This window comes from Equus przewalskii, chromosome 22 (assembly GCF_037783145.1).
Source record: "Equus przewalskii isolate Varuska chromosome 22, EquPr2, whole genome shotgun sequence".
Taxonomy (NCBI): Eukaryota; Metazoa; Chordata; class Mammalia; order Perissodactyla; family Equidae; genus Equus; species Equus przewalskii.
In genome coordinates this window covers 50,114,006-50,258,184 of record NC_091852.1, presented here as the reverse complement: position 1 = coordinate 50,258,184, position 144,179 = coordinate 50,114,006, and the positions used below count along the sequence as shown (strand labels likewise).

Below are 144,179 nucleotides of genomic sequence, written 5' to 3'. Positions count from 1 at the left end.
TCACTTAGAAACAGCTCATCAAGCATCCTTTATTGTAATGTTAGTACATTATGTAAAGTATATGAACATGTGAGGGCTATTGCTCAGGTACATATTGGCGAGTTGGACTGGAGGCCTCACCAATGTAGGAATAAACTCTGGTAGCACAGCCTAGTCACGTGCTGGACTCAACCTGTGTCTCCAGATACACGGAAAGCTCTTGAACATTGGTTTCAGCAACTGATATAGGCACTGGAGTCAAGCAACATGAAGCTGGGAATTTGGGTTGACCTTCTCAGCACAGTCATGAAGATAGCCCTTGATTTCTAGACCTCTTTTCAAAGCTGATGCTAAATTTAACACTTTGTATGTCTGAACACCATCACAATAGCTGAGATTCCTGGTCACAATCTCTAGAATGTTAGAATATATATATACATATATATATTCTAGAATGTTAGAATATATAAATATATTCAGAGCATTGTGTAGGAAAGCTGATCTTGATCCCAAGGAGCCTTAAGTAAGTAACTCCTTAATATTCAATCTTGCTGTCCCCCTGGTACCATTCAATCTTGGGGTTGCTGTCCACTTAGAGAACAGATGCTGTCAGGAGAGTGCCTTGATGCCCTCCTTTCCCAACAACTGGAATTAGAGTCCTTACTCCCAGCCTCCTCTATGTTTTCGATTCTACTTCCTTGCTTCTATAATACTTATCTACTTAATTAGGTTTGCAAAGATTCCTTAATGTAAAAAACTTCAGGAAACTTTCTCAATAAGAACATCTACAAAAAACCTACAGCTAACATCATACTCAATGGTGAGAAACCTAAAGATTTCCCAGTAAGATCAGGTACAAGGCAAGGATATTCTCTCTCACAAACACTTTTCAACACTGTACTGAGCATCCTAGTTAACGCAGTAAGGCAAAAAAAGGAAATAAAAGGTATGTTGATTGGAAGGAACAAATAAAACTGACTTTGTTCACAGATGATACGGACATCTATGTCAAAAAGCTGAAAAAATCAACAGAAAAACTCCTGGAACTAGTAAGTAATTATAGCAAGGTTGCAGGATGCAAGGTACAAAAGTGTATTGCTTTCCCCTATACCAGCAATGAGCAATTAGAATGAAAAACTAAAACACATACCTGAGAAAGAAAAACAAAGCTGGAAGCATCTCACTACCTGATTTCAAATGATATTACAAAGCTATAGTAATCAAAACAGTATGGTATTGGCATAAAAACAAACACACAGATCAATGGAACAGAATAGAGAGCCCAGAAATAAACCCATGCATATCTGTGCAATTAATTTATGAGAAAGGAGCCTAGAATATACAGTGGGGAAAGGACAGTCTCTTCAATAAATGGTGTTTGGAAAACTGGACAGCCACATTCAAAAGAATGAAACTGTACCACTATCTTATACCACACACAAAAATCTACGCAAAATGGAGTAAAGGCCTCAATGTAAGACCTGAAACCACAAAACTCCTGGAAGAAAACGTAGGCGGTAAGTTCCATGACATCAATCTTGATGACGATTTTTTTGGATTTGACACCAAAAGCAAAGGCAAGAAAAGTAAAAATAAACAAATGAGACTACATTAACTAAAAAGCTCTACACAACAAAGGAAAACATCAACAAAATGAAAAGGCAACCTACTGGATGGGAGAAAATATTTGCAAATCATATGTCTGATAAGGGGTTAGTATCCCAAATGTATAAAGAACTCATACAACTCAATAGCAAGAAAAAACAAAAACAAAAAAAAAGAGCAACAAAAAAGCAGATTAAAAGATGGGCAGAGGATCTGAATAGACATTTTTCCAAAGAAGATGTACGAGTGGCCAATAGATGCCTGAAAAGATGCTCAACATCACTAACCATCAGGGAAATGAATGTCAAAACCACAATGAGATATCACTTCACACCTGTTAGAATGGCTACTATCAAGAAGACTAGAAATAACAAGTGCTGGCGAGGATGTGGAGTAAAGGGGACCCTAGTGCGCTCTTGCTCATGAGAATGTAAACTGGTGCGGCCACTACGTAAAATAGTATAGCTGTTCCTCAGAAAATTAAAAATAGAACTTCCATATGATCTAGGAATACTATTTCTGGGTATTTATGTGAAGAAGTAAAAAATGTTAACTCTAAAAGATGTGTTCTTTCCCCCATGTTCACTGCAGCAATTCCAACTACCTGGTATTCTGGAAAAGACAAAACTCTGGAGACAGTAGAAAGTTCAGTGGCTGCCAGGGCTTGGAGGGAGGTGGGAGGGGAGAACAGGTGGAGCACAAAGGAGTAGTAGGCCGGTGAGGACCCTCTGCGTGACACTGTGATGATGGATACATGGCATAAATTTGTTCAAGGTCGTGGAATGTACAACACCCACAGTGAACACAAAGATAAACCATGGACGCCAGGTGAATACAGCGTGTCAGTGTAGGTTTCTCCATTGTAACAAACCAGGCACTCTGTGAGGGATGATGGCAATGGAGGAGGCAGTGCATGTGTCAGGGCACGCTGTCTATGAGAAAGCTCTCTACCTTCTGCTCAATTTTGCTGTGAACCTAAAACAGCCTGGAAAATTGAAGTCAAAATAAAAAAGCCAATCCCCAAAGTTTTAACAGTTATATATGTTTCCATTAAATATCATTCTTGAAATGACAAAATTACAGAAATAGAGCACAGGTTAGTGGTTGCCAGGTGTTAAGGAGGGACTGGGAACAAGAGAGGAGTGGATGTGGCTATGAAAGTTCAACACGAAGAATGCTTGTGTTGATGCAAATATTCTGTATTTGACTCTCCCGATGTCAACATCCTGGTTGTACTATATTGTACTATAGTTTGGCAAGACGTCACCATTGAGGAAACCAGGTAAAGGGTACTCAAGATCTCTCTGTATCATTTCTTACAATTGCATGTGAATATACAATTATTTTGAAATAAAAAGTTTAATTTAAAAATTCTGTCTCTTGAATTTTCACATTATTATTTGTATCTAGGATGATTTTTTTCTCTTCTCCTCTCTTTAATTTCAAATTTTGAGATTTTTATCACCCCACATCTTTTCTTTTGAGTATGTTAGTCGCTGGCTTTGCCTTTTCCCCCATAGAGCCAAGTCTTAGAATTAATTATCATTCCATTCTTCTAGTTTCTATATTATTAATTTTCTATTTTTAATTTTTTTAGTATTTCCTTCTTTAGGGGATTTTTTTCCCTTTTCTTACTTCCTAAATTAGAAGTTATTTATTTATTTTCATTATTTTTCTTAACTTTTAGCTCAGAATTTTTAATATGTAGAATTTTGTCACCATTGTCTTCTAAATGTTCTATGATTTAGGTTTCTGTTTCTTCTCTGAGACCACAATTATTTGACACGTTTTAAGTCTCCATGTAATTATAGTTATTTTGCTTCTGTTGTTATTAATTCTAGTTTACTGGATTGTGGTCAGAGATTATGATTTGTGGGGGTTTTTTTTACAACTTATTAAGGTGTTTCTTTGTCCAAAAATAGAAAAAATTGTATAAAATGTCCATGGACATTTGAAAATAAAGTGTATTCTCTTTTATGAAGTGTAGAGTTAAACATGTATTTATTTTTCATCTCCCTTGTTAGTCGCATTATTTGTATTGCCGTTGCCTTTCCTTACTTTAGTATGTCAGTGGTCAACTGATAATGAAGACTTGATCCCACTCGTTAATATTATGTTTAAAAAGGTTTCTCCTTGTATGTCCTGATATTTTTGCTTTATTTATTTTGATGCCATATTGTTTGGTGCATGATGATTTATAACACCAGGACCCTAAAAGTCTCTCACTCTGAAACATTACTTTTTATCTTCTTTAACAATTTTTTACTTGAATTCAAACTTGTCAAATAAGATTATTAAGATCTCAGGTCTTCTTCTCCTTTTTTTTCTTCCTCCTCTTCTTCTTCTTCATCCTTTTATTTTTCTCTGTTTCTCTTATTTTAGCATTTCTCTGGAGTGCTGTTTTTTACTTTCTTAATGGTCAACAGTATCCTGTACCCCTGTTTCTTTTCTTTTCTTTTTTCCTATAAAAGAAATAGTAGGGCTTTTTTTTTTTAAACCCAGAGATATTTTCTAATTATGGTTTACTCCAATTATATTATTTTGATATGACCTTAGTTCCCTCCCTTATTTTACTTTATACTGTAACTGCATCTTCGTTTTTGATGTGTATTTGTCTCCTTTTGTTGTGATGCAGGTGGATATGTTTGGGTGTGTACACCTATAAATAGTATGGTGTGTGTGGCTTCTGTGAATTTAAAGGTTTATAGCCTCATTTATTCTTTTTCCTATTAATTATCTTTACAACTTTATATAATATACATAAACTTCTGTGAATTTAGTGAGATTTGAAGCTATTGACTCTCTAGGAAAGATGAAAAAATTAGCACAACTATACATTTTCTTCTCTCTTTTACTTTGCAATTCCGTTATAAATACAATCATTTTTAGCTTTAGTGCTTACTTTTAGAATACTGAATAAGATACTTAATCTTCTTCCAATGTACTGTCTGTTAACAGATGAGTAAAATAATGCATTGATACTTAGATGATATTCTTCTTCCCTACCTTCTGGATTTTGTTCACACTGTCAAATGTTTAAGACATTTTCTCTATAAGCATTTTCTTCACACCTTTTTAGGTTTTAGTTCTTTATCTAAATAAGTATTGGGAGACAATTCTCTCTGGTTCTCTCACATTTATGCTTATCTTGTGAGCAAAGCAGTGACTACCCCTTGTTTTGAACTACTCTTCCAAAAACACTTGTATAGCAAACACCCTTAAAAGATAGAGGCTGGCTAGGGACATCAGGACCCAAGGAACAACCCAACAGTGAGTTCCACAGGTTTTCTCTTTGGCCTCACTTGTCTCAGATTAATGCCAAAGAAGCCAGCAGTCAGAAACAATAACAGTGCAAACAAAATCCCACCAAAAAGTTTGTCATTTCTAGCTAAATGTCCAGAAAAGGGGAAGCTTAGCAATACAGAAAACTCTCAGAAAATAACCACTCTACTCTAGCCAAGCACCACAGACAAACATGCTCTCCCACGCCCAGAGTTATCAGCAAAGTCTACTGAGAAGCCTAGATGTCCACTCTCACCTGCTGTAATGAAAAGTCTCTCTTATGCCCACCCTTCCCACCAGACTGCTGTCAGAGGAGGCCACGTGCAGAGCCCAGACTTCTGCCCCTACCCAGTGGTAAGGAGGCACCTCTCTCTGCAGTCAGTGGAGGATCCATCTGCAGCAGCAACAAGGTGACCAAGTCCCCTCGGGCAGAGTGATATCATCAGAGACCTAATTCAGAGCCTGAGCTCCCACCTCTGTCCACAGCAATGAAGCACCCCATGCCCATCAGGTATCAACAGAGAGCTTGGACTTTCGCTTCCATCTGGCTGAACAAGGCAGTGTCCCTCTTCTACTGCTGGTACAGGGTTGGAGAAGACCAGCCAATAGAGAAGACGTAAATAAGATTCAGAATCTTGTACCATAGTGCCCTAAATGTTCATGATTTAACTAAGAAATCATTCATCCTACCAAGAACCAGGAATATCTCAACTTGAATGAGAAAAGATAATCAACAGACACCAATACTAAGACGATACAAATGATAGAATTCTCTGACAAGGATTTTAAGGCAGACCTTATAAAAATGTTTCAACAGGCAATTATGACTGTTTTTGAAATAAATGGAAAAAAAAAAGATGGAAAGCCTTGAAAGAGATAAAGGATATAAAGATGAATGAAGTAGATATTTTAGAACTGAAAAATGCAGTAATCTAAATAAAAAACTCAATGGATGGACTCAACAGCAGAATGGAGAGGACAAAAGAAAGAAAATAAACTGAAAATGTAAAAAACAAAAAACAAAAACCAGAGCCTCAGAGACGTGTGTAACATTTTTCAAAGGTCTAACAATAATGTCATTGGAGTTCTAGAAGGAGAGGAGAGAAAGGGTGGGGCTGTAAAAGTATTCAAAGAAATAGTGGCTTAAAATTTTCCCAGTTTGACAAAAAGACACAAACCTACAGATTCGAGAAACTGCTCAAATCCCAAACATGATAAACCTAAAGAAATTCACACCAAGACCCATCACAATTAAACTTTTGAAACTAAAGAAAAAGAAGAAATTTTGAAACCACCTGACCTATAGGGTGAAACAATTCCAATGAAAGCAGAAAATAAAGAGGTCTGAAGGAAGTGTCACACATTTTTCAAGTGTTGAAAGAAAAGAACAGTCAACCCACGATTCTATATCCAGCAAAATATCTTCCAAAATGAAGGGGAAATCAAGACATTCTCAGATGACGAAAGACTGAGAAGATTTATCTCCACTAGACCTATGCTTTAAAAATGGATAAAAGAAGTTCTTTAAAGATAAAGGAAATGATAGAATTAGGAAACTTGGAACATCAGGAAGGAAAGAAAGACAACAGAAAAAGTGAAAATATAGTTGAATGCAATAGCCTCTCCTTCCCCTCTTGAATTTTCTAAATTATGTTTAGTAGTTTGAAGCAAAAATTAAAACACTGTCTGATGAGGTTCTCAAAATATATAGAGGAAATATTTAACTTCGTTATATTATAAATGGAGGAAAGTAAAGGGACCTTCTGCCAATGAGAAGATCAATGCAGAAATTAGGGGAAAGCCACCCACCTGTCTAGGATAGACCCTGATGCTGTCTAAGTTTTATTCAGTTGGTTGAGTCTGAGATCCTGTGGGCATGGTTGATGTCAATACTGCAGTTTGACATCATCCTCCTATTTAGAGTCCTATTAATGGTAGCCTTGACTAAATGCTGTATGAGAAAGAAAATGAGTGGATTGGGTTCCAGCCTCTACCAATCAGATAAATCAGAGTGGCTAAAGAAGTAGAGTACTAATGGAAAAATTCTCCAAAAGTCAACATAGCATAGAAATAAGGTGGATATTCCTGGGAGACACTCTTCCATGTGTCGCTCACCTTTCTGCAGATGAGGTAGTAATTGCCCTTTGTTCCAGACTATCTTTTCAAGGATGTTTGTGTAGCAAAACCATCTTAGAATTAGAGATCATGTCTCTTCCAGAGCAATGAGCATGCCTGCTTATTGCCTATTATAAAAGATTTGAGCTTCCTAAGCTCAGAGTTCCTCACCTATAATGCAACCCACTATGTGGCCAGGTGTCATCTGAACCTCTTCATGTCACCCTGTGGATTGGGAACTCAGAGAATGGGCACAAATGCTGATACTCTGGCTACTGCTATTGAGGAAGTAATAAACTATCTTTTGTCTCTGATTCAGAGTCTCACAGTTTCTGCTAGCATCCATGAAATTATGGCAATCTGACTTGTTAGCTTGCAAGTAGGGTAAAATCTCAGAGCTTTCAGAGGTCTCAACAACTCCTTCTGCTTTTATAATCAACTTTTCTTTTTCATTTAAAGTAGTCAAAGTTGGTTTCTTTTATTTGCAACCTAAAGGTCATAAGGAACCAAATTTGATTCCAAAGCTTCTTATCTAAACATTATAAATGATCTGTCAAGAAAATCAGTATACCACTTTGTATGGCTTATTCTTAAGAGGTGGAATGTATCTACTCTCTGGTTAAGGAAATACTGAAATCCATTGAAGTGGATGCAAAATAATGTTGGAATAGAACTCAAAAAGTGGTGTGTTACAGCTGAATGTGAGGGGGAAGTCATTACCCTTTTATTGAGAACATAGGAGTAAACTTAAGCTGGACATATTTGTGGTAGGGTAGTGATAGTTCTCAAGAACTGCAAACTCTGTGAAAGTCAGGGCATGAAAGGAGTGGAGAAAATCATTAGGGCCAATTGTAATTATAATTGGTTTATAATTGGTCCAATTGTAGCTGCAGATAAAATATATGCAGGCAGATAAAATAAGTTTCAAGATATCGATAAACGCCAAAATGTAGAGACATTTCAACACCTGGTGAAGAAATTTGAACTCTACCCAGTAGGTACAGGTATGGAAATCACTGATGAGGTTTTTCAAAATGGAGTCAGATCATGAATGTGATGACCAGGAGAATGAATATGATTCAAGTATATAGAACTTATTAAGAAGGAGTGAAGGAAGACAAGGCGATCACAAGTAGTCATTTAACAGTTCTAACATGAGTTGTCTGGGGCTAGAAGTTAAAACAAAAGGGGAAGATTTTACTACATAGGAGTATTTCAAAAATAAATGCACTTTTCAAAGATACTTGCATATCAGTGTCGCTTAAAGTTCTAACATTTGTGCACTTCAAGAGGGACTATTTTAAACACAAATGCAGTTTTAAGAATCAGGCTTTGAAAAAAATTGCATTTTGTGTTTCTGAGACAGATGCATTTCAAAGACACAATGGTGTATTTCAAGATAGGTGTATTTAACAGACAAGCAACTTTAAAAAGAAATTATTTCAATACTTTACAATTTGTAAACTGTATTTCAAATACATGTCTTGATGTCAGAGATACGTGCTCTTGAGAGGAACATACATGTTTCAAAGGCAGAACATTTCAAGAAAATTTGCATTTCAAAGTCGTGAGCATTACACACACACTGCATTTCAAAAACACTTGCATTTGTTCACATAAATCTTAGAAGGAAGTCAAATAAATATGACTGATGAACCCAGAGTTGCTCTAGTATAAGTGGCTGTGGCAGCATCGGAACATTATCCTTTGAGGCCCACTATCTTTTCTCCACCAACAGCCCCAATGGTCTTTCATAGAACACTGGTGATTCTATCTAGAAATCTGAGATCCATAAATATACTCCAGTCTCCTCATTCTCCAGCGATGAATTTCTCTCTGAAAGTCCCCCAGTGAGCCATACCTTAGAGCTCTGACCAGGACTAGATTCTTTTGATTACTAGTTCAGCTTTTCTTTGTGGAGTTGTGTCTTTCAGAGTTCTTGTGTTTAAAAGTCACGGGATATCTAGATGGAAATTTCAAGCATGGGTGAAGTGATACTCAGGAGAGAGGTAAGGACTGAAGGGCACATTGGAAGTCAACATCGTAAATGTGCCAGTAGAAGTCATGGGGGTGATGAGTTCTGCCAAGGAGAGCGTGCGAAGGATGAGGTCTGAATTCTGAATCACCCTCACTTTTAGTGTTGCAATAGCAGCTTTAGGAGAAAGGTTATTGTAGAGAAGGATCATGGAAACCAAGGATGATTTTTTTCATAGAAAATGGTCAGTAATATCCAAAGAGTGCTATCAGTAAATAGATAAACTCTAATTCTTGGAAACCGAGCTAAGCCACACTTTGTGGGGTAACAGATTCCTTAAAGATGGGTCTAATAAACGTGTATAGGGGCTGGCCCCATGGCCGAGTGGTTAGGTTTGAGCACTCTGCTTCAGAGACGCAGGTTTTTACCAGTTTGGATCCTGGGTGTGGACCTAGCACTTGTCATCAGGCCATGCTAAGGTGGCGTCCCACAGAGCACAACCAGAAGGACCTACAACTAGAATATACAACTATGTACTGGGGGGCTTTGGGGAGAAGAAGAAAGAAAAAAAAGAAGAAGATTGGCAAAGATATAAGCTCAGGTGCCAATCTTTAAAAAAAGAATCAAGCTTACTCCCCTCAAAAATAATTTTTTTTTTTTTTTGAGGAAGATTAACCCTGAGCTAACTACTGCCAGTCCTCCTCTTTTTGCTGAGGAAGACTGGCCCTCAGCTAACTTCGTGCCCATCTTCCTCTACTTTCTATGTGGGATGCCTACCACAGCATGGCATGCCAAGCGGTGCCATGTCTGCACCTGGGATCCAAACCGGCGAACCCTGGGCCGCTGAGAGGAGGAACATGTGAACTTAACCACCGCTCCACCGGGCCGGCCCCCTCAAAAATAATTTAAAAAATAATAATAATAAGTAAATGTGTATAATTGGCATGGCCCACTTCACCAGATTGGGATACAAATATAAACATTTCTCATTTATTTATGCAATTATTTTCTTAAGGCCCCTATGTTGCTATTAGCAAGAAATTCAGTAGCTCCCTTTCAGGCTTTTCTCCTGTGCTCTCCCTATGAGTCAAAAAACCCCAAGGCTGGGTTGGATTTGGACCTACTCAGTTCAAAAAGGAGAGGGACCTACCTCAAGTTCCACGTTTAGAGGGAGAACTAAGAGTCCAATCAGCCATCAGCACTGCTGCTTCTGCCACTGCAGGTGACTTTCCTTGCAGAGACCATGGCACTTGCTCATGCTGTGGGGTCCTTGTTCCAGATTCCTGAGGGGTCCCCTGCTTAGACTTCAGGGTTATAATTCTCAGTCCCACTTGTGTGCTCGGCATTCTACTGAAGCTTGATGGCACTGCATGCTGGGTGGTACTAAAAGTTCACACACAGTGGTCAGTAGCCTGCCTCTCAGAGTCCAGTGGCTGATATCATTCCAGAAACTTCTTTCCTTCTTAGATTTCCATGTGGGGCATTTCACTCCACTCCCAAGGAGGTGTTTTAAACTTCATGTCTCCCAGGAGTGTGGGTTAGTGTTGGGCTTGTTACGTATTATATTGAAACCAAGCATGAAGAAGTTAAGAAGTCTTCCCCAGAGCAAAGCCCTTTGAGATGAGCTTTGCTAACTGCAGCTGTGCATGGTCAGCTCAATCAACTGTTGTTGAAAACTAACCAGGTCTTCCGCCCCTCCTTAGTATATGAGTGAGCTGTGTTTCTCGGGAAGTCAAAGTCTAGACATCAAGATTCAGCCTCACAAGGCCAAATGCAGGCTGAAGAGGAAAGCTACCCAGAAAAGTCCAGACAGTCAAGGGAAAAGAAATTCGGTCTTCAAGGCCAAACGCAGGCTGGTGGGAAGGTACCAACCAGCATGGCGACGTGCTCCCCCTCCCTACCTAAAACACCAGCAACGTGTTCTCCCTCCCCTACTGAAACCCCAGATAAAAACCCCTACCTTTTTCCCTTTGAGGAGGTGGATCTGAGTTCCAACTCCCATCTCCTCATCTGGCTGCCTTTCAATAGTAAAACTCTTTCCTTGCCACAAGCCTGGTGTTTCTGCTTTTCTTCTTTATTGGTCCTACTGTGCAGCAAGTAAATGAACCTGTGTTTGGATCTGGTAACAAGATGTGGTAGGCGGAATAGTGGCCACCCAAAGATGGCCACATCCTAACCCTTGGAGCCTGTGAATATGTTACATTACATGGCAAAGGAGAATTAAGTTTGCTAATCAGCTGTCACTAAGATATGTGAAAGAGTGGAAGAGAGAGGCAGCAGGGTCAGTGTCAGAGTGATTTGATGTGAGGAAGATTCATCCAGCTATTTCTGGGTTTGACGATGGAGGGAAGGGCCATGAGCCAAGGAATGTAGGTAGCCTCTAGAAGCTGAAGAAAGTGAGGAAATGGATTCTGCCCCGTAGAGACTTCAGAAAGGAGTGTTACCCTGCCAATACCTTGATTTCAGCCTTGTGAGACTCATGTCAGACTCCTGACCTACACAAAGGTAAGAAAATAAATTTGTGCTTTTAAGCCACCAAGTTTGTGATAATTTGTTGCATCAGCAATAAAATTTTAAAAAAAACTAATATAAATGTTGGTACCTGGATATAGGGAGCTGCTGTAACAAATACCTAAAAATGTGGAAGTAGCTTTGGAATTGGGCACTGAGCAGAGACTGGAAGAATTTTGAGGGACAAGATAGAAAAAACTTAGATTGCTTTGAACAGACTTGTAGAAATACAGATGTTAATGACTCTGCTGGTGAGGAGACAAAAGGAAGTGAGAAGTATGGTAGAGAAAACATATATCATCATGGAGAATACTTAATCACCTTAAATAGATTCTTAGTAGAAATGTAGATGTTAAAAGGACTGCTGGAGAGGGCTCAGAAGAAAATGAGGAACATGTTATTGGAAACTGGAGGAAAAGGAGTTCTTATTGTATAGCGTCAGAAAGGTCAGCTAAATGTGTCCTGTAGTTATGTGGAAAGCAAAACTTGTAAGCAATAAACTTGGATAGTTAGCTGAAACTTCCAAGCAACGTGTTGAAGATGCATCCTGGTTTCTTCGACTTACAGTAAAATATAAGAGGAAGGAAATAAATTGAGGGCAGAACTGTTAAAAAAAAAAAAAAAAAAAAAAAGGATCCAGAGCATGATGGCTTGTGAAATTCTCAGCTTTTCAAAATTGCAAATCATGCTAAATTAAGTGATTCACTCTTGGGAAATAACTTGGGAAATAACTATAAAGTGCTAGAGAAAAAGTCAGAGGTGTGGCTGGACATCCTTTTTCTGGTAGCCAAGAAAGATCTAAAGGTCAGAATATTTAATCACACAAAAGACTTTTTGAAGAGATTGAGAGTATGACTGATAGAGCCCCTTAGTCATCTCAGTGGAAGCCAAAAATAGAGATGAGATTACCTAGGAATTATCTGGGGAGGAGCCTCTGTTTAAGAGAGTGAATCACCATGGCATACATGAGAGACCCATGAGGTTCTTGAGAATTTTATATCAGTAGAAACACAGCCATCTTGGACCCAAAAGTACAGAGAGAAAGCAAAATAAAGGGTTGATGGACTCTTAAAATTCTACAACCAGAAAACATGCTAATAAACTTGTTCAGCTGCAAACATGTGCTACTCTTCATGACAAAGAAAGAATGACTCAGAGGGCAGATGGACAAGCCCAGAGGGTGGACCTGTGACCCCAGAAGGAAGAGCCGAGAACTACAGATGACTCTTCCCAGGTCTTGAGATGGAATGGAGTTTGCCAGGCTGGGTTTCAAAATTGCTTAAGAACAGTTACTCACGTTTCCTTGCATTTCTCCCTTTTTGAATGAGCATGTATATAACTGCTATCCTATGGCTATCCCATCACCATATTTTGGGAGCAGATAATTTTTTTTCCTTTAGTTTCACAAGTCCACAGTAGGAGAGGAGTTTCCCCCCAGGATGACCAATAAACAGAGTCTCACCCATACCTAATTTAGATGATTTAGATGATGAAATTGGGGACTTTTGAGCTAATGAGGCTTAGATGAGATTTTAGACACTGAGTTGATACTGTAATGGTCTGAAAATGTGGGGGAACTTGAGATGGGGTGAATATACTTTGCATGTAGGATTGACGTGCATCTAAAGGGGCCAGCAGGCAGACTGTGTGGTAGGCAGAATAATGGCCCCCCTCAAAGATGGGCATGTCTTATTCCCTGGAGTCTGTGAATATGTTGATATCGCACCTCTTAATCTCAAATTTGTGTGTCCGATGTACAGTAAGCCAATCACTGAGACATCGATGCTTGCAGGTGGAGAAAGTTTTATTCGAATTGGCCAAAATGAGAAGGTAGAAGGATATGTTCTCTCAAATCCACCTTAATAAGAGAAGAGAGCAGGGGGTTTTTTAGAGCTAAGAGGCTTGGTAGGAAGAGTTTTGGAGAAACAAAGGGGTAATCCATGTTTCTTTAACTCCAGATAAGCTCCTGGGCAATCTGACTTCTGGGCATCAATGGCAGCTGGGAGCTGGTTATCTGGTGATGTAACTTCCTTGAAAATATTCTTTTCTTCTGTAAAACAAACTTATAAATCCTTGTGACCCTTGAGTCACCCCTCAGGTCAACAAGAATAGAGAAAATTGACAAGATTAACTTCTTTTCATCTGTGTCTGTGCTGGGAACAAGGTCAAAATGTAATCTTATTGACTATTTACAGTAACCCTCAGGTACCAGGCTTCAGTGTTATGTTAAATGGCAGAGGATTGCTAAGTTTGCTAATCAGTTGAACTTATGATAGGGAGAGGATCCTGGGTTACCCAGGTAAGATTAATCTCATCACTATTGTCCTTAAGGTGGAAGAAGGAAGCAGAAGAGTTCAGAGTCAGAGTGATGCGATATGAGAAGGATTCCATCAGCCATCGCTGACTCTGAAGATGCAGGAAAGGGGCCAAGGGATGCAGGCAGCCTTTGGAAGCTGGGGAAGGAAAGAAACAGATTCTCACCCTAGAGATTCTAGAAAGGAATTGGTCCTGCCCACACCTGGTTTTTAATGTAGTAAGATCTTGTCCAAGTTCTGAACTGTAAGGCAATAAATCTGTTCTCTTTTAAGTCACTAAGTTTGTGGGAATTTATTGCAGCAGCAATAGAAAACTCACACACCTTATCTTTGCATAACTGAGAGGCTGCAGACTGCCTCCTCACAGAACAGAGAGAGTTCCCAAGGTGCCTCTCCAGCCCTGCCTATGGAGAGGCACCTGGCAGATAATTTAGAGTGTGAAGGGGCCCCTTTGTTTAAATTTGGAAGTAAAGTGATTATTTTCACCGGTGTGCACAGCTTCTGGTTTCCCTACATGTGCGTACATGCTTATGTTGGGGTGATGCAGCCTCTCTTTTGACTAAGCCTTGAAAAGAAGAAAAGAAAACCTTGAGAGTTGAAGTCCAGAATTCCCAAGTTTCAACTTGCTGCCGAACACCAAAATGGAATTTTGCTTCAAGGGAACCTGTGATTCCGCTGGCCCTCCTTCCACTGTGACGGCTGCTCAACCACTTAGGACGGGTTATCATTTTGTTCTGAAAACTTCTTTGTGAGCATCTTCAGCTGAACACACAAAAGCAGCCCGTCCTTACCATCCTGCCTCTTTGCATCTTTGTTATTCAGATTATTCAAGTGGGCAGAAAGGAAGTATTTACTCCTCTAAAAGGCAAAATATTTGCATGGTAAAAGGATGGAAGCCTTGTTATTAACATCATAATGTAGAATTGTTCTGCAAATATAAGTGGAGCTGTGAATCTAGAACTTTGTGGGACCTTAGGGAAAAACCGAGAAGTTCCTTCTTACGAGAAATGTAGCTTACCAGAGAAATTAAGGGACTTTTTTTTTCAAAAGTTTTGAATACAAAAACATAATTGACAGTGATGAAACTCTACCTGGGTTAGAATGCAAAATGTAAGAAATATTAGGAAAAAACTCGTGGCTGCAAGCACCACTAGAAGTTCTCAGTTTTTGTTTTTTATTGGAATAATTAGGAGCTACTTGTAAATGAGCCTAAGTTGAGTAAAGGTAACCAAAAGTTCGGTCTCTGAACCTGATGCCAATCCAAATAATGAGAACAGAGTCTTGAGTGGAAAGGAAGGGCTTTACTTTGCCTGGCAAAGGGAGAAAGCAATAGCTAGTGCCACAAAAATTTGCTAGCTCCCCATTAAGAAACAGGTAGGGATTTTTATTTGGAGTTTCAGGTAAGGGAGAGAGGCTGTAGCCTTGCTGGCCAGAGTTTTCCCACCAGCCTGCATTTGGCCTTAAGAGGCTGCCGGCAGGGAGAGGGGAATGGTAAGACAGGAGGATTGCAGGTGGGCATCCTTGGCCATCTTGCCTTCATGATGGATGGTGGATTCTGGCGTCAGAGAGCCGAGGAGTTGAGATCTGGGAAGCCTCAGCTTTCTGACATTCTCTAGGCAACACTTTCCCTGTGGTAGACTGCAAGGATGCATAATTAGCTAAAATTGTAATGTGAGCCCAGTGCCAGATCACCTGAGTTTTAACAATTTGTAGCTTCTATTTGGTTGTAAAGCTCAGGGAGGCAAAAGTTAAAGAGACAAATATTTACATATGAGTGTAACTAAAGAAGCAGAGAAAGGGGATGAGTGCTTTTGATTTTAATCCCATATATGCTGGGTTCAATGTAGGGGAACCCATATCAGGGCTGATATTAACTAAGAGCCGGTAACATAAAGAGTGTTGAGACATAAAGTCTGGAGAGTCTCAGAGCTTCTTTATGAGAGCATGCTCCACCGAATCATTTCAGAGGAGACATGGAAAGAGGCAGAATTAGGGAAGGAGGGAGCTGTGGGAGGGTTATTTCAGAGGGAAATCTTCCGAGGCATTTAATCTCAGAGAGAAAGGGTAAGGAGATGAAAAGGCCAATGTTGAGTCTGAGCAAAGGAGGAAGAAATGGAAAGAGAGAGGAGGAGAAGGTGAGATGCAGGAAGCAAGGAGCCTGGCAGCCATCTCATCTCTAAGCTGCAGACCCCGACTAGGGTGGTGGCCCCGTCTCCCAGCCCGGCCTCCTGTCCAGCAAAGTTTGCTGTCCTGCTGTTTCACTGCCCAGATTGAGGTGGGGACTGAAAGATGCTAGGAACAGCCTTGACATGATGGGAGCAGGGCCAGGGGCCCCTCCTTTGGAAGGTGTTAACCTGGAAGGAAACACTGTCAGAGCTTCAAGGACAGTGGAAGTTTATTTCGTCCAGTTAGTCTGTAGGCTGGGGAAGGGGACCCCACCCACCCAGGGGGTCCTGAGTGCGAGTTCTGAAGGGGATGGGGAGGGAATGGATTACGTACTCTGAAACCACGGCATTGGTTCAAATTCCATAGTGACCGTTGACGAAAAATGGGGTCTGCAGGCCTGGTCCGGCGGTGTGACCACTGGTGTCACTCTATCTTCGGCTTTATTTTAATCAACATGCCAGGAACATTGGTAAAAAGGTCAGTTGTAAAATGAAATGTCACAAGTTAGGGATCAATGGTTACATAGACATTGCTCAAGTTTCCGTTTCTCCTGAGAAACTGACCTGGGGTCAACTGAAAAGAATTTAGGCCTCAGTCAGCAAGAGAGGGTCTGTTTTCTTTTAAAAGATTGGCCCTAAGTTAACATCTGTTGCCAATCTTCCTCCTTTTATTTTTCCTTCTCCCCAAAGCCCCCCTGAGCTGACACTGGGCTACTGGGGTAACCCAGCACAGTCTCCCCGACTCAAGAGCCGCGTCTGCCAAGTGCCCTTGCCATGGAGGGTGACGTGCTCACAAGTTGTGAGCATTGATGCCGATCTTTTTGGGGACCATTATTCTGCCTACAGCAGGTAAGAAAACAAAATGCGAATGTGATGAGGCTGGATAAAGTAGGTGCAAAGACATGGTTGGAAGGAACCGAGCGGGAATTCTAAGAGTGCTGGCCCCACTCAGCTGGGAGGGGGTGTGCAAAGTGTGTCTGGACGTACATTTAAATGGACCAAATGAGACATAGAGGCTGGACAAGTTGCTAGAAAACCAATAGAAAAACTGAAATAATTCATGCCACAATTGGAAGGAGGCGAGGACAGGTAAACAGCAGGTAAAAAAGTGAGCTAACACGTCATCATTAAGAGTGTGAGATCAATGCCAAAGTATCAGGGAACAAAAGGAAGAAGTCAAGAAACAGGGCAAAACTACACATACCCCTCCTTGTGTCACAAGATCCCCTCTCTCCCTACCTCTCTCTCTTTCTCTCTCTCTCTCTCTCGTTTTTTTGTTTGCTTGTTTGCACTTCCCTTTTGCTGGAGTCAAACCTCCAGAGGGAGGAAGCGTCTTCTGGGGTTCCGGCTTATTGCCATTTCCCCTCTGGCTCTCCCAGAGCAAGATTGCATCTTCTGGAAATGGAAGGAGCACAAGTCTATTGGGGATGCTCTTCCAGGGGCCTCTGCCATCACGTTGGGCTCCCTCCTTTCAAGTCCTCGTTGGTGGGCCCTTTGGTGAAGAGAGTTAAGCACACCTGCTCAGCCCACCACACTGAACCAGACATTCTGGACGTGCAGCTGTGCCGGCGTGCCCCTTGCAGACAGCAGACAGCAGCTGTGTGTCTGTGCTCTGCGGGGACACCTCCAGCTACGGGAAGCAGTTCTTGAGGCTGTACTTTAAAAAAATTTTCCTATTTGTATGCACTGGTTTGATTTTTAAAAACTACGAGCACAGATGTTTTACTGGAGAAAGAACTATGTAAAAGACATCATTGGGGGCATTACTGGAAAGGGGTTGAGCATGAACAAGAAAAAGAGGAACTAGGGAACTTCTGCCTCTTGTTACATTTCTCCCACTGGAAACTGAAACAAAGTGGCATAAAAGTGGTTACAGACCTGGGACCTGCCACAGGCAGCCTGGGTTTGAGGCCCATCGGGCACCACCTGCACCATCCTTAATGGAAGCAACACACTTACGATGATGTCTGGCATGGAGTAAACCATCAGTCAATGCTGTTAGAGAGACACGGTCCAGAAAATCAGTGGAGTAACTATGACCATAAATAATGTGCCCCCCCCCCCCCCGCCCCAGCAGCAAAGTGGTCATCAAAGGCAGCAGGCGTTTGAGTTCTGAATGCAAGCAGAAGAGTCTTCCCTCCCTCCAGAGATGTCCGTCAACTGCGTCCCGGTCCAAGAAGGTGGGCCACGCAGGCGAGAACGGGGACCACGTGTGCGGAGCAGGGCCACGGCTGCCACAGCCAGCAGCCATTCCCTGGGCCAACAGCACAGACGAAGGTGGCTCCAGGATCCAGAATCAGGCGCGGACGGTGGAGGAAGGTGAGGCCACTAAATGACCACCAAGGCCCTTGGGACATGAGGAAGAGGGTCTGGAGTGATGTGACCCGGACCCCACCCCCTAACCACTGGGACAGGGGAAAGCTTCCTGCTAGAGGATGCAGAGACCCTGATAACCTTCTTCAGATTGTCATTTTTATTAGTGTTTATTTAACTGATGCCAGCTCTCATTCCAGAATGTGAATTTAGTCATCCCCAACAAATCCTTTGATGTCTTCAGAAAGTCCCAAGTTACTGTTGGATGTGGACACTCACAGCCCTGACATCCTCTTTCTCCAAGAAGCAGAGCTGAGCCCCCAGAGGAAGGCGTTTATCAGCCAAGTGCAAGGCACCCCAGGGGAAGCAGGGACGTGAGACAGCAAAGGAGGGGACTAGGAGGCGGCAGTGGAGGGGTGTGAGGAGGCCAGATCACTGCGGGACGCTGGAGCTCCAGCCCTCCAGGAAACTGGAACCCGCACCTTCGAGGGGCGAGGGGGCTGGGCGTTCCACACCAGCCTTCAGTCCCGCTGCAGACACTGCTGGGGCCATCAAGTCCCGGCACACATGGATGTGGACAGTGAGGCCTCCTGCGGTCTAGCAGACGGCTGTCAGGCAAAGAGGAGATGCAGCTAGAACTGGGGTGGAGCCCACAGGCCAGAGTGTTGGTGACCCACCAACTGCTTCTGCAACACTTACGTCTAGAGAGAACATTCCGGAACCCACCACAGACAGATCCAGGTAAAGACCACCCCTTCCAGAAGGGGGCTTGGATATCAGCCTCACAAGCCATGCTGGTGCTCACCTCCAGGGCGGGAGGAGTAGGATGAGGAGCAGAGCTCTGCAGGCGACTGTCTGAGGCTGAATCCTGCTCTGCCGCCCACCTGCCAGTTCCGTGACCTTGAGCGTCTCTTAGCCTCTCTGCGCCTCATTTTCCCCTCTGCAAAGGGGAGGCGATGACAAGACTTCTCTGGGAGGGTGGTTGGGAGGATTTAATGTATTCATACAGATAAAGCTCTTAAAAAGTTCACGCCATAATAAGCGCTCAGACATTTTTTACTCCGTATCTTTTGTGAATTGCCTTTGTTTATAAACACTCTGATATGGTGGGTGCTCAAAGGTTTTAACAATAATTTCCTCACTATAACTAACCCAGAATTGGTGGAGGCGTTGCTGTGAAAATGAAAACGAGGCGCCCATGGTATCGTGAGCTGGTCTCCAGAGAACCCGGGGAAGGCGTGTGGCCCATGAGCAGTCCGGGGAGGTCACCTGTAGAGTAGATTTGTCACCCAAAGAGCCTGCGACGAGCTTATTATGGGAATCTGATATTCAGTTTGCTAGCTTGTAGATATAAAAGAAAATAATCTAGAAAAAATAAGGTTTTAAAAACAACGAGTGCGAAGTCTTTAAATACGTAGTTTTCCACACAGTTGACCATATGCATGCTGGCAATAGTGAGGAGGATTTTAGGCTGCTTACTTTTAAAACTGCAGATGAGAAGCAGGCTCCGAGGACTGGAATTTTGCTTGCCCTTTTGAGACATTTGCGTTTGTGAAGGAAGGGGGGATGACCTTGTAGGGACCTGAAATTGGCCACCCCAAGATATGACTCTTTGGCATCGGGATTGTTTTGGGCTGATAGCTTTTGATAAACTGGGACAGGGAAGGAGGCTCTGGGGAATGGAACTTGCCCTTGTTGGGACACATTTACATTTGTAAGGTAAATCTCTATCTGTAAAAGGTGCCTCCCTCTCTGTACCAGGAAGAAGAAGAAGAGAGATGACCTTGTCCCTAGAAACTCTTAATGGGGAAGGCAAGAACTTAAGTTGGTTGCTGTCTGGCAATCTCATGTAACTGATTTAGGGTGGTGGCTTCTGACCTTTCTAACCTTTACTTAATCCGATTTGATTCTTGTCTAAAAGTCATGGGATCACCCAACGACCAGACCCCACCTGCACTGGTACCATTTTAACTTTTTTTTCATGTTCTTTCCTTTGTCTTTGTAAAGAGATGACTCACATACCTATGCCTTAAATTTAGCCCTAACCCTCAACTCGGGGCAGCAGCAGGAGCTCTGCCTGCCCATGGGTCCTGTCCCCATGCCAGTGGGGGCAGCAGCAGCTGCTCTGCCTGACCATGGGCCCTGTCCCCATGCCAGCGGGGGCAGCAGAAGCGGCGGCAGCAGAAGCTCTGACTGCCCATGGGTCCTGTCCCCATGCTATTCCACACTATTCTCTAAATAAAAGAGCACTACTGCCAGATCTTAAGAGTCTAAGAAATCTTTCTTTCGACTCCTTGGCTCACCGACCCCACATCAGTAGGGCATCCCTGTGCTCTGTCATTAGCATCACCGTCAGTTCCAGCAAAGCTGAACTGGCTTCTATTCCAGGCATGGTAATAACTTCCATAAAAAGAGGTGAGAAAAAGCACAAAGCTTTTATCACGTTTTCTCATGCATGGAATAAAACGAGAACTCTATTTTTTTAACGTCTTTCTAACACCTTCCAAGGAACAATGTTCAAACTGTGCCTCCTAACGACATGGGATTTGATCTGAATCTGTGGCTGTGCACTCTTCAGAGTCCTCTCCAGGTTGATTCGGCCGTTTCCGGCTGAGACTGGTTTTCACTAGAAGTGTTAGATTTCGGCCCGGGAGGGAAGGGCCCCGGCCTGAGCCCACACTGCCCTCTGCTGGACGCCGGAGACCAAGTCAGGCAGGGAAATGCTCCCAAGATCTAGTCTTGATTTTTAATAAAGTTTGTGAAAAGTAGACCGGAGAGCTGCACGGCAAGCGAAGTGAGGCTGATACAGCTGCACAGTCGCTCGCTCTTCAGAGGTGAATATAGGAGGCCAGTGGTACATTTGGAGCTGGAGGGACCATAGGGGTGGCAAGGACCGCTGGGTCCCAGCACGGCGTCCCGGCTGTGCCATCTGAGGCAAGTTGGCCAGTGCTCTAAGCCTCAGTATTCTCATCTGTGAAATAGGATAATCCATAAGGCTACCCAAAGGTTACAGAAGAAAATATATCCAAAGTCGTTCTTGGCAGAGTGTGACGCTTCATGTATCAATTATCATTGGTTATCATTCTTACCTCAACCTCCTCCTTAAAGAAGCAGAAATTCCAAAAACTTGATTGAGGGTCCCAATGTCATATGTCTGCTTAGGGATGGAGGAGGGGGTAATCCCAGGCCAGAGCCGCCCCCTTCCCCCAAGCGTCCTGGGCTCCAGTGAGCTTGCACCCCCCGCCCCCCACCTTGTTGCTGGCTCAGTGGACACCTGGTCTTGACCTCTTGCCTGACTAGCCCCGTTGCCCCACACAAGGGGATGTTGCCTCCTCCCCAGCAGGGCAGTTCACCAGGAGGTCCTACAGGGCCTGTTCTGCAGAGGGCAATGTGAGCCTAGTGCACTTCTCCAAGTGGGGAGAAAATTCCGTATGTCATGAGCAATGGGGTTGAGGCAGTGGGGTCCGAGAGCAGGGACCATCAACTTCCTGAACTTACTGAACCATAGGAAAGTTCATTCGTTCATTTCGTATTCATTTATTCACAAGTATTTACGAACACCACTTGCAAAGTAAGTCTTCTCGGCACTCTCATTGAAGAAAAGAACAGAGTGTGACCACGAGGCTCCAGATGGGCCCTGCAACGCCCTCGAACACCTGGTGGGTGGACCGGTTCCCCTTTTGTGTGGTTTGTTGCTCCCCCAGGACTGTGACTGAAACCCCTACTAGGGCATTCCCATAAGATCCTCCTCATGACCAGTAAACAAGGTTGAGCAGGTGAGGGTTCATCTTGACTTAAAACTTTATGCCACCAAAATAACACATGAGCTAGCAGGGGCCACCCAGGCATTGTCTCAACATCATGGCCATCCTTTCAATAGATCCCACAGGCGTAGCCACCACCGAGCACTGGGCCCTCACAGCACCTGGGGGTCATTGTACAAGTACGGATCTAAATCACCACCACCAATGGGTTTGGGTTGGAATTCCAGAAATATCTCCAGCTGGGCCACCTTCAGTAGACTGTTTAATCTTTCCTGTCTCCAACTGCTCATGGATTATGGGAATGATGATATTTATCTTGAAGATTGTTGTAAGAATTAGAAACAGTAAGTGTCAAGCCCTTGGTTGCCTACATAGAAAGGGCAGTAAGTAAGTGACAGCCAGTGTCATTATTTCACAGCTCAACAAAATACACATATGGGCTGCGTATATATGAGTCTACATACACACATTCATGCCTAGAAATATGTGCATGCCGATTTCTGTTTCTGAGGTGTAAAATATTTAGTCTAATACTAGAGGAGGGGAAAGAATGGGATTGCAAGGGGTAAATAAGTTTACTTAGCCAAATGAAAAATAAAAAAGATACTCCTTTGGGTCATGAAGACAGCTGCTGTCTCATCTCTTGAGACAAGAGAAATATATTTTGTGGAAAGCTGTGAAGATAGGCATTAAATAAAAATAAGATTTAAACTTGTTCTGAGGGATGAAATCAGTGTTTCTCCTCAATTGTTTTCTTAAGTATTCTGAGGAAATAAGAGAGAAATCACATCTGTGAGTATGTATTTTAGCTCGACTTGCTTACACTTCTTCAATGCGGGAAGTGAGAACCATGCTGTAGAGAAACACTGCTACTAACACACTTAGCAGCCATGGCCTCCACACCCCCAAATGGAGGTATCATTCAGTAGCATCTGCGACTTTCAGATGGGGAGTGAAGGCAGATGGGAGTGAGAATGACAGCAATCCCAGGTGTGAGGTTACCAGGGAATCCAGCCTACCATCTCAGGAGCCAGACTGTAAGGTTCTACCACTCCCTAGCTGTCTGACCCTGGGAAAGTTCTCCACCAACCTGTGCCTCGGTTCCCTGTCCTGTAAAATGGAGATAATAGCACCTCAACCTTATTTCAGGATTAAAGCAGTTAATACTTAGAGAATAGCGCGTAGTTAGCACTGCTGCTGAAGTAACGCTTTTGACTTTATTGGTATTTTAAAGGCCCTTCAACTCAAAACAGACCCCAAGGCCTCTTGGAGAAGTCTTACTCGACAATGATAAGGAAACTTTCCCAATCAAGAGCGTCTATGGAAAACCTATAGCTAGTGTCCTATTTGATGGTGAAATAGTAAATGCTTTTCCCTAATCCTGGGAAGGAGACAGGAGAGTCCACTCTCACAAATTCTATTCACCGCTGCATGAGAGTCCTAAGCACTGCAAGAAGGCAAGAAAAAAATTTTTAAAAAAACCTATAAAGGTAGGAAAGGAATAGATCAGGCAAAAATTGGGCTGCCATTGGGCAAAAAGGAAAACTGCCTTTATTTGTACTTGACATAATTGTTTACATCAAAAATCCTAAGGCGTCTACCAAGAAACTACTATAACACCCAAGTGAATGCAGTAGGGTCTCAGGACACAAAGTAAATCTACAGATTTCAACTGTGTACCTAGGCACTATCAACAAAAATTGGGAAACAAAATTTACAAAAATGTACACCATTTTACAATAGTATAGAATGCTTAGAAATATATAAAGAAAGTTGTGCAAGACCTGTACATTGAAAACTACAAAACACTGCTGAGAGAAATTAAAGAGGACCTAAATTACTGGGGATAGACTATGTTCATGGATTGGGAGAGTTAATATTGTGAAGGTGTCATTTCTGTCCAATTTGATCTACTGCATCAGTTCAATACTAGGCAAAATCCAAAGGGGATTTTTTGTAGGAAATAATAAGCTAAATTCTTTTATGGACATGAAAAGGACTTAGAACAGCCCAACAGTCTCAAAAAAAGAAAAACAAAATGAAGGAATTACAATGCGTGATTTGTCTTACTATAGTACACTGAGCATGCAGCATGATATTTGTGTAAAGATAAGTAGATCATTAAAAATGAATAGAAAGCCCAGATATATACAGTTAAGCAATTTTTGACAAAGTCCTCGAAGCAATTCAAAAAAGCAAAAGAAAATCCTTTCAAGAAATGATGCTGAAACAACTGGATATTTGTACAGAAACAAAGAACACTTCAACTCCTATCTTACAACATAGACAAAAGTTAATTCAAGACAAGTCGGAGTTTTATTAAAGCTAAAAGTTATAAAGTTTCTTAAAAATATAAAAGAATATCTCATGGGGAGGCAAAAAGTTCTTAGACTGGTGAAAAATAGCACTCATCTTAGAATAAGAAAATTCATCAATGTGACTCAGTCAAAATTAACAACTTCTGGGGGCCGGCCCTGCGGCCGAGTGGTTAAGTTCCTGCGCTCCACTTCAGTGGCCCAGGGTTTCGCTGGTTCGGATCCTGGGTGTAGACACGGAACTGCTCATCAGGCCATGCTGAGGCGGTGTCCCACATGCCACAACCAGAGGCACTCACAACTAGAATACACAACTATGTACTGGAGACCTTTGGGGAGAAAAAGAAGAAGGAAAAAAAGAAGATTGGCAACAGTTGTTAGCGCAGGTGCTGATCTTTAAAAAGAAATTAACAACTTCTGCTTATTAAGAGACAACAGTAAGAAAATGAAAAGGGAGAAAAGATTTGCCACATGTATATCTTACAAAGGACTTGAATCCAGAATGTATTTTTAAAAGTCCTGCAAGTCAAGAATCAAAAGATGAACAGTCTAATATTTTTTAATGGAAAAAATATTGGACAAGCACTTTATAAAAAAAAATAATGGAAGAGTCAATAAGCACATAAAAATATGTTCAAAAATCATTGGCTATCAGAGCCACTAAAATCACAGTGAGATATCACTACATCCCTACAGAATAGTCGAAAGATAGTCGGGAAACATCACGTGACGGCAGGGACGTGAACCAACTGGACTCTGCACAACGTTGTACGTAAAATGGCCCGACCACTTTGAACTTTTTTGGCAGTTTCCCTTAAAGTTAAACAGAATCCATAATTTGGCAATTCTACTCTAGATCCCAGGAATTTACTAAAGATGAATAAAAACATAAATACACAGAGGAGATTCATAAGAATGTTCATAGCTGCTCTATTCAGAACAGCCAGAAACTCGAAGCAGCTCCAATTTCCATCAATAGGAAAATGGACAAATGAATACACATCCGATAAAAATAAATAAAAAACATGGATGAATCTTAAGAGCATGAGGTTGAGGAAATAAAGCCTGACACACAAGAGTACATGAGTGGATGGTTTCATTTAAATAAAGTTCAAGAACAGAAAAAACTAATTTAAGGTGATAGAAATCAACACTGCAATTGACTCCGGGTGGGTGGAGATTTGCTGCAATGGGGCAATTTCTTGGTGGTGGAAATTCTCTATATCTCCATAGTGGTGGTGGTTAACCAAGTACATACGTTGGTATACTCTTGTCAAAGCTAATGAAAACACGCACATGAGGTTGGTGCATTTACTGTATCTGCATGATGCTTTAATTTTATAAATAGATCAGGGTCAACCCAGTGAAATTAAAATTTTACAATGCCATAGTTTTCTATGCCTAATAATTTGGAAACTAGTAATCAGATGAAGTCCCTCCCTTCATCAAAATCTTACTTTGGCTTCTCTTTGGCTTTGTAATAAAATCAAAGTATTTACTGTGGTTTACAAGGTGGGCCTAGTCAGGTCTCTCTCCTTCTCTCCACGCTCATCTCCATTACTCCCCCTCAAGCTGGCTCCATCCCACGCACCCTGGCTTGGACATTCCCCGTCCTTGGCACTTCCCTTTCCCTCTGTTTAGGACACTCTTGCTCCCCATCTTCCCGTGGATGATTAGTTCATGAGTCTCTATGTTCATTCCCACCCCAGTTGTCTGTGCTTCACAGATGCCTTCCCCGACACTCTCTCTTCTCTTCCACTGTACATAATGCCTCATAACAACTAATTCTACCTGAAATTAAACTGCATATTTATCAGCTTACTTGTTGATGGTCTAGCTGCCTGCTCAACTGTTAGCTTCTGGAGACAGAGACCTTGCTTGTCTCGTAACCCCAGGGCTAGACGCGCCTGGTACAGGGTAGACATGGCATACATACACACACGTCAAATAAGGAGCATGGCAGAGTGATGTAATGATAACTCCCCATTGGTTTGTTAATGTAAAGTACTTATGTTTTCTACTGGAAAGCTGAGATGTTGTACAAATACGTATGTATACGTCCCCGCAGGCGCACCTCTGTTCTCTGTTTCTCCATAAGGGGCTTCCACTTTTCATGTCACAGAAACGTACTACAGACTAGATTACACGGTGTTTTGAAGATAAAGAAATGTGCCAAGTTCATATCAAAGTTCAGCTGCTCTTAACCTCGACTGGGAATAAAAACATTTGTTGGCTAAGAAGTATCTGACTTGGGTCATTTTTCTTGAAAAATAAAAAGATTGTTTCAATTATATCTCATCTGAAAAATAAATAAGTAAATAAAAGGGAAAAAAGGATGGTTTAATTTGTAAGAATTCATCTAGGAGAGGCCGACCCTGTTGCCGAGCGGTTGAGTTTGTGCGCTCTGCCTTGGCAGCCCAGGGTTTCACTGGTTCGGATCCTGGGCATGGACCCAGCACTGTCCACCAAGCCATGCTGAGGTGGAGTTCCACAGAGCACAACCAGAGGCACTCACAACTGGAATATACAACTATGCACTGGGGGGCTTTGGGGAGAGGAAGAAGAAGAAAAAAAGGCATTCATCTAGGAAAGTTAGGTGGTAAGTTGTAAAGAAGCTGCAGGTCATGGTAACTGGCCTGCTGACTAGCTGATCCAGAGTTCAACCAGCAAATCTTATCAACCCTACGTTAGTAATAATGTCCCTTGTCAGCAATACCCAGGATATTTTCCAAGGCCAAAGTTATTGGATTTCACAAAGAAACAGCATACTTTGAAATAACACTCCCAAGGCTTGATAGGAATATAAGAAAATCTAGTTTCCAGGCACATTTCCAGAGAGATGGGAAAATAGCTGTGGAAGGTGAGCTACAAAGGTGGTCATCATTCTGATCTGGGTGTTTCTCTGATCCCACAAGAAGAATGATAATGAGCTCTCTTCCCCCAGCTCCTCTTATAGCCCCCAACACGCACCCCGGACCTCAAGAACCCTTTCTGGCTCCTGCATCCCGATGGAGGAAGTAGACTCCTGGTGTGTGGTGTGCTTGGGCCCAGGGGTCTCCCCCGGTGAGAGCCGCAGCCCACGAGGGTGATGAGCACCACGGTGACACATCTCCACAATAACATCCTTATTATTTGTTGAACTAATCCAAAGTGATTAGTCTGTGCTTTGAACTGTGAAAATACATGACAGATGTTCTGAAGCAGTTGTACGCTTACTCCTGGAAACTCTTCTCTGGGTTGTCACGTACACACTCTCGGGTCCCCGGAACATTTAAGAACAAAATTGGGAGACCCGGGTTCAAATCTCAGTTCTACGACTTCCTGCCTGTGTGACCTTGGGCACGTTGCTTCACCTCTTCTCCCTCAGTGTCTTCATCTATAAAATGGACACAATAATGGTACCCACTGTACAGGCTATGTTGGAGAAAAATTAGATAATACATATAAAGGATTTAGCAAAGTGTCCAGAGCTTCTGTAAATATTTATTTAATATCTCTTATAAGCACAGGGCTACGTTAGGTGCTCCAAGAACAATGAAAAGAAGGAAGTTCCCTGTCTTGAGTAAAAAAAGCTGTAGAAGTTGCTATGTAGGCTATAAAAAAAGGGAAGTGGCATCTAGGGAGGTATAAATAGAATAAAGTAATACTCATTGACATCAGGGATGTCACACAAGTTACCCCTCTTAGTTTTCACAACAGCAAAATATAGTGGCATATTGTTCAGGACACTCTCAACTACTGGGGAAGTAAACCTAATTCAGAATGGCTCGAAACAAAAAGGAGAGAGGCTGAGGAACGGAGCGGGAAAGTGAGAGACAGAGACAGGCAGAGGGAAAGGATGTGTTGGCTTCCACAACGGGAACACAAGGTGGAGGTGGGGGTTAGACGCAGCCAGAAGACCCACAGGCTAGGTGATGGTTTTCTCTCTCTTCCCTGCTTTATTCTCCCAGATACATTCTCCTCTCTTCCTTATTTGTTGGTCTCATTCCCTCCTACTTCAGACAGGCTTTCTCTGTAAACCAAGAAATATGGCTCTGGAAGCCCCAGGGCTATATCCTCACAGCTCAGAATCCAACAGGAGGAGAGAACTTCCCTTTCCATGATTCCTATGTCAAATCTCAAGGAAGCATCTAAGTGACCCTAATTGAGTCCCATACCCAACATTTGCCCAGTCATTGGGCTCAAGGGCATGGGGTGCCCTATTGGCACTAGAAAAAGAAGAACGAGCCAAACCCAAAGTTAGCAGAAGGGAGGAAATAATAAAAACTAGAGCAGAAACAAACAAAATAAAGAATAGAAAAAAATCAACAAAACTAAGGGCTGATTTTTTGAAAAAATCAACAAAATTGACAAACCTTTAGCTAGAATAAGGAAAAAGAGAGAAAACTCAAATAGATAAAATCATAAATGAAAGAGGAGACATTACAACTGACGCCACAGGAAAAAAAAAAAAGGATTGTAAGAAATTACTATAAAGAATTACATGCCAACAAATTAGATAACCTAGGAGAAATGGATAAATTCCTAGAAAAATACAACCTACCAAGATTGAATCATAAAGAGAGAGGAAATCTGAACAGACCAATAATGAGTAAAGTGGTTGGATCAGTAATCAAAAGCCTCTCTAAAAAGAAAAGCCCAGGATCAGATGGCTTCAGTGGTGAATTCTAGCAAACATCTAAAGAAGGACTAATGACAATCTTTCTCAAACGCTTCCAAAAAATTGAAGAGGAGGGAATACTCTCCATCTCTGACAACATAAGCATGGCCTCTGATACCAAAGCCAGATAAGGACACTACAAGAAAAGAAAACTACAGACCGATATCCCTGATGACTATAGATGCAAAAATCCTCAACAAAATACTAGCAGGCTGAATTCAACAGCGCATTAAAAGGATCAGACACTGTGATCAAATGGGGTTTATCCCTGGGATGCAAGGAGGGTTCAACATACACAAATCAATCAATGGGATACACCACATGAGCAAAATGAGAACAAAAGTCACATGATCATCTTAACAAATGCAGAAAAAGCACTGACAAAATTTAACTTCCTTTCATGATAAAACCACTCAACCAAGTTGAAATGGAAGGAAATGATCTCAACTTAATAAAGTCCTTATATGCAAAGCCTACAGCTAACATCATACTCAGTCAACAGTGAAAAACTGAAAGCTTTTCCTCCAAAATCAGGAACAAGACAAGGGTGCCCACTCTCCCCACTTCTATTCCACAAATACTGGAAGTCCCAGCCGGAAATCCAGAGTCTATGCCCTTGACTATGCCACTACGCTGGTGACATCAGTCTCTAAACTAGACTGTTGTGACAATAGAGGGTTAAGACTTAGCTCCAGAAGGCAGCCTTAACCTCCAGGAGAAAGGTCTTGGGAAGTGAAATTGTTAATCATTATGAGAAAGAACTTTATAAAAATTGGAGTTCTCAAAAGATGGAACGGAGATTCTAGGACTCCTCAGATCTTACGTGTAGCTGCCTAGGAACAAAATCACCAGATGCACCTCTGGCTCCGTGGATGGAGCAAACAGGCCCAGAGCAGAGCTGGGTTTCCAAGGGGACCCCACATGCACCATGTGGGCACAAACACTGCACGCAGAGTGCCTGCTGCCTCACAGAGCTCGGAGGCGACCCTGCTCTGCTCTCTAAGAGAAGCACAAATTCCAACAGGAGCCAGCTCCTGGGAGGCTGGGCTGCAGGAGTTCCCCGGGGAGGTGGTGCCTCCCATGAAGCCCGGGCTGGCCAAGGGGAGTGGTTTGGAGGCAGAGCGAAGGCTGCGTTTTGCTCCCCTGACCCGCACACCACGTTTCCTGGAAGCAGAACCATCGTCCTAAGCAGAACCATTGTCCTGAGGGAGCGTGAGTGGATTCAACTGTCTCTCCCCACGGTCATTGACAGAATGATGTCGTCTGGAAACATTAGAACATGTGGTTTCTTGAAACCCGGTTTCCCCCACTGTCTTAAAACGGGAAACGACTTTAAATGCAAAAGCATACGCTCGATGTGAAGGCTCAGCTGGCGCGAGGAAGCTGAGACGCTCCCTGTGGTGTAACTGCCACTTCTTCTGAGAGGTTTTCGGGGGGATTTGGGGCAAGTGTTTAGATTTTTGGCTCCTGACTTCAATTTCCAGGCTTCTGCAATTAAACAAATGCTGAAGATTTACTGGCCCTCCTGAGACTGTTCTGAAGGGGAAACACCACCAGCTATGACAACGGAGTCAGCAAAGCAGTGGGGCCAGCGGCCTCCAGAGTCACTGATGCTCCCAAGGTGAAAGGAGGGGATGTCCTGGCAAAGCCAGCAGCCCCACCCATGGGTGCTCACCTGTCTCTCCCACCACAGCCTGCTCACGGCTCTTGACTTTGTCTCTCTTCTCCGATGGCCACCAAGCCCCCGCCAGGTCCCTGGTTCTCAGGACAAGTTAAACCAAGCCACCAGTGATTATATTTTAAACCATTACAATGATAGACTCTTTGTTTTTCCTGCTGAATTAGACTGCCACAGAAGGGAGTTAATCTGGAATTTAAAAAGAACTTTCTAATTATGAGAGTTTTGAGTCTCTGAGAAAAATTATTAAGAGTTTCCTTCTGCCAATTGGGGCTGGGTGTCTAGCCAAAGACCCTTGGTTATCTAAAACCGCTTAAACATAAGCCAGGGAATTTTTTCATCTCCTTCTCTCGTGTGGTTTCTATGTTACAGAATCAAAGAACATTAGATCCGAGAGGAAGCTTCAGAAGCAGGAGGTCCAGTCTTCTCCCTGTGGAAGGCTGAGTGTGGATGCCGTGTTGTCGGCAGTGAGGGTTAAACGTGAAAGGACACTGAGGGTGGCGGTGTGGGATCCTGCACCGGATCCGGAGACAGAAAAAGGACACCAGAGGAAAAGCTAGTGACGTCTGAACGGAGTCTGCGATTTAGGCAACAGTATATACTGGTGATGACTGTTTGGTTTTGTTGGACGTCCCGTGGTTATCTAAGATCTTAACATCGGGGAAGCTGGGAGAAGGATACATGGCGCTATTTGTGCCATCTTTGCAACTTTCCTGTAAATCTAAAATTACTCCAAAATTAGAAGTTTATTAAAAAATAAAGGACTGATTTCAACGTATTAATATATTTCTCTGAGTCAAATGTGTTTTCTATATTGAATAATAATACATTTGTGATCCTTTAATATGTGTTTAAGTCAGGATCTCCATTCAAGATTTCCAAAGACTAAACAAATCAGCAAACGTCTTTCTCGTTGTCATCCATTACATAAAGTGAAATATTTTAAAGCAATTAGAACCTTTATATAAGTTTAAAAGGATGTAAAGAGAGCATGACACATCCATATAAAAAATGACGTTTGAACCTGACACTCCTTAAGAAGCACGCGCCATAATTTTTTGAACAGCAGCATGCTTTTCAAAAGTTTACGTAGTAGCAAAACCTCCAATGAAAAGGAAACAGAACTGAGTGCTTGCCTTTGATACTTGTGTGTTTCCTTCCTTTCCTTATTGTATGTGAAGGAGCAAGAGTTGGCAAGCCTGCAACAAATATTTTGTATTTAGTATAAGATTTAGTGTAACCCAAGAAATAACCTCTGGCTTCTGGGGGGTGGCAGGCAGGGGGACGGGGTTCCTGCAAGGGTCACATAGCAGAAGGCTGGAGATGGCAGGCTTGTGACCAGAGGCAGCCTCGGTGGGCTCTGAGGGCGAAGACGCCTGTGAGGCTTTTTTCCTGACGGTGTCCGGGGTAACCGAGCTCAGTCCTGACTTTGGGGCTCTGACTTCGGGTAAGGGGTACATGCACTGTACAGAAGGATCATAATTCTCTTGCTCAATAAGCTCCTTGAATAATTTAGATTATCTATGTCAGAGGTTGGCACACTTGTTCTGTAGGGAGCCAGACAGTAAAAGCGTTAGGTTTTACAGACCATACAGACCACTCTCTGGGGCAGAGTCTACTTTGTTTAATTTGTATGTGTGTTTTAGCAACCCTTTAAAAATGTAAACACCCTTCTTGGTGTGGGAGGGCATGTAAAAGAGGCCACTGGCCAGACTTGGCCAGCGGCTGTGGTTCGCCCATACCTGATCTCTTTGACAATATCTTAATTTTTATTTTTTATAAAAATATCTCCAAGGAAGAAAAGAATTGAAAGTCCCTGTTCAAAACCTTTCCCCGAGATGACAAAATGTTTGCAGATTTGCAGGGCTATTTCACGGGCCGGTGCTCGGTCAGACAGCGGACCTCTGTGGGGTCCTGGCCGGAGGGCTGTGGGTTTGCGGGGGTCTGTGCAGAGAGCCAGAGGGCCACAGAACGCCAGCAGAGGATCTTCGTCACGGGCACAGAGGGTCCGAGAGCTCGCCAGGCTCTGAGGCTCCAGTACCCGGAGCCTGGAAGACTGGTGGCCCTCTATCTCAGGCACGACTGAATCTGGAGGTGGTCGCCTGACGCTTGCTCCCCTGAGCTCAGTGGCCAGCCACCTCCCCAGTGTCCCCTCCCCTGCCTTTATGCCCCTCCCCTCACCAATCTGCTTGAACAGCACATCAGGAAGGGCCTTCCAGCTCTAATCCCTGCTTCTCCTCTGAGACCACCTGGACCATGAGGACCTGAGACCAGGCAGACTGTGGAGGGCTGTCCAGTCCTGACGGACCACCATCGGCTTCTCAGCGATCATGAGTTCCCTGAATGCTTTGCTCGCTCAGGCTCGGGATGCTTTCAGCACCCAGTGCAGCCTCTGACAAGGGGAAGGATACAGAATGAGGGACGTGTTTTGGAACGCCCCAAACACACCTTCCAGGTTACTGAGGTTCATGCCCTTCACCACTGAGAGCTCTGGGCAGCTCCTAGTCACCCGGCAAGAACTTAGGACACGGACACATCCCCTGCTCCTGCTGCTTCAGGCTGCCCATCCTCTGATGGTGACCACAGACATTGCAGCTCAAGGGTCCCAGCCACATCCTAAAATTAACCTTCTCTAACACAGAAAGGTAGAGGAGGGAATGTGTCTACACACCGCCTTACAAGCTATAGTCCTCTTAACTGTGGGAAAAACAAATAGCAGGAGCCAGCAAGTACTTAGGTGTCATGTAGTCTGTGTATCTGTTTTATTTAACAGAAGTGTCACTCTGATGTATACTTGCTATTAAGAAGTGTCTTCATGTTGTCAAACGAAAGGGGGGAAAGCGAGTTAAATCGGTTACTCAAAAAGATGTGGACGACAGATCAGCCTCTGAATTAGAACGTGAGCTAACATAAACACATTCGACACCATAGTTTAAAGAATTCATCATGAATATATATGTGTCCAGCGGCATCTGGGAAAAGACAACAGGGTGTAGACTGATCTGTGATTGCTTTTCAGCTTCTAACCCTGCTACGGGTCACCAGGAACATCAGGAAAATTTAACACTCAAAATGGGTCACTGTTGGGGCCGGCCCCGTGGCCGAGTGGTTAAGTTCCCGCGCTCCGCTGCAGGCGGCCCAGTGTTTCGTCGGTACGGACATGGTAACACTCATCAAGTCACGCTGAGGCGGCATCCCACATGCCACAACTAGAAGGACCCACAACTAAGAATATGCAACTATGTACCTGGGGGCTTTGGGGAGAAAAAGGGAAGAAATAAAATTTTTTAAAAATGGGTCACTGTCAGAGAATTGTGGTGTGTCACCATAGCAGACTCACTTCTCTACTCAGCGGCCATGACCTGGAGGACCATGTCCCTCCGCTTTCCTCCTTTATCCCCTCAAAACAGAATCAGAGAATCTGTGGTCATACACAAGTGTTTTCTCAGTCTGCTGATAATAACAGTAAAAATCCTATGATGTTGGGGAGGGGCCTTTCCCACCAAAGAAGAGTTTTTCAAATCTTGAAAAAGAAATACAATGAAGCAAAGTTACAAAGCTATAGCAATTAAAGTAGTAATGTCCCAGCAAATTAGACCGATGAGTGAGACAAAAGAGAAAGGCCAGGAACAGACCCACGTGCTCATGCAACTCAGCATTTGATGAAGTTTAATTACAGACCAGGAAGACGACAGATTGTTGAATAAACTGACTAACCATTTGGAAAAGAGACTGACTGTCTATCTCACTCCTCAGGACCAAATAAATTCCGAATGGATTATACAGATTTAAATGTAGAAAGGTGGGAACATTTTTATAGATTTGAAGATAACAAAGTCATTAAAGCTAGATGTCCTAAGTGATTTTTCTATATAAAAAAGTGAAATATTTTTGGCATAAATAAGCAAATGAAATATAGAAACTTGAGAGACAAAGAACTGGACAAAAGGTTTACAACATAATTAAACATAGACAGGAATAAAGTTTATGATCCACTAAAACTTTTTATAAATCAACAAAGAAAAATCAGAATCTGGTGACAATATTGAGAAATGTAATGAAAGGCGTTTCACAAAAGAAGTAAATATGAATAGTCAACAAGCATGTAAAATGACATTCAATAACCCTGGATAAAATGATACAAATTAGAAACAAAAAGGAGATTTCTTTCTCCTCTTGGACTACATGGGATACGAGCATCGACAGTACTTGGAGTTAATTACTCTCTCTCGGGAGCAGGACAGGACACCTTCGCAGACTGCTGGCTGGCACCAGGCCCTTGCTTGCCCATGTGGCACCTGTGTACCAGGAAGGCTCGGGCGCCCTTCCTCTGGGCAGATGCAGCTCCACACACTGCAGAGTGTGGTCTAACTTCTGTGCCACCTGACCCATGCCGGGCGCCACCCGGGCAAGGTGCAAGGATGAATCTGAGCCCCATCTTTCCAGGGCGCAATTCAGCCACAAGCACCACAGATTAAGCTGCATCCTCTCTTATCCTCTATCACCTTCTAGGAACTCAGCCCAGAAAGATCCATCAAGCATCAAAAATGTATAAATAGGGGTGTTTGTAGCTAGGTTGTCCATAAGAGCAAAACCCTGGAAACAACTGTGTATCAGTCAGGGATTGGTTATAACCCATGGTTCGCATTCAAGAAAATACTATGCAGCCGATAAGAAGATGGTATAAAAGTATTTCCACTGCTTGCTATTTAACCCAATAATTAGGTGACACAACAACAAATATAACAACACTTGTGTTTCTATGTCTCTGTGTGCAGACAGGTGACTAAAACCACAGGAAGAGAAGTTTAAGAGTAATTGGCTCTAGGGGTGCGATTTGGGGGGACTTCTATATTTTACCCTCTTTATTAAAGTTTCTATTGGATATGCATCATCTTTGGAAAACCGGAGTTCTTCACTGAGCCAGTTCTACTTATAAATTCTGTCCTCATTATCCCCATCCGTCTAGGGGCCCCAGACTTTCCTTGCAATCTATTTTCTCTTTGACTGTTTTGACTCAAATTAAAGAGCCCCCGTTCAGAGAGGAGCCTTGAGGGCCCACAAGCTCCAAGGTCAAAGTGTGTAAATCGCTTTGGTTAATTACTCCTTTCTTCAATTTCTACTTGGCATCAAATTTTACAGCAAGCTGCATTAATAATGACAAAAGATACATTAATTTGAAGATACATTAATTTGATGCACAAAAAATGCATTAATTTGATTTAATTTTAAAAATAAATACAATTTATTTAAAGTAAAAAAACCACAAAAACAGTTCACCCATTCCCACCTCCTACTCCCCACATCTGGCAACCACCAACCTGTTCTCTGTTATCTATGAGATTGGTATATATATATTTTAGATCCCAAATATAAGGGAGTTCATATGGTATTTGTCTTTCTCTGTCTGTCTTATTTCACTTAGCATAATGCCCTTGAGGTCCATCTATGTTTTTGCAAATGGCAAGATTTCATTCTTTTTTATGGCTGAATAATATTCCACTATATTGTATACCAGAAGTTCCTTATCTATTCATCCATAGATGGACACTTAGGTTGCTTCCATGTCTTGGATATTGTGAATAATGCTGTTGGGAACATGGGTGTGCAGATGTCTTTTCAAGTTAGTGCTTTTGTTTTCTTTGGATAAATACCCAGAAGTGGAATTGCTAGATCATATGGTAGTCCCATTTTGATTTTTTGAGTACCTTCCATACTGTTTTCCATAGTTGCTGCATCAATCTACATTCCCACCACAGTGGGGATGCAGTGGTGCACAGGGGTTCCCTTTCCTCCATATTCTCACCAACACTTGTTATTTCTAGTCTTTTTGATAATACCCATTCTAACAGATGTGAGGTGATATCTCTTTGTAGTTTTGACTTGCATTTCCCTGATGATTAGTGATGTAGAACACCTTTTCATATGCTTGTTGGCCATCTGTATGTCTCGTGTACCTGGTGGTCATCTGTATGAATGAAAATTTTTGATTCTTAACTGAGTTTCAAGGTGGTGACACCAGCCCCAGATCAAATCTGAAAATTCAAGTCAGTCAAGGTTTCAAACATTTATCAGTGGAACAGATGTATAGGTAAGCAGGAAGTGTCCATTAATGGAACTGAAACACATTTTGAGTCAGAAAATATAATTTCTGTTCTTTGTTTCTAGGCATATTCTTTTCTAGGTGCACTTAAAATAGATTATGATTCCCAGGGTAGTAATATGTAATAGGATTTCACACCAACACACTTAATGTTACACATTAGAAGATTCTCCTAAAATAATGTCATATTGCTCATCGTTAGTTACTTTCTATTTAACTTAATTTCCCCCATGAATCATTCACTATCCCCCTAAGACTACAAATAGACTTAAAGAAGCAAAATCCACGTGGGTACAGTTAAAAGAAAAGTACAGGTGCTTTGTCAGACGTCATCAACCCTGTAAGTCTGATTTCCACCGTCGAGGATGGGCATTTACAATCTCTAGTGCATGTGCCGAGGAGGCGCAAAGACTACCTGTCTGGTTGGGAATGAGCAAACTGCTACTGAGACTTCAGCCCCAAGAATATCAAAGCCAGGCGGCCTGTGTCCTTGGCCCTCTTCCCGCCTGGCTCCCTTTTCCCTGGAGTCCTTGAAATCTGACTAGCCAAGGCCCTCTTCCCCCACACCCTCCTGCCTGTCCGCCCTTCCACAGAGAGGCACATGCTGCTCCCTGCACCCCTACCCCCTCCAATAAAACCGTCTGCCTTAGGTGCCTCGGGACGAAAAAGAAGAGTCAGATTCTAGAATGAGGAGGAGGAGGAGATCGGTAGAAACTTTCTCCGGTGAAACTATTGTTTAAGTGATGAGAATTAATATATATATATACACAAAACGTAACAATTTCAAATCTCTGGAATTTGTTCTAAAGACATAACAGCAAATAGAAAAATATTTATCAAGAAAACCGTGAAATCTCCGTAAGAACAGGAGAGTGTGTGTCGTCTGAGCCACGACCCGCTTCCATCTCCGCCCCAAAGCTCAGCAGGACAGAAGCCCTACTCTGTGTGGTTGCAGCCAAGAAGGGGGAATCCCTCTGGCCAGCTCCCAGTCTACACCTATGGTTTCACCCAGAAGGGACGGCCACTGGCATCTCACCCCTCCCACTGCCGGATCCCTATTGCAGAAGTTCCCCTCCAGGAAAGTGCATTCAAGAGAACTAGGGCTTCTCCCCGACCCAGCCCCACGTGTAGGGCACAAGTTCCTCATGGAGAAGACCAAGGCTACCGTCCCCACCCAATGCTCTGCTGAGACAAAGTGTCACTCTCGGAGAAGCAGGCCACAGTCCCCAACCCCAGCCACAGTGCAGGAACACAGGTTCCTCCCAGGACAGGTAGGTTGTAAGAACAGGGAGCTCCCCAGCTCTCCCTAAGGGGCTTATGTTAGTGTATCAGAATAGAACATAAGGATGTTCGCACTTCAGAATGCTGTTAAAAATGGAGGTCCTGGAGGTGAGCAACTGCAATGAGGCTGGCAACTTGATAGTACTAGTGGCAACAAGCAAAACATAGGCCAGTTATAAGATTAACAGAGAGAGCCAGGACAAGTGCTGGCTAAGAGGTGCACTCCTGGGTAGGAAACAGCCTCAAAGACCAGCAACACCTGTCCTGCAGAAGACCAACTTTGATTGGATCAGACAGTGGAGCAACTTATACCCCAGGCATTGTTGAAAACAACAGAGAAGTCAGCAGGAAATCAAAAGAGGCTAAAAACTTAGTGCAATACCAAGAGCAAACAGAGAAGCTCCCCAGGGAGATCAGAGAGAGAGAGAGAGAGAGAGAGAGAGAGAGAGAGAGTGTGTCAAAGAGAGCCCCACTCAGACCTCAGTCATTCCCGGCATCAGAGATACTGTCCCTCACCCAAAGTTGCATCCTTGGAGGGGAAACATCAGAGGCTGACCAGAGCAGGGAAATGGTCCAGCCAAAACACTAGAAAGATGCACAAGCAAACAAGTGAGCATCAGAAAGCCCTTGGGGAGGGGCTCAGTCTCCAAACTTGCTATATGTTACCTAAAATGTCCAGTTTTCAACCAAAAAGGGCAAGTGTCAGTGTGCACAGGAATAGAAAGCAGGCAATAGAAACGGTCTTTGGAGAGACCCAGATGGTGGATCTAGTGGACAAAGACTTCACAGGGGTTACTGTAAATATGTTCAAAGAAGTAAAGGAACCACGCTAAAGAAATTAAAGATCTAAAAAGGATGGACCATGTTCATGGGTGAGAAGATTTAATATTAAGATGTCAATACTCTGAAACCGATCTCCAGAGTCAACACAATCCCTATGAAAATCCCAACTTCTGTTTTTGCATAAATTGGCAAGCTGATCCCCAAATTCTTATAACAATGCAAGGGAACTATAACAGCCAAAACAATCTTGAAAAAAAATAATAAAGTTGGAAGACTCAAACTTCCCAATTTCCAAGGTTACTACAAACCTACAATAATCAAGACTCAATAGTTCCTGTGTAAGAATAGATACACGGATCAGTGAGATGGAATTGAGAGTCCAGAAATAAGCCTTTATATTGATGTTCAACAAAGGTGTCAAGATAACCAAGTGTGGACAGAATAGTTGTGTCAACAACTATTGCTGTGCTGGGACAACTGGATATGTGCATGCAAAAAACTGAAGTTGGACCTCCGCCCCAAACTATAGACAAAAATTAACCCAAAACAGGTCTGAAAGATAAACGTAAGGGCTAAAACTCTAAAACTCCTAGAGAGAGACGTAGTAGTACGTATTCATGACTTGGGTGAGGCAGTGGTTTCTTAGAACACCAAGAGCACAAGCAACAGAAGAAAGACTGGACGAATTGAACTTCATCAAAATTAAAAACTTTTGTTCTGCAAATGAGACCATCAAGAAAGCAAAAAGACAGGGGGCTGGCCCTGTGGCCTAGTGGCTGAGTTCGGCATGCTCTGCTTCGGCACCCTGGGTTTGCAGGTTCAGATCTTGGGCACAGACTTACACCGCTTGTCAGCCATGCTGTGGTGGTGACCCACATATAAAGTGGAGGAAGACTAACACAGATGTTAGCTCAGGGCTAATCTTCCTCAAGAGAAAAAATAAAGGAAGATTGGCAAAAGATGTTATCTCAGGGCTAACCTTCCTCAGCCAAAAAAAAAAGTGAAAAGATAGCCCTTGAAATGGGAGAAAATCTGCAAAACCTATATCTAATAAGGGACTTGTATCCAAAATATGTAAAGATAAAGAACTCTCACGACTCAATAATAAAAAGATAAGTGAGTCTACTGAAAAGTAGGCGAAGGATCTGAATAGACATTTCTCTAAAAAAGATATACAATTAGCTAATAAGACATCAAAAGATTCTCAGCATTATGTCATAAAGGAAACGCCAATCAAAATCACAATGAGATAGCAGTTCACACGCATGAGAATAGCTATACTCAAAGTGACAATAGCATGAGTTGGCAAGGATGTAGAGAATTGGAATCCACCCACACTGCCAGTGGGAATCTGAAATTGATGCAGCCACGGAGGAAAACAATCCAGCAATTCCTCAAAATGTTAAATATAGAGCTATCACAGAACTGAGCACTTCCACTCCTACTTCTATATCCAAGAATAATGAAACATACATCCACATAAAAACTTGTACACAAATGTTCACGGCAGGATTATTCATAATAGCTAAGAGTAGACATCGATGAGTGGATAAATAAAAGGGAGTATGTCCCTAGAAACGGTCTTTATTTCACAAGAAAAGGAAATGAAATACTGATATATACCACACGAATGAAACTTGAAAACATAATAAATGAAAGAAGTCGGTCACAAAGGGCAAATATTCTATGATTCTATTTATATGAAATGTCCAGAACAGGCCTATCTATCAAGACAGAAAGTGGATGAGTGATTTCTGAGGGAAATGTGTATGTTGGGGGAACTCTTAGAAAGAGGGAGAATGAGGAGTGACTACTAATGGGTACAGGGTTTCTTTTCGTAGTAAAAAAAAGTTCTAGTATTGATTGTGGTGATGGTTGCATGACTTTGTGAACATTCTTAAAATAATTGAATGGCACACTTTAAACAGATAAATTGTATAATATGCAAATCATATCAAAAAAGATGTTAAAAATTAAAATGCACTTCAAAAAAAAGAATTAAAAGATCTTGGTATGAGAAAAGCCATTTTCTTGGAGTGATTTTCATTAAGACAAAAATAACAGCTTGAACTATCTTCCAATTAAGTAATTATATTTTTAAAGAAGGGTCAGCTGGGCAAATGCATGGTCCCCCGTTGAAAGATAAGAAGGGGGAGACATTTTTGAGCATAGATTTTCCCATCCTTTTTAATCAATCTCCAGTGCTCAGGATCATGTCTGGCAATAAAATACACAATAACAATTTGCTGACTTGAATTTCATGAAAAATAAGAAATCAGAGGAGCAGACAGGAGACCTGACTTGCTCGGAGCCACGCACCCAGGAAAGGAGCAGCATTGGGACAAGAGCCCACGCTTTCCGACCCCTGGCCCATGTTCTTAACCACTGGCTTTAGATGCATGTGGTGTAAGTTCAAATGCTATCCTTTGTCCTTAAGTAACTTTTCTCTTTTACTGCTCAAAACCTCGCTGACAGCAGAAAAAGACGGAAGTAGGTAAAAAGTCACTTTCAAATCCCAGTTGCATAGGCGAGGGAACCCAGCAGCCCAAGGAGGCTGTTCGTCCTGCCACATTCTGTGGCCTTTTGGCAGATAGATAGATGTGACCAGGCAGTGGGAACCACTAAGATAAAGCAATTCCTCTCACGATTCTGTCAGCGATGCTGCTCTATCAAGATCAACTTGCCTTCATAAGACAAGATATGGTTGAGTTGTCACATTTTGTAAAAGGTACATCTGTGCTTTAAAATGATGGACTTTGTGTTGTGTGACTTTTATCTCAGAATAATTTGTACAAAAGTACCCCTGATGCTGTCCCAGCTCTGGGGCTTTCTCCTTCGTGTGCCAATGAAATTACGATCTCAGTAGCTGCAGTCGAATATTCTTTTACTTGCAGCCTGAAGCATCCTATCATATATCATGTGAAACTTGGGTATCTTTAATTTGAAAGAGATGAAAAATGAGGAGCTTGCATTCCACATACTAAAATGTACAATGTACATTCTATAGGAAAAAATTGGTGAGGCATTAAATTCTGGATAAAGTGGTGAAATATTCAAGGACTATCTACAAAAAAAGAACCCTCCCTCCCCGCCTCCCCAAGAAAAAAGGGAAGGGCGAGAAAACAAAAATGTCCAAGTTACCAATTGCAACCAAAAGGAGAAGCACTTTAATGAGGTAAGCTTTGAGAAGTGCTGGCTCATATAAAAAACGGAAGCTTGAGAGCATCCTGATGGGGGTCACGCTCCCACCTCCCAGAAACCATATCTTATGAGTCTACAAATTCCTGACAATTCTCACTCAAATCTCAAGAGAAGAGAAAGGAGTAATTGTTAATCCTTAGCTTTTCCCGTTTTTGCTGATGGGGTCATAAAAATGGCTGCGGTGGAGATGAGGAAAGAAAAGAATGGCCGCAACCTGGCGATACTGTTGGGAGCATGAGGACTCGAGGGACCCACAGTAACTGGGGGACTGAGCTGATGAGCAAAGGGGCCCCCCACAGAGTGTGGTAGGCTCTCCCCTCTCCCTCTGCCAGGAGGAGTGAGCCCTCCCAGCTTCAGCCCAGCGTCCTGTGGAGGCAGGAGGTCAGTGAGCACAGCACCACTCCGCTGGGCCCCGCCTGCAGAAAATCAGGCTAAAGCGAGTCCTGAGCCTAAACTGTAACCCAAAGAGGGAAAGAAAACGGCTCTGATATAAGGATCCAGGAGCTGTCTCCCACAGAGGAGGAGAGCAAAAGGTGTGGAGAGAGCTGCCCAAGCGTGGGCAAGGTCAAACAAGGACCTGGAGCTATGCTGAAAGGGATGAGGTGTCAGGACACAAAGATAGGGGATAAGGATTCAGAAGGGTTTGGATTTCTCAATAGCAACACTCGCAGCAAGGAAACAATAGAATAATGACTTAAAAATTGTGAAGAAAAGGAATTTCTGAGCTAGAATTCTATACAACCCAAACCATCAATCAAACTGGAGGTTACACTCTTTTGGGATATGGAAGGTCGTTTTTCTTTTTTCTTTCTTTCTTTTTATTTTTTTCCTGCTTCTTCTTCCCAAAACTCCCCAGTACATACTTGTATATCCTACTTGTGAGTGCCTCTGGCTTTGCTATGTGGGATGCCGCCTCAGTGTGGCCTGAGGAGTGGTGCCATGTCCGTGCCTAGGATCGGAACTGGAGAAAACTCGGGCCACCGAAGTGGAGCGCGAGAACTTAACCACTCGGCCACGGGGCCGGCCAGGAATATGGAAGGTCTTTAAAAGAGCTACTTGCATTTCTCAGGAAACTCCTGAAGATTGTGTTCCACCAAAATGATAGAGCAGACTGAGGAAGAGAAAAGCATAGAATACAAGAAACACAGACTCCAAGATACAAGAAAAGTGAAAGAAATCCCAGAGCAGAAGCAGAAGAAATGAATCCTCAAGAAACTGTAATCACAGGTTGACCAAAATTGTGCCCAAATTTCCAGCTCAAATTCATATCACCTTGGGGGTCCAAAAAAACCATAAACTGAGAACTTAACTTAAATTGTCCAACCACTAGTTGCACCTTAGGCTTCTGCTAGAAGCAAAGGCAAATCTGCTCTGAAAGAAAATACCCTCTTCCTAGGCCTCAACAAATCTCCACAAATAATTTTTCAAGGATGATGAGTGACGCACAGTCAAATGTGACCAAGAACCTCAGGAACCAGCACCAGGAACGAGCACCAGCGGAACCCTCGACAACATAAGCAGACACCGGAGACTTCGTAGGGTGCGATTAAGACAGCGAACCCAGAATATAAATATATTTACTATTTTTTAAGAAATAAAAAAATAGCAAATCTACGGAGAACACGAGACTCTCAGGGACCGTCGAGCGTCCCCGAGACGCTCCGGGTGCAGCGTGCTGGGAGGCCTTCCAGGACTCGGCAGGGTTACGGCTGAGATTCATCACAATGAGAAACAAAAAACCCCACGGCAAAGGGAAGCGGCACACGGGCCCAGGAAGAAAGACTGGGAGAAACGGGTCGACTTTTAGGAAGATTTGTTTCTAGGTATTTGTGTTTGTGTTATGATTTTTTAACATTAAAGAAAAATCATTGCAAGCATCCTAATTCACTATTGATGACTCTAAGGTGGGAAGGACCACAGCAGTGCTGGGGGGGCTTGGAGAGGGATCTAGAACTTCCCCTCCTCTCCATTAGCCTCAGCTGAGGAAACGTGTCACCCTAGCAAACACAGGACAGGTCCACAGGTGCCCGCTGCCCTCAACCCGGCCAGCTCAGAAAGCCCCGTGTGTACAGACACCTGCGGCCTCCTAAAGAGAACAATGGCGATTTCGTTGGCTGTTTGAAGCAAAGTTAAGTCCAGTGGTTAACAAATATAACCATAATAAAAATCCTTCACTAGGCTAAAAAATTTGATGGCAAAAATGAATGGAAGAGAATGTCCAAGTGGGAAACACGGAGGGGCCTGGCAGAGGGTCAACAATCCCGATGACTGTATTTGTCTCTCTGACAATTATAGTCTAACACACTTATATTTTATTTTGGTTCTTGTATTTTGGCTCGCATTACAGGTTTTTAAAACAGGCACTGCCAGCCAGTGTTCTGAGAATGTGAGGGTCCAGAAGCTGTTTTACAGGAACATTTTTTTTTTTGAGGAAGATTAGCCCTGAGCTAACATCTGCCGCCAATCCCCCTCTTTTTGCTGAGGAAGACTGGCCCTGAGCTAACATCCGTGCCCATCTTCCTCTACATTATATGTAGGACGCCTGCCACAGCATGGCCCGATAAGCCGTGCACAGGTCCGCACCGGGATCCGAACCGGGCACCCAGGGCTGAAGCAGACGTGGGAACTTGACCACTGGGCCACCCTGCCGGCCCCTACAGGAACATTTTTAAAGAGAACCTTTCAAGAAAAAAAGGCGGGAGGGGAACCAGGTAGGTATTTTTAAACCATTTTAAGGACTACAGATAAGGAGTAAACTTCTTCTATTCAGATCCAGACGTCAGAACTGGTTGCAGGTACAAGGAAGCGAGTTAAACTCGCTGTCAAGAGCCTCGTAATGATGAAAGCCCTCAGAACACGGCCGCCTGGGACAGGCTGGGCCCACCCAGAGGTGCGCCAAGAAGTCTGCCATCCACCTAAGGCAGAGGCCACCTGGCGGATTCCTAGGGCCTCCTGGTCACCGGTCAACAGGGGCGTCTTGGGGTGGCGGCTGGGAATACACTGCACAGTGAACACGAACCTCTTCCTGAGCAAATGCACAGCGAAACGGGCGCGCCCCCCTGGGCGCCTGTCGGGCCTTAGAAGGATCCGGCTGCAGGCGAGGCGGCGAGAGGTTCCTGCTGTTGGCAGTGCCCCCTCCTTGCATATGGCCGCCCTTCTGCGCCTGCGAGGAGATCAGAGCGACCCCAACTGCACTCCCCTCTGCCCTCACGCCTCCCGCTTCCCAGGCAACCCACACCGGCCTGGTCCCCGCGCGCTCCGGCCACCGCTGCTCCGCCCGGGGCGCACGCGGCGCTTGGGCCGCTGGGGCCATCGGGGTGCTGGGGGTGCACGGGGCTGGGGCCGCTGGGGGCGCACGGGGCGCTGGGGCGCTGGGGCGCACGGCGGCGGGGCGGGCCCGGGGCGGCGGGGCGCGGCGGCCGGGAGGAAGTGCGGGGCCTGCCCGGGCGCGTTAAGGAAGTTGCCCAAAATGAGGAAGCGCCGCGCGCTGGGCGGCTGAGGCGACTCCGGCGGCGGGAAGAGCGAGGAGGAGCCCGCGGCCCCGAGCTGCGCCCGGAGCTGCCCGCGGACGCCCGCCCGGCCGCCCGGCGGCCCCGGAGCCCAGCGCCCCGCCCTCGCCTCACCTGGCACAGGTAGGAGTGGCCGCGCGCTGCCTCCGCCTGGCCGGCGGGCCGCGGGGACGCAGGACCTGTGGGCTGGCGGCCAGGGGAGGAGGCGGCCGTGCTCCTGCGTGGCCCGTTTGTGTGCGCCCAGCACCCCGGAGCAGGGACCCCAGGGCCTTGGGCCTCTGAAGTCAGAGGGAAAATGTGATGAGCTCATTCGGATAAAAAGATGGGTTGTGCCAGCTTTCCTCCTAAGCCTAGTGCCCCCAGGGTTCGGCTCCCGGACGGGGCGCGAGGGCCGGGCCCGCCGGGCACTCCAGGGGCCCCCGAGCGCGCCAAGTGCGGAAGCGGCGGGTCCCGGGAAACGCGAGGGGCGTCCTCGGGCACAGGAAGCTCGATCTCGGAAAGAAGGCGTTTTCGTTTGGCTGAGTCTTACATAAATCCATTGGAAAATTCCACTGTGTTCAGCGAAGTGACTCGATGGAGAAGTGTTGCATGCCTGCAAAGGTTTTTGTATACATTTCTTTTCCTACAGAAAGCAAGCAGTTACGTAAAAACACGAAACTCTCTGAACCACTGCTAAAATTTAGCATGATTCCTCTTTGTTTGACACATTTTTACAGTAAAGTAACTCGATTAGCCGGTGAGTGACTTGGAGAGCAGGGAAGTTTCGTGTAGTAAAATGTAAATTTGAGTTAAATATTTTTTTAGGAATGTGCTCCAAAACCTCAGACCCACTTACATAACTGTACAAATGCTTTTCATTTTTCTGTTTGTTTGAATGTTCAAGAACGAGAAAGATAAGCGTTGGAGAAGTTAGAGTTTGAATCTTTTTATGCTGGAAACAGTGTCGCAGGTTATTTTAATGTTTGCTTGACTCCCCTAGATTGCATTGTACCCAAGTAAAACTGTTGACTGGGGGAGTTGCTCTTTTTCTTAAACCCTGAAGAATTTCAGCCTGTATTTAAACAGTCGGAGATGTCTCACATCTGACTTTTCATGTTTAAAAAAAAAAATCACGTGGTGCCTGAGAATTTCTGGAAGAAATGAAATTTATTCTAGTATCTGACTTTGTTTTAGAAACAACAAATTCATTGTTCTTACGAAGGCGGCATTTTCATTAAATGTAATTAAATTCATTGATGTGTGTCCCTCCGGTCCCCTACACCCCCCTACCCCGCCCAAAACAAGGTTTTAATACTTGTAAAGTATTAGATGTTTTAAGTGAGAAATCTTGTCTGCTGAATTATCTTATCAAATCACTTTATTCTATCTACATCATACATTTGATGTATTTAGAGAAATTTGGCAGTAAAATAGAAATTGATTTGTATTATCCTCTGTATTTGGAGTGCTTCCATATGTAGGATTTTGTAAATAGTCTTAATAACTGGAATATTTTTAATGTTTTAAGCTAGGATAAAAATGAGGTGGATACTTTAGGTCTTTACCGTTCCTGAGGGGTGAAATTGGCAGAAAGATCATTTTGCTAGATTTCCATTTCAGAAGTAACTCGCCATAGCCTTTTTCAGGCTCATGTTTAATAATCTAAGCTCAGGTCTGATTTCTCTGTTTTTAAACCAAAGACCTCTTAGTAGGATATCACGTATGGAGCACATAGCATGTCCATGATCATTATCCAAAACCCTGTGCCAAGATATGTTTTGGAATTCAGGATTTTTCAGATTTGGAATTCAAATTTAGAATCTGAATTTCAGCATTGCGTGTGGAGGGGTGTGCATGCATACTGACACGACTTGTGCCATAGCCCTTCAGGACGATCTCAGCAGCATCCTGTGATCTCACCCGTTACTGCTTCTGCACTGACAGTGTGAATAGTCTCGCTAAGTGGAGTAGAGAGAGACTATAAATAGCTGTGTGTCAGCTTCGGGCAGATGTTGTCACTAAATGAAGTTCCCTAAAACTTAGCAAAAAGGCTTGTTTTTCAGAGCCTTTCAGAGTTGGGACTTAGGGACTCAGCCTGTGTTAGATCCCGTTGAGCTACCATTTGCTTTTGAAACCAAATTGCGTTTCTCTTGCCAGTAACTCACAGTGTCCGCAGACTAGATGGGCACTTGCCCCTTCTCAGGGGCCCTGAAATGGCAGGACCTCGCTGACTTTTCAGTGATAATGACCCAAATGCAGACCCTCTGAGCGGGAAGAGGATGTTTCGTCCCGTCCTTCCTGAGATTCTTTCAAACCACAAAGTTGCTCACAGAAGGGGTCTTGTCCCCGCCCGCAGCGGCAGTGTGTCCTGGGAGAAATAGTTCCTGTTCCCGTTGTGTGGCTCTGTCCTGTCCGTCATCTGTGCCCACGGCTTGGCGGGCTCCTTCACAGTCTGAGCTCATTTGACGTTCTCTGCTTTCACTGTAGAGATTTTTTTCAGTTATCTCTAAACTCACCTCTTCTCTGCCGGTTTGTAAGTTTTAACGTTTTCTTCCACTTCTGGATTAGATTAGCTGTAAATGAATGGAGAAAAAATTAGGAATTTAGGCCTTTGGGGGAGAATTTTTTAAAAATGTCCACCTACTGAACTTTTTTTTTCTTTTAAAGCAATTGAAACCAAAAGGTAGAGTCTTAAAGAGAGATTGTAGTTGAATGGCCTGACTTATTTACGTCTTGTCGTCTTCCTCTTCTGCCTTCGATTTAAACAAGTTGCTTCTTTTTCACTTGGAAAAAGAGGTGTTTTTTTGTTGTTGTTTTCTGTTTTAACCGAGGAATTGTGGGAAGATAAGAAAAAACTAGGCTGATTGGATTTTAAAGGAAAAGTTCATTCCTTCATTTTGATATTATGTTAGAAGGGAAGTTTTCTATTAGCTTATAATTGGGTCTGACAAAATGTTAGCTTGCATCAATTTGAAATTTCTTTTAGCCTTTAAGAAGTACGGAAGGCTTGCCCTATGAGTCTTGAAAGGTGGTTGAATTGGAATCTTGAGTGCAGTTGAATTTGGCCAAGGCCAAAGATGCCAGCAGAAAGAAGAATATTTAGTTTACGTGACAGTTGGTTTAATGACTCAAAAATGACTATCTCTTGGTTCTTTTATTTCTGGGAAACCAAGTGTTTATTCTCGGAACCTTCCAAAGGCTGATGGTGGCAGGAGGGGGGTGAGGATGACTTAGAATATTGGTGATACCTTGATTGCTGAGGAGGGTGTACTGAAAGCTCTTATGATGGCTAGTACTTGGTAGGCAGCATCCTCTGTCCTGGAGGTACCTAGCTCTGACACTGGGGTCCTGGCTCCTGAAGCTGGTGGCAACACCCCTCAGCGCTGTGCTGGAGCACTGGAGGGGAGCACGGACGTGGGAGGGTTCTGGACTTCCAGATTGGCACGCTGAGTGCAAGATGCCTTGATCTGAGCGGAGGCTGATGCATCAATCGGGGAGTGTAGCAGGGTGGAGGAGGACCTAGCGCGGCATTGTAGGAAAAGCCGCATTTAAATATTGGTTGGTTAGTTATATTCCACATGGCTACAAAGAGCATTGGAATGTCCAACATGTGACCTTGTCCTTTTTCTCTCCATCTGTTTGTCTTCGTCGATAAATCTGCATTCTGTCCTGGTCATTCTGACAATTTATTAAATCTATCCATTGTGGTTAAGTTGTCACGGAAATGTTTTGGTGCAACCAAAGTTAATTTTTCTTTTTATTTACTTTGAATTTATAACAATACCTTCCCATCCTCTAGTACTGCTCCCCAAAAGTAATGTTTAAAATTTTTTTTAGCTATTTCTTCTAGAATTCTCCTCCTTATTTTCTGAAAATATGCTCCTTTGCTTTTTTTTTTTTATGTATCAGTTTTAGACAGTGTCTGCTGACTTCCTACTCCGAGAGAGGAGCACTCCCACACCCGGGATGACCCTTCTATAATGGGGGTTAAGACGCCATTTGGTGTCTACTGTGATCATGTTTGCTGTGGAAGCAAGGCGCGTACTCCAGCTCCACCTTCTTCCTCGTACCCCGTTGTTTTTTCCCAGAGTAAACTCTTGATGCTGTGTTTGCTCACTTGGCCTTGTACCTATTACTATGATTGTCTACTGACCATCTGATATTAAGCTGAAACCCCCCTTGACTCAAACCCCACTGAGTCAAGATACCAAGCCATCTATCAGTTTCATTCTTCTCTCTTTTTTTTCTGGAACCCTCCATCTTCTTGCTGCGCTCTGGCAGTTTCTCTTCAGTCTCGCTACACACGTGTTAACAGCTGAAGTGTGCTTTGGGGAATTAGTTGACTAAATGCATCTTCTGGGGTCTTAACGTACCTCTTCTCAGCACTCAGATACCTTCCATTGTGAATCCGTCATCATGATTGTTGAAATATTCCCCCCCAAGCTCTATATTTCTACATTATTTATTTATTTATACATTTATCATTTTCGTAGCATAGGACTTTTATAATTTCTTCCATCGGGACCCATTCTATATCATGCTTAGTAAGAGACTATTTTTAACTCCCATTTAGCAGTGGGCATCTACATTTCAAATCAGCCTCAGTGTCACCTCTGTATGTGTTGGACACTCAGGTTTTGTTATCTGATTGATGGGAATGTGTATTTTCCCGGGGATGAGGAGTCCACAGGCCTTTCATTGGACAGCTGGCCTGGATTCCCGAAGCAGGCACTGTGCGATTTTTAATGGTATTCCCAGGGAAGCCTTCCTTGCTCAAGGACTTGAGAAATGCTGGACAGACGGGATAAAGTGAGTAAGCGGGATGGCTGTTGCGGGCCTCTCCAGGGCCGCTGTGCAGGTGATGTTCACAGGGAGGGCGTGTCAGCGCCCTCTCACACCTTCGTGATGCCACAGGATGAGTTTGTTCTTGGAGCACCTTGGGGACCAGAGCTTTTGAAGTCTGCTGGGTGACCTCCTGCTGCCCCCTTACAAGATCTTCAGGCTTTGCTTGGGTGGAGGCAGAATGCTGTGGTTATTTTCGTCTTTTTCTTTTTAACATATATTTTATTATTTTTATTTATTTATTAATTTATTTAAAAATGGCCCTGAGCTAACATCTGTTGCCAACCTTTTTTTATTTTCCTCTTCTCCCCAAAGACCCCCAGTGCACAGTTGTGCATTCTGGTTGTATGTCCTTCTAGTTGTGCTGTGTGGGACACCGCCTCAGCATGGCTTGCTGCACAGCGCTAGGTCCACACTCAGGATCTAAACCCGTGAACTAGCGAAACCCTGGGCTGCTGAATCGGACGGAGCGCACGAACCCAGCCTCTCGGCCAGGGCGCAGGCCCCAGTTGTTTTCATCTTAAATGCTAAGAATGTTTGAAGCATTTGATTGCTATAATGCCTCAAAGCCGCATTTACTGAATATTTTTATTGACAGTGGTTGAGAGCAGGGGCTGAGGTGCCCTCGGGCTCGAATCCCACTCTGTGTTTTTAAGCTACTCTTTGAGTCTTTGTCACTGGAGCGATCGCAGGGGGTTCACTGTGACGCACACTGGAGACCATGCGTGCAGTGCCATACCTGGCCTGTGGGAAGAACTGACGTCACTGCCACGGCCTCTCCCAGGTGGGTGGCCCTGGGAATCTGCCACCGCAGTCTTGAGTGGGGGCTCATGACAGCATTCCCAAAGGGGTCAGGGATAAGTAAATACCATTTCTAAAGTGAGTTTCTCTCACCTTCTCTCATTTTCTTTTTGAAAGTGTTCAAGTGTAGGGGCGGGCCCGGTGGCGCAGCAGTTAAGTTCACACATTTTGATTCTTGGCGGCCTGGGGTTCACCGGTTCAGATCCTGGGTGTGGACATGGCACCACTTGGCAAAAGCCATGCTGTGGTAGGCATCCCCCATATAAAGTAGAGGAAGATGGGCATGGATGTTAGCTCAGGGCCAGTCTTCCTCAGCAAAAAGAGGAGGATTGGCAGTAATTAGCTCAGGGCTAATCTTCCTCAAAAAATAAAAAACAAAAAGAAAGTGTTCAAGTGCATAACTGATGCACAAGTAGAGATCCATTAGTGAAGAATTCAGATGGGACAGGCAACACTGAAACCCTCCTTAACCACCCCCCTCACTTCCCGCCATGGGAGGGCAGTTTGGTGTATTTTTCATCCTCTGCATTCACACATGTGTATGTGTGTGTTTCAGAAGGTACAATGTTGGGGGATGGGTGTCTTCTTAATACTAATAACATTCTGCAACTTTCTTTGTTTAATTGACAGCATGCCGGTGATGGGGGAGCTCTTCTTGTCAGTGATCATTGCATTTTACTCCACAGAGTAGAAAATATGATCGTTTATTGATAGACGTTTGGGATTTCCCCCATCTTTGATATTATAAACACAGCTGCAGTGAATGCACTTTTCCTGTCCTTCTTCCCTCTTTTGCCCTTTGCATTGTGTTTCATGCAGCCATCAGGTTAATCTTTATCTCAGGAAAGATCTTTGATCCTCTCTGTCCTGTCAGTCAGTCCATCTCTTGAGTCTTTGATATTTTAGCAAGCGCATGGTTGATTTCCAAGGAATGTGGTTAATTCTTTGTTTTTTAATTCTACATTAGGCTCCTGCATTTTGGTTGCTGGTCCCCCTGCAGACATTCTCTTCTTGCTCTGTGACCTCTGTCTCCCTTGCATTGGCCCATCTGTTGCTCATCTGGTACCTTCCTTCATGGGGTGACTTTCCTGACGTGCTGATATTTCCAGGAGGAGTGCTGGTCTTTTTTTTTTTAAGTGCCCTGGGAGTTAGTCTTTCAGGGCTGCATTTGTTGTGTGGTCCTGTCCCCCAGGAGCTAGGAGGAAGGTGAGAGGCATGGGGCAGGATGAGCCGGGGCCCAGCATGTGGGGTGCACATGAGGCCTGCCCTGCCTCTCTGAATGTGTGTCTTCTCTGCAGAGGCTTTCTGTTCTCTTAGTGGTTCAGGCAGCTGCGGAGTTGGAGAGGCTTGGCTGCCTGGCTGCTCCTCCACCACGCCACCCAGGCTCTGTCGCTTCCAAGGCATCACACCCTTGGGACTTCTCCCCCCTTCCCAGCCGGCCCCTGCCGCCTGCACTTGGGCTGCGGTTTCCCTCTTCAGTTTGAGCCCATCCTGCTTTGCGGCTTTCAGGGAGAGCGATGGTCCCCAGTCCGCTGGCGGTATGCTTCCTTTGCTTCCAGCGTGCTCATGGATGTATATTGTGTGTTATTGTTTTTAATGCTCTTTCTTTCCTTTCTCTGCATTTATAGCAGCCGCATATGCTTGGAGCGGAAGTCCACCACTTCCTTTCTTTTTTTTTTGAGCAACACCAATCAGCTGATGGTCATAGCTGTGAAGCAAGTGACAGTGAGAAGGAGGGAGGGGAGCTCGCTAGAGCTGGGCTGGGTCACAGGCTTGGGGCTTCTTTGGTCTTTGCTGGGGCCCTGGGTGCTGGGCTGGCCATCCTGTAGCTCAGGAAGGAAGTGTGTCTAAGGAGAGGGCTGCAGTGTCAAGTTCATACTGATTGTTAGGAAATGGCCAGTCCAAAAGCATGAAATTCTTGGAAGCATTTTAAGGACACGTAGGGTGTGAGAGGCGGAAGGGGTCATAGGACCACCTGATTCAGCCTGCTGAGAGGCAGTGACGCCCAGAAAGCTGAAGTGACTTGTCCAGCCACGAAGGGGTGGTGCTGGGATTCAAAGCCTCAGACATAGGTGTTTCTAGTCCAGAACAGAATTCTCACCCGCGACTCTGATGAGGAGTGTGAAAAGGCTCTGCTGTCGTCCTACTGACGAGAGGGTTTCGAGTCCTATCAGTGGGCACCAGGACGCCAGAGAAGGCGGAGGCATGATCTGAATTTGACTTGTCAGTTTCCCTCTTTTATCAGTTGTTAGAGAAAACTTACTATCTTTAATAGCTTTGTGTTGAGAAATTAAGCTGATTCCGTAGGGATTGGATGAAAAATCCTTCATCACTGGGAGGTTAACAAGAGAACATCTGATGTTGCGTATGTCTCCTTTCAGCCCAGATGGAGCTCGCGTCCAAATTCACCACCCAAAGTGAACTAGAGTCCCGTTTGGATGGGAGGATGCTCCAGGCCGTTGTTCTTACATCAGGCCTTCATCTCAGAGACTGTCCCCACGCGGGGCAGAATTGCTGCTCTCTGCATGCGTTACTGTCCGAGGGCTGGGAGGGAAGGTGCAGGGTGTCCTGAAGGGTTGGGATAGAGCAGGCGGAGAAGGAGAATTTCAAACTCAGTTCCATTCCTTTGAGGAACCAGTTGTGACGCAGGTGGGATTTCAGTGGTTCGGTCGAAGAAAGGCAGCTTGACAAGTGTGGAGAAAGGAGGCATTCTAGAAAGAAAACAGAAAAGTCATGTATGATTTCCCCAAAGGAGCTACCAATGTCTGCGAGATATTTCTTCTAGCTTATCTCCTCTAAGAAAACTCTGGAAACTGTGTCAGTATCCATTAATAGAGGAATGCTACAGTAGTTTGTAAGGGTCTCTGGAACAAAGTACCACAGACTGAGGGGCTTAAACAGCAGACATTTATATCATCTCACAGTTCTGGAGGCTGGAAATTCAAGATCAAGTTTTGGCAGGGTTCTTTTTTTCCTGAGGACTCTCTCTTTGGCTTGTGCTGGCATCTTCTCCCTGTGTTCCCATATCGTCTTCCTTCTGTGTGTTTCTGTGTCCTAATTTCCCCTTTTTATAAGGACATCAGTTATATGGGATTAGGACCCACCCTAATGACCTCATTTTAACTTAGTCACCTCTGTAAAGACTCTATTTCCAAACAAAGTCCCATTCTGTAGTCCTGGGGGTCAGGACTCCAATGTATGAATTTGGGGAATGTGAAGACTCAGCCCATAACAGGTGGTTAAGTGAAGTCTGACCTCTCCTCACAGTGGCTGTGCTGTGCTGCCAGCAGGAGCATGAGGGAGCTCTCTGGACATCATGATGGAGAGATGTCTAAGCTGAAGGGAGCACTGTGCACAGATACTTATGGAACTTTGTGTGCATAAGCACCAAACCAAACTCAGCAATTTTTTAAGATGCAATTTTTCTTCTACCTTAGATGGCAAAAAAATTTTAAAGGAAACTTATGAGAAGGGCCAGAGAACAAATGAAAAATAAAGGTGATAAGCAAAGACAAATTCCACAGGATCTTTAGGCAAAGCTACAATGGATAGCAGAGCAAGTCTTTCCCAAATTTCACATGGAAAATTAGTGCAAGGCAAGGACGGCATCTCCCCACAGTCAGGGGAGGGAACGTGGGTTCTTAATTAATGGTCTTGGTAAAACTGGCTGATAATTTGGAAAAAATAAAACTTTCCTCTTTATACAAAAACAAGTTCCAGGTCGAACAAAGAATAAAAATATAACAGTGAAATTCTATAAGTACTGAAAGAGAACTCAGGCGAGTTTTTAAATAATTGAGGGGTGAAGAAGACCTTGCTAAATATGATAGAAAATATGAAACTGTAATAGAAAAAGCCTGATGAGTATGATTTCCTAAAATTTTAAATCCCTATGCAAATAAAAAATATATGTAAATAAGTGAGGAAAAAACCCGTAAGATATATTATTTTCAATGCCTGTGGAAAAGGACCAATAGCCTTAATATGCAGTGAGTTCTTTGAAATCAATGAGAAAAATAAACACAGTCCAATAGAGAAATCAGTCAAAGACACAAACAGGCAGCTAAAAATGCCAGTGAACCCAAAGGGCAGGAATAGGCTCTGCCTCTCTGTAATTGAGCGTTGATTTAAGGGTTTGCTGTGGGATGAGGGTGGGGAAGCGGGACACTCCCCCAGGTGGGCCCTGGCAGGGCTGTAGGGCAAGAGCTGCTGACATTTAAACACGGATGTGCTTTGACTCAACAATTTCACTTATGGGAAATTATTACACACATAAATTGACAAACATGGGGAAATATGTATGCATACAGTAATTCGTTGCAACATTTTATTTTGTAATAGCAAAAAGAAGAAAGGAAAAGAGAAATGCGTATCAGGAGAGGGACTGGTCAAATAAACTACGGTGTATCTGGGCAGTGGAATCCCGTGTGGTCTTTTTAAACATGTGGAATCTTTGTGGACCAAGATATAAAGATGTCCAAGTTATATTCAGTGAAAAAGCAACATACATTACTCTGTATTTTTTAGAAACAGGTACGTACACATAATGATCTGGGCTACTTGCATTATTTACTACGTATAGAAGCAGGTCGGCCTGTACACATGTTTGTGTGTGCGCGCATATGTGTAAATATGCAGAGCGGTCTGGAAGCAAAGTTGCAGACTGAACAACATTTATCTGGGGAGGGCAGTAGAATCCATTTGGAGAAAAAAGTGAAATGTGCATTTTCACTCTGCATACAGAAGCTTGCAGTGATCCTAACACAATAAAAAGCTTTGCTTGAGCAGGGGAGTAAGTAGGATGAGACCAGGAAGAGAACTAATTCAGAAACAAAGCATCCATGGCTGTTGGGCCCATTCTGTCTCCTATGAGGAGCTGGGCCTTGAGAAGTCGCGTGGCTTGCCAGAAGCTGTGCAGCCGAGGTTCTCAAATGGGCCTGCACACGGCCGTCCCCTGAGGCTTGGCTCACCCACTGATGCTCGGACCGCCTGGAAAGATTCTGATGTGTCTGGCATGTGGCCTGCCTTTGGACATTGGTTATTCAGGCCTCCCACCCTTCCCCCACCACGGGCAGCGGCCAGGCTGAGAACCACTGGGTTAGAACAAGTTTGTAGGAGTTTATAGCACACGAGCACATCTTTGCAGCCTGACAAAGCTTCCACCAAATTTGAATTTATTGGTTTGCTGGGTGTGGTGGCAGCTGTGTGCCTTTGATTATAGAGACTCTGAGCATGTTAGATGTTAGAATGGTGCATCCCCACTTGTGTGTGTGTGTGTGTGTGTGTGTTTGTGTGTGTGAGAGAGAGAGAGAGAGAGAGGGAGAACTCACGTGCCTTTGAGTTGCAAACACCCCGATCCTCGGGAGCCTGGTTCCTAAGGTCTGAGGTCTGTGGGAGTTTAGGAGGAGGCGTCGAGTGAGAAAGCTCAAGGTGTGCACACACTGTGAGACTCGGGGGAGAAGAATGCACGTGAAATGGTCCTCAGAGAAAGAACGTGTACGCTGGTGTGATAGAAAACCCACCGTAACGTTTCCTACGCAGATGCGGAAGTTGGGATGGTTTCCATCTTTCAGATCCATGTCCAACATTGTTCCACTGACTTATTTTCTGTCGGACAACTTGCCGTCTGCCTGTTTCAGTGAGATGGTTTTTCTCGTGAGAAGGATGTGAATAGTTTCGCTCTGGCTTGACCACTGGGCCCACAGTTTCTTGGTGTCTGTGGCTTGGCTTCTGGGCCTCACAGGCCACAGCAGATGGGAACATGGGGGCTGCGCTCTCTGTGGGCCATTTGGGGACGGTCTGCAGCTGTGCCTGCCCCTGCCTGACTGTCCGTCCATGCACACACGTGGGAGCGCTGTGCCACACTCACAGGGGAGCCCCAAGGGCTCATTCTGTGCATCCGTGTGTATATTTATCATCAAACTTCTAGGACATGGCATTGATCTCTAATGGTCCAGTTCCAAGAAGTGGCTCCAGAGCCCCTGTCTGGGGCGGCAGAGGGGCGGCATGGTTGGCGGAAGCAGACCAGGCACCAGGTCTGGCTGCTGTCGCTCCTTGAAACTGCTTAGGTTCTCGCTACCTCATCCACAACAGGAGGCTGACCAGCCCCACCCCGGGGTGGTTGTGGGGCTCCGAGATTCTCCATGCAGAGCTCCAGGCAGACTGGCTTGCACAGATGAGGCCCCTGCAAAGTGAAGGTGGGTGGGTGCACCTGGGCATTGAAAAAGGGGTCTTTTGGGGGATGACGGTTTTAGAAGACTTTATGGGAGAGTGACAGAAACAACAGTGTCGCTTGATGGAAGCAAACTGTCTGTTTCCTGATGATGCGTTTGGGAGCCCTGCTGGGTTTTAACAAGCAACACTTAGGGAGAGTGTTTTCCTCAGCCGTCTGCTGTCCCCTGTCACTGGACAAGGACACCCTCTCAGGGGATCACGGCATCACTCTTACCCTGAAGTGCTAAAACACTTTGTGATGTTATTTTGGTCCTTGTCATACTCTTTTAAAGTGTCTAGGCTGTGCTAGGGGCCGGCCCGGTGGCTCAGTGGTTAAGTGCGCACGTTCCGCTTCGGCGGCCCGGGGTTCTCTGGTTCGGATCCTGGGTGAGGATATGGCACCGCTTGGCAAGACGTGCTGTGGCAGTCACCCCACATATAAAGTAGAGGAGGATGGGCACGGATGTGAGCTCAGGGCCAGTCTTCCTCAGCAAAAAAAGGAGGATTGGCAGTAATTAGCTCAGGGCTGATCTTCCTCAAAAAATAATAAAATAAAAATAAAGTGTCTGGCTGGAGACCATGCCGCGTGCTCTGTGCTCCCAGCGTGGCGCCCTTTCTGCGTTTGTAGGCACTCTTAAAGTTCCTTCCTTACATTTCAGCCTATCAGATATGACTTGGGTACAGTCAACTGGATATTGGGAGGAAAATGTGTCTCCCCTAACTAAAAAGAAAACTAGAGCCCTATGTTTGGGCCAGGTAAGGGAGACATCTGGAAGGGAGATGTATCTGGACCACACAGCCTGCTCCTTGGGGTGAATTTATAAGATTCCCTTTGTCGACCTGCAGCCCCATTATGTCGGTCCCAGGGGGTTGCTGCGTGCTGCTCCACCTCTGACACCTGGCCCACGTGAGGACACAAGGCCTCTCCCCAGCTTCCCACCAAGGATCTAGAACTGAGCTGTTGCATAGGTCGTCACCAGCTGCATGTGGCCAGTTACATTTCAAATACCTAAAATTAAGTAAAATTTAAAATTCACATCTCAGTAGCCACATTTCAAGGGGAGTAGCCACACATGGCTCGTGGTTCTGTGTGGGGCAGAGCAAAACAAGCATCTCTATCATCACAGCACCATCTGTGGGGCAGGTCTAGAATGTCGTGTTATTCCTGAGCCCCAAGCCGTCCTTCCTAGGAGGCAGAGGTGGCACCAGCTTCCGCCCCCTCCCACCTCTCCTATCTCTGACGCTGCTGTGTGAGGAGAGTGCATGGTAACATTCACCACTTGTCCATATGTGGACCCAGGTGCCTCCTGGTTCTTTAAGGGGATCTGACCTCGGCAAATGATGGTGGCACTAGGACCCCCTCACCCTTCAGATGAGACCTCGAGTCTTGTTCACAGATCTGACCTGGCCCTTTCATCCCCAACACACTGACAGTCTCCTACTCAACACAGCAGCCTCCCCCAACACATAGACACACACACACAGATGTACACACCACACATATGTGCATACACACAGGCATGCACCCACATGTGCGCATACCACACACGCACAAGCACACATGCATGCATGCACACATACCATCCACATGCACAAAGCATGCACACACAGAACACACACACTTGCACACGCTCCACGACCGTCTAGCTTCGTGACAGGTTAGTAATGAGTCACATAGGGACTGGAATGGTTCCCATTTGTGGCCTTGGAGCTGTCTAATGGGAACCCAGCCTTGGAGAAAGTTACTGATTGATGTGTCCTTGGATTAAGCACACTTGCTGCGGTATAGTTTCTGTAAGAATAAACTAGTTTTTTTGTTCAAGAGGACTTTGAGGTAAAGCAGAAAACATTAGTACTTGTCCGTTTCTCTGCAGTTAAAAAAAACAGTATCGTTTTCTCAGAATATTTGGAACCCAAGGTTCTGTCCATTTGAAGAGGGAATATGGTCCTTATTAAGGCAAAATGAAGGCAGTGTAATGCTGATCGCATGCCCTTGCTCTGTCTTTTCAAATACAAGAAAGCAAGAGTTTTATTTCTGGGAATGTGCACCCTGGGCTCATCTGGGGACTCTGAGAGCAGTGGAAGAACCCCGGGCCTGGCTGAGAGGCAGGTGCATCCTGTGGAGGCAGCCCCCGGGGCCTGTGACGGGTGGAGGGCACGAGGGTGGGCCCGCCCCAGCCGGGCGCCTGCGCTGTCCCCTAGGCCCCAGCTCTGCCTCATCCCTGTTCTGGGCGGTGGGTGAGGGCTGTGCAGCGTGCTGTCTCTGGAATTCCTGTGCTGCCTAATTTGACTAGAGATAAAATACCACAGGAGAAGCCGTTTGGAAGGGTTTGCGAATTATAGAACTTCCTTTCATGATTCAGCCCGACATCAGGAAGTGTAGCAACACGCACTCTTCCTAAAGGCGCCCTCGCACCCCAGCAGCATGGCCTCGCGATTGACAAGAAGGGACACGGGCAAGATTCTGTCACCTGAATTACTGAGTTAGCACAATCCATAGGCCTGAAAATAGAGTCTGTGTGGGGGGATTTATTTAACTACGAGTGTGTCCTGAGTGATGCCTTCAGTAATACTTCTCTGGAATCCTAGGTAAAACTTTGAATTCTTCACTCCACTCTGCATTTTGCCCTGTTCCGCAGCCCGTGTGGCCGTCATTTCAGTCGTCAGCTCTGTTTGGGTTAGAGCCCCGGAACCTTCCATGGAGGCAGTGATTCTAGAGCCGTGAGCTCTGTCCTGGCTACGCGGGAGAATCCCTGGGAGAGGTGGTGAAAGTGCTGATGTCCGGGCCCACCCCAGGGCGCTGAGTGAGTTTGGGGTAGGACGCCAGCACCGGACTGTACTTTAAAAACAAAACGTCCCCAGGTCACTCTCACCTGCAGCGGTGGTGGAGAACCACTGCTCTGGTCTAGAACTTTCCGTTGTTTTGCTGTTCACTGAGCTGGCTAATGAGAGCAGTCCTCTTGGGTTTAACGTGCGTGAGAAACACCTGGGGCACCGTGCAGGCCCCGAGGCTCTGACTCGCAGGCTGGGGTGGGCAGGCGTCTGCATGTTTAAGAGGCATCCTGAGTGATTTGGAAGCAGGTGTCTAGAAGGTGAGCTGGCCCTGCTCTGGCCTTCTGATTCCTGGTCGAGGCATCTGAACCTCCCCACACACAGTCATTTCAGTCCACATGCTGAAATTGCACTGCTCGCCACCAGCCCGTAGCCCAGCTGGACCATTTGTCTCCGGGTTGCACACGCTTGCCCCCTCTGGGGACGGTGCTTCCTGTCTGCTGGCTTGGAGTGTGGCCGAGGATAAGTCTGAGGTCCAGTAATTTCCTTTCCTTTATAGGCCCCTGGATGAAAGGATCCAAGAGAAAGTCCTCGTTTATTTCTGGAAATTAGTTTAATTATAACTCTAAATCTCTCTTCTATTCCTTTATTTAAATTCTTCTTTAGGACGCCGGTCTTGCATGTTTTGGATCTCTTTTGCCCTTCTAGTACCTTTCTGTTGACTTCTTTCACTCTTTGTTAATTTCCTTTTCATTCTTCTCAAGCTTCCCCAGCCCGTCCATCATGTTCCCTACAACGTTAATGCCTGTTCTCTTTTTGCTGTTTGAAACAGCAGCCATGATTTCTCTCCAGCTTTTCCCCTGATCTCCTGCTTTTTTCTGATGACTCTTCTTGCCTCCCCATCTCCTAGGCTAACTTGCCTATCTCTGGTGTGAGCTACTGTTGAATGAAGTGACTAGTCTGTAAGTTCTTTGCTTCCATGGCTGTACGCGTGGCCCTGATTTCATCTGCTCCTTGGGACAGCTTTCTGGTGACTGCTCTTTATGTGCCATTTGTTTCTTCTATTGCTTCTGTCTTATTATTTTAGTGTAGTTGTGTGGACCTGGAGTGGGTTCCTCCTCTTGAAAATGAATCATTTTCGGGAGTGGCCCAGGACGTGTTCCAGCCTAACAGAGCATTTGTCACGTCTTCAGCAATGCTGCGTGCATGTGTATGTGTTTATGAGGGGTAGAGAGAAAGAGTTGGTTTAAAATTTTTTCTTCCTGGGGAGGCTGCTAGCCGTTCAGAGTCTCCGCTCCACCCTCAAGAAGTGGTTGGCTTCCCCACTTGGTTCTACCAAGCAATGGCAGAACCCTGAGCTCTGCAGGCCGTCTGAGGTCTGCCGCTGCCCCTCGTCCTTGACCACTTCTCTAAGGGGCTTCCTGCTGCCAGAGTGAGCCTTCGCTGCCTCTGGCTCTGCTGCCCTCAGCTTGTTCAGGGTGACAGTGTCTACTAGCTCCGTGGCGTTTCTCGTTCTTGTTGTTGGGGTGATTTCAGAGAGAATGGGGTCGTGACATCTTTACTCTGTCAACACCCAAGCTATCTGATATTTTGATATTTATCTTACAGAACAAGTTAGCATTTGGCATTTTCATTGAACAACTCAGTTTCTGCAGGAACAGTTAAGAACAAACAAATAAACAGAAAACAACTTCAGAATGACCAGGAAAGTTCATGTGGCACTCTGCACTTCTGCCAGCCTCTCTGATCCACGTGCCCAACCAGGGCTGTTGTGTTAGCTGGTTCTTTGATCTATTATGTTGATTTATTGGCCACCTCCTAACAGCTAGTAACACTGCTGGCTGCTGGGGCCATTGCAGTAGCACTCGAGTTGTTTGTGATCAGATTGAAAGAAAGAGTGGAGCCCAGCACCAGGCCTTGATCAGATGTAACCTCACTTATTCTTCACAGCAACCACTTTTTTAGGGGGGACATTTAAAAATACAGAAAAGTGCAACAGCACTTATAATTAACAAAGATTGCAATTTTACTGTTTTTGCTTTTATTACTCCTAAAGGAGGAACATTCCAAATAAGGTGGAAGCTGTACCCTTTTGGTGCAGAGTGATTTGCCCGGGGCCACAGAGCTGGTGAGCGGCAGGGCTGAGGTTCGAGCTCAGGCTCCTCTGGGTGCAAAGGCTGTTTCTTCTCTCACTCCCTTTGCTGTGTTGCTCTGTGTGCACTCAGTGATTATGTGTGGTAGCTGCGTGGCTGGTCTACAGCAAATGCAAGACCTGTATCAGGAAACCAGACAGATCTTCTCATACCATGGGCTGACTTTTGGTGTATGTAAATAACATGTACCTTTTTGAGGGTGCCAGGACGCGTTTGTTAGAAAGACAAACAGGGGGATGCGGTGATCAGGGGCTGAGGCTAACTGAGATATGAGTTTTCCCAATATTAGTATCTATTCACCCTTGTATTGATTGTTTCCAATAACCTGTACTTTCCCATCTCGTTGGTGACCATCAAGGCCCCTTGCGAATATTCCAGAAGTCACTCAAAATGGATAAAGAGTGAATCTGAGACTTACACTTAGCATTCTCGTGTAAGATACTGTCCTGTTGATCCTCCTGACTCCCAGGTTCTGTGTTTATGAATTCACCTACTCCCTAGAACTTAGTAGAGACCACAAAATCAAAGCTCGTGGTGCTTTCGTGGTCCTTTGTGGACACACACACAGCAGCCAAGCATCTGAGTGACCTGGCGAGATGTTCCCAGCGGAGGGTGGACAGGTGTACTCTGCCAAAGCGTCCTTTGTGGGTCACCTGAGTGCCACGTTTTTTGAATTTTTGTGCTTTTTCTTGGTGATTTTGCTGTTTAAAATGGCCATCAAGTGTAGTCCGAAGGGCTGTCTGGTGTTCCTGAGGGCAAGAAGGCTGCGAGGTGCCTGATGGAGAGAACACGTGTGTTAGATGGGCTTCGTCCAGGGTGAGTCACAGCGCTGTTGGCCGTGAGCTCAATGTGTGTGAATCAACAGTGCACGTTAAATAAGGTGTCTGTGAACAGAAACACGTGAAACAAGGTCATGCGCGGATCGTCTGATGAAAATGCTGTGACCACAGCCTCTCAGGAATCTAAGCTGTCCTTCCCCAGGAGTGATGGCTCAGAATTCACTAGTTCAGTGTTCAGGGCAACTTTATAGAACATGATTACCACAAATAACAAGAATTGACTGTATTTTGTTTCTTTCTTGTACAAAGCAGAGAAATAATTTTTAAAACCAAGTTAAAGTTGATTGTTTTTATAAGAGACATGATTTTGAAACAGATGCACTATTTTATAATACAGTAGACAGCTCTCAGCTTTGCATTTCGTGTTAGTTAAATCGGCCGATTTGTCTCGAGCTCTTCCTGTGGGCCTGGCACTGTTTGGGTCCCGGGAGGACCTCAGTGAGCAGGTCCAGAGGGCAGACCACAACCGTCAGGATTAACACCAGCATCGTCAACTTGATATTTCTGTTTAAACTTGGCAGCAAGCCCCGTGAGTTCTCAAAACACAAATTTTCTACCACTCACACAAGGGTTTTTCTTATGAAAGAATAATTTTTATAGCTAATACTTCTAAATAAATGTCTCTCTCATAACCAGAGACTGATTTTATGGCAGGTTTCCTTCCAGCTGCACAAGCTGGAGACTGGCGATGATGTGGTGTAACGCCCACCCCCTGAGAGGTCCCCATGGCTCATGGTGTTCAGACCCCAGGTCATCACGGGCCGTGTCGAGCGCAGGCTGACTGAGCAGGCTGTCAGCCAGAAGGCCCTCCTGCCCAGCAGGATGAAGCAGGCATCTTCCTTCGGGGGGTCTTTACTGTGGGGTTGAGTCGAGCAACTGGGGCTCCTGTCTGGATAAAACTGCCGTCACATCTCAGCCACTGACTCACTCATTTATTATTCATTTGACAAGTGTTTATGGACCAGATAATGACATCTGAATCATTCCTTCCTTCCTTCATTCATTCATTTGACATGGTTATGGACCATCTATTATAGAGTAAACATGTCTAATTACTTGCTCATTCATCTGACAAATGTTTATGGACCATCTGTTATAGAATAAGCACCAGGTGAGGGTGAGTGAAGAGAGACACAGCCTTCCAGTTTCAGCTCCGACAGGTGAAGAGCTTAGAAGTTGTCACTTCCATTCTTATAAGAATGAAAAAGAAAAAGCTGGGCTAATGGAGACTCAGTGACTTTCCTAGACCATCAGAGAACCGAGGGCTCAAGGCAGATTGCCACCTGGAAATCTGGAGAGATCGGCACATCCAGAGACACCAGAACCTGCTTAGGTGAGCAGAAGCTGCTGGCTCCAGAAACCGATGGGCACTCTTCAAGGGTCAGGTTGGTGAAGTTCTGGAGGCTGAGTGGTGTTTTTTTTTAATTTTTGTTTTTTTTAAAGATTGGCACCTGGGCTAACAACTGTTGCCAATCTTTTTTTTTTTTTTCTGCTTTATCTCCCCAAACCCCCCCTGTACACAGTTGTGTATCTTAGTTGCAGGTCATTCTAGTTGTGGGATGTGGGATGCCGCCTCAACGTGGCCTGATGAGTGGTGCCATGTCTGCGCCCAGGATCCGAACCCTGCGCCACCACAGCGGAGTGCACGAACTTAACCACTTGGCCATGGAGCCGGCCCTGATGCTGAGTGTTTTAAAGAGAAGCTTCAATGGATCAGTCCCAGGAGGGTCTCCACTTTCTTGGGCTTTACTCTGGAAACCTTCTTTTGAGGGTACCTGGGATCTGTTCTATCAGGTGTGGTAAGACATGCAGACAGAAATGACTGCCATGAAGGACGAAGTTTTATACTCACAGCTCCCTAGAAGCAGGAGGCGGGCCCCGCAGGGCCACACGAGGCAGCACCAGGGCCTGTCAGGGGGCAGACGGAGAGGAGGAAATGTGGACAAGAGCCTTTATTGTGGCTTCTGCCACAATAAAAAGGAAGGAACAGGCAAGACAGGGGGAACAGGCTTGGGATTGGCTAGTTGGAATGATTTCAGCCGGCTCTGGGGCACAGGCACTGTCCTTGGTTGTCTGGTACCTGGCTCTGGGGGTCTTGGGCAGGGAGATAGTGGCCTGGAGTGTGAGAGCAATAGAAGGGGTGGGTGGGGGATGGGTTGGTTTGGATATGAAAGACACGCTGGTAGGAGAGTCCTTTACTCTCTGCAGAAATTGGCTGGCCCTGGGAGGGGCAGTCTCTCCAGGGTCAGCAAGGCTCAGATGTCAAAATGTCAGAAATACAGAAAATTAAAAGGCGTGAATCGTAGAAACCTCAGCAGGTTCTCATGGTAAAAATCTGAGAAAGAGACCCCGTGACTGGCAGGGCGAGGGGAAGAGTAATTATTGTGAAACACACCCAGAGGCTTCTCCGTAACAACAGGCTCCTCTCCAAGGAAGGAGCCGTATCCCAATGATATCCCAGCTGGAGCAAGGAAGTCCTCTGCTCCAGTACCCTCCTGACATCCTGTGTCACTTAAAGGACAAAACCCCCACAACAGACCCATCATCAGCAGGGGTTAGGCTTCAAGTAAATTGATTGGAACGTGGCAGGTGGGGAAGGGTTGATGGGGCTTGGAGAAAACAAAGTTATACCACTGCAGATGCACTTGTGAAGGTCATAGCCCCATAGCCCAGGCTCCTGAAAAGATGGAGAATTACCCAGAATGTTATGGAAGGCTCCCCTTCCCACATACCTTCCCACCACTAACAGGGAATTATGGTTGAAAGAGCTGCAGGACGTACACACTTTCTGAGAAAGAGTATTTGGGGGAAGACCAAAGTCAACAGAGGAGACAAAACAAGTCACAGGAATGTGAAGTCTGGCACCTGCAGCTGCAGAAGCTGCGAACCCCTACACAGATTGAGGTAAATCCTCCCACTGGAGGCCTCCTTACCCCAGTGCGTGTTACCTGATGCAACCTGTCCAACTGTCAACCAAAAAAGTGCAGGATCGGTCCAGAAGGGAAGAAAAATTACAGTCACACAACACAGATCCAAGAAGCTCACAGAAAAAAAAACCAGAGACAAAGAGAAAATCTTGAGAAGAGCCAGATGCAAAAATAGAAACCCCTTATGTACAGAGGAAGAAGGAGAGGGATTATAGCAGCCTTCTCACCACAAACAGTGCAAACCAGAATTGCAGTCGTGAAATGTTGAAAGTGTTGAAGGAAGGGGAAAAAAGCACCAACTTAGAATCTTATATCCAGCAAAATCATCCCTCAAAAGTGACGGAGGGGGCTGCCTGGTGGCTTTGTGGTTAAGTTCACCCACTCAGCTTTGGTGGCCCAGGGTTCACGGGTTTGGGTCCTGCATGCACACCTGTGCATTGCTCATCAAGCCACACTGTGGCAGCGTCCCACATAGAAAATAGAGGAAGATTGGCACAGATGTTAGCTCAGGGCCAATCTTCTTCACCAGAAAAAATACAAGTGAAAGAAAGACAACTTTCTTAGATAAACAAAAACAGAAAATTCACCACTAGCTGACTGGCCCTACAAAAACACTAAATGAAGTTCTTCAGGCAGAAAGAAATGATATACATCTGAAACTTGGATTTTCTGAAGAAAGGGAGAGCATTGGAGAAGGAAAAGGACAAGCTAAAGTGTTTCTTATTCTTAGTTGATCTAAAAGGTAGCTATTTGTTTAAAACAATAGGAATAACAGTATATTGGATGATTAGAGTGCATCAATAAGTGAAATGAATGGCAGCATTGTCATAAAGGGTGAGAGGGAGGAACTGGGAATACTCTGTTAGCAGGTACCTGTGTTATATGTGAATCATGATGGTGTTATTTGAAAATGGAATTTAGATTTTAAAATGTATATTCTAAACTCCAGGGCAATCTCTAAAACGTTTTTAAAAATATGCTGGGGGGATATAAAATGGAATCATAAAATGCTTGATTAAAACCAGAGAAAGCCAAAAAAGAGGAGGAAAAAACCTAAAGAACAAATGAAATGAATTAAAAAAACAGTTAAAAACATGGTAGGTATTAATCTAACCAAATAATCACTTTAAATGTAAATCGTCAAAATACATCAATTAAAACACAGAGTTTGTCAAAGTAGATAAAAAAATAAGGCCCAACTATATGTTGTCTACAAGAAACTTACTTGAAATATAAAGACACGTAGATTAAAAGTAACGGGATGGAGAAAGATGCTAACATTAATTAAAAGAAAGCTAGAGTAGCTATATTAATTTTAGACAAAGCAGACTAAGAGAATAGAAGATTACCAGGGATATAGAGGGATGTTACACAATGATAAAGAGATCAACTCTCCAAGGAGATATAACCATCTTAAACATGTATGCGCATAGCAAAGAGCATCGAAACACACAAGGCAAACATGATAGAATCAAAAGGAAAAATAGACGTCTACTATTAAAATTGGAGATTGCCATCACCCTCTGTCAGTATTTGTTAGAGTAAGGAGATAGAAGATCAATAAGGTTATAAATAACCTGAGCAGCACTGTCAATAACTTGATCTGTTGACCTTCATAAAGTATTCAATCCAACAACAGAAAAACACATATTCTTCTCAAGCCCAGACGGAACATTCACCAAGACGGAGTGCATTCTTGGAAAATATATGTTAACAAACTTAAAACAATAAAAGATCGTACAAATTATGTTCTCTGAGCACAGTGGAACTGAACTAGAAATCAGTAACAGAAAGAAAGCTGTAACATCCCCAAATATTTGGAAATTAAACAGACTTCTAAATAACCTCTGATCAAAAAAGTCTGAAATTTTAAAATATTTTGAACTGAATAAAAATGAAAATACAACTTACCAATTTGTGGGATGCAGCAAAAGCAGTGCTTAAAAGGATATTTACAGCATTAAGTGCGTATCTTAGATACAGGAAGATATAAAATCAATAGCCTGGGCTTCCATCTTAGAAAACTGCAGAAAGAAGAGCAAATTAAGCCTAAAGCAGGAAGAAGAAAATAAATAAGTAAGATTAGAGCAGAAATCCTTGAAACTGAAAACAGGAAACCATAGAGAAGATCAACAAAACCCAAAGCTTGTGCTTTGAAAAGATCAATAAAATCAATAAACGTTTAGCCAAGGTAAATAGGAAAAAAAGAGAAAACACAAATTACCAATGATAGAAATAGAAGAGAGGTCATCACTACTGAGGCTGTGGACATCAAAGGACGATAATGGAACCCTGTGAACAACTCTATACTCAGAAATGTGATAACTTAGGTGAAATAGACAAATACTTGAAAGACACAAACTACGGAAACTCACAGAAGGAAAAATACCTGAATAGCTCTATGTCTTTTCAACTTAATTTGATAATTAATAGCCTTCCCCCTAAATAGCACCATGCTCAGATGGTTTCATTGGTGAATTATGCCATACAGTTAAGGAAGAAATTATACCAATTTTCAACAATTTTCTCTTCCGGAAAATAGAAGCAGAGGCATGGAGACATCAGTGTGAGCTCATGTTTACATTAATATAGCTACAGATGGATACGTATAGAAGTACCTTAGCTGTGTGCACATAACACAGGTTAAGTGTACATGTATATCTCCTTGCTCTGTCATTGGAAAAGGACTGGAAACAATGACACCATAGTAGCAATGAGCACACCTCGTCTCAGATCTTGGTTTCTATGACCATTTTCCAATAAAAAGAATAGAGATGTGATGGATTCCAGGACCGGAGCAAGAAATATATAGGATAAGTCTGGAGTATCTCGTGGTGCCAGAAGTAAGGAAGTGCACAAAAAACAAAAACAAACACAATGATAGAGGTGTGTCAAAGCGACACAGAAGCCAGCTGAAAGTGGTCACAATGGCCAAGCTGGGACAATTTGAGCAACAAAATTAAGTCGTATTGGATTTATAACCCAATGTATAAAACAAATGTCCTCGAATCCTTCTTACATAAATAAATGGTTGAACATATAAATAACAGGGAGGGGAGACACGTCTACTCTGCAGAAGAATTCCAAACAGTTGCTGTAGCGACCCCACCCTCCCGGAGGTGGAACATACCCCCTCTCTTGAAGTGCGGGCCACGCGGGGTTTCTGCCTTCCGTTGAGGATGGGGTGGAAAGCAGATGGGGCAGGGGAGCAACTTGGCAGTGGAGAAACCTGACCTCAGAAACACCACCTTGGGCGGGTGTCAAAATTCACATCAACAGCAACAGGTCGTGTCGCTAGCATGCACCCTTGGTCAAATGTGAAGAGAATGGCACTTCACCCCGTGCGCTTCCTCCCTAAAAAACACATAACCCCAGTCTAATAACTGTGAGAAAAACATCAGACAAACCCCAGTTGAGGAACATTCTATAACATTTCTGACCGGTATTCCTCAAAGCCGTCAAGGTCATCGAAAACAAGGAAAGTCTGAGAACCTGTAAGAACCAACAGGTGCCAAATACAATGTGGTATCTTGGGGGATGGGGGTCCTGGAAGAGAAACAAAGACATTAGCTAAAAACTAAGGAAATCCAAAGAAAGTAATAAAGTATGGGCTTTAGTTAATAATAATGGGTCACTCTCAGCTCACTAATGGTGAGAAATATACCATAGTCATGTAAGATGTTAAGAACAGGGGAAACTGGGTGTGGGGTATATGGAAACTCTCCACTAGCTTTGCAATTTTTCTGTAAATCTAAACACATTCTAAATTAAAAGTTGTTTAAAAAGTAAAAAGTAAAAGAGAGAAGTAGACACAATCTCTACCCTCGTTGGGGAACCAGCCATGCATCAAATTATCACACACATCTAAACAAAGGTGAATTAAAATTAAGTAGATGGCTCCACCACCTACTCCTTGTGTGTTCTTCTGGAAGTAACTGACCTTCCTGAGCCCGATGTCCAGCTCTGTGAACTGTGGGTAACGGCAGCCACTACCTGTGGGGATGCTGTGCAGGTCAGCTGATGCCCTGTGAGCGAGTGCTCCTGGAGTAGCTGCTGCTTGCTTCCATCCTTGTCATCTTTGTCATCATCGTTCTCAGGGACATCCTGGCCTGCAATAACGATGTGTACCTAAACTATTTGTGACTCAAGTTTATCATCTGTAAAATGGTCATGCTTTTTGCATAGAGCTGTCATTTTTGCAGGTTTTTGGTGTAGATTGGCTGTTGTTACTTTTCTGAACACATCCTTGTGAGTCTCCTAGCCTCACCCCAGTAAACTTATCCACCAGGCTCATTCCACCTTCAGGTACTGGAGATCGTGTCTCTCCATCTTGAATCTCCAGTGGTGTCTCTGAGTGAAGCCCGGCTGGGGTTCCCCCTGCTCCTTTTCCAAATGTGGGAGATGTCAGCCTGGAATGAGGAATTCAAAAGTCTGCTTACTTCATAGAGTAGTGATAGATGCTAGATGAGTAATGGTAGATGCTTAAGGGGCATCTCCAATCTCAACTGGAGGGACCTCACCAGAGCCCGTCTCTAAGTTGTGTCTCCTGCTGGGACCACAAGTGGCTGTTTGCCAGGAGATGTGGGATCAGGGTCAGGGAGAGGGGGCACACCTGCTCTGACCCTGCACCTCAGCCTTTGTGCCGTCAAGACCATCCATGGCTGCTCAGCCTCGCCAGCCCCTGGCCCTGAGTTTGCATCTTGAGGTCTCTGGTGAAGCCTTTTCTAGGATTCCTTTCCTATTCAGTCCATCTTCTGGTAGAATTGGATGCTTATAGTGTCCTAGGGTTGATTTTTCCTTAATGTAAAATAACGAAGAAAATTCTTGTATGCCCTACCTGGCGATTCAAGACCCAGTTTGTTTAGGGAGATCTCCTGGGAAAGTGTGTTTCCTGGCTGGCGCTCTTAGACGCGAGCCTGTTTTGGTGGGACCGGTGTCCTTGGGGTTTTGCTTCATTTGAATGTGCAGTTAGAAGATGCCGCTTCCTCGGGGAGCTGCGCTTCTGCTTTCTGCTGGTTTTGCATGTTCGCACTGGAGGAGAGGCCACTTGCCTAATTACAGACGCGGCAGAGGAAGTGCTCCAGCTCGCAGGGGCTTGCCTGCTGCTTTCTCTCCATTTCCGCTATTCTCTTTTCAAAATACTTCTCTCCATTTTTGTGGGCTTTTTTCCTTCCCACACTCCATGTTGTCCTGGGCTTCTGATCCCAGACCAGTGTTTGAATCCAGGAAAGGAGGGGAGGTGAATGTGTAGGAATCAAGTACATTCAGAAACCGTGACCTCAGAACTCTCTACCCGCTGTGGGTGTCCAGAGAAAGGACACTCTACTCAGTTTGGGTGAGTTCGTGTCTGAAGGTGTGTCTTCTCTCCTCTGCAGCTGGCACTATCCCGCTGAACACAGGTTGATAAGAGCTGGGGAGTCAGCCTTTTGCCGTCCTGGTTCTTCCCACAATTACCATGTGGCCAAACCAACTTTCCCCTTCTGCCATCTACTTCACGCATTGGGTATATTTGTGTCACAGGTCTGTGAAATCTAAGGACACTATCATAAGCTTCTGTAGTATTTTGCAGTCATGAGTCACCCATGATTATTCTTTAACTGACTTGAAAAAAATGATGGTGATTTTCTTATATGTATTCAGTATAACTTTCTGTAGATTTCTTAATCCCCCTTCAGTACTCTCTTTTTGTTTAGATCAGGTGTTTTGGTTCCTCCAGCAGCTGCAGGGTCCCTGGAAAGGCTGTGTGGCTGTGGTGGAGGGATGGGGCCATACAGCAGTGCCTGGAAGCTGCAAACCCTAACAAGGCACCCACGGAGCAGAAGGAGAAGCAAGTCTCTGTGAGGTGACCCGGGCCTTCCTGGAGCCTCTGTTCTCTGAGAGCAAAGGGCCTTGGAGGGTCATCTGGAGCAGGACCAGGGGAGCTCGGTGACTTTGCCACCTGTCCGTCTCCCTGTGTGGTCTGCCCCTGTGAAGAGAAGGCCAGTGAGAGCTATCAGCCGCTTTCAGTCTGAGCTCTCCTGCCTGTTACCTTGTCCAGAGGAGAGTGAGTGATGAGGTGGCTTTTGGGACACAGTGGGTGAGATTCACTGGAGCCACGTCCTGGGACCCACTCAGGGTCATCCCAGGCCTCAGCCCACTGGCTGCAACCCCACCCTTCCTCTTCTGCTCAAGAGAGCGAGAGGGACATCATGCAGTGACACCGTAGGTGTGACCCCCTGTTCACTGGTTCTTCACTGCAGCTAGTTCTCTTTTTAATAGCCAGTCCCTCATGTGCCCTCGTGCATGCATCCCTCTTGCTCATCGTGAGCACACTTTGTGAGGGATGCAGGGCCTGGGTGGAGAAATGGTACAGGAGTAGCCATCTCCCCTGTGGGCCCGGTTTCGACCCACCCCCTGACTCCTTTCCCCCCTAGATCCTAGAAGTGGATGTGGTCAACTTGCTTTATTCTCTGCCAGTGTCACTTGGGGAGTGAAATATTGGATTGGGGCAGAGGTTCTCAAATGTTAGTGTGCTTGAAAATCGCCAGGGAACCTGTTTAAAATCTAGATTTCGAATCTCTGTGCTGTAACCCTGAGCTGGGATGGGACCCCCATTTCCAGAGCTGAGTCTGGGGTGGGGCTCTGAGGGCCACACTCAGAAAGCAACGGGCATTGGTGAGCAAGAGCTCCCACCAACAAGCTGAACTACAAGTGGCTTTGGCCATTCACACTGAGCGGCAAGGAGAGGTGTAGACAGAGGGACCCAGGATTCTGACAGTGCTGGGGATGAGAGGGGCGCCCCTGAGGCAGACCCCTCCTCCCACTAGCCACTCCTGCCTGCGTGCTGTCGGGAGGCAGGGTTCACCTTCTGTCCCACACGGCACCCGACAAAACGACTTGCTCATAGTAGATGCTCAGTACACATACTGAATGAATAAACAATTTGTATTTCAAAGTTAAATTCGTTTGTTGGGTTGGTTGATTATTCATAACCAAATATATTGAGTCACCATTTATGTTGACATCAAGGCATAATGTCCGTGAATTGTGCTAATTCTGTTGAAGGAGAATTATTTGATGGACATAGAAAAGAGATTCTTGAATCTTTCTTGTGGAGCCTGAAAATGCCCTGGCGTTGGCTGAGACACGTCAGTCTTTACTGGATGTATCTTCAAGACTCGAGTTCTGAAGCTGCAGCACGAGAACTCAGTTGGGAAGGTTTGAATGATGTTTCCAAGTCTTCGAACATCCCCTCTATGCCTCAGAGTCAGTAAAGTCATGTTCTCCAGCCTCAGATTTACTTTTTGTTCTGGAATGTGTGTCTCTATATCCTAAGAGACTCCCTGTGCTTTCCCACTAATGCCAACCCCGGCCGGGCGCCATGCGCTCTGTTTCTCCATGTTTCGGCCACAGGTCTGTGTTCATGAGTCTTCTTTGGCTCGAGGGCATCCTGCCACAGAAGGCAGCCCCCATGGCCCTTTGCAGACCCGTCAAGGGCGGGCTGGTGCTGTTAGGGGTGGTCTCGCTCTGTGTCCCTCTGCCTGGTCACTTCTCTGTAACTACTCAGCCAGTCCCTGATCGGCCCATGAAGATCCATTCTCCCTCGAAGCCAGGCTCTTTCCGCTTTCTTATGAAAATTAACTGAACCCACAGATGAACTTTTTCCTTTTACTCAAGTTCTGACACTTAATTTTCTCAGCTTCAAGCTGCAGAGGAAATACCCAGGCAATTTTAACAGGGCTGCTTTGCATTGAGGTGCTTGCGTGGCCGTGCGGCTTTGAGCGTGATACGCCGGGATACCTTTGTGCATCTTCCTGATTTTGTTCCCCTACGTGGTAGGGCTATGGCAGAAGTTGTCCCCACATGTTGTTTCCCCAGAGTGCTCTTTACTTCTGCCACCGCCACCTCAGTCCGTGTTATATGGGGGTCTCCGGGGCCCAGTGATGCGAAATCAGCCACCGTAACGTGCCGCGCACTGTTGGAAGCACGGTCGCTACAGAAGGTTGAACGGGCTGCACCTGCAGGAGCCATGGGTCAATGGGTCTGAAGAAAAGCAGAAGCCTTGAATCACATGTCTGGGCCTCCAGTAACCAAGACAGATAGAGTTTAAAAAAAGAGGTACAAAGGCGTAAGCTACCTCTTCTGGTTCCACGCCAAGTTTAAAAACACTGAAATGGGGGCCGGCCCCATGGCCGAGTGGTTAAGTTCATGCACTCCACTTTGGCAGCCTGGGGTTTCACTGGTTCGAGTTCTGGGCGCAGACATGGCACCGCTCATTAGGTCGTCCCACACGCCACAACTAGAAGGACCCACAGCTAAAAGAAAATATACAACTATGTACTGGGGGGATTTGGGGAGAAAAAGCAGAGAGAGAGAAAAAAGGAAGATTGGCAACAGTTGTTAGCTCAGGTGCCAATCTTTAAAAAACAGAAAGCTTTTAAAAACACTGAAATGCACACAGATTTAGAGAACAAGGATAATACATTTAAGAGTAGTCTTATACTGAGCAAAATTGTGTATCTTTATCAATGAGGTCGGTGGAGAGTAGATGAAAATCACATACAGTCAATCCTCATTGTTCACGGATTCCGCATTTGTGAATCTCCCTTCTGGATAAAATGTTTTTGCAGCCCCCCACGTCCATACTCAGTGCACTTGTGCACTCGTTTGTGGACGTGGGCAAAGTGGTGAGAATTGTGAGTCACCCAACATGTCCGTTCTCAGCCCACGTCAAACAGACCATGCTCTGCCCGTGTCTCAGCTCATACTGCAAAGAAGGGTCCATCCCGTTGTCTATTCAGTGCCATGTTCTTTGCATTTTTTGTGGGTTTTTTGGGTGATTTTGCTGTCTGAATGGCCCCAAGCATAGTGCCCAGCACTGCCTACTGTTCCCAAGGGCGAGAAGGCTGTGCTGGGCTCATGGAGAGAGTATGTGTGTTAGATGAGCTTCGTCCAGGATGAGTTATAGCGCTGTTGGCCATGAGCTCAGTGTGCGTGAATCAACAATACGTGTTAAATAAGGTGTCTGTGAATAGAAACACACATACAACAAGGTTATATATTGATCAGTTGACAAAAATGTCATGACCAGAGGCTCACCGGAAGCTAACTGTCTTTCCCCAGGAGCCGCGGTTCAGTACTGGAAAAGTCATGGTTCATGGCAACCTGATGGAACATAACTACTGCGAATAATGAGAATTGATTCTCCTTTTCTCATGCATAAGGTGAAGAGGACAGAACCAAGAGTGGTAGTATTGCTGAAATGGAGGGAGGAGAAAGAAATGACTGTGAAGGCTGCTGAGCTGCAATGTTGTCAGTGACAGTAAGTTAGTCTGAACTTGGGGATCTGTCCCTGATCCTGCTTCCCGGGCTCGGGTGTTGTGAGCCTTGCTGGGCGTGGGGGCCATGCCTCTGGGCATCTCCCCAGGTGGAAGAGGAGATAAAGGAAGACGGTGAGGCAGCAGTGTCCAGGCGCACCCTGGGCACGTGTAACCCAGCTCCCTCCTTCCTGACCCTCGAGGTTGACCTCCACGTCCTTCCTCGTACCAGAAAGTTTGATTCTGATGCTGCCAGAGGACAGCCTCTGCTTACCTTCTCTCTCCCCAGATTTTGGGGCCTTGTTTGTCAGCTAGTCACTCAAATGTTTTTTCATCACCTCTGCGTCTCTCCCTTGACCCTGTTCCGCAGGCTGTGTAGTTATCTGTTCCTATGTAACAGATTAACCTGAACTTAGTGGCTTTAAACAACGATGATCATGTCTTATCTCCCATCATGTCTGTGGGTCAGGAATTTGAAGTGGCTCAGCTTGGCTCAGGGTCTCCCACGAGGCTTCGGTCAGATGGGCTGCATCATTGGAAGGCTCCATGATGGCTGGAGGACCCTCTTCCACGGTGGCTCCCTCTGGGCTGGCGAGTTGATGCTGGCTGTTGGCTAGAGGCCTCATCTTCCCAAAGAGATGCTTGAGCATCCTCGTGACATGGCATCTGGCTCCCCACAGAGAGAGCTATCCAGAAACCAGAGGTTGGGGAAGCTGTAAGGGCCTCTGTGGGCTGGGCTCGGGCATCCCACGCTGTCGCAGGCAGCCGGGCCTCCATCAGGGTGGGAGGGGCTGCACAGGGTGTGCGTACCAGGAAGTGAGATCAGAAGGGCCATGTCACATGAACATGCTAACCCTCCACCAAACTTTGCTGGGTGAGACCTGTTCTTAGGGTGGCCTGTGCTCTAGACAGCAGGGAACAAAATGGCAAATATTCTTACGCTAATGTGGTGTCTATACTAATGGCTTTGGGGACAAAGCAAAGGAAAAACTAGAAGGTTATAAAGCTGAGGCGGGTCAAAGAGTGGGGTGGGCAGGCGCCAGGTGGGCATGCAGAGCTCAGCTCCCTTCGTCATGCTGACTTCACTCCGGCTGTTCCTCTGCAGGGGACCGAATTTCCTCCTCCCAGAGCGTGGGGTCCTGACAGCTTTCTCAGCCACTAGTCTGGTGTGAGCACATGTACCTAATTTTCCCCTTAGCCTGCCCCCGGAAACACGACTGTTTTTTCAATTAGCCAAATGTTATCTTAAAACCTTGTGTTTATGATGGCAAGCATGAGCTATCCCTCTTAATCTTTGAAATTGCCACTTGATAAGATAGAACCACATAAGTGATATTTTCCAGGCTGAATGCATTTTAAAGGGCAAAGGTTGTGCAGGCAACCTTAGGTCTGGGACGTCAGATGTGGACCATGTGAGTCTAGTTGGAAGGGGGGATAGCACCATGTTAGGAAGTGCAAAAGGACCCAGTACAGCTTAAGAAAAAGCTGCGGGAGGCATGAGGATGCTAGTTGGCTAGGATGGGGCCCGTCGTCAGTCACAAGAATCATTTCTGCCGGCTCCGGGAGGGCCGCTGGAGGGGCTCCTGGGGGAGGACCAGGGAGAATCAGACCCAGAGAAGAAATAGGCTCTTTTCTAGAGGTGACCCCTCAGAGTGCGCTGAATGCAGTATGAAGCCAGACTGGCACAAGGCAGGATTTTGAGGTAAGAAAACATGTCTCTGGTTTTCCATTATCCTCGTGGGAGTGTACCTATCTGGGGCTGGGGGGAGGGGGGTTGTGCACACACATGCATGCGTGCGCTTGCTCTCTCCTTCCAAGTGCAGGCTGCCAGTGCCTCTCTTCAGCATCCCACCATGACCCAGTCCTTCTCTTTTCGATTCAGAGCCCCCACACTCGAGGTACCAGTTGCCATGGGCATCCCTCCACACTCTCTATTATAGCTGTGACAAGTTACAGCAACTTTGGTAGTGCTGTCCCGCCTTTCACAGGTGTAGAACTGCAGCACTCGTGTGGGTCACGCGAGCTGGGATAGGATGCCAGCCCTCCTGACTCTCGGTCTCTGCTCTGCACCCCCAGCTCTTGCCTCCAGGGCTGGTGCCTGCTTGCCTCCGCTGGGCTCCATGCCCTTCCACACTTCCTGTCTGTTGCTCAGAGTGATGACTGTAATAAATTAGATAAGAGATATTCGAACGTCTAATTTGTTGGCAAAGATGCTAGAGCAAGGGCAGGAATGCATCAGATTTATGGACAGGCCAAGACAGCTAACACACTGGTTTCCAATCAGGGCACATCTGGGGACACTGCTCCCAGGGAACATTTGGCAGTGTCTGGAGATGGTTTGGGCTTGTCACAACTGGGGATGGGAGGTGCTACTGGCATTAATGCGGAGGCCAGGGATGCTATTAACCAGCCTATAATGGACAAGACAGCCCCCGCCACAGAGAAGGATCAAGCCCAAATGTCAGGGGTGCTGAGGTTGAGAAACCCGGAGCTAACATAATGAGAGGTGACAGATGGAAATGGGTGAAGCCAACAGCAACAGTGTGAGGGGTAGTGCAGCCGTCTTGGTATGTAAATCAAGGGTGGGGGATTTGACTGCAGGTGAAAAGGGAAGTTTTTCATTAGCCAGAAGCCCAGCGTGGATGCTGGAGAGCTGAGGCCACCCATGGCGGCATTTATGAACAACCAAGCACACACCCAGGAGGGGCCCGTGTATGAGGGTGTTTGGATCCCGGGAGTGGCGGCCTCAAAGCCAGCTGCACTTTAGGAGGGTCCTGGGCAGAATGGAATTGTGTGGGGCCCAGTGACCAGGATAATGTACGCTCTAGAAATAATGTCCGGTGAGGGGGGATGCACGAACTTGGAGCAGAGCTGTGTGTGTTTGCTCACTGTTCTGGGGCAGCAGAACTGCAAGTATTCTGTGTCCTGTGGGCAGAGGGAGGAGAGGCAGGGAGTCAACCGAGAAGGCCTTTGCTCCCAGGTGCGTCCATCTCACTCTGGAACAGGTCCTCTTAGGCAGCCGTGAGCTCCATGCAGATACTGTGCTCTATGGGGGGCTGGGGAATCCAGAAGGAGGTTGGGATCTCCTGGGTTCTTTGCCTCCGGCACTGTGCTCTCCACCCGGGCGGAACAGCAGCTGTGCATTGAGAGTTTGTTACGAAAGCCATGTGTGTTCACTATGGAAACTCCAGAAGGGACCAATCAGCATGTTGCTATTTAACAGAGATTCTGCGAGCCCCTGGGAGGCCCCTAAGTGTCGGGGATGCAGGTCAACACTTCCAGACCTTAGAGCTTCCAATTTAGGGCCAGAGAGGCAGCTTGTGGTGAACACGGTAAAGGAAATGAGCCCCTTTTGTGAGATAAAGGGGGACCTGAAGTCACCCTGGACTCGGCCATCAGCCTACACCCGTCTGAGGAGGTGACATGAGCTGAGACCACAGGCCTGAGAAGGAGGAAACCAGCCAGGGGAAAGTGCCATGGCCAGGATAGGAAAAGTCCTCACACATCAGGACAGGAAGAAGGGCCGAGTGGCTGGGGATGGTGAGCGCTGGCGTCAGTGGGCAAGGTGAGGTCAGAGGGCTCCAGCCAAACCAAGCAGACCTCGGAGGCTGGGGTACAGAGTTTGGGATGTGACAGGGAAGGGGAGATGGCTTACCAATGTCTGCCTGCCTGCTGTGTAGGCAGTGGACCACAGGAGGGCCAGGTGGACAGGAGGAAGACTCCCATCTGAGAGGTGGTGGGCCTTCCACCAGGATGCCATCAGGGGAGACTGTGAGAAGTCATGGCTTTGGCATATGTTTAGAGGAAAACTGATGCGAGATCCCTGGAGACCAGCTGGCCCAACCTCCTTCTAGATTCCGCAGCCCCCAATGGAGCTGGTCCCTGCATGGAGCTCACTGCTTCCTAAGGGAACTCGTTCCATCGTGGGATGGACGCATCTGATAGGAAACACCTTCTTTTCTGACCCAGTGGATTAGATGTGCCAGATGAGTCACAGGGAGGAATCCTGAAAGTTTCTAAGGTCTTGTCTGGAGCCACTGGTTGGAGCCGATGTCGTTTGCTCGGTTAGGAGGGGCTGCGGGAGGCGTGGGCATGAACAATCTTCCGGAAGCCCAGTTGTGGGCATGTGAAGGTTGAGCTCCCTGTTAGACTCTCAGGTGGAAACATCAGGAAAGCAGCGATAGGATCAGGAACTCAGTGGAAAGAGGAGAACCCAGGGTCTGTGGGCAGGCAGGTCGTTGGTAGCGGGGGTCCATGTAGAGGCAGAAGATGCAGCGAAAGACCCAGCGCTGGGTTGGAGATTAAATGAAGGCAGGAGCCAGGGAGGGGAGAGGGGGTCAACAAGGAGCGGAGATGGACCAACCGACATGGGCTGCGTCTGGGGCTGCCAGGAGGTCAAGCAAAAGAGGGCCAGAGGTTGGTGACATTGGCAAGAGCAGGTATGTGGAGTGCAGGAGTGAAGGCTGAGCGGACGACGGTAGGTGGACGAGCAGAGGAGCAGTGCAGAGGCTTCAACAGTAAAAACAAGAAGTCAGTAAAACCACCCCAGGCCCTTCTGTTCTACCCGCCATTCCTTCAGACTTTCCCTCCTTCTTTGTCGTTCTCGTGTGTATATTATTACGTATGTACATTCATATAACCTTTGTGAACAAAACTGGATTGCTCTGTATGCATTATTTGGAAGTCTGCTTTCACTTAATAATACCTATTAATCAACAAATATTTTTGACCTTCTGCCGTGCGCCAGGAACTGTCCCGGGCGCCGAGATAGGGCAGTGAACAAAGGCACCGATTCTCGCCTCCCAGAGCTGGCTCTCTGGTGGGAGGACTGGGATGAGAATCAAATTCAGCAGTAAGTTACGGTGTGTTAAGGGATCGTTGTCTACAGAGATAAGCTGTGCAGAAAAATTAACCGGGAACAGGGGTCTCCTGCCCCCGGCATCACACGACATTACTTCATGTCATAAAACGCTCCCGTATTACGAGGTGCACATTTAATCTGTGTCGTACAAAGGCCCCCAAGAGCAAGTGATGTGCAGGGTTTTGAGGAACTCATCTGGCCTCACCTCACTGGAAAGCTACCTGTGCAGATGTGCAAAGCTGAGGGGCTGGTGGAGCTTGGGCGGAGCTGGGGGGCCTGGTCTGTGGTGACCAAAGCCCTCTTTTGTTTCTCAGTTTTGAGCTTTTGAATAAGGTGGTTTCACACATGGAGAAAAATAACTGGGAATGTTGAAATGGAAAAAAAAAGGTAGCGAGTTCTAGGCACTGTGGAGGAGAAAATTATCCCGGTGGGTGTTAAACAAGAGTCTGAGCTGCAGACTTCCCCTGGGTTCCGAGGGAAAGGCAGATGTAAGCAGCACCTGTAAGCAAGGGCCGGGGGCTGGGGGTAGGTGGCAAGTTGATGGGTGTGGAGGAAAGTGCACAGTCGGGGAGCCGCTGTCTGCACCTGTCTCAATGGTGATAGGAGTTTTGAGATGGCAGCTGTGGCCCAGACTAAGGCCGAGTGCAAGGGCGGAACTCAGGATTTGCCCTAGTGAGTGACAGCTCGCATCTGAAAAACAAGGCTGAGAGCAGCGCTGTGGTGACAAGACTCTGTGGACGGCAGCTGGAACGGAGGTGACCGTCCGTCACCATGGCCTGTGTTGTGTCGAGGAAGTTGGAGAAGGCCCTAGGTGGGTGCCAGTGGGAGCCAGTCCTGAGAAGGCACCAACAGGGCATCACAGACGTAGTTGATCCCCAAGTTAAATAGCCTGAGAATGTGCCCTAAGCTGTCCTTGCAATAAACCATTTCTACTGTTAGAACCACCGCCGCCACCACCAGCCAAAAGCATCTTCCCCCGGCCCGCACCCAGTGTCACCTCAGCGCAGGAAATCACACCCTCAGAAAAGGGCCATGGCCGTGGTGCTGCTGACATGGAGCACAGCCAGGCCCTTGCCCTCCTGGGGAAGCCGAAAGGTGCCACCTGCTTGTGGATGAGCCAGAATGGACCGTCAGAGCCGTACGGGAGCATCCTGGCCTGTGTCTGGGGACCAGGCCTCACAGCCTGCCTCCTCACGCCCTGTCTGGTGTCACGTCCCTTTCGATATGGGATTCACAGCAGAGGGGCAGCACCGATGTAGATATTAGTGGCAAACTGATGACTTTTAAAAATGATAGTTGTGTTGTTAAGATTTATATATTAAAAAATATTCAACGTTTAAAATATTGTCCTTGAAGACTTATGGTTTTAATTGAGGCCAAAGGTGGGCAGCAGCCACGGTAAGGGGTCCTGAGTGTAGGAACAGCTGACAGTGAAGTGCGTCTGAGGCAGGCCTGCAAGACAGTGCACCCCAAAGCAGAAAGCGTGTGAACAAGAACACTGGAGAGGGAGAGCTGGGCACCCCTGGGTGTGGTCCAGCGGGCCTGCCATGAATGAGGCTGACAGGCAGGGAGGGACAGGGCCGTGCTGCAGGGAACTGTGGGGCCACGGGACAGGGTGGGCGGAGGAGGACTAGGAGGGAGGTGATGCAGGCAGCAGGCCAGCGGTGCTTACAGCCCTGCAGCCGGGGGGCGATGCGTTACAGCAGACTGGTAATGGAGACGGACAGAAAGGAAAACAAGCCTGAGAGAAGGGGCCCCAGAAGGACTCCCGGGTTCCTGGCTGGGGAAGGCAATCAGGCAGCACGTGGACATCTTCGCCTCTGGTGCAATGCAGGGGTGTACCATCAGCATCACCGAGATTGTCGGCTCTGCAGGCTGCAGGTCCCTGCGTTTTAACCGCGCCCGGGGTGATGTGCATGCACAGGGCGGTTTGACAAGCACTAGGCTGCAGGGGAGACAAGCTGGAGACGCAGGTGGGGCTCACAGCTGATGACTGAGGCCCTCGAAGGCCCGTTGCAGGAACAGAGCAGAGTGTGAGAAGGGGCGTTAGCGCCCTGGCTGTATGGGGGTGGGGGGGGTGGGCTGGGGCCGAAGCTGCAACACAAGCATCATGGAAGGGTCAGAATGAGAGGAAAAAAGAGGAGAAATATCCTTTCCCAAAGACACGTCAGCCCACTGTCTTTCCAGAGATGTCTTTTTGTCAGTAGCATTCTTAGACTTAAGAGCAAATGTGGAGATTGCACTTAAAAAAGGAAAAAAGCACCTTGCTGACATATGAATTTATAGAAATTTGAGCAAAGATAAATTAGTCATTGGTAGTCGATGGTAACTAGGGTAAACAAGAAAATTGTTTGCACCATCAAATTATAAAAGAACTCGTCTTATTAGGGGCTCACTTGGGAGAACTTATTAGGCAGTGTTGCTGAGAGAAAAGTCTGTTGCCTCTGTCAGACATGTATTCATATGTTTTACAGCCACTTGTAGGATAATTCATATTGAGAAGAGGCTGTTTCACACGGTTGTGTGTGTGTGTCTGCGTGTGACTATAAGTGTGTCTGTGTTTGTGCGTTTATGTGTGTGTCCGTGTCTCTGTGTTTGTTTCTGTGTGTCTGTGTCTCTGTGTGTCTTTGTCTCTGTCTCTGTGTGTTTCTATGTACATCTGTGTCTCTGTGTGTGTGGTGTGTATCTCTGTGTGTTTCCGTGTGTGACTGTGTGTGTGTGTAACACAACGGGACATGCACTTTTCTCCCGAGGTGCACAGATGGAGTCATATAGATAATTTTCCATCGATGACAAGCCCCTTTTGGTCAAAATGCACACCTCTTTAGATACTTTTGGACTGGCAGTATACATCCTTCTCATCTACAGCCACGACAGAGGGAAAACATTCTCCCTATTAAAAGTGCGTCCACTGCCTTCACTCTCCCCTTCTGAGTGTGTGTGTGTGTTTAGTGCTAGAAGTATCCTCACCAAATGTGGAACCTGCAGTATTTCTTTAACATCAGCCACGTGGATGGTGCCTGGCGGGTGTCAGGAAGTGGTCTGGAGGAAGCAGGGAGGGGACAGTGGGCCGACCAGGGGCTCTGGGAGGATGTCACTCTTCATGCCTCAGGGCAGTGGCTTGTCAGTCCTGTCTGCCAACCAGGGGTGGAGAGGCCATGGGGACCATCATCACGGTTTTACGTGGTGTGTACACGTGGCTACCCCATTGGTTCTCTGGCTCTAACTGCAGCGTAGGACTAGGCACAGCAGACACCCAACGTCAGGCAGAAGAGCGTTCAGTAATGTCTTCACTGCAAGTACTTCTGACTACAGCAGGCATCCTTCACAACTGTCTCCACCGGGAGAGCACGCTGCGCGTCAGCTTGTCTAGGTCCTGCCCTGGGTGCCTGCTGACCATCGGGGCCGGCTCCTCAGCCCTGTGTGCAGTGGGATTCTCTTTTTAGTGTGTCTCTTGGAATTCTCTGTCCCCACCAAAAAAAAATTGGTTCATTTGGTCATGTTGACCCGATACTCCATTTTTGGGTGCAATATTGAGAGGATGTGTTTGGAAATCTAATGATTGTGTGATTAGAAAGGAAGACAGCACGTTAGGGATCTATACCCAGGTCCCAAGAGGGAAGAGCGTCCCCCTGATGGGAGGACTTGTCTCCACTTCTGGGGGGTTGGTGGTTGGACACCTGTTCTTGCTGCTCAGATCCTGACCCATGTCCCGTCTTTGTCTTGCCCAGGCGGACACCGTGTGCCCTCTCCTGTGAGGGGAAGGCGCAGACATGGCTGGAGGCACGGCCGACGGCGCCAACAACCTGCCCTTCTTCTTTGGCAACATCACCCGGGAGGAGGCAGAAGACTACCTGGTCCAGGGGGGCATGAGCGATGGGCTCTACCTGCTGCGCCAGAGCCGCAATTACCTGGGTGGCTTCGCCCTGTCGGTGGCGCACGGGAGGAAGGCGCACCACTACACCATCGAGCGGGAGCTGAATGGGACGTACGCCATTGCGGGCGGCAGGACGCACAGCAGCCCCGCCGAGCTCTGCCACTACCACTCCCAGGAGTCGGATGGCCTCGTCTGCCTCCTCACGAAGCCCTTCAACCGGCCGCCCGGGGTGCAGCCCAAGACGGGACCCTTTGAGGACCTGAAGGAGAACCTCATTAGGGAATACGTGAAACAGACATGGAACCTGCAGGTGGGCTGCAGCTGGTCCCACTGCCATGCATGGTCTTGTGTGCTCTGGGGCTCTGGAATTCCACAGGCACCCCAGTTCCATGCACAGCCACGAGGTGGTGCCTCGGATAAGCAGCCATCTCCCTAGTCACTAACTTACCTAAAACCTGCCTCACTCCAAGAAGTCAGCCTTGCCTCCTCTGTGGCCACACTTGAGAGGGTGGGGTGCTTTGTGCCAGTGATGTGGGTTTCTCCACCCCAGGAAACCACTGTCCCCAGTCTTGCTGGGCCCTTTCAGAGTGGCATCCAGCCATCCCCTGTTTTATATTTACCTAGGGAGTCAGGCAATGTATACTGAGTGGCACTGGGTTTCATAGCTTCGTAACGTCTCTTGCAGAACTCTCCGTGTCAGCACACACATAGCGTCACCAGCCTGTTATTGGTTACCTGATACTCCCTCCTACGCACCATAATTTATTTAACAAGCACCTAGTGAGGGGCACTTCCATTGTTTACAAATAACGCTGCTAGTACATACTTCTCTACCGATCCTTCTAAGCTTTTATGCAATATCTGTAGGATAACCCTCAAAGGTTGGGTGTGCCCCAGTGAAGGAAGTGTGTGTTTAATTTGGATGCATCGAGAAGTTGTCATCCAGAAAGGTCCCAGAGGTTGTGACAACTTACATTCCTGCCACACTCTCAACAGCTTTTGATGTCAGGAGCCAACAGGCTGGTGGACAGTCTCCTGCTTGGAGTTATGTGTTCAGCCATTTCTCCTGCGTCTCCTGGATGTTTGCTTCATGCGTTTTTCTGCCTTCTCTGACACGTACAGGTGTAAGGCAGTACGGGCTTTCTGAGGATTGCATACGGCGACTTCTTTTACTCCTTTAACACGTTCTGCACTAAATTCAACCTTGCAGACAGATATTAATACTTGGTGTTGAGCGTTTTTCATTAGCATTTATTGGATATGTCTTAGACTATTCTTTTACTCTAAGTCAGATAAATCAGATTTATGGAGGCAGAATTTACACACCATAAAATTCATCCTTCTTGGGTGTACAGTGCTGTGATTTTTGACGAGCACGTGGCATCATGTGGCCCCCACCCCAATCAAGACATGCAGTGTCCCATCACCCTTTAAGCACCTGCACACCCACCCCCCAGCCGCTGCCAGCCCCTCATCTGACTGCTGTCCCTGTAGTTTTGCATTTTCCAGAATGTTGTGGACAAATAGACTCACACAGCAGTAGCCTTTCTGGACTGGCTTCTTTACTCGGCATTGTGCGTTTCTGACTCAGCTGTGTCACCGCACTGTCCCTGGTCCATTCTTTGTTATGACCAAGTAGTATTCTACACTGGTTCACTTTTGACCTCTGCTCAGTTCATGTCGGATGCCTCTCTGGTGTGTGACCTGTCACTGCGTTTGTTTTTCACGCCATCTGTGAAGATGACAGCATTCCCATACTCACCTTCCCTCCCGTCTGCCCTCCTCCCTCCCACCGCCTGCTTTAGGTTGCTTATAGCTTTAGTTTTACTTCTTCTGATTCTTTTTATAGCTTCAAATAACCAGACACTGGGTCTTCATTTACTACTGTTGAAAACACTGATTTCTCTCCCACTGAGAACAAGGAGCATGTGAATTCACCCAGCTGTCCAGCCCTCTCACCATTTTGTTTTCTACATTGTCATTTCTGCATTGTCAGGGTTCACCTCCTCCACCTTCTGTGGTCGCATCTGCAGTTCCAGGCAGCAGCGTGTGCAAGCGCTTGGTGTGAAGCCTTGTAGGGGCAGACGGAAAACGTGTGTCTCCTGGGTTGCACACATCTTAAGGCTTCTTAATTGTTGTTAAATGATCGGGCTCAAATACAGGCCAATCAGTTCTAGCAGACAGCTGATCTGAAGAGCAGGAGGCCGACTCTCTAGATCTCATGGATTATGCCAGATGGTTTCTAAAGCCCTGTCTGGCTTTAAGGCCAATCTCTGTATTCTAAATTCGATTTTGTTATTTATACACTTGAAGGTATTTAAATAATGTATAAGATCTCATTGGCTTTATTTATTGAATGAAAGATGAATGAATGAATGAACCAACCAACCAACCAACCAACCAACCAACATATAAATTAGATTGTATTTTACCATGTCAGGACTTAGCACAGATTGGAAATGATTTCTGCGTCTTTTTTTTCATTTTTACTGAGTATCACTCTGCTCTCCTGCTGGCAGGGTGAAGCTCTGGAGCAGGCCATTATCAGCCAGAAACCTCAGCTGGAGAAGCTGATCGCCACCACGGCCCACGAAAAGATGCCCTGGTTCCATGGAAAAATCTCTCGGGATGAATCTGAGCAAGTCGTCCTGATAGGATCCAAGATAAATGGGAAATTTCTGTAAGTATTGTGTCTTTCCCTTCACCTCCTACTTCCTGCTGGACCATTTGGAGTAATGGAGCCTTTCCATTACTGGACTCCCAAGACCCCGGGAAGGGGTCACACACTGTCATCTGACACGCGTGTTGGCCTGCCGTAAAGACATTTCTAATTGAAGCTGTTACTTATAATTCAGCATTTGTTTTACCCAGTCTGACCCCAAGGTGAACACTCCTCTTGGGCACTGAGGGACGTAATTTAAAGGAAATGTTGTTCAGCCACATATTCTGCTTTTAATGGCAAATACAGGAAGTGTGGCAGTGTCTGTGTCTATCCATCTGGACTGAGGACATCACTGCATGCTCGCTCCCGGTTGCCCTGAGGTCTCAGACCTGACTTCTGTCTTCATTTGGAACTAAGTGCCGTTGGAGTGGATGTTAGAGAAAACTTGCTGAGGCGAGCTCACCGGAAAGGTCAGGCAGGCGTTTGAGCATGAGCAGGTTTGCAGGCTTCAGCCCCACTGTCTCAGAAATGAGGTCTGTGTCCCGAGCACTGTTCATCGTTATCCTTAGTGGTCACTGGGCCCCAGGACTAGAGGTCCCAGAGATGCAGGCCACCTCAGGCGGGGTCAGCGGTCAGGAGAAGGTAAGGCGCCGTTGTGGGCAGGTGTCAGCCTTACCCTGCTGAGGTGCCGCAGCCAAGGGGCCGCAGTGGTGCTCAGGAGGGGCACACTCACCTGTCGTCACTGCTCAGTGACCCTCCAGAGATGCTGACAGGGTGCCTCAGAGGACAACCGCTCCATTCTTGCCTTGGACGCCTACGAACAGCGATGCAGCCCCATCCTCAGGGACGCAGAGTCATATGCAGCTCACTTTGCAAACTTCTTAGAAGTAGAAGTGTGCTCGCTGAGTATCCGTCTGTTTAAAGAATTTTCCTCTGACTTTACCGTAATACTTGTTACTTAAGAAATAATCTTAAACACAATACCCTTTTTTACAAAGTGATCCTGAAATCAAGTACAGAGCCGCCCGGGCTGGCACAGCAGTGACTGGAGCAACGGCGTAGCAGGCAGTCGCAGCTGCCCATAGAAATCCTTGTGGGTGGGAGGGGGGTGCGTTTTTTCCTCCGTGTGGCACCTGTCAGCTCATTTTCCCCTGAGGTTTGGACTTCTACCATCTTCTTAGGAATAGTTTCCAACACAGAGGTTGTGGGATGGTGCATGTGGCATCTTGTTGTGTTGTCAGCCCCAAATTGATGATCCCAGCAGCAAGGCCCCACCGTCCCCTGGTTCGGCCACCTGCTCCGGGCACAGCCGCCGGCTCCCTGTGGAGACAGACCAGGCTGTGGCAGGGAACGCCAGCCTGGGCAGCCGAGCCCGCGAGCTGGGGTTCCTTCCCCACTGCTCTTCTCAGGCTTCGTGCAGGTTTCCCAGAAGAGTGTGTCCCCTGCCTGCTTCCCTGTCATTGAAATGGCTTGTCCATCCACGGACCAGCATTTCCTGATGTCCATGGTTGTGCGAGGCACCGAATGCTGACACCGTTCTGGGCGTTGGAGATGGAGGCCCGAGCCACCCAGCACCTCCCTCCAAGCCCACCTCTGGGTGGACAGCAGACCCCCCGAGTGAGCAGAGCTCACGGCAGGTCGGTGCGAGTAAGGCAGGAACAAGCCTGCGTGGCTGGGGCCAGGCTTCTGTTTTGTCGGGGGGATGAGGAAGGAATGGGTGCATCAGAGCCCTGAGGCAGTAGGAAGCCATCCAGGCGAGGGAACTGCACGTGTGGGTGCCGTGCTCGGAGGGTCTGGCATTGGGGGCACTTCGCTTTGGGTGAGTGGGTCCATCCACCGTCGGGTGACATTCAGGTGGCTGGGTGTAGGAAAGAGACAGGGGTTCAACAGTGCGCCAGTGCGGAGGCCACACTGTGCGCTTCCGTGTATGTAAGCTGACGTGTGGTGTCCATTCTGCTATGGTGACCTCGGGGTCCTGTCTCTGCCGGACACTGGACTGCAGGTCTGCTTGCTGGAGGGAGGGTGGGGGTGCTGGCTTGCGGCCCTGCTCCCTGCAGCCTCCGCCCCTGACCTGGAGGCTGGCTCGGTGTCTCTCTTTCGCGGACATCCCCTATCGTTGTGGCGGTGGTCCACCTGCGTCCTTTGCTGTCCCCAGCCCTCGCTGCAGCGAGGAGGAAAGCAGAATTCAGGCACATGGTGTGCACTTGGGGAACAGCCTCACTGACCCCCTTTTGTCCCTGTGTTTCCCATTCCTCATCTTACTGCTTGACTCCGCCCATCAGTGCTGACAGCCCCACTCTTGGCTGCTCACGGCTTCCGACTAGGCCATTCTCAGCCTTCCTGGATGGGGTTGGGCTGCGTGTGGCGCCCACCGCATGCCCCATGCCCGGTGCTCCCCTGGGCCTGCGTCTCCCGCCTGAGCCGGGAGCTCCCCGGGGCGGGAAAGGCTGAGATGCTGGCCGAGGCAGAAGCAGAACGGAATCTCCGTGATTCCCACTGCCGAGCGGGCTTCATTAACTTGATGTAAAATCAGTTAATGGCTGTGCACCTGCCGTGCGCAACGCCAAGCACTTTGCAGAAGCTTAGTAAATATAAGCTCATTTTGAGTCGTTAGCGAACACAGGAGTGAAGGCCAAGGGTGCCCACAGGGGATGTTGACTGCCTGCGGCTCCCATCTAGGGAACAGCGGGCAGGTCAAGTGTGGAAACACCAGAGCTCCTTCTGGAATGTCTGGTCTACATTCTGGTTCGGGGTAGAAGGCCGCTGTCTTGGGAAAACACTCTCTTGCTGCCCACAGAACACACTGATGAAAAGGCAGCGTATTTCAACAAGTTTGAGACCCAGACGAGGTGATGCATCCTTACTAATGCAGTTTAAAGTGCAGAAAATACACCCCAGAGACTCCTAGCCACCAGGACGGGTTGTGTCTGTGGGACGCTGGCCAGCTCAGATTCCAGTTTTCTCTCCTCATGAAGCATGGTGTGAAATCCAGAACATCTGAACCAGAAGGGGCCTTTCTGCTAGTGGGTCTAAATCCCTTTGTTTTCAGACAAGGACTTAGCCACAGGGGAGCTTGGCCAAGGCTGTCAGGCAAGTGGGAGATGAGGGATGCAGCCCAGGGTCCCTGCCATGTCTGGGCTGAGGGGAGGCGGTGGCTTAGGCCACATCCAGGGACCCAGGGACTCCACCACCACCAGCCCCACCGCACTCCCCATGCAAAGTGTGATGCCAGGTGCCTCCGTGCGAGACGTCAGCTCCCCCCTCCTGTCTCCGGTCCGCACGGCTCAGCCAGGACGGTTCAGGGCGTGGCTGTGTGGAGGCAGCCGTCGGGGACTGGACTGTGCTTGGAGAATAAAGCGTGTGGGCGCCAAGGCTCTTTACGGAAGACACGGACAGTGTGGGTCTGCCCTCTCACAGTCATCTGTGGTGTTTCTAGAGATGGCTGTTCATCACCTGGTGTTATTGGCTGGATGTTTGTGTGTCGTCCCCCCGCTGACCAGATTCATATGTTGAAGCCCCAGCCCCCAGTGTAACGGTATTTGGAGGTGGGGTCTTTGGTAGGTGACTAGGGTTAGATGAGCTGATGAGGGTGGGGCCCATGGTGGGATTATGGCCTTATAAGAAGAGGAGGAGCCCAGAGCTCTCTGAGTGCTCAGCCCGAGGCCAGGCGTGTGAGCACACAGCCAGATGGAAGCGGGCTCTCACCAGACACTGAATCTGCCAGCATCTGGATCTCAGGCTCCCAGCCTCCAGGGCTGCCAGAAAGAAATGCCTGTTGTTGAGGCCCCCCTGTCTGTGTCTGGGGTCTGGCCGGACAGATGGGAACACTGGGTGGACAGGGAGCCGCCCGCCCGGGTCCTGGGAGTAGGGCTCAGAGGTCTGCCTCATGAGCAACACCAGGGACCAAGGCAGAGTGCATGGGCTTCGGTGGGGGGCACATCCCATCAGCAATTTGAGGCCTCATGTGACAGCACCATTTGCCATCCTGAGAAATGTCATAGCTCAGGTGTGACTGAAAATGAATCTGTTAGAAAAGAGAAACAAAGCTGATTTTCCAAAAATGATGTACCCCCTCCCCCAAAGGAAGGATCCAAGATTGGAGGGGTCCAAGACAGATACAATTTGGAGCATCTCTTTTAAAAAAAATACAAAATTAGGTACAAAATATATTTTTTTTAGAATAAGAAGAAAAATCACAATAAATTACAATTTTTTAAAGCTGGTAAATACCAAAAATGTGGCAATTTTTTTAGAATAACATAAGGTTTTACTTAACTGCCTGACACGTGACGATTGCAGCTCTTATTTGCTATATTTTTGGACTGCACGTTGTTTGATCACCTCTTCACTTGACAGTAATTTGGTGATATTATTTTCTATATATAAAAAAATGAAAACTCAGTCCTTCCTCTAGGTTCACAACTCGTTTTTGGTAATGCCCGTGGTCTTAGGAGCATTGTCAACTTTGGGAAAGGGGGTGGGAGTGGAAGAAAGAGCAGTCTTCTCTGATTGCAATTAAATATCTCTTACCAGTCATACAAAACGTTCTAAGCCCGTGTGGCCATGTTGCTGGGCCCTGCTTGGGCCAGACAAGGCCATGGGGACAGGCTGTGGTCAACAAGCTGTAGGCCTCCCGTGCTGGAACACCTCCCACCGTGGTTCATGCGGGCGGCTTTAAGCCACGTGCACGATGCCTCCCCAAGTGCACGTCAGGTCGGCTGAGGTGCAAGGGCCTGGGCCCTTCATTTCAACGTATAAAGCATCTTAGAATGAAAATAGCCCAAGAGTTGTATGTCCTGTTAAAGAAAAGAAGTGGAAGTGGAATTGTTTCTTGCTTTGTGTTAGTACCCAGGTAAATATTTTATCGTTTTTGGCTAGCAAGTCCTTGCAAATCTTACAGAGCCAAGAGCGAGTTCAAGGTGACCTTTCAAATACACAGATGGTGGCTCTCCAAAAAAAGTTGAATTAATGTTGGAAAGAAAAGGTGGTATTTCAGAGTTGTCGGAGTCAGCAAACCGATAAGTCACCAATGCCGTGTTCACCCCAGTTTCTGCTTTCTGACTTCAGAAGTATGCTGTTTAAAAAAAGAAGCTATAAAAGTAGTCATTCATCCCACAAAATATTAGTGCCTTCAACCAGATATATGCCGGGCATTGTGAGAGGAGCCATGGAGACTGTGACAACATAGGCCTTAGTCCCCCCCGCACGGTGTTTGCAGTCTGGGAGGAAGACGTCCAGGTCAGAAAGACATACTGCACAGTGTGTAACATACGATGATGGGTCTCATTCCATCCATCACGGGCAGCCGTCTAACTTAATGACCCTGTTGACTATCCAGTGTTATCTTTATTTTATTTCTGTTCCTTTGTTTATGAGCCGTCAGTCCCCATTTGTTCTGAGTGCCATGTGTGCAGGGATCAGCCGCCATCTTGACTGGTGGGACCCCAGTGCTCAGAACAGTGTCTCAGTGGGAGAGATCGTTCTGGGAAAGGGACATTTAAGCTGTGCTCTGAGCAGTGAGAGGAAGAGAGCAGAGAAGGGACAGAAAGTCTCCTGGGCAGCAGGAAGTTGGTGCAGAGTCTTAGGGACCAACCCAATGAACTGAGCATGGCCTGGTCAGGAGTGGGGGCTGGAGTGACAAGCTGTGCGATGGGGAGGCAGTCAGATCAGACAGGAGGTCCCTCCTAATCCTAAGCGGTGGACCATGTCATGGATTGTCCAGCAGGGACACTGTGAGAGTGAAAGGGGGCCGCTGGTGGGATGGCAGGAGGAACAGCAAGGGGCAACAGGACTGTCTCAGGCCGGCCGGTCATCCTATTTATGCGCCCGTTGTAGGATTTGCCAAATGTTCCTTAGAGTAAACTGGCCAATTAGATTTAGCTGAAGTTGAGGTCTTTCCAGGCAGCTGGGACAGAAGAGTGGAGCAGGGGAATGGAGGAGGTGGCAAGAGGTGGTGAAGGGCAGGCCTGGACTCCTCAGGAGGGAGGGAACGCCAGAGCGGGATGCAGGCGGGAGGCAGGTGTGCTGGAGCCCTGAGGTGAGAGTGGTGGAAGAGGTGGTGGTCACATGGTGCTGACAGCAGGTGTTATGTATTATTTTGGGAATGCCTGGTGAGTGCCAGGCCAGTGTTGCCATAGGGATAGGAGGTGACGGAGTTGAAGGAGGAGATCACGGGAGAGCAGGGATTCCTGGGTGGTGGCAGACTGTCGGGATGGGAAGGAGGTGCTTCCACGCCCAGCATCTTGGGCCAAACCAGTGGGCAGTCACATCTGTGAGATATGTTAGGTCCTGAGGAAGACCCTGACCTCTTGGCTGGCCCCCCAGAGTGTGGAGAATGTGGGGAAGAGCGGCCATGCTGAAGGTTCTGCAGGGGGAGAGGCGGCTGGGGCAGGCCTTAGGTCAGGCATAGCAGTTTGCAGAAGTCTAGAGACAGTGTTGCCCATGCAAGAGCTGAGTCATGTGGGCAGGGCAGGGAAGGTGAGAAACCGAGGCAGAGGGGAAGCCCAGGAGGTCTGAAGTTCAATGATCTGAAAGGCACACGTGTTGGGGAGCGAGGGAGGAGGATGGGAGGGAGCTGTGGCCTGTGGGCCTCGCTGGTCCTGAGGTCACAAGAGCGTTCTATCCCTTGTAGCACATTGCACTGGCCTGTGGTTGTCACACATGATGAGTGGGACCCCTAGACATGCTCCTTTCCCATGACAACTCTTAATATGTCGGTTAAAGTCATCCCCAGGGACCCCCTGCTCCCCACATGCAGAGACAAGACTGCAGAGGCCCCCGAGCAGGTCCCAGGGAGGAGTGTGGCTTGCCTGGCAGGCCCTCAGCAATCAAGCAGCTTCCCAGCCTCCGTGGAAGCATCGATTTCCCTGTGTGGCAGGCTCTTACGAGCTCTACACCTGAAATTCAAGTCGTCCCCCCCCACCCCTTCCTTCCCCTGGCCCTTGAAGGAGAAACAAACACTTTAATCTTTGAGTCACCCTTCTTTCTTAGCCATTTCCAGGTGGAGCATGACGCTCTCATTATTTCCTCCTTCCCCTCTCTCACACTATATCCTTTCGTATCATATCCCTACACCCCTCCCTCTCTCTCCCTCCCACACACACACACACACACACACACACACACTTTCACTCACTCATTCATGCCTCTTATTGCAGGTGAAGCAATGAGCAACATGCAGGGGTGGTCCCTGGAGGGTGCACACCATCCTGTACACAACTGGGGGCTAGAAGATTTAATGACTCCAGCTCTCTAGGGAAAAGAGTTGTGTCCACTCAGAATCAGGGTATGCACATCGGAGCCGTGTGGTCCCTGTCCAGGAGTAGGCCTAGGTGGACCTGGTTTGGGGACGCCAGATGGCATACCTGTCACCGTTGAATATTATAACAGTACCTTCTGCCAGCGCCCTACACCCTCCCTCTCCAGGTGGACTGGATGGCAGATGCCTTGCTTTGGAAATAGGTATTAGTAATGGTTTTCAGTGCAAATGCAACTCAGTGTAAGGTGGCTTAAAAAACAGTGTTCACAATATGGTAGACTTCTCAGAGACTTTGAAACGGCTTGTAAGAGTACACACTTGCATTCCCTATGAGCCAGGAACAAATGTAAATGAGGAGAAAGGATAAAGAATGAAATGAGGAGAAAGGATAAAGAATGAAATGAGGAGAAAGGATAAAGAATGAATGTACCTTCAGTTGGGTTCCACAGGACAATACAAAGTCCAGAGGAGAGGATGTAAGCAGTGGTTCTCAAACTTCTGGGCATGTGCTCACCACCTGGAGGCTGGTTAAGGCACAGATTGCTGGGTACCCTCCTTTGAGTTTTTAAACTCACTAGGTCTGGGTTATGGCTCAAGAATTTGCATTTCTAAGAAGTTCCCAAGTGATACTGAGGCTGCTGGTCTGGGGACCACATCTGAACGTGTTCCAGATGCCAGATACCCACCTAGGCTGCATTAAGAACAGTGATCTCTTGAATTCTTTGGAGGGTCTGTAACCACACATGCAGTAGGGAGTGTTTGTGAAGTACATCTCAAGTAGTGTGTAATTTGACTGGTTGAGATAGAGTTAACCTTAAAACGGCTTCTATGTATAGGAACTTAAGTGAGATAGTACAGAAACTCAGGCCAGCAAGTCAGACACACCCAGCTATTTAATAGCTCTGTGATCAGACAACATAATTCATCATCTCTCTGAGCCTCAGTTTACTCAATGATAAAATGGGGAAACTAACGTTTTACCTGAGTTGCTGTGGAGATGAACAAGGTAATGTGTATAAAGCTAAGAGTAGTTATCCTGTATCTGTTCTTTGTACAACCATGGGTTCTTTTTTTTCTTCAGTTCTGGAAGATACTCAGCTATTTTTCTTCGTATATCACTCTCCTTCTTTCTTACTATTTCTTCCTTTGGAGGCTCCTGTTAAACATATGTTAGGCCTTCTCAACTCATCCTCTATATTCTTTCTTATTTTCTATTACCTTTCTCTGTGTGTTGCATTGTGGGAATATCTTTATTTTTGTCTTTCAGTTCACTAATTTTCACTTCATCCGTGTCTAATCTGCTGTTAAACTCATTCACTGATTTTTTTCCTCACCAACTGCATTTTTCATTATTTCTAGCAGTTCTATTTGTTATTATTTTTCAAATATTCCTGAGCATTTATTTGAGAGTGCCTTCTTGCTTGCTAATTTTTGTGATTCCATCTTTTGTTTCTTTGAACAGTTCGTCCACATTTAGGCTATAGTCTGTGTCTGATGACTCCAGTACAGAAAGTACTTGGGGTGTAATCTCTGTCTGTCTGCTCTCTTTCCCTTCCTGCCCTCTTTCTCATAACTCTTGTTTTCTTATGTTTGGGTGATCTTCTTGAGCTTGTATTTGATTGATATTCATCTGTGGGAATCCTGAGTGTCCTCTGTTGGGACACTACGCCGTCCTCCAGCATTTCTTCTCCATGGCCTGGGCTTTCATGTGGGAGTCTCAGGTTCCCGCACCCATCTTGCTGGTGACCCTGGGTGTCCCCCCATCCACTACAGTACTCATGTTACTATTTTCCCTGAGGACAAACTCATATTGTTGTGCTCTTATTTACCGCTCACTTTTCCCTGCTCAGATTTCAACTCGCTTTTTGCTGTATACTTAAATATCAAAAGCAAATTGTGGGTTTAGAAAAAACCTTACCCGTGTTCACTAATGAGGGAGACTGCATTTGGCCGTCACGAGCTTCAGATGCCACAATAAAAGCTAAGCCCTGCCAGCTCTCGTGTGCTGCCATCATTGATCAAAGTGCGCTCTTTTATTTGACTTGCGTGGTTCTGTGACCTCAGGTCAACAGAGGGTCACCGCTTGTCTGAAGTAAAAGTTCAAAGGGGGTTGTAGACTGATGTCTGTATCAGTTCGTTGTTCCGATCAACGTCCCCGTGAAGCTAGAAGAGAAGAAGCGTGACTTGGTTCCATCTCTTGAACTAGAGCAGAGGGAGAGAGTGGGGAACTGGTGATAAAAATTTCTGAAAGGCAGATGTGTGGAAGAGCAGCTTGCTTTGGCCCCAGATTTGAGCCTGTGCTCTGTACTGGTCCTGATTTCATTGTTTGTATGGAACGCACATGTGCCTCAGTTTTGCCGTGAGGCGAGACAAAGCACGTAGAGTTGCATTTTCTTTTGTCTTTTGTGGATTGTTAGGGCTGGCACCTCTCCTCTGTAGGGGGACTCTGGGCCTTATGTTGGCATGCACACTCTTCAGCATGTCACTCCCACAACTTCTCCTTCCCGGTTCCCCAGCTCTCCCTCTTGAGAAGCCACTGTCGGGTAGACCTTCTGAGTAAGGCCTAGACTGAGGCCCCGTATGACAGTATCTGACCACCCCATACAGCGTCAGCCCTGGACAGGAGGGTGAATGCTGGCTCTGGGAGCCCCTCCCTGTCTATCTGTATGGCCCACCCCGGCCACGGTGAGGGACCATCATATGCACACAGCCCACCCCAGGTTGCCCTCCTTCCCCTCCAGCCAGCCATGCTCTCATCTGCCCTGGACAAAAGCACGCAGGAGAGTGAGAGTGCCTGGTGGGCTAGGCTGTGCCCTGGCTGCTCCGTTCTGTCTGTGGCAGACATAATGCAACATCCCGGGACCTTATGGGGGAGCTCCTTAGGGTCCCCCAACCTCCCAGGTCCTCACTTCCCCTCCAGTGTCTGGGCATCACCCCCTCACATTCTCTCTGATCCAAGAGGGCAGAGGGGTTGAGCCCTCCAGGCTGTGCCTAGCAGAACCAACACTCCCCACTTCCCCTCTGCCAGGTGCTTTGGTGTCCACAAGGTGCGAGGCCTGGGTCACAGAGCCTAAGGCTGTTCGCCCTCCGAGGATGGTGGCTTTCCTGCCCTCTCGCCAAGGAAGGTCGCCTGCCGTTGGACATCAAGACAGTCTAAGGCCAGTTAGAGCAACTTCGCACTCGAATGGCGGTTCAAAGCGCTGATATCCTATGCTCTTTCGTAGCAAAACACAAATCTGTTGTGTGCTGAATTCTCCAAGAGACTCATTGGGAAGAAATATTCTAGGGCTTCCGTGAACGTGCCTGAGGCCAGCTGACCCCAGGGCGGAAGGCAGCGACCCGAGAGGAGCCGGAGACCAGCCTTTGCTCTTCCCCTCTTGGGCGTCTGTGCCACAAACCTGGTGGGTGTTCCCTGACAGAGGGGGGCTCTCTGAGGAACAGGAGGGGGCAAGAGGAGGAGCTTTTGCAGCTTCCAAGCCTGGATTTCCAGTACATTAGATAAAAATAGCACAGCCCAGGACCTGCCTGCTGTCAGCAGACACCTCTCAGTTTCTGGCCGTTAATGTCACCAAGCCTCTGGTCTTTGCTACCTACAGATGCTGGGCCTGTGGGTTTCCCTTCTCTGCCCTTGTTTCCTGCCAGCTGCCTGGGGGACTGCTCAGGCTGCATGTCCACAGCCCGTCCCTGGGCTTGCTGGTCCTCGTGTGTGCTCACCAGGTAGCTCTTGCTGCTGGTGTCCCAGGAGGTGGCACAGGCTGCCTGGCTGGAGCTCCGGGAGGGAGGGACTCTCCTCCAGGGCCTGGGGAAGCCTCGAGGAAGTGTGTGCCTTTGCAGAAATCGCTTGTCCAAAAGCAAGAGACATGCCATTTCCTCCTTGCACCAGCTCTTTTTATACTATTTTTATCATGAACAATAAAATATACAAAAAAGCACATCACTCTATATGTCCAGCTCAGTGAATAATTGCAGAGCAAATGCCACCAGAGTCAAGAAATACAACACTAGCATGGCAGAAGGTCCCCCACTCAGCGCCCCCCCCCCCAACTGAGGACACCATTTCCTGGACTCTGTGTCTACCATGTCCTTGCTTTCTTCTTCATCTTTTTTTTTTTTTTTTCAGTTTGACTACCTCGGACCTAAGTGCACATCTCTAAACAAAACTGTTTGCTTTGCCTGTTTCAGAACTTTGTGCACACGTTGTGTGTTTTATGCTCACGATAGTCGTCTGCTTTCTATCACTGCCATTCGTTCATTTTATTGTTCCAGGATATTCCATGGTGTGAATACCCCATGATTTATTTACTCACTCGGCCGTCAGTGGACATTTAGGTTGTTCACAGTTTCTGGTAAACAGATAACGCTGCTATAAACATCCCGGCATACTTTCTGAGCGCTGAGATCACAAATTTTGTACACCTGGAAGGGGAGTCGATTGCTGACTTACAAAGGATGGACAGGTTCAATTTCAGAAGAGAATTCCATATTGTTTTCCAAAATGTTTGGATGCACACTCCCACCAGCAGGATATGAGGGTGCCTGCTGCCCCCATTCTCAGCAACACTTATCATTATCAGACATTTTCATTTTTGCCAGTCTGAAGGGTGTGTCATGGTATTTCCAGTGTGGTCTTAATTTGCATCTCCCAGATTTCTAATGAGGTGATTGCACCACCTCCCAGGGCAGTCGCGATCCACTGTCTCGGCTTTAACAAGAAAAAGTCAATCAAGTCATAAGGCAAGATGGAGTGCTGGGGACTGGATGTGAGTTCAGAAAACCAGAGTTCAGACTCTGTTTATTGTTTCCAAGACCCAGGGGTCAGAGATGTAAGGACTCTAAGTCAAAGAGAATGGTATTTTTGGATGGCCTACGGAGTCGTTCTCCAAGGCCACTTTTTATATGCATACGTGTAGATTCTTAATGCTTGGAGTTAAGAATTTGTATAGTTCTTTATTCCTCCATACTATCTTATTTGCTTGTCACTAATGCTTATAAAATAAATAAAATATAACTAGTTCCGCATTCCGCGTGATAAAACAGCTTCCTCTAAAATAGACTCAGTTCTGCCCCATACAAAAATATATTTCACCTTTTCTGTGTGGTTATTTTTTAGTTTGACAGCAACGAACTGGCCTTAATGAGATGTGTGCTCACTTCGGTGCGGACAACTCGGTTGAGTTGGGAGGGAGGAGCTGTTTTCAGGGTGCGGGTTTCAGAAGCTGCCCCTGCCGAGGCCAGGAGGGTCTGGGTGTGTCATGCCACCACACCAGCTGCCCTGAGCTGTGGGGCGTGGAGGGAACCCGTCCATCGCGCACAGCCAAGCACGACTTGAAAAGAAATGTATTTTTAAAACAAGCTTCTCACCCTACACAACGCAGCTCAGCACTCAGGTCTTGGGTTAGCTGTTTGAGACCAATTTGCAAGGCCAAGGAACGTGTGACCACATCCGTTTCCAAAGCCGGTCTCCTGGAGGTGACCTCCTGCAACCGGGAGGAGACATCAGAAATTTCCCCCAAACACCAAAGTCCCCCAGCCACTTGGCACAGTTGAACTTTTCCCGAAGTATGGTGCATTTGGGCACATTGCTTAACAGTTTAGGGCCTCCATTTCCTCATTTTAGAAAATGCCCGGCCTGGTGAGGTCTCTGGGAGTGCTGTGACTCACGCTCTCTCAGATCTTGTGATCCAAAGGGCTTGAGTGTCTGAGAGGGGAAAATGGGCAGAGCATGGGGTGACTAAGAAGCTCAACTGAGAGATGGGGTTCGCGTCCACTTCATGCCTTTGCAGCCCCGGCCTGGACGGTGGCCTCCCCAGCAGCCTCTCTCCTCCTAGGCAGAAGCTACAAGATGTGTTCTCTGCTTGTTATGGGACTGGCAAGTCTCATTCCCCAGGATGAAGGAAAGGGGGCCACACCCCAGAGAACCCCCAAGGACCATGCAGGCAGAGCCTTGGCGTCAGCACAGCCGAGCACAGCCCTAATTCTGCTTGCTGTTACTCACCCCACTGTGGATGACATTCTCTTCTCCCGGTGACATCATCTGATGGTACCTGATGGGACCACAATTTAAATCCTGGTTCTGCCCTCCCCTCTCTGCAAAGGGGAGAGTGTGAGGGGGCAAGAGGACCCTGGGGAGTGGGAACTTTCACCCTGCTCCATCTGTGGTCCAGAAGGTCCTAATTAAAATGCCCACCAAACACCCCCCAAAACAGTACCCTGGGCCAGGCCGGGGAGCTACACTGGTTGGAATCTGACCCAAAGCAGAGCTCGGTGAAGAGAGGAGGTGAGTACAGAGGCTCCACAGACGCCCCCCAGCTGCGGGGGCCTGTGGGTCCCATGTGCTGGTGCCCTGAATGGTGTTGCTGCTCCAGGTGAACTGAGACTCACCCGTGGAGCCCAGGCCTCTCCTGCTGCCCACTCAGGACTCCCCGGCCTGTTCGCCCTTGACCGCAGCCCATGCCCAGCCTGCAGCATTTCCTGTGGCACATGTGCCATCGTCACTGAGCCGTGAGCCGGGCCTCCCTGGGCATGGGGGGCAGAGCCCTTGACCCCGAGGTGTGGATACTGCTGCAGGTGCCCGCCCAGGGCGCGTCTTCCCACGGGAACAGTGGGCCTGGGGTGATGCACCGTTTCCTGTCTTCCAGGATCAGGGCCAGGGACAACAACGGGTCTTACGCCCTGTGCCTGCTGCACGAGGGGAAAGTGCTGCACTACCGAATCGATAAGGACAAAACGGGGAAGCTGTCCATCCCGGACGGAAAGAAGTTCGACACGCTCTGGCAGGTACACGTAGTCCTCAGAAACCAGAGGAACTGGGCCCTGGGGCTTGTTAGAAATGCCCACCCGGGTCCCTGCCTCGGACCCACCCAATCTCAGCCTGCTTTTCAGCCTCTGGGTGCTCTACATGTGTCCAAGTGTGAGAATCGCCAGGCCAGGGGTCATCAAGTTAGGTGAACGGGGCTCCGGAAGCTTCTGTAGCTTGTCCAGGGCCACTTGGCTCTGGGTACCACGAGGCAGTGGCCACTCAGGGCTGTGCCCAGAGTTTAGTGGGAGGCCCTGCCTGGGGGACTAGAAAACTTTTCTTTCTAAGACCTTCTACCTGGAACCCAGAGCAGGGATGTGTTCCAGTGTCCGCATCCGGCCAGCCAGCAACCCCACATGTGGGAATCGAGGGAAAGGACCACCTCAAAATCCTGTCTCTTTAAAAGTTGAGACCAGGGATCCGTGTTACCTTTCAAGCACTTGGGGTAGCCACCCCCTAAGGTATGTTGGTTCCTAGTGCTGTAGTTGAAAAAAATAGTACTTTTGTCTGAACGCAGGGTATTAGAGCATTTATCTAGATTAGTCATGTCAACGAAAATAATCCATAACCAATCTATAAATGGAAATTTGGGTGACTTTATTCTGAGCTAAAATGTGAGGACTGTGGCCCGGGGCCTTTCTTCCCAAAGGAAGAACGGGCACCAAAGAAGTGGGGTGCACAGAGTGGTTATATACCCCCAAAGAAGATGTTTCACATAGGATTGAAATGTCCCTTTTACAGTAGTCGCGAGACTGCTCTGTCGGCACAGCGATTGATGGATGCAGCAGGTAGGTCTGCAGTCTCGGTGGACGCAGCAGGGTGGCAGGTCTGTTGTCTCCAGCTGGGTGGTCACAGGTGAGCTGGGTGGTCACAGGTGAGCACAGCAATCAGTTCCTAGCCTAAGGAAAGATGCTTATCCTTAAGGAAATGCCAATGTGGGGGGAAGTTGCACCTTTATCTTAAGGGCATTTGTTCTTGCCATAGGAAATGTTTACAGCAGATATGCAATGCATGCTCAATGGCCATGTCAGCCCCTTTTGGAAAAAACAAAGTCAGGCCAAATTAGGTTTACACCAAATATCTTCCTCATATACTCCAATATATCCTATTGCTTGTCATTTCTATTTGTCAGTCATAACACTAACATCGCCTTTTGGTTTGTGGCTCATTAGCATATGACTCATTATCAGCCACAGGCTTTGCTTTATTTTAATAGTATCGCTTTGAAAGAGTATTTAGCCTATTGGGGACTAGAGCCCAATGCAAATCAGAAAGATGAGTCGGGAATGCTGCCTTCCTGTATTCATTTCCCGTCAAAGTCTCTCATCTCCTACAAGACTCGTTGACAGTGCACGATTAAGGACACCAGATCCATGTGGTGGTCCCACGCTGGAAGGCCCAGCTCCATCACTGGTACACAGGCACTGGGCTTCTCCCAGTGACCGCTTTCCTCCTGTGAGTCCATCACAGTGTCAGTCTGTGCGTTCTCTGTAGTGCCGAGCATCTCCAACTGTTGGAAGTTCCTTCCCACGGCTCTTTCCCGTGGCCATCAATGCCTCCCGCATCTCACAGCGTTCAGCCCTCCTTACATCTTTCCCATTGTCTATTTTCTATCTACTGTCTTTAAAAAGAGTATCAAAAATACCAGTAGTGCCTTTCATTTTCACTGGTCTTTCTTGACAGCGATGTAGGGTAGCTCTGTGCCCACCCCCACCAGGAGTCTGGTGCTCTTTTTCTGAGAGTTGGTGATTACTAGACTACTCCGGATTCCTTACTGAAGAGCTGGGGTCGGCAAACCCATGGGCAAAATCTGGCCCCCGGCCTGTTTTTGTGTAGTCCTTGAAGAAAACGGTTTTTACACTATACAAGGTTGTTTAAAAAAATAAAATATTATGTGACAGAAATGGTATGTGGCCTGAAAAAGCCTAAAATGTCACCATCTGGCCCTTTACAGAAAGTTTGCAGACTCCTGCCAAAGGGGAAATCCTTCCGGGTGTGTCTGCCCGCCTCCCCAGCCACCCTCATGGGGTACATTGTATGAAAGCGGAAGCATTTAAGGAGATATTTGAATGACAGTTGGAGAAGGGGACAGGATGTGTCAACTGCTGTAGGCCATCACTACTGTCGGCCTGAGAACACACTGTTGAGTTTAACGGAACAGGGAGCACTTAGTGTCCGTTTCAGTAGCGGGTCAGGGCTAATCAGATTGAGACCTTTGTTAGGAGGGTAGATCCCAGGTTCAGTCTTCTTACCACAGTAAAATAAAATTAAAACCAAAAAAGAGTGCTACCTGGAAGGGTTAAATATATTCATTCAACAGACATTCACCCAAGCAGGTAAGTTTTGAGAGGAAAGACTCAGGAGCAAAGAGTCCTTGACTGGGAAAACGTACTGAGAAACAGATAAGGAAGAGATACAGATAGGAAGATTTTAGGTTGTCTGAAGAGGAAGGGAGAAAAGAAAATGAGAAATACCAAGACCACCTTCCTATTGCATAATTTTGATTAGATATAAATAAATCTACTAGCCATTAACTTATTTTTTTAATGTGGAAACTGGATGTCATGATTCAGTTTTCTTGGAGCCATTAGCCAAGGATGCCCATGTTCTGTCAACATGAGGCTATTCTCCAAAAGATCACCTTTCCCCACGTCCCAGCTCCTATGTCACCTGTGCTGTGGAATCTTCTCTCTGAAACTTTTGGGCTGAATTACGGGGTCCCTCCAAAGGCTCTGTCCACAGCACTATGACAGCCTTGATCTCTCTACATCGTGATTCATTTGTCTGTCTCTCCACCAAGAACGTAAACCTCTCAAGCGTAGGAGTGTGTCTCATTCACTTTAGCTCTCCTTTGTCCTGTCTCAGGGCCTAGCACACAGCAGAATGGTTCTTTTTTTTTTTTGTAAAGATTGGCACCTGAGCTAATAACTGTTGCCAACCTTTTCTTTTTTTCTTTCTGCTTTTTCTCCCCAAATCCCCCCAGTACATAGTTGTATATTTTAGTTGTGGGTCCTTCGAGTTGTGGCATGTGGGATGCCGCCTAAACATGGCCTGACGAGCGGTGCCGTGTCCGCGCCCAGGATCCAAACTGATGAAACCCTGGGCTGGCGAAGCGGAGCGCGAACTTAATCCCTCGGCCGCAGGGCCGGCCCCCAGAATGGTTCTTAAATGACTGAATGAATGAATGTTAGCGTGCTGAATTTGCTTTTATAACATCATGTGGATGTAGGAAAATATAAACAAATAAATGCAACTTGCTACAAAAAGAAGAAAAGAAAGAAACAGAGAGAGGAAAAGAAAGGAGGAAGGGAGGGGATGGGCCGAGAGTGGAGTAGGATCTGGAAGGGGCATATGGACTTCTGTCCAGAGCCTGAGGCGGAAGGAGAGAGCTGTGGGGAGGATCAGGAGGAATATCCAGGGAGGGAGCGTTTGTTGTTAAGAGTTATCCTGGGATCACTTTTGAGCTGAGAGAGGAGTCAGCTGCTCCAGGTAGATTTCTCCATTTCCTGCCTCCGTTATTTATCACACTTTCTTACATTCTTCTCTTCCAGCTCGTGGAGCATTATTCCTATAAAGCAGATGGTTTGTTAAGAGTTCTTACAGTTCCATGTCAAAAGATTGGCGGACAGACAGGTGAGTCACTAAGACCTACGCGTCTTGGTCTTTCAGATATTGATAATAATCGGCCTCAGTTTAGATTTGGTTTGTTGCAAATTCAAGTGGGGTGAGGCCTTGTTTTTACTGACTGATTAAAAATGATGTCAGATCGCTCCAATTTTGTTTATATCGTTACTCAAGAAAGGGCTGACAATTTTAACTTTAAAAAACTAGTTATAATTGCATATGTGAGACAGTTGAGTGAAAGAGGATAAAAAGCAATGTATGCGTTATCTGTTTCTTAAGTCATAATGTTTTGTAATCACAATGATGGATCTGCGTGGGGGAGGGGTAAATAGGTGGTTTTCGCTGATTCGGCAGTAACTGTCCATGCCCTTTCCAACCAGGAAATATTAATTTTGGAGGTCGTCCACAACTCCCCAGTTCCCATCCTGCGGTAAGTGTCGTTAGACACAGCACTAAAGGGGAAGCGGTCGTGTGTTAGCACAGTGAGGAGCAGGCTTTAGCTAAGAGGAGTAGTGGTGACTGTTTTTATCACTCTTGATAAACTGGGATTGCTGGTGAGTGTCAGCCAGAATCAGCCTACTTTCAGTTCCAAGCCAGCCAAGCTAATTTCTTTGGTAGCTTAACTTCACCCCATTTTCTAAAAGTATCCAAAGTGACCATGAAACCCAGAGTTAAATCAGAAGTATGCCTCCTGGCAGATTTGGGAGATGGTGATGTGTTGTTCAGGCTCTGTCTGGAACCACCTGTGTGGACCTGTGCCCACGATCCACGTGACCATGACCTGGTGTCACCAGCCTGGTCTATCAGATATCTCCCTGAGGTGGTCCACCCGACTCTTTTGGTTCAGTCAACCAAGACCTTGTTCTCAGAAGACTCGACCTCTCTGGGAGAGCTGGTTTGACAACAGCTGAGCGGAGAAGCCTCTGGAGAAGTTTGGAGTTGCGGGTTTGGCCAGGTGCCACCTCCCCCTTCACGTCAACATGAGATGAGAACGTGGCCTGTCCACACCTCTCCACATGAGTTTGCCCGACATACCTGATGGCCCTGAAGACAGAAAATCCGCCTCCCTTCCACTCCAGACTGTTAGGAGCTGATGCACGCATTCAAACTCAAAGCAGGAGCGGGTTTCCGGCTCCCTTTTGGGGACCTTGCTATGGACCTCTGACGCCCTTCAGCGCCCTCTGTGCGGCGTAGAAATTCCCCCATCAGGAGTGGTGCGCTCTACGCCTCACTTTTTGCCTGTTAACCCTTAAAAACAAAATCCACAGAAAGTGGAATGTCCATGCTGCCCCTAGCAGGGACTGTTGATGCTCAGAAGTCACGCCTACGTTGAAACAGCGATGCTCTCCCAGGCAGCACTTGTCACTGGATTGGGGGAACTGGAATTTGCTAAAATACCAGTGGACTTTGGGATCAACGTTTAAAATATAGAACCTTTTTGAAGCCATCATTTTACTTTACCTTTTACGTGGCTCACGGGCCTGACCAGTCTCCTTGAAGGTCATGCACTCTGAGAGACAGGTCCATTTTCCCCAGAGACGGAGAGGGTATGGGGCCAAGACTGCTCAGAAGGACATCAGGCCCTGTATTTAGCCATGCATCGCCCAGTGGCTTCAAGAACTTAAATATTTTGGAAAAACTTATCAACTGGTGAGATAACACGCAGAAAAAAATGCATATACCCTAAGTGTCCAATTCAGTGAATTCCCACAAACAGCCAAAGAAGTAAGAAAATCGAGCATCAGATTTCCTTTTAGTTTCTTTAGACCAGTTATTGTCTTGAGTCTGTGACCTAGTCATTCTATATGAAACGTGGGCTATTTAACATAACAGCACTAATTGTATAGCCTTCCGTGGAAAATATTGTAAAATATTTCTCCAGATCCTTCTGCTCAGGTGGCGGGCTTTTCTGAAGCATCCCTAATGATCTCATGCTGCCCGTAGTGAAGGGCCTGGGCAGCATCTGGAGGGTGGCAATGTGATTGTAAGGCAAGTCACAATCGCGTGTTGCGTAAGCGAGCCCTTGTTTGTTTTCTGAAACATTTACTGTTCCTCTTTGCCATTATGGTTTCTAGACTTGGTCAGCGGGTGGAATAATCTCAAGAATCAAATCATACTCCTTCCCAAAGCCTGGCCACAGAAAGGTGCTAACGCGTCCCCTGCTTGCTGTCCCTGACTGAGTGGTAGGACTGACGCGCGCTCAGCACCACGCTCCGCCCGGCTGCCCTGCGTGTGCCCTGCTCTGGTCTCGTGCCTCCTGGCCGCGGGGTGGCCCTCACGGGCAGCCCACGCCGGTACTCACTGTGCTTTCCATGTGGGTCCCAGTCACTTTGCTGCAAAGTCCATCACCGTGAGCCGGCTCGCTCTGCTAAAATGTGTGCTTCAAAGTCATTTCGGTCAGCATGACAGGTGGGAGCCAATGGTCATATCAGAAAATCTTTTCTAGGGGAGCCAAGGTACTTTTGAGTTGCCGGGATCACAGGTGGCAGTGTCATGGTCACTGACTATTTCATTTATGTGTGGATGAAAGGAACGCCAGAGTTTGTGGCACCGCACAGTGAGTGCCTGAGGCTGCTTAGTTTATAGCTCTCAAGTGCCGCAGTCACTGCCTCGTGGCTGTAGATTTCCAGCACAGAACCTGAAATAGAACTTGTATAAAGATGAGGTGGACTTTGAGGCTTAGAAACGCCTTTTTTTCTTTCTGAGGCAGTCAGGTTGACATATGACACACTTTTACATTTTACTATGCACATATATATATATAGCAAAATATATATATAACATGTGTATGGATTGCCTTTTTCCTTGCTACTCTTATTATTGGTGGTATAAAATTGATTCTTTTGTTATTAATTCTCTCCATTTTCGTGTCAGTTGGTATTTTTCCAAGCATTTCAGCAATAATTGGGCATCAACTCTTGAAGCAGGTTGCCTGATGTCCCTCTTAGAAACAGCAGAAATAAAAAAGCCTAAAAGCCCTGAGATTTTATTTATTAAAAATTTTCCAAGTGGTCAAGCTGTGCTCCGGACACTCTCAGTCTCGTTGGCCACGGAGCAGAGAAGTGAGTTTAACATGATGTTTGAAGGGCAGTTACATGAAAAACCTGGAAGGAGTGACTATGTTTTCACGTCACTTGTCCAGTCAGCATGGATCGGCTCTTGGGAAATGTCAGGCATCCCTTTTAGGGGGTGACAGGGAGGGCTGCCTGTGCCCGGGGGTGGCATGTTGAGGGGGGCCCTGTTGTCCAGGTGATACATTCTTTGTGTCGGTATCCCTCCTGTCCCACGACTTGGTGTTTGTTTCCAGCCACCAGGGCCAGTAGGTGATTGCGGCGTTGGCCTTGCAGAGGTCAACGTTCCCCATGATCCAAGGCAAAGCTCTCCACAGCTGCCACCTTCTGGCCCACCTGGCCCTGGACCCTGTGGGCATTTGGCCCTTCTCCTTGGCGAGGGCTCTGCTCGGTTGCCAGCATGGCGTCTCACAGGACTGTAGTCCAGTGGGAAGTAGGACAGACGGGGCTCCATCCACTGAGCTGATTCAAAAAGTATCCTGATTCAGGGAGCTTTTCAATCATCATCTTTTCAAGGTTATGTTACAAATTCAGTTCACATCACTGACTTCACCACCATGCTTTGGCAGTCGAACACGGGAAGCAGAAGTCCTTAACCCAATGCTGTGCTGCCGAAGCTTCATACAGCAACTCAGGGCAGCCCACACAGCATGCACGTGCCCCTTCAGCAGGCCCAAGACCCCTCACACGCCCGGCTTCCTTGGCCCCTCCACTCACAGGGTCTCCTCGCAGCCATTGGGGAGCCCCTGTGGATGAAGGCCACATGCCCGGTGCCCACGGCTTGTGCGTTCATCATTCTATTTATGATGGCCCAAGGCCTGTGTGCCAACACATAGCTCCCAGCCCATGAGCACTCCCAGAGATGAGCGGTTTCACTGTAAACAGAGGAGACACGGAGTTCCACGTTTATCTTAATTCTGTGGTTTCCCAGTGCATCACTCAGGGCCCAACCAGGTGGGCGCGAGCAGTCGGAGATTTGTATATAAAACAGACACACATATATTTGTATATAAAACATGCACATAGGTACATCTATCACACACATGCAGAGACATGTTCATACATACACACGTCTGTACACACGTTCATATATGGATCTATCACAAGGACTTGCCGCCCACAGTTGCAGGGGCTGGCTAAACAAGTCCGATGTCTGCAGGGCAGGCCATCAGGAAGGGACAATCGGGAGCAGGATGGAACCTTTCGGGCGGGCTGAAGCTGTCATCCACAGCCAGGGGTCAGTCGTGCCCACCGACCCCCCTTTCTTCTCTCTTGGGAAAGTCTCAACGCTCCTGTAAGGACTCTTGACTGATTAAGCCAGGCCCACCCAGGATCATCTCCCTAACTTAAATCAACTAATTAGGGATTTTAATTACATCTGCAAAATCCCGTCACAGCAGATCTGAGGATCATGGTTTGAGTCAATCCTGGAGGACTGGAGTTCAGGTTAGCCAGGTTGATACACCAACTTGCCATCAGCCCAGTGAAAAGTAACCCAGCATTGTGAGCATCAAGCCCCATTCCCACCCCATCATTGGCCCACACAGGCCAAAGCCAGCTCAGGTCACTCCCAGTGACTAAAGAAATATCCAGAAAATATGTTTAGTAGATCTTTAGACTAAAAGAGAACATGTCTAAAAGAAGTTGAAGAAAATATCAGGAAGACTACCTAAAGATAAAGAAAAATATGCATAAATAAGAACCAAAACATCATCAAAAGAGAAATAATAAACTGGGAATAAGCATTAGTAAGGATGATACACGTATAAGGTTAATGTCTTTAATATATAAAGAGATTCTGTAAATCAATAAGAAAAGTTTTAACTATCTAACAGGCTAATGGGTAGAGGATGTCAGTAGTTAGTTTATTGTAAAGCAAATATAAATAGCTCTTAAACATTGGAGAAACTGTTCCATTTTATAATAAGAGGAATGCAAGTTAAAACTATGGTGCTCTGTTCCATGCACCTGTGAAATTGATCCAAATAAAAAATCTCAGTGACACAGTGTGCAGCAAGGGTGCAGGCAATAAACACTTTCACACCTTGTTGGAGAAGTGTGACATGACACCATCCCTAAGAAGGGCAATTTCACAACATCCAGCAAAATTAAAAGTGCATATGACTTCTTAACTGCAGTTTTATTTCTAGATATTTATCATACAGATATTTTTGCATTTATGTGTAATCATGTATACATGAAAGTGTTTATTCCAACATTGTGTAATTGACAAAGTCTGGAAATAATTTAAAAGTTCATCAATGGGAAATAAATGAAATCAGGTACAATAAAATTCATACCATGGCAGGCAGCTGAGGTCTAGAATTGTTTCCAAAATACAATGTTAATTGCAAACAGCAGTCACGCACATATATATGTGCTCATATAGTATAGAATATTCTTGAAGAAGACAGAAAGTACCATAACACTAGCTGCCTTGGGGGTCAGAAACAGGGGTTCAAGGAAGACCCACTTTTCGTTGTAAACCCTGTTGTGCCTTTTTCTATTTACACCCATTAAAATTATTTAATCAATTTTTAAAAGAGAATTATGTATTAGAAAGTAATTAATCTGATTAATACTGTGAAAGTACTTTTCTGGCCAAAAAAAAGCTACTGTCAGTTTAAATTTATAACAACTGTGAAGCGTGCATTGAATTTTCATAGATGCCAAAATATCAATAGTAAATTGATAAAAGAGAAGGATAGGGTAATTTAAGTTATGGATCAAATATATTTTAATTGCTCATCAGAAATATTCTAGGAGAACTCATCTTCATGTTTTCACAAATTGAAGTGGAATCTTCCATTATTTAACCTGTCATGAGAAAAGGCTTGTGGGAATTAGGTCACATATTCCATCTGTTTAGCTAAGGTGTAAATAACTTTCTTGAATTTGTTAATTTGATCAATGTAAATAGTTGTTTTTAATAATTGGGGCACAAAAAGTACACGTTAGAACTTGAATTAACTCTAACATGTAGGTAGTTAATAAAAAGTATGTTTTCATTTGGAGATTATTAATCAGATAATTTGAAATTTCATGATAACTTAAGGGCTGGCGTATTTTAAACTTTTCTTTAGGGATTGGAAACATTTAATAATTAAAAATATAAATGAATTTAACTAAAGAATACAGATGTGGTTCACTCTCTCCCTGCCCCCTGCCATATACTTACCTTAAGGACTGGTTGTTCCTTAAATGACTAAAATACCTCCTATTAACAGTACTAGAATAGTTTTCTGTGCTGCTTTAAGTACATAAACCTGTCCTTCTGTTAAGGAAAATTGGCAGAGTTTGAACAACAGCGTCCTCAAAGGCAGCATTTCCTTTTCACATTTTAAAGGCACGTTGTCTGGGCCTACCTGGTGGCACAGCGATTAAGTTCTCATGTTCCGCTTTGCCCCAGGGTTCACCAGTTGGGATCCCAGGTGCAGACATGGCACCACTTAGCAAGCCGTGCTGCAGGTAGGCGTCCCACGTATCAAGTAGAGGAAGATGGGCACAGACTTTAGCTCAGGGCCAGTCTTCCTCAGGAAAAAAAGAGGAGGATTGGCAGTGGATATTAGCTCAGGGCCAATCTTCCTCAAAAAATGAATAAACAAGTAAATAAATCAATAAAGGCACATTGTCTGAGATGAGACACAGCATCACATCATAAGTTTAGCTTAGTTGTGGAAATGTGTTCCAAAATTTCAAATCAAAACCCATTTTCCATGTTTTATTCCAACACATACCTTGGTGATTGGGATATTACAAGACTTATATTTAACTACACAATTCACTAGGGTTCAGCTGGGAGAGAGAACTAAGAACAAGTTCTCAAGTCCTACCCATTTACTTGGTAATGACAAAGCAGTGGGCCAGACCCTTGTGAAAGTGTTTCCACGCCATTATAAAGGGCCAGAGTTTAGATCTCTGCTTCTAAGGTGAGGGAAGATCAATTGGGAAGGTCGAGTGTCTATTTTCATGGATCTGAAGCAAACCTGATATTACCCCACGTCCTGGCCAAGGAGGGTCTGCCCTCAGCCGTGGAGCCTTGTTCCCCATCAGACCACCGTCACTCCGCCAGAGACCAGAACGCTGTCTGTTTATGGCGGCTCATAGTTCTGGAGCCTCCTGGCTCTTTTTGTTACTGCAATTGTGACAAGTATGTTGTCATCTTTAATACTGCTGTTACGTGATTTGAAAATGTCTTTCAAGAAGTCTAAAACTTAAGGTCTAGAAATGGACACGAGGACACACAGCAATACTCCCAAGTCAGGAAACTCTGGAACTTTCCCGTCAGCCCCACAAGGACAATACATATTCTTTTACACTTCTTAAACAGAGGCACTCAAACAATCTTTGTCAAATACATTGTCTACTTGCAGTTAAGCCTGGCCAATAAGAGATCAGGGATCATAATTTATAACCCAACGTAGTTTGTTTTTCATTATTGTGGAGTGGTCTGTTTTTACCTGAATTGAAAAAGCTTAAGGAAAAATCACAAATTGCTCCTCGGAAGGCAGGACGCTAAGGTCGCTAGTGCCATCTAGTGGTGGCCTGCCAGTCTGACGACTTCTGTTTTGAATGTCAGCAAAAATGGGAAAAAAGAACTGTCCACATTTTCATTCACACCTTTCACTACACCTGTTCTCTGTGCAGAAAAGGCGATCCTGAGGGGTAGGGCAGAATGCGTCCTTACCTACAAAGCAGAAGAAATATTGACAAACGATGTGGTGGACCAGCAGCATGTTTTTCATTAAATTGAAATTTCATGACGTGTTAAATGCTAATCACTATTTCATAATTTATCGTTATGCCTCAGAGCATATTCTTTACAAGCGCTAACATTCTTCTTTTCAACTGAGCACTTGATTCTAGAAGGTTCTGTTGCCTTTGTTGTTCTACTAAACAGCATATCCACCAAGTGCTTTGGGAAGGATGAAAGTTGTGTTTTGTGTCTTCATCCTCATCATAAATTTGCACTGTGCTTTAAGTGACACAACAGAAAACCTCTGATTTCTTCCAAAGAACATTCTCCCGAATGTAGTGACATCCTCCATCCCAGTGAGGGCGGAGGGCCAAGGTGTCTGGGTGGGGAGCTGACGTGGTTATTGAAACATGGGGCTTGGCCGTCACTGCATGGTGGGCTGCATGGGCTGCATTGAAATGAAGCCCTGAGCTGACACGGCCAAAAACTTGGGGCCCGAACCTTTCAAAGAAGACCCCTGACCCCTTTCTTTATCCACAAGACTGACTAGGGGTGCACAGCACCTGCCAATCAGAGTGGGCATTAATCTGTCTGGGGCTTTAGTTTCGCTCTGTCCATCACCACTAATTCTTGCTCCTGATGCCCGAATGTCCTTTCCAGAATTTTTACCCCACCCCTGTTTTAAAATTCCTCCCCACAGGATTCGTATGTGAGCATTGCGTTCAGGCTTCACCATAACAGCCTTTATGAAGCTCTCTGCTCTGGAGAACAGTCAAGAGCATGGAGAGGCTGCAGCCCCCGGGGTACGGTCCGAAGTGGGCAGAGGGCTGGAGGTCTTGAGGTCAAGAGGAGGCATGCTGGTGCCCTCTCCTTGTCTGGGATGGCTGGTCCTCGTGTCTTCAAGTTTTGTCCTTGGATTGCGGGACTTTCCTGCCTGCAGGAAAAGTCAGAGAAGTTGAAATGATAGTAAATGTGAACCTAAAAGAGAGACTTTTTTTTAAATTTAAAAACTCTTTCCATCTTGGAGTTCGATTGCAGAAGGGTGCTGAGCAGAGGGGGAGGGTGGAAAGCCCTGGGAGTTGCCTAGTTTCCCCTCGGACACTTCTGTCGAGACAGGGTACTTACGTGACAAATGAGAAGTGAACTCACCACACAGGCAGGAGTCCTGTCATCAGACGTAAGGTGCTCAGACAGGTACAGTGTCACTGGGAATCGCCCACACCTGTTTCCTTCTGTTAGTATAAAGACTTGAGAGAGAACTCATTTTTAAATCACACTAGTTTACACTTCACATCTCCCAGTTTTAAGAAGGTTCTCCATTCCTTCCTTCCTTCCTTCCTTCATTCATCATGTGTTTGTTCGACACATTTTCATTGAGTGCCAACAGTGGGCCTGGCAAAGCTCTAATGCGGTGAATTAAGGACTGTGCCCTGGAACGTATATTCTGTTTCCATGCTTGATGTGCCATAGCTCCTTCTGTTAAACAGTTCGCTAAGGATGCTGAGATTGTCATGAGAGGATGGGTCCGACGACATCCCATTGACACATAAGCAGGATGTCCTTTGGCCTGGTCCGATGGGCCTTTGCCAGTGGGCGCAGTGGCTCTCCAGCCTCAGGAGACAGCCTGAAGCAGGAAGTTGAGGTTTTGGAGACGAGTGGTCAAGCGGCGCACTGTGACTACATGATTGTGCTTGTGGTCCCCGGGCTTGTGAGCTCAGGAAGGCAGCCGAGGATTCAGTGTGGGCTGGAAGATGAGTGGCTGTGTAAAATTAAGCTTAATGTCTCTGTTCCTCTATATTTCTCCAAAATCTGGCAGCATCTCATTTCTTCGTGGCCAGTGTTTGGGCACTGAGAAGGCAAATGGATATATAACGTTTCTACTCAACTCACACTGAAAGAATGGTTTGAATTGTGGTTTTCCCAGGATCCAAATTTAGTAGCAATGACTGTTGTAAGTTGGGAGTGAGGGTGGGTCAGGAAGATTCAAGATAGCGACTTTCAAAAAGGAAAGGTTTTAAGAATATAAGGAGTAGAATTCTCCCCATTATTTTATGATGCAAATTGATGTATATCAAATAGTTAACAGGGAAGGTAGCCGTTAATGATGGCCAGTGAAGCTTTGTTTCGACATACTTCACTTACCTGCTCTGGATACAAGGCAGAATAATCTTCCTTAAAGTTAGCAAACAGGTCCTCCCCAACTCATGGGGCCCATGACAATGATGACAATTATTGTCGTTATTAGCAGCGGCAGCAGCACTGGGCCTGGGCTGGTGGCAGCTGCCTTCCTCCAGGGACCTCTCACTCCCTGGCCAGTGCTGCCCTCTGGCATCTGCTCACATGTTGCTGGACGTCCAGCGAAGAGAAAGACACAGGCAGAGACCAGGAAAGCATAGACGCTTTGGCATTGGGGGATAGGTGGAGGCAGCTGGTGGATAGTTAATGTTTCTTTTAAAATAGCTTTTATATAAGATAAAATGGAAGAGAAAGAGTTAAGGGAGGAACTTGAACCTAAGGGGATAATGAAAATCCTGAGCATCCTTTGGTGGGTGGAGGTATGCTTTGCAAGGGCCTGTAGATAGGGAGGTAATTCTACCTGAACACATGCTGTGCGTTCTCTCGCAGCCCCTCTGAGACCCTGGCAGGCCCCTCCAGTTGTCAGAGCTTGAGCCTTCTTTAGCCCTCACAGGAACCAAGCAGTTGCCCGAAGAATGAGATAAGCCATGTGTTTTTTTCCTGTCTCTCTTCCTAATTCTTTCCTTCGTCTTCCGTGCATAAGTTTAAATGTGATTACTTGAGAATAAAAATAATTGCACAGATCAATTCCACAACAGGAAAAGTGACCTGTTATCATTTGTATGCTTCAGAGCTCCTCTTCCCAAGGGAACCACCCCGAGAGTTCTGCGACGTCCAACCCTTATGAGCTAGACCGAGGGACCTCGGCCACCGAAAGAGGTGAGAGATGCTCTTCTCGTCACTGGAAGTTTGTGGCGCGGAAACGCTTCCCGCAGTGCTCAGGAACTGTAGAGTTGGCTTGCCAGGTCACCCACGTCGGCTGCTGCGGCATAGCGATGCTGGCGATACGTGACACTATTGTCTGGTGGCGGGGGGCAGGGTCACAGGTTCATGAACAGTGGTGTTCTGTTGGGTGAAGCGGTCTGTGCAGCCCCTCTCAGCGTAGTTTGGCTTCACTGAGAATGCTCTCCAGTGCTGCTGCAGGATTTCTCAGCTCTTACCATGCTGATGCCACTCAAGGTTTCCATTTCTAGGAAGATCGTGTTCTTGGAAAAATGTGTCCACTAATAAGTTTAGCAGAAGGCGCAGTCATGGATGGCTGGTAAAAACTGAAGGAAGGCCTGAGTTGCTGGAATCTAGACGTGTCTAGGGAATTGTACTGATTCTGTGAGGCCATGAGAGGATTTCCTATGGGAAGATGCCCCCTCAAGGTTCTCAGAAATGGGGCCTCAGGATGACCTCGGGTTCTCTCTGTGGCCCCAGGTTATTTTTTCATTGGTGAACTTGGTCTGTTTGTTGCTACAAAAACCACTTCAAAACTTATTGGCTTTCACCAGTAACAATCCTTTAATTGTCTCGTTTAATTATCTTGGCAAGTCAGGAGTTTGAGCCAGGCTCTGCTGGGTGGTTGTGGCTGGGGGCTTCTCGTAAACAGATTGGGGCTGGAGCTGGGCCAGCTGGGGTGGAGGCCGTGGTGAGGCTGGGCACCGGGGGCTGGCCAGCTGCTCCTGTCTCCACTTAGTCTGCGGGTCCTCTGGCCTCTTCGCGTCTGTGGAGGCTGGCTGGGGCTTTCTCACAACATGGCAGGTGTCAGGGCAGTCGGACACCTTGCATGGTGTCTGGAGCTTCAAGAGCTGGGGTTCCTGCCAACGAGGCAGGAGGTGCCTGGCCTTTTATAACCTCGCCTGAGGATGTCCCAAAGTCGCTTCTGATATACTCTATTAGTTGACATGGTTACAAAGGCCACGGAGAGGAGGTGACATAGACTGTCTCTCAATGGAAGGAGTGTCAGAATTTTCATAGTTTAAAGCCATCACAGCCCTTAGGAGGGCCCCATCCGCCTTCGCCTCTGGCGTGAAAGACCCTTCCTCAATGCAGATCAGCACAAGAACAGGTCCAGTACAACGGGGGTGAGAGGCTTTTTGCTGTCCCCTGCGAGCTGGGACAGACCGTGCCCAGAGAACTCGCTGGCACCATAACTGCCACGGCCTTGAAAGGGGAGGTGTGACCACGGGAGGTCGGAGCTGGAGATGATGGGATGTTCACAAGAGATCCAACCCAGGGTTGTGTGTTCCTTGACTGCACTGCAGATGCCCAGAGAGAAGCCATGCCCATGGACACCGAAGTGTACGAAAGCCCCTATGCGGACCCGGAGGAGATCAGGCCCAAGGAGGTCTACCTGGATCGAAACCTGCTGACCCTGGAGGACAACGAGCTGGGCTCTGGTAACTTTGGGACCGTGAAGAAGGGTTACTACCAGATGAAAAAGTAAGTCAAGGCTTTGCACCGTCACACCACACTGCTCTCATGTGAGCTCACATTCTAGAAACTACTGTGTGTAGAGATGGTCCCCAACTCATGATGGTTCAACTTACAATTTATTGACTTTATGATGGTGCAAAAGTTATACACATTCAGTAGATACCATCCTTCGAATTTTGAATTTTTGTCTTTTCCGGGGCTGCTGATATGCAGTGTGATCCTCTCTCGTGATGCTGGGCAGGGCAGCGGGTGCCGCTGTCCATCAGCCACGCGATCAGTAGGGAGAACAACCCATACACTGGGCACCGTCCTGTTGTTCACTTTCCGCACGGTGTTCAATACATTGCGTGAGACGTCCAACACTTTATTATAAAACAGGCTTTGTGCGAGATGATTTTGCCAAACTCTAGGCTCATGTAAGTGTTCTGAGTATGTTTAAGGTAGGTGAGGCTAAGCTAGGATGTTGGGTAGGTGAGGTGTATTACATGCATTTTCAACTTAGGATATTTTCAACTTATGATGAGTTTATAGGGACGCGCCCCATCGTAAGTCGTGGGGGATCTGTGGTACATATGCTGTGTTCATTTAATCTCAAACATAAAATGTAACTTTGCGTGACTCAATCTTTTTTTATTAACAGTATAGTTTTTTTCATTTCTGGTACAATTCCAATGAAAGCATCCATTATATATATTAACTATGTATATAATAATTATATAAGTTTAGATGTAGTATGTGTGCCTTACAGAGAATTAAAAAATAGAAACAAGCAAAATGTAAGAAAATAAAAACCTCATATTTGTACCACTCAAATACCACTACGGTTACTAACCTGAGTGTATATATTTTTGGGTCTTTATATGCACACACATACACGTATGAATTATTTAATTAAAATGCAAGTATTCAATGATAACAACACAATGTTTTCACTTACTTTGTTTGATTTTTTTGTGTCTTATTTCTCTTACCCAGAAAATTCCTGATTACAAATATCATTGTATATAATAAGTGTAATTATTTATTTGCTTTATCCTATAATTTCGACTAACAATACATATTATACAACAATTAGAATAGCTAAGTTACTAAAATCTCTTTGTACTTCATTTGGTCTTTAGAAGGCATCTCACAGAGAATGTTTAGTAAAAATGCTGGTTTTGAAAGTCCTTTGAAACAAACCCTTTCTTTGAATATATGTTTGAATTAGTATGTTGCTGATGTGAATGTAGTTAGTTAGGTTTAGTTGTTTGATGTTATTTTAAATTTGAGGAATTTCTGTACATTTTTTTTCCTTGAATTGCCAATTTACCTGATTCAAAGGTCAAGAGTATAGACAAAAATGCACAGAAACTCTTGCTTCCAATCCTGCCTCTTCCATATGTGTGGGTGTGTATATGTGGGTGGGTGTGTGTATATATGTATATGTATATAATTGACTGATATGCTTATTTTAAAATATATTCATGTATATCATAGTCATTTTGTAAAATCTATATAAATTATCCTGTATTAAGGCATAAATTTTCTCAACTAGTTTGATACTTAAATTCCTTGCTTAATTAAATATGTAAGGTAATATAGGCATGACTCTAGATGCATAATTTCATCTAGAGGATTTGGGGAGAGGAGAGGTCCTATAGGTCAGTTTGGGGCAGAATGATGTCTTTGCAATACTGAGTCTTCCAATCAGTAAACACGACCCATCCTCCATTTACTTGGGTCGCCTTTATTTTCTCCCAGCAGAGTTGTTTAGTTTTCGGCGAGAGGTCTTGCACAACGCTTTTTGTTAGATTCATTCGTAGGTATTTGGTACTTTTGATTTTGATATATATGGTATAATTTTTAAATTTTATTTGCTAATCCCTGGTGTGGCTTGAATGCAGAAATATAACTGGCTTTGTCTGTTGATCTGATCCGAGCAAGCTTGCTGAATGCACCTGTTATTTCTCAGTGATTGTTTCCAGTAGTTTATCTATGTGTTCCTTGACCTGGAACTGTGTCAATTGTGAGTAACACATTTACATAATGTTTTATTTCATCCTGTCTAATCCTTATACTTTTAATACTTCTTCTGGACCTTACTGTGTTAGCTGGAAACTCATTCGATGTTGAATAAAAGTGCCAGCAGCCTCGCCCCTCATTCTTGATTTCAGGGGAAACTTGCAATACTTCACCATCGGGTTTGTGGCTTCTCGTTATCAGATTAAGGAAGTTTCCTTCTATTCTTATTTTTCTGAGAGATTTGTGTTTAATCATGAAAGTGTATCACATTTTATTGAATACGTTTTGTCTTTGCTCAGATGACTGTGTGGTTTTTCTCCTTTGTTCTGTTTATGTGGTGAATGACACTGATTGATTTCCAAAGGTTAAACCCATCTTGAATTCCAGGAATAAATCCATCTCATTCATGAATTGTATAATCTTTATATCTTTTTCATAAATCACTGAATTTAACTTGCTTATACTTCTCTTAGAATGTTTGCATCTGTGTTCCCGAGGGATATCAGTAAATTATTTTCTTGTGATTTCTTTGTCTGGTTGTGGCATCAGGGTAATGCTGGCCTCATAAAATCAGTTGGGAACTTTCCTTCCTAGTTTCCTTTCTGGAAGAGTTTGTGGGTATTATTTCTTCCTTGAACACTGGGAAGAATCAAGAGGTTTTTGCTTGTTAATTTTGACCCCTACCTCCTACCATACACAAAACCAGTTTCAGATGGATGGTAGACTGAAATGTGAAAACAGTGAACTGTCTATGGATAGCACAGGAGGATACTTTCCATGATCTTGGGAGGAGGATGAGGGGGCTCCTTGGGTGCTGGTGATGTTCCGTGCCTCCATCTGTGTAGGAACTGCAACGTGCATCCAACGTGTAAATACTCGTTGAGTTCAACACTGAAGTTGTCTGTGCTTTTCTGAATGTATGGTAGACTTACTCTGTTATTCTCTTATTTTACCTATTTTATTGGATAGTTCTGTTTTTATTCTCCTGTTTTGGAGTTCAACAAAAGAGGCAGACTTCCTGTATTCGTGGGACCTGTATCACAGAGAGATGCAGCTTTTCAAATCATGTAGAGCTGAGTTCCATTCATTTATTTTAGCCCCACTATATTAGAAGATTTTCAAGAGTTCAAGCATGACCTGTGGGATGTTTTTATTAGAAAGTGAAAAATAATTAATTTTTTGTAAACTTGTGAGGCTTGCTTAAAATTAACAAAGCTCAATTTTAAAAAGTATTTTCTAAACTATGAGCTTTAACAGTGTCTGCTTTTTAATTCTGCATCCAGAAATTCATTTTTAACATATATTAAATCAATTTTTATATTCATATACACTACACATAATCTAAGATGGTAAATCTCAAGATGTTACAGGAATCCATGTATGTCATAGTTTTTAAGGGTTTATTTGGAAATTATTTAAATATTCTACAATATGTGGGCTTTCGGTTTAGAGGGGACATTATTTAGCACTCCCCCACTATTTTTAACTAGTAAGGTGTTACTCTCTTTGCCTATAAAATGAAAGAATGTGGTTGGAAAACTAGTCATTTATAACATGGCTTCTTCAGATGCGTTTCCATTCTGTTGCTGGTATTTCCATAACACCGCTTCTAGCATAGAACTTCTGCTTCAAAGAAGGTGATTATGTAGAATGAGCCACTTTGAAAAGTTTCTTATGTGTTATGATTTCTTTTGCAGGGTCGTGAAAACAGTGGCTGTGAAAATCCTGAAAAATGAGGCCAATGACCCTGCTCTTAAAGATGAGTTATTAGCAGAAGCCAATGTCATGCAGCAACTCGACAATCCTTACATCGTGCGTATGATCGGGATCTGTGAAGCCGAGTCCTGGATGCTGGTCATGGAGATGGCGGAACTGGGTCCACTCAATAAATATTTACAGCAGAACAGGTATCTTTAGGTGCCGCAGAAGCTTATGCTGTGAGAGGCAGGGCCCACCTGGTTTCTCCGGGAAGCCTTCTCTCCTCCCACGCCTTCGCAGTGTTTGTTCACACTCAGGGACCTTGAGAGACGTGGGAAGGGAGCTGTAGTTAGTCTTCAGACCAAGTGTTCGTTTAGCTCTTATTGTGCAGAGAAAAACTGTAATCTAACAATTTGGTCTTTGTTCTCCTTCGCTCACTCTGTGTTGGCTTGATGAGAGAATCAGTCTTAGAATGTCTTGGCAAGTAATCTCCCCTCACTAGGCAGCACACACTCTTTTTAAAGAAATATTTAAATAAACATTTTATAAGGGGTAGCAGTGCTGTCTTCCACATCTGGCTGATATCTACATTCCCATGATTAATTCTGAAAATGTCCATTGCTATTGACTGATTGCAACCACCAATGGAGTAATCATGCTGTGCTCGTTGACAGCCATTGCCGAGAGGGGGGATGTCATGTAGACTAAGTCATCACAGAAGCCACTGATGGCTCATCCCATTTTCTGCATTACATTTGTGCTTTACTTAGGTTGTGTCTTTAGCCTTCATAGAAGGGAGCTGTTGGTAGACCCACTTCACAGGTGAGAAACTGAGACTTGGGGGTGGCTTTCTTGCCTGTCCATATTGGAACAAGGATTCCAGCTGAAGCCTGGCTCTCCATGAGCTGGGTCTGACCACCCCGTTAGAATGCCTTTTATGCAATTCAAAGCACACCTTGAAAATCAAACCAGCTGAACACCAGGAGAATGGTGTTCAGTTTTGAACAACTTTGGTTAATGAGGTTATTTGTCACCACTCATGACTCTTTCTTAAGAAGAATAGGAAATGAGAGGGATCATCTTCTGACTGTGTGAGGAGAACATTTGGTTGTTCTGAAATGGACTGTTGTCCGCTGTCACTAATGACACATTTGCGACTTTCAGGCATGTCAAGGATAAGAACATCATCGAGCTGGTTCATCAGGTTTCTATGGGAATGAAATATTTGGAGGAGTCCAATTTTGTGCACAGAGATCTGGCTGCAAGAAATGTATTGCTGGTTACTCAACATTATGCCAAGATCAGTGATTTTGGACTTTCCAAAGCACTTCGTGCTGATGAAAGCTACTACAAGGTAGGAACACTTTAACCAATACCAGAGCAGCAGGTAGTAAAAACCTGAAATGCAAATGTGTGTTTGCTTTATTTTATTATGGTAGAGTTTTAAGAAGGAATTTCCCTATTTAAAAATAACTATGTAAAAATGTTCTTGTTAAACTTTGACTCTGTTGTTAAAAATAATGGAAATACTCTAATATATCTCAACTTGGGATTTACTCAGAATAGTACCTTTCAAGCTATGTTCCTTGGAACAATAGGGAATCAAGGCATTCGTTGATGATTTATTTCAATAAAAGAAAGGAGTTCCTTCGTTAAACTGCTTTGGAAAATATGGATTCAACAGCTTGACTCTTGCAGGATGTCTCAGAACCCTTCTCTGAACCCTCAAATGAACTCACAGCAACTAAAAAAGGCAAAACAATAAGAAAGCCCCATCCTCAGGGGAACTCAGTCACAGTGTGTATGTAGGGTCTATGTTGGTCAGTTGGAAAATGTAATGAGAGTGGGACCCAGATAGCGGAAGAGGGTGCCAAGAACAGGGTGCCAAGAACTCTTCAGTTCTCTGGGAACATCCAGCGTTCTCAGAAATAGATGACATACGTTGAAGATCTCCTGTGAATGGCAGGTGGGGGCTGTGGGATTGCCCTGAGTTCCACCCCCTGGAGTGGCTGGAGACGCACACCTAAGTGACCACACCCACCCACTCACCCTTTCTCTGAGAGGCAGGCATGGATATGGCAGGTGGTAGGGGACAGTGGATCTTGGTCAGTTAAGGGTCAGCATGAAGGACAAATGACAGGAGCAGAGCTTCCATCATAGCTCCTTTTCACTCCATTCCTCATGGAGAAGCTGGCCTGGGAGTAGAGCCCCTTCAGAGATGAGCCATCATTAGAAGAGCATCAGGTGAGCCCTTTACAGAGACGCTGGGAAGTGGAGCAAAGGAGACAATAGCCTAGAATGAACCACAGGTAGACACCAGAAAAAGAAGTAGGTTTTAAAGTTAGAGATGCTTTGGAAGATGCACTTTATCATGATAACTGAAGAGAGCAGAAAATATAGACTATCTAAAACAAGCACTCAGAGAGAAGATGGAGAGCTTGAAATAACAAATTGTCCCAAAACTTAGTGGGTTAAAACAACGCAACACGTTTATTTACGCACAGTTCTGCACTGTGGGTGGGGCTCAGGGGGATGGTGCATTGCTGCTCCACACAATGTCTTGGGGGTGGTCCAAGGAGGTGGGAGGATCCATTTCCACTCTGCTCACTCACAGAACTAGTGACTGATTTGACATGGGCTTCATCTGGAACCTCCACTGGGCTGACCCATTAAACAATAACACACCTGCTTGTGGTCTCTGCATGTGCCGCTGGGCTTCCTCACAGCTTGGCAGCTGGGTCCTGACAGCAAGTTACCCAAGAGGCAGGAAGTGGAGGCTGCCAGGCTTCTAAGACCTGGGCCCAGAAACTGGCTCAGAGTCCCGTCGACCTCAGTCTATTGGTCAGAGCAGCCACAGCCCACCCAGATTCAAGAGAGGAGGAGGACAGACCCCACCCTTGCGAAGAGAAGTGTCAAAGAATGCGAGGGCCAGTTTTTAAAACTGCCGCAGATGTTAAACAACATGCCATTGAAAAGTAAACCAGTGAATTTCTAAAAATCAGTGAAGAAGAGGAAGAAAATATAGAAGACACTATAGAAATAAAAGCCATAGAATCTGGACCAAGGTGTCCGGGTAGGAGACCCAAGCCTCCATCCCCCAACAAAAATCAACAATTAGACAGCTAGCCATGAGGGAAACAGCTCGGGGAGAGCTCTGGAGTCCACTTAAGAAGCTTCAGCAACACAGTGGGACAAAAAAAACGGAGAATAACTGCACAAAAAGGGTAGGAAAACGGCTTCATTTTGCCTGCATCATCCCATCCCCAGGCCAGCATTACTCAGCACCAGGCGAGAACCACCCAGCTAGAAAAAGCTCCCCGTGCCAGGAAAGGGAGAGTGGTGAGCAACCAGCTGCCCCAGCCTTTCAGGGCACTGCATGAAGGACCCACTTCAGTTTTACCCTATCCAGAGACCAGCAAAGCTGAGATGTCTGGAGACAGCTAGGAACAAGGAAGAAGGGCACGGGGCTGCCACCATCAGCCACATAGCGGGAACGACCGTGGTCCCCGGTGAGCTGCTCTGCAGACCACCCCAGCAGCCTTCACTGCTAAGGACTTCAACAGCCCTTGCAGGTGCCGCAGAGCCCCCAGCTCTCATCACTGAGGATTTCATTGTGGACCCCAGCAGACTGCTCTGCAGAGGCCCCCAGCAGCTTGACCTGCTGAAGAAACCAATGCCAGCACGGCCTCTGCAGAATCCCACAGATTTCACTGCTGAGGTTTTCTCTCCTCAGGTTTTCACATTGACAGATGCCAGCTGCCTAAGTCCTTCTTTGCTCCCTTCCACCCACTCACCCGCCAGAGTGCAGGATCTACACCAGCAGCCAGCCTCTGCCACTGTGGCTGCATGCATGCATGCAAGACGACAGTCCATACCCCCATGGATGACCCCCACCACTATGTGCACACACCTGTGGCTGTCTCCTGCAGCTGTGCACCTGTATACCTCCAGCCCAACTCCCACCTCTGGCCCCCACTGCTGTGCATGTACCTGGGAGGAGCCCCTACAGCCGCAGGAGTTCACGCTGACAGCCAAGTCCCCTATGGCTCATATGGGCTTGTATCTGACCTTGTCCCTTGTCACTGGTCTGCACCACTGGGCTCACTAGCAGCTGTGCACCTACATTCTGCTGACCTGACTCTCATCACCAGCCTCCACTGCAGTGGGAGTGGATGTCAACAGCCAGGGACCCTGCAGCTGCTAGGGTGACCACAGATGGCCCCAGCCCCTACTGCTGGGCGTGGCGCTTGCCACTACATGTGTGTCTGCAGCTGGGCCCTGTCACTACATGCACACCTGCAGTCAGGCCCTACAGCTACCACTGGCTCTGGCCACAACTACCACCTGCCTGGTCCCTAACTACTGGCCCTGGTGGCACTGCTGAGGATTCCAACAACCATTGAAGCCACTGCAGACCCCCCACAGCTATCACCAAGGATCATGCAATTGTCGTTGTTCTGGACCCCAGAGACCTAAGCCAATGAGACATCATGCACCCCCCTGGACCTGGAGCCATCACGTAGCCCCACACTTGGCACCCTGCACCACTAGACCCAGGGTCAGAGCATGCTCCAGCATGTCCATACCTACCAGCGAAAGTCTTTCTTTACCAAAGTCAATCCATCAAGCTTGGAAGAGGTGACTGCTTCTTCAAATGTGCAGGTGACCATGTAAGGCTACAAGGAATCACAAAAGATCGTGGAAGCATGACACCATCAAAGGAATGCAGTAAACTTCCAGTAACTGCGCACAAAGAAATGGAGGTACACAAATTGTCTCACAAAAAATTCAAAATAATTGTTTCAAAAATGCTCAGAGTTACCAATGAATACAGATAAACAATTTAACAAAATCAGGAAAGTAATACCAGAACAAAATGAGAAGTTCAGTGAAGGGATAGATAACATAAGAACGGAGCAAACAGAAATTTTGGAGCTGGAGAATACAATGATTGCACGGAAGAATTCGAGAGAGCTTCAACAGCAGAGTGGACCAAGCGTAAGGAAGCATTAGTGGACTTGAAGACAGATCATTTGAAATTTATCCAGTCAGAGGAGCCAAAAGAAAAAGAATGAAGAAAACTTACAGGGCTTTTGGGACACCAATAATAGAAACCATCTACAAATTATTTGAGTCCCAGAAGAAGAGATGGAGAAATTGGCAGAAGGTTCTTTAAAGAAATAATGGCTGAGGCTTTTCAAATCTGGGGAGAGATTCGGACATCCAAGTTCACGAAGCTCGTAGGTCCCCAAATAAACTCAATTCCCGTGGATCTTCTCCAAGACACGTTATAATAAAACTGTCAAAAATCAGACCAAGAGACAATCTTAAAAGCAGCAACAGAAAAGAAGCTTGTCACTTACAAGGGAAGGCCCATAAGGCCATCAGCAGATTTCTCAGCAGAAACCTCACAGATCAGGAGATGGTAGGATGAAATATTCAAAGTGCTGAAAGGAAAAAATTGCCAACCAAGAATACTTTATGTGGCAGGGCTGTCCTTCAGAAGTGAGATGACATAAAGACTTTCCCAGATAAACAAAAGCTGGTGGAATTCATCACCACTAGACCTTCCTTACAAGAAATTCTGGAAGGAGTTCTTCAAGCTGAAATGAAAGGACACTAAGGAGTAACATAAAAAGATATGAAAATATACCACACATTGGCAAAGATAAGTTTATAGTCAAATTCGGAACACCCCAATACTGTCATATGGTGGTATGTGAATCGCTTAAAGGTTAAAGGACAGAAGTACTAAAAATACCTATAGCTACAATAATTTGTTAATGGACACACAATATAAAAAGATGTAAATTGTGATGTCAAAAACATAAAATGTTAGGAGAGGAGTAAGAGGGTAGAGTGTTTGTATACAATTGAAGTTAAGTTGTTATCACCTTAATATAGAGCCTTATATTCGTAAAATGTTGTATGTGAGTCTCAGAGTAACCACAGAGCAAAAGCCTCCAGCAGATACACACAAGACAAAGAGAAGAGAATGAAAGTATCCCACTATGGAAAATCATCAAATCACAAAGGAAGACAGCAAGAGAGGAAGGAGGAACAAAGGAACTACAAAACAGACAGGAAACAATAAGATGGCATTAGTAAGAACTTACCGTCAATGATTGCTATGATTGTAAATATATTAAGTTGTCCATCAAAAAGCATAGAGTGGCTGAATGGGTTTTAAAAACAAGACCCAACTATATATGCTGTCTACAAGAGGCTCACTTCAGCTTTAAGGACACACATAAACTCAAAGAAGGGATGGAAGAAGATATTCCATGATAATGGAAGCCAAAAGGTAGCAGAAGTAGGTGTATTTATATCAAACAAAACAGACTTTCAGTCAAAAACTGTAACAAAAGACAAAGAACATCATCATATGATGACAAAGAGGTCAATTCATGAAGAGGCTAGAACAATTATAAATTTATATGCACTCAACATTGGAGAGCCTAAATGTATTAAGCAAATACTAACAAATCTGAAGGGAGAAATTAGACCATAATAGCAGGGCTCTTCATACCCCACTTTTAACAATGGATAGGTCATCCAGACAGAAAATCAATACGGAAACATTGGTCTTGAAGTATACTTTAGACTGGACAGACACAACAGAATTCACAGGGGAATTCTACCAAACATAGAGAGAATCAACACCAACCCTCTTCAAACTCTTCCAAAAAATTGAAGAGGAGGGAACACTCTCAAACTCATTTTACAATGCAAGTATTACCCTGATACCAAAGCACGATAAGGATAATACAGGAAAAAAAAAAAAAACTACAGGCCAATATCCCTGATGAACATTGATGCAAAAATCCTCAATAAAATACTAGCAAACCAAATTCAACAACACGTCAAAAGGATCATGCTCCATGATCAAGTGCAAGGATGGTTGAACATACACAAATCAATAAATGTGATACACCACATTAATAGAATGAAAGATAAAAATCATATGATCATCTCAATAGATGCAGAAAAAGCACTTGACAAAATTCAACGTCCTTCCATGATAGTCTTAACAAAATAAGCATAGAAGGACTATGCCTCAACACAATAAAGGCCATAATGACAAGACCACAGCTAACATTAAACTCAGTGGAGAAAGGTTGAAAGCTTTTCCTCTAAGATCAGGAATAAGAAAAGGGTGACTGACTGATACTACTCCTATTCGATGTAAGTACTGGAAGTCCTAGCCAGAGCGGTTAGGCAAGAAAAAGAAATAAAAGGCATCCGTACCTAAAATGTAGACGCAAAATTGTCTCTATTTGCAGATGGCATGATCTTACACATAGAAAACCCTAAAGACTCCATCAAAAAACTGTTAGAATTAATCAACGAATTCAGTAAAGTAGCAAGGTACAAAATCAACATACAAATATCGGTTGTATTTCTATACAGTAACAATGAATTATCTGAAAAGAAATAAAGAAAACAATCCCATTTACAATAGCATCAAAACAGTAAAATATTTAGTAATAACTCTAACCAAGGAAGTGAAAGATCTATACACTGAAAAACTATAAGCCATTGATGAAAGAAATTGAGGAAGACACAAATAAATGGAAAGATAACCTGTGTTCATGGATTGGAAGAGTTAATATTGTTAAAATGTCCGTACTACGCAAAGCCATCTATAGATTTAATGCAAATCTGCATCAGAATTCCAAGGGCAGTTTTTACAAAATAGAAAAAGCAATCCTAAAATTCATATGGAACCACAAAAGACCCAGAATAGCCAAAGCAATCTTGAGAAAGAACAAAGCTGGAGGCATCATCCTTTCTGTTTCAAGCTATATTATAAAACTATAGTAATCAAAACAGTATGGTACTGGCATAAAAAATAGACACATAGACCAATGAAACGGAATCAAGGGTCCAGAAGTAAACTTGTGCAAATACGGTCAACTAATATTTGAAAAGGGAGCCAACAATACTCAATGTGGAAAGGATAGTCTTCAATAAATGGTGTTGGAAAAACTGGACATCCACATGCAAAAGAATGAAATTGGACACCTTTCTTACAATACACAAAAATTAACTAAAAATGGTTTAAAGACTAAATGTAAGACCTGAAACCATGAAACTCTTAGAACAAAACATATGGAGAAAGCTCCTTGACATGGGTCTTGGCAATGAGTTTTTGTATAACACCAAAAACACAAGCAATGAAGCAGAAACCAACAAGTGGGATGACATCCAACTAATAAGTATCTGCATGGTAAAAGCAACAATCAACACAATGAAAAAGCAGCCTGTGGAATGGGAGAAGATATTTACATGTCACATACCTGATAAGGAGTAAATATCCAAAATATATAGGGAACTCATACAACTCAATATTAAAAAAAATAATAATCTGATTAAAAAATGGCTAAGGGACCTGAATAGACATTTTTCCAAAGAAGACACATAAATGGCCAAGAGGTACATGTAAAAGTACTCGACATCACTGATTATCAGGGAAATGCAAATGACAGCCACAATGAGATATCACCTCACACTAGAATGGCTGCTGACAAAAAGACAAGAGATAACAAGTTTTTGAGAGGGTGTGGAGAAAAGGGAAGCTCGTGCCCTGTTGGTGGGAATGTAATTCGGAGCAACTACTATGAAAAACAGTATGGAGATTCTTCAAAAAGTGAAAAATATGCTCCAGCAATCCACTTCTGGGTATTTGTCTGAAGGAAAGGAAGTCACTGTCTAGTAGAGATGTCTGCACCCCCATGTTCATTGCAGCATTATTCACACCAAGATGTGTGAATAATCTGAATAATAGATGTGTGAAATAATCTGAATAATAGATGTGTGAAACAACCTAAGTGTCCACTGATGGATGAATGGATAGAGAAAATGTGGTATATGCATATAATATGATATATATAATTTAGCCATTAAAAAAGAAGGAAATCCTGCCATTTGCAACAACGTGGATGAAGCTGTGAGGGCATAAGCTATGTGAAGCTTAAGGGCATTGTGCTAAGTGAAATCAGTCAGACAGAAAATGACACTCTATGATCTCACTTATATGTGCAGTCCAGAAAAACAGAATTCATCACAACAGAGAGTGGGAGAGACTGGTGGGAGAGATGGGTGCAGGTGCTCACAGGGTGCAAACTTCCAGTTATAAGATGAACCAGCTCTGGGGCCCTAATGTACAGCGTGGTGAGTCTAGCTAACGATACTGTATTGTGTACTTGGAAGTTGCTGAAAGAATAGATATTAAATGTTCTCACCATAACAACAACAACAACAAAGTGGTAATTATGGCAGGTGGAGGATGTGTTGATGAACCTTATCACTATAGACACTTTGCAATATATATGTGTATCAAATCATCATATTGTACAAACAATAAAAGCCAGGTTAGGAGCAGCAAAAAGAGACTGAACACTACCGACGAGATGGGGCCATGGAGAATTTCTTTAAGAAAATAAAGTGAAATGGAAAAGAATAAAATGTTAAATAAGATTATAGAGAAATGATCGCGATGAAAGCAAATGAGCTGGGCTCTCGGAGAGCCGTGCACGGCAGCTGGATCTGTGCAGCACCAGGACTGTACACGCAAATGCCCTTTGACCCAGCACCTCCTTATGAGTCCCCTGGACACGGGGCAAACACGCACCGGCAGGAAGGTTCATTCTACCGTGATGTGTAATAGCAAAACCCAGGGCGCTACTCTGTGTCCTCTCAGCAGGCAGCTGGTTAAGTGAGTCATAGTAGAAGAGCGTGCTATGAACTCTTCCAAAAGTGACTTTGTTTTTGTGTGCTGACTCAGAAATATATCTACAACACATGGGTAAGTAGGAAAAATAAAACATAAAGTGCAAAAAACATATGTCCCTAACTTTATTATCCCCCCCAAAATTATACGTTACTTATTTATACTGATATATAGATTTTTCTGGAGAGAGTCAAGAAAAAATATCAAATGTGGCTGTCTCTGTGGATGAGGGTTTGGAGAAAGACTACCCTTTTATTGTATTTAGGATTTGTCAAAGGTTTATGTCTCATCAGTTCAAAGTTCAGATTAAATTTGAAATAGCACACATGATTGTGTTGTTCACAACTTTTGAAATAAAAATCTAAAAACAATGTGTCACATGACTGAGACAGAAGGATAATTAGGTATAATCAGTGTGTCATTTAGGGACGTGTCATGCATGTCTGGTCTCAGATTGCTGTCCCCCACTTGCCCAGCCTAGGACCGCTCAGCTCCCTGCGCCTAGGTTAGAGTGACAGTCACCGGAGGCGGCAAGACATACCCACACCGCGCCGAACCCCAAGCCCAAAGGAAGAGGTTTTGCTAGGCACCGTTTGATCACTATACTACCACTGCTATTTTAAATTACAAAGTTTTAACACTTTTTCAAATGATACTAGCAAACAGTGTATGTCAAAACAATTAGCATTGGCTTGAAAGTGTAGACAAATACACAGAAATGGTTAAATATACTTAGGACAGCTCAGTGTTTCTTGGAGCATAACCATGAAGTAATAGCCAGGCTTGACTCTTGCTTCGTCGCGACAAGCTCCGTGCAGCTTCGAGCAGCCAAAGGAAGAGGTGAGAGAGACAGACTAAAAAACACAAGAAATTCGGTCTGAATCTTTAAAATACAATTAAATCTTAAAATCTTAAGATTTAAATACATATTTTAAAGATTCAGACCGAATACATACATGCACACACACACGGCATTTTGTGAGTCGTGATTTTATTCTGTTTTTTAAAATTGTGGTAAAACACACGTAACGTCAGTTTTACCACCTTAACCATTTGTGAGTGCGCAGTTCAGTAATGTTAAGTACCTTCACCTTGTTTCCAGTTGATCTCCAGAATTCTTTGACTCTCCCAAACTGAAACTCTATCAGCATTAAGCAACTGCTCCCCATTCTGCGTTCCCCCTGCGGCCCCTGGCAACCGCCATCTCCTTTCTGCCTCTGTGAATTGGGTCTCAGATGCGTGGAATCATACACTGTTGGTCCTTTAGTGACTTGGCTGGCTTGTTTCATTCAGCATAATGAAAGGTCACCTCCTGGTTCATCTGTGTGATAGCGAGTGCCAGGATTCCTTTCCTCCTTCAGGCTGCATTCCACTGTGTGTGTAGACTTCATTTTGTGTCTCCGTTCATCCACCCCTGGGCACTTGGGCTGCTTCCACCTTCTGCTGTTGTGAATAGTGCTGCTATGAGCATGGGTGTGCACAGTCTTACTCTTAATGGAACATCTCCATTCTCTTTGTTTGCAGGCCCAGACCCACGGGAAGTGGCCCGTGAAGTGGTATGCTCCAGAATGCATCAACTACTACAAGTTCTCCAGCAAGAGTGACGTCTGGAGCTTCGGCGTGTTGATGTGGGAAGCCTTTTCCTATGGGCAGAAGCCGTACCGGGTGAGCGGCTACTGTTTCTTTTCCTAACGTGGCCATCAGAACAGATAAGCATCAGATGATCTTTACAGGACCCTGAAAATCATAAAATCCGGACACCCTCACCGAGTCTTTCTGAGGCAGTTAACGTGACCTCAGTTTATTCTAAACTGGAAAAGAAATGTTTGATGCTAATCGAACAATGTGTATTTTTTCATTGTGTGTTACCCATATAAATATGCATAAAATATATACCCAAATCAATCATATTAATTAGAGTTGAAATAGAAATAATGACTGTTTCCGGTATCAAATTTGCAGCTCAGTTACATTTTTTTAATCAAAATATACATATGAAAAAGTGCACAAACCCTAGGGTACAGCTTGATGGATTTTCACAAACAGGACGGGCCCACAGACCCAGCCCCCACAGGAAGAAATTTCAGGAGCCCAGAAGCCCCCATCTCCCTGCACGCACCAGCCTTTCCCCAGGGGTGACCCCGTCTGACTTCTAGCATCCTATTAGGTGCCCCTGTTTTTGTACTTTATATAACTGAAATCATACAGTGTGCACTCTTGTTTTTTGGGGGGGAGATTTATTTGTTGTTTTGCTGAACGCTCTGTTTAAAGGTTCGGGCGTATTTTGCATGTTTTAGGGAATGAAAGGGAGTGAAGTTTCCGCAATGCTGGAGAAAGGAGAGAGGATGGGCTGCCCCGCGGGGTGTCCCAGAGAGATGTATGAGCTGATGAAGCTGTGCTGGACCTATGAGTGAGTACCCAACACTTCCTGCGGTTTATCCAAACGCTCTGGAGGCAGATGGAGTGGCTGGGCACTAAGAAGAGGCATAAATTCTGTCTTTTCATGAATCAGGGATGTGTTCCCTTCTAAGCAAATAATGGGGGAGATATCGTGCCTCCTGTACCGTGTGCCTGTATTCTTTAGTCTAAAGAATAAGTTTAGGGGCTGGCCCAATGGCGTGGTGGTTAAGTCTGCTCGCTCCACTTTGGTAGCCTGGGGTTCACAGGTTCAGATCCTGGATGTGGACCTATACAACGCTTGTCAAGCCATGCTGTGGTGGCATCCCACGTGCAAAATAGAGGAAAATGGGCATGCATGTTAGCTCAGGGCCAGTCTTCCTCACCAAAAAAAGAAGAAGAAGAAGTTTAGACAGTTACTCTAATCCAGTATATCAAAATTTAAGTGTGGATAATACCAGCTTGGGGGTGGAGGGGTGGTCACAGTGAAAAGATGTTGATAAGAGTCTGGTCTGGTGCTGTGTGCCATTTTTGGCGATAGAGGATGGCCGCGGTACTCAGCACAGGAATGTTATGCTTTTCGAATTCTGGATCCCCTTTCATAGTGAGTGTGGCCACCAAATTGGCCAGCTCACAGATGGATTGGCTAAGGTAGCACTTCCCGAGAGGCGACTCGGACCTTGGAACAGTGGCCCTCGGAGTCGGCCCTGAGTGCCATCGCGTGTCCTGCCTGGCGGAGCACATGTGATGTTGTAGTCGGGGGATGTTCAGGGCAGCTCAGCTGGCAAGGGAAATGCGTCACATCTGAGACTTGGGGAAGCATCGCACCTGAGATTTCATGAAGTGGCCTCTGACCTTGCCCGGGCTCAGCAGCCTGTAAGGGCTTCAAGGGGAAACCCTAAGCCCCAGTGCCTGTACCACTGGCACAGAAGCGTGCTCATGGAGCCCTGGCAGCTCAGCGACCAGGCGGGCCTGGGACCGGGAGGAGCTCCTATATTTGCCACAGATTTTCTACTTTGAGGACCCAGTTTACTCTCAGATACGACGGCTGAGGTTGCAGGAGCATCTGAAGGATGGGGGATGTTCCAAGTGCTTTCAGATGCCACCTGGGATTCTCCAGCGTCCCGGGAGTGTTCCCCACCTCCACAATGCGAGTGGAAGTAAAGAATCTCATTGTTATCTAGAAGTGACCCAGCGGTCAGCCCCAAAGGGAGAGGGCAGGTGGTTCCCTGTCTGCTGCTGCTGACACTGAGCAGGGAAAAGCCCTGTAGGGGAGCTTCTGTAACCCTAGTCGTTAGTGCTAAAGGGACGTCAGAGTGTCTGCAACAGAGGAATGCTAGGAATAGATTGGGGGGCCAATCTTTGTCCATTCTTTGAAGTCTTGACTGAATTCTCCCCATGCCCAAACTAGAATCGTTAGAACCTTTGACAGGTAACCAGCCATTTTTGAAATTGGAATTGAAAGTCTAGGCTAGAAATTAAGGGGGACACGGAATAGACAGGAAACAGAAGACGAATCCCCCCCGGGGCGATGTTACAGACCTCACTATTGGGTCTCCGCGCACCTGTGCTGAGTCTAGTCCCAGCTGCCTCACTTCGTGGCGCCCAGAGGACGGAGAGGGATGCAGGGAGCTCCTGCTGACACTTTCCAAGAATCCCGTGAATGAGCACAGCCCAGCGGGCTTTTCCAAGCAGCACAAGCGACCTAGAAAGCCGCTGGGAACATCACAGGCTTCTCCTGGCTTTTCGTAGGCACCGTGCACCTGCACCCCGCCAGTTTTGGAGACTGGTGGGCTGTGGGGAGTCACGGGGGGCAGAACAGGCCCCCAGGCCTGAGCTCACGGCGTCTTCCTCAGTGCCCTTCATTGCCAGCCTCCCATCTAACTGACCTCTCCTTCTTTAGAGGGACGCTGGGTCAGGTGACCCTAGTGGCAGTGCGAAGCCACAGCAGGGCAGCCCTGGGGGGTGGGTCTGTGAGCATTTGCTAGACATGTCCTCCCATCCTGCCTGCGGCTTCCTTTGGAAGATTTCACTTTCTCAGGGAAAAAAGAACTTTAAATCATTCTGAAACAAATGAAAACACCTGGAATTCCAGTGAACTCTCAGGGAGGTAAAGTTAGTGTGTTTGCATTTAACATTGATACTGACATATTTATTTCTGTCGGTTGTTCTTTGTGGGGGTGTTTACCAGTGAGGACTGGGAGGGTGGGCAGGGGAGGGGCTTTGGGTGGGGATGGGTGCTCAAGGGATGTGCCTGGCGGGGTAACGGTGGTGGACGGGGTGATGCAGCCAGGGCACACCCCTGCTGGGCGGGGGGGCGCAGTGGGCGTGCTGAATGCCCTCGTGCCTTAGGAAACCAGGACCAGGTCTGCTGCCGCCTCCATCCTTGAGGACACGCACAGCTCTCTGTGCTCTTGTTGCCGGCATGGTCCCCGAGGGGAGGAGGATGTGAAGGGAAGACAGTTTTCGGTACTCACTGGAGTCGTAGCTAAGGAGAGCACTCTTCCGTAAGAGAACGTTGTTTCCGAGGTATTCTCCCATCTGGAGATTTAAGTCACGATCCGAGTGAGGATGGGCTGGGATGTCTTTCCCATCGCTTCCAACCCCAGGAATGCTTTCTGGTGAGTTCCAAGTCAATATGTAGGAATCAGCCACAGGCTTCAAGTGTCAGTCGAGTAGAAATAGTGACGGCAGCCCATGCCTAAAATTAGAAATGGTGACCCTTTATCAAACTTTGATTTTTTTCCAACACAGCTGTATTTCTGAAGGTTCAAGTTTTCCTAGTAGTGACCTGCAGTGGGGATTGGGGTGGGAGGTGTGCAGAGACTTTGTCTGAACATCAGTAGTCACATGATGTGCCGCTGAGTGAAAACAGCCTCAGCAGCGTTTCCCCGGGCGAGCCAACCAGGAGGACTCACGGGCGCCAGGAGCTGGTCGGCACGAGCCACCTGCCCGAGACTGAAGGGAAGACGCCCATCCAGGGCAGCCAGGGTCTCCACGTACCTCGCCTTTCATCAGCTCCAGACATGTCCTGGGGGGACTTTCGGTGCCCATGACGGAACCCTGAGGAGGCGGATGTCACCCCTGGCCCTCTCGTTTTTTGAAGAGGACACAAGACACCCAGAGCAGTACCTGTAGAGGTTGAATGGGGTGGGGGTGCATCGCCAAAGACAGGAAGGAAACACTGGCCCCGAGAAAAACAGGTACCAGCAGCGGGGGCGGGAGGGGACTTCATTCATAAGTGTGTTCCAGAGTCAATTCACATCCTGTCCCAATAATTAGAGAAGCCTCTGGGAAAACCCCATGCAAATTGGGAAAAGTTGGGACTCTTCCTCCTGAAAAACGAGGCTTCTGCCTAACCGAGGAAAATCTGGGCCATTCGGGATTCTCTGGGTCAGGAATGATCTGGACGGAGCTCAAATGCTATTTGAAGATCAGTAAGCCCAAGGCCCAGCAGGGTATTGCGAGGCCCAGGCTCCCCACCGGCCCCAGCACCTGGTCCTTTCCCCACCCTCTAAGGACCTTCACGTGGCTGCACTCACCACCCAAGCCTGCTGTGTCAGGCCACTGTCCCAGTGCCTGGGGTGGGGGTTCACAAAGCTCACGGAAGGCCCAGCCCTGCCCTGTGAGAGCCTGCAGGCCAGGGGAGGGCGGGCAGGCAGTAAACAACAAGCTAAGAAAATAAGTGTGTTCCATAGCGTGTCCTCAGAAGTGACGAGTCCAGCAGCCACTGAGAGCCGAGGAGGGCCCAGGCGGGGAGGGCGCACGTGTGCATGAAGACCTCTCGTGCTGGGGTAGTTTCTCCGCAGAAGGAAATGAAACATTTGCCTGGGGCGTGGGAGCAGATGGAGCCTCCAGAATCTGGCGGATTCAATGAAGTGATTATAAATGATCCCTGTATATTTTCCATCCGTTTTGAGGCTAGTTTTTTTCCCATCGTTTTCTCCATTGTCAACAGTCAGCCGCCTTCAGCAAGGTGATAGATAGATAGGGATATATAAATGGCTAGATAGATGCTGGATTGATAGGTCATAGATTGAACAATCAATACATGATGGATGGATTGATGGATGGATAGATATTTAGACAGACAGACATACCATACACACTTAGATTTATCACTGACACTCTGTTGACTGCCCTCCACGTACGGAGCATGGTGATAGCACTAGTTGACACTTTCCTCATGGAAGTTCCAGTTCTGGTCTGGGCTGGGGGCTGGGTGTTGCTCAAAGACATGAGACAAATTAACCCCCATGTAAACAGCTGAGTACCTATTGTGATGGGTGCTACAAAGCAAACTGTGGGGAGTTTTGAACAAGAGTAGAGATTTTGGGGGGGTCATACTTCCGTTAGGGGGTTCATCCCAGCCTCTTTAGGAAGCAGCGTTCTACCTGAGAACTGCACGATGAGGAGCCGGGGTGCGGGAAACGAGAGGAGAGGAAGGGGGCCTCTGGGCATGAGGGCAAGAGCCGGAAAAGCACCCCGGGCTGGAGAGGCAGCACAGGAAGGCCAGGGGTGGACCGGAAGCCAGCGCGTGCCCTAGATGCTTGGGCACGCTCCTCCGCCGACGCTCAGCATCGTCCTGGCTTCCTGGAGGCAACCTCACCCATAGTGTGGAGGGTTCCCTGGGAAGCCTGACCAGGGGACTTTGCCGAGGCCCGTCCGTGTTCCTGTTTCTTTCTGTTAGTTTGTTTGGTGCTTGGCTGCAGGGTGGATGAAGCCCTCACAGCAAGACTCAAAGGGGCTCTTGGTGCATTTGGATGCCACCCTTGGAGCAGAACGCCCTGTTTGGCAAATATGATGAGGTTGTGTTCTCTTTGGCTGTAGAAGTTTAGGAGCAGCATGAGGCTGCCCCTCTGGTGGCCAGAGACACGGTCTCTACAGTGAGGCCCAAGGAGGCCTGGACCCCCAGCTGTGACCTCAGATGGCTCATATTTTCAAGCAGTTTTATCATGGTTTTGCTTGCTCTTGAAAGCTGTAGGTACCCCATTATGCTGATGCCACTCGACAAAACAGTCCATTTTGGTTCCGTAGAAACCTCTCTGCCCTTATAATGGTGAGCGATCGGTCCTCGAGCATGCTCCCTGGCTGCTCCATCCGAGAAACTGCAGCTGCTGTCGGTCCAAGCGAATGTGGGCAGTTCACCCAGTTTAACCTCAGGTTCTATTTCACTTATTGGGCAATTTTATCCACTTGCACTAGAGCCCCAAATTTTGCAAAATAGGAAAAATAACTTCTAAGTGAGGACAGATTCTCGTGTTTTTAAGAAATACTTGTTTCCATCTGATCCTATTCAGGATGCCGTGTTAGAGAAGGCAGAGATGTCTGTAAAAGTTTGTGTAGAGATTGCAAATTGTTGAAAACCTGCACCCATCATTTACTTACATCATTGCCTCACCCGCCAACAGTGACACAGGAGTGAGGCCGTGTTAAGATTTGTAGGAGACAGCGCCTGCGTCCTTGTTTCTGCCCTGGCAAGTTCTGAGTTTTCATAGGAACCCATATCAATGGCACGAGTTCAGGAAATCCAGAGCCATCCCATGGGGGGGTGGGAGGGGAAAGTTTAAATTGTGCCCGTATTGTTTTTCTTGAGGTTATGAGTCAAACCTTAAGTATATGTCTGCAGCACGTTGCCCAACTAAGTGTTTTCGGACACGTTCTGTTTTGCTGAATCACGAGGAGACGGTCTCTGAACCTGGGGATGATGCATCCCGATGTGGAGCGCACGATGTCTCCATCTTTAGGGGGGACTTGAGTCACCTGGCGAGCCTGTTGAGTGTAGACTGGGTTCTGGAGGTCTGGAGCAGGCCGGCCACTGTTCTCACCCAGGCCTCTGGTCACCCGGTGCAGGGCTTGGGGACGCGCTGTGAGCCCCAACTCTGGAGGGGGCCACCAGGGGGCGCAGCCTGCACGCTCGACCTGCAAAGGCCGCGGTGTGAGCCGCGCTTTTTCAGAGGCCGATGACAAACAGTCATGCATATCTTCCCTTTTCAGGGTGGAGAACAGGCCGGGATTCGTGGCGGTGGAGCTGCGGCTGCGCAATTACTACTATGACGTGGTGAACTGAGGCTCCCGCGCCGTCGGAGGCTGCCTCGGAGCGGAGGAGCAGCCACAGGGAAGCGCACTCCAGTGCGTTGACTCTGAGGCTCCCTCACCCTCTGCCTGCCGGGAGGGCCAGCCTCCTGTGGGACGTGCCCTGACTGTTGTTCCCCAAAGCCCATCCGGGAACACGCGCTCCACCCGGAGCACACGGTCCCAGGAGAGCCTTGGAAGACAGACAGACGGCCGGCAAGGTCAAAGGACCTGTGCATTCCCTTGTGTTTTTGTCTGTGTGGTTTTCATGGCAGGTTATTTTCAGGATGTGTCCAAGTTCCCTTTCTTCCCGGTCCTCTGGCTCTTGGGCTACATTCGAATACACAGCAGCCTGGCGGCAGTGCCCTGTGGTGTCAGGGCTCTCGTCCCTCCAGGGGTCTTCAGCGGCCAGCGGGCGCAGTTGGCGTGGGAGCCTGCAGTGGAGGGAAGGCTGGGAGAGGAGGAGGCACTTGGCGGCCCCAGAAGAGGCTCCAACAGGCCGTACTTACACTGCGCCCTGCCGCTGAGAAGCTTTCCTGACCGTACAAGTGCCTCGAGGCTTGAAAAGATCAAGCTGGACCAGTGCGGTTTCTAAGTAGTAGCCAGTAAGGGGGAAAAGGGCTGGATTCTGCTTTTGCTCTGTGTTCTGAGACTGAAGACTCACGTCCCGTGAAAAGTGGGCCCTGCTGGGATGAGTTGTTGGGCTTACTTTCCCACTGGGAGCTTCTGTCCCAGGCTCGCTGAAGATACCACCTGAATGGAGACCCAGCGGGGGAGGACGTCCGTCCTCTCAGGGCTGATGGGGACAGAGGCAGGGTGCTGTGGGCTGTCGTCTCTGTGGCGTCTCCCCCAGAGGGAGAGTGCGACCAGAATTCCCCTACTTTTTCTGTATTTGTAGTAGGGGGGGCAACCTGGTGGCCAAGGCCATCTAAAGATGAGTTTCTAAAGAAAGTATGAATTCATAATAAAACCACAGACCCTGACTCTCGCCACCAGTGGGCCTCCCTGAGTGTGACATTGGGTTGAAGACATAAGCCCCAAGGGTTCTCTTCTAGACCCCTAGCGTGAGTTAATCCCTGAGTAAAGTTTGACCTTGTGCAGCCATCGGCCCATGGATACCAGTTTTGCTGTGGCCCTTGGAAGTCAGTATAATGAGCCCTTCTGATGGCTCTACCCATGTCTTCACCTGGGCCTGGGCTCACCCCATGGGCATCACCTCTTTCCTTGTTTAGCGGGAACAAAAGGGCATCATGGACAAACAGACAGCCCTGGCCAGCACCAACTGATGGCCGATGCCGCAAACACTGTGTCCCCCAGCGATCCTGAAGGTTTCTGTAGCAGAGTCGTAATCCCTTAGTCGTAAAATAATTAGGTGTGTTTTTCCTTTGAGCATGTCCTTCCTCCGCACTTGCTGTCACCAGCCTTGTTTTCATTTGTTGGACGGTGAATTCTTCTTCACAGCAGCCCAATGACTGCACCCCACCTGGATCTTCAGAGGCAGGGGTGACGCCAGTTTTTCAGGACCCCAGCCCCACAAAGAGCACTCTGGACCAGTGAAGCAGTGTTCTCCATCCATCTCTGAGGAGCTACCTTTGGTCACTGTACTTTTTTTTTAAAACTGTGATTTTTAATAAAATTTTAAAATTAGCTTTGTGATGATTTTCATGGGTGTTATTAGAATTTGATAAGTTGCACTGTCAAATAAACGGTATTCAACAGCACTGTCAAATGCACAATGTGTTTTTAAAAGAAATGTTGAGTCCCTAGCTATGCCCTAAAAAGGCTGATGTGTGCAGGCCCTTGGCGCAGGGCCGTGAGCTCCCGCTGTAGGCGGAAGGGAAAGGCTGTCAGTGAGGGCCCGGCTGGCCCCGGGCCTCTGTTCACAGGCAGGGGTGTGCCCACCGAGAGCCTGGCAGCCCACGGCCTCCCCTAATGGCAGGCGAGCTGACCAGACCCAGAAATCCCGAAAGGGGCCAGAGCAGGGTCGTGGGTTGTGAGCTCTGCCTTTCTCTGTGAAGACAGCTTACACAGCATTGGGGGCCGAGGAAAGAATTCCAGAGCCCCTCATTCCTCCTGTTTTAAAGGGGGTTACACACGCACACCACATACATATGTACACATCACACACATATGTCACATACGTACATCCACCAAACACACCACACACATGAACACATATACATACCACACACTGAGCCCTGTTCCAAATGACCACTTGCATGCCAGTGTGGGCCAGTTGTCCTGCCCAGGGACGCCTGCTGGTACCTGTATGCGTTTTTCTTCTGCCCACTCAGGCCTGGGGTCCAGCTGGCCACCAGCTCCCTCCCAGCTCCCTGGAGGTCCTCTCATGGCATGCAGAGGCTTGGAGGGCTCCTGGGTCAGGAAGCCCCACACTCCGTTGGTGAGCCCTGAGATGGGGCATTCCGAGATGGGAACGACACAGGATGGCAAAGAGCCCCTTGGCGTTTTGTTCTGGAAGCAGTGAGAGAGCATGAAGTCGAAATGGAGAACACTCCAGACAGCTGGGTCTCCAGCTCTGACCTTGGGTGAGCGAGTCATAGAACCTCCCCACTTGCACAGTTGTGGATGAGGGTTACCCTCCGACCTATGCAGACACGCGCAGAGGCCTGGGGCCGCATTCTAAAAATGTCAGTGGGAACCACGGTCTGTGCCACGACGGCTGAGGGTTACCTTGTGGTGGGGATACTGTGGGCCAGCAGATGGCACTGTGCGATGGCTTGGAGGAGAGCCAACCTTTGGCCCAAACCTTCCACCGGGAGGAGGGGGCAGAAACCAGGGTGATGGGTATGTGGTGGTCCTTGGACGCAGTGATGTACAATGGCGTTATCGCTGAAGCAGGCGGGGGCAGAGCGAGATTCTCAGACCCGCGCTCGTCTTTCCAAGGTCAGAAGGGGACTTCAAACCGGTCGATATGACGTTCTTCTTTCTGGGAAGGAAGGAAGCATTTTAAGAGAGCCAGAGTGAGATTCTGCTTTTCCAAATTCTCTGTTCGTTTGGGATAAGCAATGCTGGTGTTTCCCTTTCCCAGTTAGGAGCAGTTTCCTTCTCCTGGAAACTGGCTTGCGGCCTTGGGATGGACATCGTCCCTGCTCCAGAGAAAGCAGGTGCCCGTGAACCACTGTGTTTCCTCAGGTGTCGTGAGCCCAGCCAAGTCCTCGTGACCCTGCCGTCCACTAGAGAGAAGCCTGAGACAGCGTCTTCCAGCGACACAGGCCTGGGAGACAGAGCTACGCCGGGCAGCCAGCAGCTTCCCTGATGAAACAACTCTGGAAAACACGGCTGAGCGTGTCCCACTGAAGGATCCCAGCGCGCATCGGCCCGCTCGGAGTTCGAGGGGTATTGCAACAAAGACCTTTGAACCCATTTTTTCTAACTCAACATTTTCCCAACTTCTTTGACCACAGAAGCACTCTTGTGCTGGACGCCTTTAGCAAGATGGAACTGGTGTTGGTGTTCCTCATGCACACGGGGAAACTGGGCGCTGGTGGGAAGGGAACTCTGCCAAGGAAGCAGCTCTCCGTGCTCTCATTAGCTGAAGTCAGCCCTGCCGTGTTCTCAATTGTTGGCTCTTTACACATGATGTGCTCTCTCCCTCTCATCCGCCCACACACCCCAGGATGCATATAATCAATCTTCCCTTCAAAGAAAAAAAAAATGATGGCATTTGGATACAGCAGGAGGGCCCAGGGCTCATACTTGATGTTTCATTACAAAGCGCTCTTTTGAAGGCCACTTGCTTATTATTTTGTAGTTTTACAAAATTAACCCAGAAGAAGAAAGAACGCTTTTCCAGGGCTGTGGCCACAGACCCCGGGCGGCATCCAGCTGGAGGCCCCGCGCATCCCGACCTCAGGCTCAGCACGTCCTGCACATGTCTGAATTCACCGTCCCACGGCTGGGGGCCGCGGCCACTGCCCCCCGGGGTGCACTGGCTGACCAAGTGCTGCTCTCAGCCCACGTGCCACCCAGCTGGGGACGTTTCCAGGAGCTATTTTTTTAGCTAAGCGTTCTTTACCAAAGCCATGAGTCACAAGACTTGACGCCCGTGCAGCCTTTCAGGTCCCTGAATGACTCAGTTTTCCATGACTGTCATTAAACAGTGGAACAATGAGTGAAAAATGTATCTTGTGCATAAACAACTCTTCCTCATTCATAAAAATAAAGAGCCAGTGTTCGGCACTATTTTTTTCTGCACAGCGCAAATCAAATGACATCATGAATTTCTCTAAACCTCGAGGGTGACACAGCCCTTTGGAATCCAGTGCTGTGAGCGCTCAGTGCTTGTGAGTAGCCGGGCTGCGTCCCTGCCTCCCCAACTCAGGCAGAGCAGAGGCCTCAGGCTTTCAGGGAGTGAACAGGAAGGAAAACACAGGAGCCAGCAGATACCGAGAAAGCGTCTGCTGAGTTTGAGTCCTGGCCCAGTGGGTTGTGCCAGCAGGAAAGTGACTTCCATGGGACGAGGCGTATCACCTGCACCCACGGCGCAGGGAGCGGTGGTCACATTTCGTGCACCTAGAGATTCTTGGGGACCCTCAAGAGCTGCGTCTCCTCTCGTCCTGATGGCACCTGGTGCAGCATGACTTCTGGACACATCCCTGGGATGCCAGTGAGATTTCTGCCCATCAAGGGCGCCCAGGTGGGCAAACTGACACAGCAGCCAGTGTGCTGTCCCACCGGGCATCTGTCCCAATTTAGGGACATGAGCTGCCCGGTAAAGCCCCTCCCCACTACCTCCCCCCTCCCTCTTCTTGCTTCTTTGATCCTCATGTGATCATGTCAACAGCAGGAAAATCCAGCCAGAAGGAAGAGAGCTAAGCACACAAGGATCCAAGGATCTGAGCAGGCCCCGCCCGACTCAGGGGTGAGGCTGACCTCCCAGGACGGACAGAGGAGATTACTTCACAGAAAAGCATTGTGGGGTCAAAGCAGAGCAGGGCTCAAAGAGCCATTTTAATCGACTTTTTCTGCAATCAAAACATTCAGCCGCTTGCTCACGCTAGGACGCTCTGTTCTTCGAGTCAGTAAGATCCCCATTCCAGAATGTCCTGCCGTGAGGTTTTCCTCAGTGTCCCTCCAGAGCTTTGTTCCTGTGCACGAAGGCATGTCTCCCACAGGCTTTCCCACTGGCTAGGGCTGGGCTGCGCGGCCAGAGTGCTTTCTGTTTGGAGTCCCTGCTTCTGGACATCATCATCCACAAGCACGTGGTCCACAGGCAGCGGCTGGGGGGGGTGCCTGGGTTCTTTTGTCACGTTGCCCCAGGACTCTGTGTGTGTGTGCCCACGTGTGAGTGCGTGTGTATGCGAGACTCTGTGAAACAGGTGTCATTGGCCTTTTCTCTCAGATCTTCTTGTACTTCTGATACTCCTCTTGCCACAAACATGACTTTCCCTTATGAACCGAGTTGATCTCGGAATCTCCCTGGTCAGTCCACAGTGTGCAGAAGCGGCGTCCCCCCTCTTGCCAGCCTCCGACCTCCCCCGGGGCCCCCATCCCGTGGGTCTGGACCCTGGCCCTGACCCGCTTCCACTCAGGT

The 144,179-nt window shown here is 46.5% G+C and overlaps 1 protein-coding gene across 2 annotated transcripts; it reads left to right on the top strand.

The window, feature by feature from the left end:
- The first annotated feature begins 45,462 nt into the window (after positions 1-45,462).
- On the top strand, positions 45,463-140,346 carry SYK (spleen associated tyrosine kinase). 2 transcript variants are annotated; one of them, XM_070590883.1, is made up of 14 exons: positions 45,474-45,677; positions 83,969-84,424; positions 86,634-86,794; positions 100,673-100,811; positions 104,382-104,463; positions 104,835-104,884; positions 106,530-106,598; positions 115,089-115,176; positions 116,547-116,724; positions 120,420-120,629; positions 121,585-121,774; positions 131,678-131,818; positions 132,451-132,563; positions 138,548-140,346. In XM_070590883.1, the coding sequence occupies exons 2-14, from the start codon at positions 84,011-84,013 to the stop codon at positions 138,618-138,620; spliced, it is 1,908 nt and encodes a 635-aa protein (XP_070446984.1). In that variant the 5' UTR covers positions 45,474-45,677; positions 83,969-84,010; the 3' UTR covers positions 138,621-140,346. The 2 variants fall into 2 exon arrangements, with proteins under 2 accessions (XP_070446985.1, XP_070446984.1); XM_070590884.1 differs by lacking the exon at positions 106,530-106,598 and having other exon boundaries at positions 45,463-45,677.
- Positions 140,347-144,179: the final 3,833 nt, after the last annotated feature.

Excerpts from the sequence above, each read along its gene's own strand:
- SYK (XM_070590883.1), top strand. The coding sequence starts at position 84,011 with ATGGCTGGAGGCACGGCCGACGGCGCCAACAACCTGCCCTTCTTCTTT. Across the intron at positions 100,812-104,381 it reads AGTTCGACACGCTCTGGCAG|CTCGTGGAGCATTATTCCTA; the intron begins GTACACGTAGTC and ends CTTCTCTTCCAG. Across the intron at positions 131,819-132,450 it reads ATGGGCAGAAGCCGTACCGG|GGAATGAAAGGGAGTGAAGT; the intron begins GTGAGCGGCTAC and ends TGCATGTTTTAG.